This window comes from Apteryx mantelli, chromosome 3, assembly GCF_036417845.1.
Source record: "Apteryx mantelli isolate bAptMan1 chromosome 3, bAptMan1.hap1, whole genome shotgun sequence".
Taxonomy (NCBI): domain Eukaryota; kingdom Metazoa; phylum Chordata; class Aves; order Apterygiformes; family Apterygidae; genus Apteryx; species Apteryx mantelli.
Window position 1 is genome coordinate 112,678,309 of NC_089980.1, and position 133,929 is coordinate 112,812,237.

General features: G+C 40.8%; 1 protein-coding gene and 1 long non-coding RNA gene across 4 annotated transcripts; one reads left to right on the top strand and one right to left on the bottom strand.

Annotated features, from left to right (window-relative positions):
• Positions 1–25,459: 25,459 nt before the first annotated feature.
• LRRC1 (leucine rich repeat containing 1) lies at positions 25,460–110,341 on the bottom strand. 2 transcript variants are annotated; one of them, XM_067294172.1, is made up of 14 exons: positions 110,127–110,341; positions 88,583–88,700; positions 72,164–72,242; positions 69,456–69,545; positions 50,041–50,097; positions 48,393–48,456; positions 47,562–47,636; positions 45,912–46,056; positions 42,865–42,983; positions 41,780–41,863; positions 32,068–32,183; positions 30,962–31,134; positions 29,264–29,400; positions 25,460–26,676 (listed from the first exon to the last, which is right to left on the bottom strand). In XM_067294172.1, the coding sequence occupies exons 1-14, from the start codon at positions 110,283–110,285 to the stop codon at positions 26,518–26,520; spliced, it is 1,575 nt and encodes a 524-aa protein (XP_067150273.1). In that variant the 5' UTR covers positions 110,286–110,341; the 3' UTR covers positions 25,460–26,517. The 2 variants fall into 2 exon arrangements, with proteins under 2 accessions (XP_067150273.1, XP_013808730.1); XM_013953276.2 differs by lacking the exon at positions 110,127–110,341 and adding an exon at positions 90,818–90,879.
• Positions 110,342–114,353: 4,012 nt separating this feature from the next.
• On the top strand, positions 114,354–115,611 carry LOC106493236 (uncharacterized). 2 transcript variants are annotated; one of them, XR_001294121.2, is made up of 4 exons: positions 114,354–114,495; positions 114,579–114,740; positions 114,851–114,905; positions 115,017–115,611. It is a non-coding gene; the product is annotated as an uncharacterized lncRNA (long non-coding RNA). The 2 variants fall into 2 exon arrangements; XR_001294120.2 differs by having other exon boundaries at positions 114,579–114,905.
• The last annotated feature ends 18,318 nt before the right edge of the window (positions 115,612–133,929 follow it).

Consider the following 133,929-nt stretch of genomic DNA (forward strand, 5'->3'; position numbering starts at 1 on the left):
CAAAACCATACAAATTTGCAGACTTAATCTATGCATTCAACACAGCTTCCCTGTTATAGCATGTTATCGAGAATATGTTGGCTTACATATACTTTAAGATGCTCCCTTAATTCTCCTACTCTTGGAAATCCCTAGCTGCTTCACTGTTCCCCGAATGTTATAGCGCTATTTCAGTTTCTAGGCTTTCAGCCAACCTGCAAACATTGTGAAGTCGGATAGAGAGATGGGGGTATGCACCTTTCCTATGACTGGGGGAATATGGAGCTATCCCTGGGCACAGACAGAGCAAGCCGTTGCTTCGGGCAGCAGAGTGCCCCAGGCTCGCCACCACTGCAACAGCAGCAGGGTGCTGGGGCAGCACCTACTCCTGCTCGGGGGCCCCAAGAGGGGAGCACAAAATTCAGTTTGTCCTTACACTTGGAGCAGCCACACTATGCTCGAGCACTGCTCTGGCACCATATTTTTGAACTAGCTACATATTGTTTTTGCTTGCAGCAGGCTAGTGAAGGCCCCATGCAGAGGCTATGGCATGAGCCCATTCCTCTTCCATGAGCCCGTTCCTCTTCCCACACCATGCTTGATGGTTTGCTCTAAAATCTAATTTAGCTCAGCATGGTTTCCTGTAGGTTTGATGCACCAGACAAGTGCTCACTCCAGTTCGCTTTCCCCTAAATTTTACTCTGTGGGAATTTTCTAGAGATTGATATCTCTCAGAGGCCAGGTTTAAAGCCCGAGTATTTTCTTCACTTGTTATTGGGATAGTAAGAGAACACGTTGAATGTTTTATCTATCTCCCAGGGTGTGTCATATTATTTGGGCATGCCACATTTAAAGCTAAGCTCCTTTCTCTTCTTTTTATATGGTAGTCTAGTGCCTCCCAAGGGAAATGCAAAAGGCAAAGAAGGTGAAGTCAAATTTACCATCACATTTTGTAACAGACAAAAATGAAGAATCAATGCATCATGCTGTATCTGCAATTCCCTTGGACACAAAAGGCTTCTATTTTACTCAAACTGCTTATGAAAATTGTCCTCAGTCCATTTCTTTCATCTTCTAATGTACCACTGGATGCTGACTTCTCTGATGTTTTGGAACCTGATTTTTTTTTCTCTTTGTTACATTTACTTGCTTCCAGTATAAACATTTATGGCCCAATGCTATAAAAACTTTTAAGAAAATACATAGCTTTGACCACATTAGGAGACCAAATGACTGAAAAGATACTGCCTACATGAGCAATGCTACGTTTGTACCCACATCCCAAGTTATCAGGTCTTCAGTTTTTGAAGATAAGCTTATCACCACTGTGGAACGAAGTGGTCACACCTGAACACCTGCAGAAACTCAGCAACAGTCTCTTTTCCTGCTGAATTCCCACAAAATCCATGAAGATGACTAGTACAAAATCCTCCCCCTTTCATGAAGTGAGATATTGCTGATAACTTGTGTTAGTGTGGTAGGTCAAATAGCTATATATATCCTATTTTATTCTCAAATCATATGCTAAATCCTACCACATGACTCTTGGTGCCCTGCTTAAGTCTGCTTATATCGCCCACTATATGATAGTTTTACTTTGTAGATTTTTTTTCTGTAATATTAAGATACTTAAATAAGGCATCTTGAAAAGATCAATTAACGATTAAAAAAAAGTTTTTGCTATTTATGTTATTTAGCCTATTCAATTACTTATATAAAAGTGGAACCTCAACAGCAGAAGAAATTGAGAAGGACATCACATGGCAAGTAGGGGTATGGTGTTAGAACTGAGGTGGCATTGCTCATTCCTCCTACCAAAAAACTTATTAGCTTATACAGCAGATAATTAGGGTTTTAAATATCTCAGGATTATTTTAGCACCATACTTAAGATCTCCTGAAGTTTACACTATCAGTACAGGTTTAGCTAAGCCAACAAGGGTCCACATGGGCTACTTTGCAAGAATGTAAAAGCTTGCACAAGATGCAAGGCAATGGGGAATCAGACCTTAACTTCTAAAACCACCTTACTAAAACAAGATGGAAAAAAAAAAGCCTTATCTGACAAAATTAAGAGTCATGAAAATATTTTGAAGAAGAGATAATGCAATTTTCCATAGAAAATGTGAAGACTGAAAATATTACATCATATATTAGTGAAATTGGTCAGTTGGAGTACTGCCTGTGAGCAATGTTTTTATTCTTTGAAACAAGTTTAGGAAGAAATAGGTCTTTGAAGATGACATAGACATTCTGTGTCCCACTTCAACTGTCTTCTCTTACAATGTTTCTCTGAGCTGAGTATTCCACTATTCCTGCTTTCATAACTGAAATTTGAAATTGACTAAAGAATAAAGAAAAGAAGATTTATCATGTTTAAACTGTATGATTAAAATTTTCTGATAGGGCTAGAACAAAACTACTCAGATAAATAGAGAAAGGTTTTGATACTTACATTGCAGAAGATTCTTAACTGGTGTAAGTGCATCAAGACTTTTTCCTGAAAAGCCTATATCAACTGGAAATGAAGATGATCTACTTTGATTCTCATCCATGTAAGGCTTCTTCTGACTTGCATCTAAACCATGTAGGCAGCAAGGCAGGAAGGTGGCTGCCTATTTATTCTGGGAGCACAGTGTATGCTTATTATTCTACTGCAAACACTGGAACATTTAACTGCATAAACTTTGACGTACATTATAGGTTCTATTATGTTGAAGTATTTCTTCTGTTTTTTTCACCATGTTCAGGAAAATTTGATAGGTCTGTATTTTTAACATGGCAACCAAACAATTTGCTTTGTAGCCTGAAAAAATTCTTCAGATTTTTCATTACTGTGCTTCTCTGTTACACAATCAGTTTTCATTGATAACTCTTTGTGTAAGTTTCCTTGAAAACCCTGGATATAACTGATACCTGTATATCTGGTAAACGATATGAAAAAATCTGCTTGAGGAAATTCACGGGACAAAGACAAAATTAAAGCAAATAGTTTGATGATAAGAATTAAGGAGAACTATTATATTAAAGTATTTAATAGATGTCTAATTTCCTTATGATATCTATAGGCCCAAAAATGAAAGATGTGATGATGTACTTCATGAAGTGATAGATGCTGAAACATGCTGACACTCTCCATTCTATATTGGACGAAGTCCATAGGGAATCCAAACTTAAAGCTGGAGATGCTGATCAGAGGATACTGGTGGAAAAGTCAGAGCTTGACAAAAAAAAAAAAAAAAAAGGAGAAGAATTGTATGCTGTTGGTTCTATGTTTGACAAGAAGAGCAGGAAATAAGGAGGAGAGGGCAGAACAATAGAAAAATCAAGAACTGGAAATAGACTGCAAAACCCAAGTTAATGCAGAGTAACATTTCTTCTGTTAAAGTCAATACAAGGCACTATGGACAACATCCAGTTATCTGTATCACTGAATTTTTTTATTTTTTTTTTTCTTTTTCTTCAGTTAGACATAAAAGACTCTACACACAAAGCTGCATGTAAATAGCCATATCTGATTTTGTTTTATTCCTTTATATTTTGATGCATGTGTTTACTTAAATATTCTTATTTTTAAGACTACCATTTTAAAGTCTAAAGACTAAGTTTAAATTTAAATAATTTTATTTTGAAATAACAATTTTCAGACTATATACACTGAAGAAATAAATATTAGGCAAAATAAACAGATTACATATTTTTGAGGTGTGACTAATATAGCTGACACAAGTCTATAATATGGTAATTAAAATAATACATAATTGCAATTAAAGTTTTGGGTCCTTAACATTTCAATAAAATGCTCAACCATAATTAAAAACAAGGGCAGTTCTAATTTTTTCCCTTGTAAAACAATGACTCAGAGTGAAAGAACTTTTCATTGTTTGTCCAACTAATTACTGATCATTCAAACTGTCATGAAATCTTCATGAAATCTTAAGGCTGGCACAAAGGATTAGGATTTTGATTTAGCTGAACTAATTAACAATTCAAATGAGCCTTTCAAAGGAATTTAGAGCAATCAAGCCTGTGAAGAACAGAGAAGAAAACTGAATAAGGCAGTGACATCATCCTCTGTAACACACTTGGAGACAGTACGGACAATGGCAATAGGTGGCTAGAGGGCTATGGCTGGCAAGTAAGAGACAGAAATTTTCACAGATAGCATGTGCAAGGAGGATGTTTATTAAAATTCAGTAAAAATAAATAAATGAAGACAGATTCCCTGGAAGGATTCATGATATGGAGGAGGGGGAGAAGGAAGGTGGGCACTGCTGCAGCTCATCCAGCACATAGCTCATCTTGTGCTGGAAGAAGAAGAGTAGCCTGAAAGCTCCTTTGCCACCAAGCTTTCCTCCTGCCCTTCCCAACCCTCCCTTCAGGCAGATGCACCCACCTTCTCTTGAAGCCTAGTCAGAAATACAAAGGAAACTATTTTTCCTAGATTTTTCATAAAGGAGAAGATTCTGTCCTGCGATAAGGACCTACCGGCCATCCACTAATCTGAACGCTCAAAGCAAAGTTCTCCGTGAGAGGCCAGCACTGCAATAGTCTTCCAGACTATTAAGACTGTTGATGAGGAATAAGAGGAACTTCACCAGAGTAAAGCCAGAGCAAGAACAGATGTGGTACTGACCAGTTCCTGGGTCAACAAAAGACTAATACTTCTGAAAAGACTATGATCCTGAAGACTGATGAATGCTGCCCTAGGCTAAAAGCAATGACATGCACAATTTGCTTCAGCACAAAGATTTTCATAAAGAACATTCTTATAAAAAACAGAAAAACAAAGGTTTCTCTACAGATGAGTTTCTGCACTGGCTGCTGTCCACGCTTGAAACACCTTCAGCCAGTTGATGCCCTCTGTGCATCTTGCTCGAAGGTAACTAGCTTCGTCTTATCTGTCTCTTCCTCTTCTTACAGCTGGAGAGCTTTGGAGGGAGGAAGGAAAACCAGCTGCATTATTCTCCAAGAAGCACACAACATAGAAAATGGTCATTTCCCTCTTTTTGGCAGAAAACACCAGAATTCAGATACTTCTGCAAAAGATTCAGGCTACTAGCACTGTATTAATCAACCTTTTCAACGGTAGTCCACCTAATGGGAAGCCTCATGCTTCCTGTAATATGCATTAAGATCATAAAGAAAACATAAAGTAGAACTGGACAAAAAAAATTCAATGGAGGCATTTTCAGCAGGAAAATAAAGCTCATCAAAATGGTTCACAACATGGTGTTGGGGACCAAAGGTCTCAAAAATAAGTTTCTTTAAGTTTCATGCAAATAAACAACTGGACAGAGGAAAAACATCATTAGTCCTTCACTTGGAAAAAAGCTGCAGCTTAATTCAACCCTTCTTAAACAGCAATCCACATGGTACAACTTCACAGGAAACCAGACTCACATGGTCTATATGTTTATTTTCGGTTAACTAACAAATCATATTATTTTTAAAATTTCAGATGGTTAACAGAAACTGAATGTGGTCTTATGATTAAAGTCTTTTATACCACATACGAACTAATGTACTGAACCCTCATTTTTTGCCATTAGTTGGTCTGTGAGTGGCTATACCTGGAAAATAAAATTAAAAAAAAAAAAAGGCTGGAAGAAGAGGAATCAAACAAAGCATTCCTCTGGCATTCGCTGTAAGAGAAACAGTTGTTGCTGCCTGGTACCTCAGGCTTAGTTAGTACAAGCAGGACACTTTTTGACACTGTACGTCACCATAATTCTTTAGATATCTTGGTCCTATTGTATCTTCCTAGTAGAGCCAGAATTTCAGGTGTGCAGGCAGACACCCATGACTGGGGTAGATCTTCAGAAAGTTTATTTTTACAGAAGTTCATACAGCTGGATCAGAATTCTAAAAAATACTCTGCAAGCTCAGCCATTGCCTTTTATGACAGTTATGGTAGGCTTCACCTTGTTTGACATCAGTCACCTGTAACATGGATGTGCTTTTTTAGCCTGTCATGCAAGTTCCCTCCCAAGTCAAAAGATAAAAATGATCACTCCCAGATAGCAGTTCACTGCCTGCCTCCTGAGAGAGGCACCCTGGAGATGCTGCTCTTTCCGTTGACTGGAGAGAGAGTCCAGACAACAGAGCATACACTGAAATCGGAGGAAATGAACACCATCCTTAGAGTGCTTCAAAAGATCTGTTGTCTTAAACTGCTGCTTCACCAGCAGCTGGGCTCTTCTGGGCGCCGAGTCCTAACTGCAGCAACAACCACCAGTAAACGTGCAGTGCGGTCATTGCTCTTTGATCTATGTTCTCCCTTTTACTCGGTCACACACAAGTTTTGTGCCAGTCGTTACTAACTTTACTAGCATTAACAACAGACAACACGAAGTATGTAGCTAAGCATGACTCGTTACTTGCTTTGGCCATCTTACTTACTGTTATGGCATGGTTTGCTGCCTGGAAAGGGCTGCTCTTAGATGAAACTTCAGCAGGACCAGCGTCAAGGACATATGGTTCTGAAACGAGGGACCCCTTTAAAAACAGAGGAGCAGAAATGCTTTTTTACTTATTCTGAACACTGTTTAAAAAAAGAGCAATTCCCTCCCTCTCAGGTGAGTTTAATGAATGTCTAGCTCCATTGCTGTATAAGGTTGCATGAGGATGGCAGCAAATAAAACAGCAATTCTTCTAGCTGTTCCCCATTTTTGCTGAATACATTGTATATTTGAACTATTGAAATGGTTAGTTCTGGAATAAGAACTCATAATAGATAATATCAAGAGAAAATACTGGTTATTTGCACACAGATCAGTCCTCTGGTCAAAACATCAAAACTCCTATAGCCCACCTGAGTGCATTAACTCCTTCTCATCTCCCAGACATACACAAAGCAGATGTTTTTTCTACATTCTTTAAATAGATGAATGTTTCTGCCATCTTGTGGGAGAAAGAGAAAACATAACTATTTGTTGGTAACAACAGCATGACTGAACAGTACTGAAATTTCTTCTCTTTTTACTTATCTCACATATTTGTTAAATTAACAGACCTTAGCAGCTAGTATGTTTCAAATAGCTCTAGAAATAGGAATGAATTATAGTTTCATGAAGGCACAGAAGCAAATTGTTTGATTTCTAAGATACTGACTTTACCAGAAACTCTGCTCAGAAGTTAAGGATACAATAACCAGAAATCCTGATTTTTTTTTTAATTTTTTTTTTTTGCTGATAATCTGGTGATATGAAATATTTAATGTCTCCCTTACATTTTTTAAAATAAAAAAAGGTAAGGATAGTCCTTTATTAAAAGAAAAAAAGTAAAATCCTACATAATTTAATGAGTAATTACCCTTTCAAAAATTTTAAACTAATTTGCCTCTGTGTATATAGGAGCATAATCCTCTCTTAATAAGTCTATATCATAGATTTAAAAAATAAGAGATTAAATTGTAGTGAATTTGGCTTTGTCCGATATACATTGTATCCTTATCATGGGCCATTTAATAGATATACAATAATTCTTGTTCTATCCTACCTTATTTAAACAAGAATTATGCAAGAGTAAATGCTATTAATTCTGGCATAACGACAGTTTAAGAGAACAAGAGCTGGAAAAAAATCATTGACTAGTTTCATCCCAAAATAAATGTAGAGGCTCTCCTCCCATTTCACCTTTCCCAGTAGGTGAAAAATCAATCAAAGAGTAGGTCATAGGGGCACAAAAACATATGTGATCTCCACAACTGCAGAGAACCTCTTGGGAACCACCAGACTCACCAGAAAGGATCGTGCTAGAAAACATTAGGCTTGAAGTGGAAAAGCACAAGAGACACATTTACTCCTTGGCATTTGGCACTATAAGCCTCCATCCAAGTGGTTTTATTCTGAGCTGTTTCTTCCCAACCAAAAATTATCTTGGAGAAACAAGCTGATGTAATTTATATTTCTTTGCAACAGCCACAATGAACGTGCTTAGTAAATCTAATGCAAGGCCATAAGCAGGCTTCCTGGACCAAATACAACTGCGTTGTTGGTTGCAGAACTGCTTACTAAGATGATTATTTTTATTTATAAACCAGCCGTTAAAGTGAAGACTATTTTGTAAAGCACTTTAAACAAAGATCTGAAAACCAGAATATAATAAAAAGGAATACAAAGATTTAACGTCATTGTAATTTTTTTTATAATGTGGTTTGAGAAGTACCTAAATAGCTAAGCCTAAATCTAGATCTCAGATTCCCTAAACCTCAAACTTGGATCAAAGATTTTAACAAGGAAACAGACTTTACATTAACAAACAAACCGCTTACCTCCGCCACTCTGTCTCCTGCTTGTACCCCAGCCAAGTCTGCTGGGCCATCTTTCTGTAGCTGTGCAATCAAGATCCCCTGGTAACATAAAACACAAGTTGCAGACCTAATGGAGTTTCTTCTATTGTCCTCAGATGTAAAAAGCAAATGGGAAGTAATTAAGTTTCAAAACTTGTTGTTCTGCTGCCTCTATTAAAATAAAAACTAGATGTCTTAGCACATTAGCAGGAAAAAAGGTTCCATGGCTGACTGACACATACAACAATGAACATAAGCCATTAATTGTTTACACTGTGCCATGGGGAAAAGACTGGGAAATAAGGTTTTATTTAAAGGATAACTAAGGGACAAGATGTGAGAAATACTTCTCTCGAGTCAAGTTAACTCCTGGGAATGAGCCAATGGGACAGGAGAGGCATGTGAATTGGAAACAGTGTGACCTTGAATACAGGTGGAAAATGAAAACCAACCAATGGTGTTTCAGGCATGAGGCTGTCTTTGAGAAATCATCTGTTTACATGAGGTTTTCTTTTCCAAATCATTCCTCTGGGAGCTTCTCCATCAAAATCTACCGCCAATACCTATTTTGGGAAATAAGTTACCCATTTTTCCCCCTTGCCAACTGTATGAGTAATACAGTGACATAACATTGAGGACGACCTCAAAAAGAAAACAACAAAACATAATAGCTTCAATGAGCTGCTCATCAGTCTCTTTCTAGTGATTACTAGACAAGTTTTGAGTAACAAAATGCACCTCATCATCGTCTTTATATGGAGATGAGCCCTTTCCACCAGCAATGCTAATATCAAGACTCCCCATTTGACTGCACACAGTAATGGTTATCTGGAAAAGAATTATAATTAATAAGTGGGCTGATTAATCAAAAACATTACCTATGAAGTACATGAGTAATGAAAGTCTAGCTCCTGTTCTGAACACCAGCAGACCACCCCCTGTACAGCTCAGCACAGAGAAAAATGGTGCTATTCTTACTGTTGCATGCAAGACTAGTCTTTACTCTTCAATAACATCAAGAATGCATTATTTCTAAACTCCAGGTTTTAGAGTCATGCCAAAACTTTAAAAGGCTGTTTATCATGTGCACTTTATTTCGCCCAGCTTCCTCCTCCTGACTTTTGCCTCTGACCAGCTCCATTGCTTTTAAAGGAAACAGACTGGGAGCCAGCTACTACCCAGTGGATGTATTCAAGCTGTAAGTCAGTGGCAAAACTCCCAACGAATCCCGCAATGCCACAACTTCAGCCGGTGCCACAGAATTGCCTGGCTCAACACTGGGAGCACCAAGTGCACATTCTGCAAAAATAGGTGACCAAATCAGATATTTCATAAAACCCATCAATTAACTGAGCATTCATCAGGGCAACACCACCAGTATACATCAGGAGTGAAAAGTAAATATTTTGGGATAAGTTTATGAAGTACATTTGATTTCAGACTTCAGGGGGAATTTTTCTGAGACCAGATAACTGAATTTGAGCAATATTATAGTAGCTTTTTAAATATACTTTTTACAGGTTTTTTTCTGTCTCTGTGTGTGCACTGCTCTGTCAAAACATTTGACAGCACTCTAACCATTGACTTAAAAGTAAAAATGTCAGGAAGTTTTTAAAAAAGAAATAGAAACTGGAATCCATCTAATTTGTTTTCATCCTACTAGTATTGCCAAAAATTTAGTGCATCTGCTCCGTATCTTCGATAATCCTTTGAATTTACATACCTTACAGCATAAGCCAAATAAAATTATTTTCAAGTTCCAAAGACAGTTTGCATTTAAGAATTATTCCTGTTTTTTTCCTTTAATATATAATGCTCTTGCCATTAAATTTAACTAATCTGCAAATACATAAAACAACAATCACGCTGAATTTAAGGAATACATTGTTACAGTGTAGTTGAATTTGAATACAAAGCACATTTCACCTGATCACATAAGGAAAATGCTCTTACTTTCATTGATTTGTTTCACATCTCTAATATAATTCAGGTTTGAATAACTTTTGATATTTTCCATTAAGAACATTTCAATACAGCTGGTGTTTCACAACTTGACAAACGCATGCAGTTACTCTTGCAACTATAACATACTCATCTGAAATTCCTAATTTTTATATAGGCATGAAAATACCATATTACCCAAATGAAAACTACTGCAAAATTTAGCTTAGATTTAGCATTACCCACATGCCGAAGAATTCACAAGCCTGTTCTTGTTAACAATGCTTTAGTGACAGGGTTCCAGCACGGCTGCCACACCAGGTGAGGCATCCTATCTTGTGCTGTACCCCAAGCCCTGGGCATACTGCAAAACTTTGCATTTCTGCTCTCATCTCCCTCTCTAGACATGGCTAATGATTGAACCTACACCTGTCCAAACACCCCCTCCCTGACCCTCTGCTGGCCACTCAGCACAGAGATGGGAACTGGAATTTGCTACTGATGTGGACTCCTGGGAGCCAGCCATAAGGCACATCTCACCAGCTGCTGCAAAGTGTACCAGGACGTGATAAATCCACTGAACTCAGAGAGTAGCTTCCTCTATAAATCTCAGTCCAAATCTTGTAGTTCTCACTAATAAATTGTCTCCTGAACATTTCCATCCATTTTCATTGGGTTACGCACATAACTGAGGCTTTCTCGTGCTGTAAGACTAAGGCCATATTCCTAAATCAAGACCTAAATATTTATATGTGAAGACTTAGCTGAGTGACCACCTGCACAGACTTTTGGTTGACTTTATGATATTCCAAAGCTGGGTAGAGAAAACAAGAGAAAATTCAAAGAATATGGCTACCAAGAGGTGGGGGTTTTTTCCTTAAAGGGCAAATTCTACTTCCGTAGGAGCCAGTGGGAGTAAGAACAAACCTCAGCTTACATTCTGTAAATACGAAATCCCATAACAACTATCGTGTGATGTTCTCCTTTATATCTTTTATAAATTGCCCTGCACAAAAGGCAAAATTTCTCATAAGCATGTAGATCTCATGTGCATGGTGGTTCATTACCTTCGGTGGGGACTGCGCCGTATCTGCAGCTCTCATGTCCTCTGGAAACCTGTTGGTCTCTACTGCTGTGGAGACAGGTGGCTGCGTCCTATTGTTCATCCTTGAAAAAGTTTTCCCTTTCATCGCTGCTTTGTGCTTTTCTTGAAGGGCTGCTCTAATATTTCTTTGATCCCTTCTGTTATCATAAGTATCAAAAAGACTGCCAGAAAACTTGGAAATAGGTTCCTAGGGGTTAAAGATCAAAAAAGGTAAACAACGCAAGGGCAATCAGAATAGCTATCTGACACTTTGTGTGATAAATTGGATTTGTTTCTCTTTATCAAATTGCTCTATGTTAGAATTTATTTCACTGAAGACATTGGACCAATCTGCAACATTAAAGCAAATGTATAAAAGTGTCTTTTTAATAGTTATTTCTCTGGCATGGACTAACACAGCAGTGGAGATTCATGGGAACAGGGAGAGGACTGGGATGTGGTATAGCCTTTCACTATGGCCCCTGACACTCACAAACACATCTAACACTCATCCCCACCTTCCTCCGCTAAATATAATGACACCCTATGGCTTTTCATGGAGGGTGGAAATGAGGCTATTTTGGACAATCAGTGGTAGCTCAGTAACACTGAATCCACTGCCTTAGGGAAAGGAGCCATATACATTCAGCAAAGGAAATGGCTTTCCACATAAAAAAATCATACATTTCTCATGGTTTCTCAAGGCTGATCTTCTGTATTTCAGAGCCCAGGTGTAAGATGGAAAGCTAGCCCCAACTTTTATATATGCATGTCTAAGAGAAGATTTTGTTTAAATGTTTTACTGAAAAAAAGTAATTTGACTTTATTTAGCTGCAAGTGGCAGTGGGTGGAGACTTGCAAACTTGGTAACAATCCAGTGGTTTGGGGGTTTGCTGGAACTAGGGACTCAGAGGTGGCACGTCCTTAACACCACTCTAAAGCCTGGCTCTGGGATTCATAGAGATCTGTGTAGCTATTCTGTAGATATGTAGATACAGGGAGTGATATAGGGGGTACAGGGAGTGATAATGTCACCCTATTCTTAGCTAACCCACAAGCCTTGAAAAGAGAAATACACAATTAAAACACATCCACCAAATAATTTGAGCTTCAGAAAAGTTTGACTGCAAAACACAATGAAACTTTCCAGTTACCAGTTTTGCTTGGCAGGGTGGTTAAATGAAACTCAGCTGTGATCTCCTAACTCTGCTAATATTTTGTGGGTGCCTTATTTATACTTAGCTGCTTTTTTTCTCTTTATTTTGGTGGGTAAGGTTGAATCAAATCAAATCTTCTAATCTTTTCTGTTGGCAGTAAGATGATGCAACAAACAAAGGTTAGCACCTTTGAATATAAACCCTATAAATGTCTTCCTAAAGCTTGGAAGTCTAATACCAATAATAAAAAGGCAATGGCTGTTATTATGAACAGCTGTCCAGAAACCCCACTGGACATTTTATTTTTAAGCCTAAATTGGAGCTTTTTCACAATCTTTTTCTGGCTGAGATGGAAAGAAGCATCACCGGCATCAGGGAGAGCAAATGAGGCATGATTGCTTCCTATTTTCATTTAAAATAAAACAGGAATTTAACTAGCAGCAAATTATAACCAAATCTCAGCCAATTAACTTCCTTGGCTGAGAGACAAGGAGAAAGAATAACTGCCTTAGTGCACAGGTCATAAAAAGCAAGCTTACCCAGGGGAGCACGTGGAAGAACAGCCTGGTCCTTGAACACAACTGTACTGCAAATTGTATAAATAGAGTGAAATGGATATCAAGAGCACATATAGATTTTAAAAGTGAGAAACTCCCAAGATTCTCCTGTTATCAGAGTGGCACAGAAGAGGCCCAGCCACATGATATGGACTATTAAATTCACATTAGGCACAAATGCAGTTGCAGTCAAGGGACATTCTAAAAGACTGAACTTTAAGGTATTAGTCAAATAACTTGCATTTACTTGGTTCACAGCTTTTGAGCCTGTTGCATCAGCTACCCACTGGGATTTGTTTCACCTGATCAGCTTGGACATTGATTCTTTCTCCCTCTCTAAGAGGCCGTTCTCCCGTAAGGATCTGGGGCTGACTACCCCTCACCCAGCAGTACCGCTGCGCTCGTGCTGGGGGTGCTGGGTGCGAGGCAGCAAGGGCAGTAGCAGGAGCCAGCTGGGAGAGGGGCCCACGGAGCAGGCACCCCAGCGGCACAGGGGCTCAGAGGTGAGGGTCGCGAGTGGAAAAGGCTGCTGGCAGGAGCTCCCAAGGCAACAGTTGTCAGGGTAGAAACTTGGGAACATGAGCAAAGTGGAGAGGCACATCAAGATCCCATCAGGAAAGCGGCAGCCGCACTGCTGCGAGACCAGCTCCTGCCGCTCTGGGCAGGATCCTTCAGCAGAGGAGTAAAGGAGCGGGGAGGCGAGTTCCTCCCCTCACTCCCAGCAGATCTGTGGATGACAGACTGCTGAGCAGTCCCCTGCAAGGGAAACGTTTGGAGAGTGCAGTCACCTCCTATGCAACCTCCTCCTCTCAGACTATGGGAAATCTTCCCAAGTGCCGGCCCGCTGCCATCCCACCGCACCTGCACATCTCTCACAGCCAGCGCTGGGCAGGCACTGAGCTTCAGGTTCTGCTGACAAACCACTTACCTGAAAGCGCAGCAGAGATGTTGCTAATTGGAGGTATAAGTAGAAGTAAAATTAAAAAAGAAAAAAAAAAAGAAAAAAAAATCCTTACTGTATTTCATCGTTGATCAGATTACTTATCTTAATCTGCAAGTTCCACTGTACTCTCGGGGATTGGGTGATTGTTTTAATTGGAAGCAAAGTAAAGGAATAAAAGACTAAAGATGATTCTGTCCCCTCTGCCACAAAACACAAGGACATGAAACGACACGAGGGAGGTGATCCTCCCCCTCTACTCAGCCCTGCTGAGGCCCCATCTGGAGTACTGTGTCCAGTTCTGGGCTCCCCAGTACAAGAGGGATGTGGCACTACTGGAGCAAGTCCAGCGAAGGGCTACAAAGATGATTAGGGGACTGGAGCATCTCTCTTATGAGGAAAGGCTGAGAGAGCTTGGCCTGTTTAGCTTGGAGAAGAGAAGGCTGAGAGGAGATCTTATCAACGTGTACAAGTATCTGAAGGGAGGGTGTCGAGAGGATGGAGCCAGACTCTTTTCAGTGGTGCCGAGCGACAGGACGCGAGGCAACGGGCACAAACTGAAACACAGGAAGCTCCATCTTAACATGAGGAAACACTTTTCCACTGTGAGGGTGACAGAGCACTGGAACAGGTTGCCCAGAGAGACTGGGGAGTCTCCTTCTCTGGAGATATTCAAAATGCGCCTGGATGCAATCCTGTGCAATGTGCTCTAGGTGACCCTGCTTGAGCAGGGGGGTTGGACTAGATGATCTCCAGAGGTCCCTTCCAACCTCAACCATTCTGTGATTCTGTGACACATTAGCACTACAAGGAGCTGATCCTAGGAGACAGCAGATCCAGCCTCCCTCTAACACAGAGCACTGCCACCCAGCCAGAAGTGCAGCAGTTTGAAGAGTTTGTAGTTTCTTGGCAAGACACACAACATTGTCTCTCCTGGCTGTAAAGGAAACTACCTACATCCTCATCAGGATCCTCCAGCTCCTCCGCCTCTTGCTCAGGACTGATCCTTCCATCCCTCCATTTTCCATTAGCAGAGCTGAGCTTGTACAGGTTACCACCATGGAAACCTTCCTTTCCTTTTAATGAGGCCCAGCGAGAGCCCTGGGAGCTCCAGTTATGGCCGCCGTACAGTTTGGGAGACTTGGGAAGCCACTTAATAGAGTCCTGAGAGGAAGATGACAAAAAAATAGGCAATGAATAGATTTTAAGAAAGTGCATGAAGTATGTACATGCAGAAATTGTCTGGCAAGTTCTGCAAGGTATTTTATCACCTTGTAAATACAGGGTTTCCCTGTTTTACCTTGGGAGGTATCTTTAGTCCCAGAGAGATGCTTTGTCAGTTAATGGGCTGATGATGCAAAGAGCAAGCTAAGGCTGCTGAAATTAATGGAAATCTTCAGTGAGACTCACACGCGCATGGAAGCAAGGCCACCCCCAGCACCTCAGAGGAAGGAGTAACTGGCCAGCTACAGTCTTCATTAATGATCTATTCTGCACTATTAAGAAAACAACCATAAGCACTTAGACTTTGGTGACTGTTTCATCTCACATCTTGAATTAAATAACCTATCAATAGTCACCTCTGCATTTTCACTATTCTTTAAATAAAATGTTCTGCTGAATGGTATCAATATAATCTATAATACTAAATTGATCTTTTAAGGGTTTGCTGATTTTCAAAGTGTGTAGAAAAAGCTAAGATTGAAGAAAAGAGTAATTTACTGCATTTTATCTTCCTGCATGCAATTACAGTCCAATTTTCTCAAAGCGTCAGTTACTTATTTACATCCAAAAAAAAAACCCACCTCTCCCCTTCACACACAGAAGTTACGCATTTCTGAGAGCTTTTCAGGTAAACAAAACATGTGATATAAAAAAAAAAATCACAAGTAAAGAGGAGTGGAAGTGATCCATAGGTTGTATTAACTTCTTGTCTCTTTGAATGAACTCTTTATAGTAAATATTATTACTGATTTAATGTAGATGCTGCAACAGGCAAAAGCCTGTGAATAATGCAAGACTATAACAAGACTTGTTGCAGAGCTTCAGAACCGGCTATCAGAAAACAAAACAACAAAAACCAACCAAACAAAAAAAACCCCAGGAAGTTCCATGGCTGAAAAAAATATATATATCTGGCAAACTCCAGGGTCCCCCATCCCTGCTGCCTTCTTTGCCAGAAACCATAACAATTCACACTCCTCTTTGCAGGCAGCTCCTCCTTAGCCAAAACCTACTCCAGATCAGTTCCCAAAGTTGTCTCTCCCTAGGTCCAACCCCACCCCACCTTCATACAAAGCGCTAGTTTGAACATTCCTGAGAATCACTACTCCTGATCTTTCTAAAGCACATTATGAGGATCTGAAAACTCCTTTAAAACATACATTAAATAAAAAAAAATTCCTACAACTGGTATATATAGTCTCCAAAATTAAAATCCTGCATATACCCCAAGCAGAGGTCTACATTAAATTAATACTTTATTACTTATTATTATGACAATGATTAAAATTTTTCACAGAATTCACAGCAAAAAGTAAACAAATCAGGAAATTCTCAAAACTTCATTATAGGGGAGTTAAAAGCTAGATTAACCTAAGAGCAAAAACCCCCAAAAGGACTATTTTCAGAAGTGATATACAACTTCTGGATAAACAACCAGAGACACTCAAAGGCTACCAATTTCAAGAGCATAGGGACTGAGCATTTTTTGAATATCACTCCAAATACTCATCTTGAGACAGCATGTATCTCAACATAGAAGGTATAGCAAAAATACTTCTAAACCTTTTCTAGAAATGTTCAACATCCCCCCCTCCCAAACACATAAGAGTACACTGCAGAATTAAGCTGATACATTCAACATACATGGTTAGAAGTAAATTGTCTTATGAAGCACAACAACCTAACATTCAAATTCTTCAATTATTTATTTTACAAATCTGCAGCTTCAAATAATCTTGCTCAAATGTACCCATTAACAGGCAAGATGACCCACAGTACTTTCGCACATAATCCAGATGTTTTCTCTTTATCATTCCACTGTTTCCCACTTTTTCTGTACAGTTCAGATTTTACCATTCTGCAAGATCTTACTTTGCTTCAGACACAGGAAGAAAGAATTTTCAGAAATTTGTGTCAAGGTTGCCCATATACCTTAATTACAATAAGCTTCAGAAGTTATTTTTCACAGTAACCTTTATCTTTCTTTCAAGCTTTCTTTTAAACTTGCTTTTAAAATTCCTTAAGGTGATATAAATCCAACAGCACAAAAACAGCCTTATATCAATAGATATATTAACACACATGACCCAACAAGGCAAAGAGATGGCGAATAGAAACTAAAAAAAACCATCATCATCAAGCTTATGATAGACCAATCAGCAGCTCATTCTCATTGTTTAAACAGATATTTGATTCTGATTTAGTAACTTTTAAACCTCTGTTTTCCCTTTTTAATGCAGAACAGTTAGGTTCACATAAACACACAAAGTTCTCACTAATGTCAATGCCACAGATGTCAGCACCCCTATTAAATCTAAAGGTGAGAAAGAAAGGAAGATAGGACAAGCTTGCCAATGCTGGACATACTGACTGATCTCTTGTTGCTGAAGGAGCTCCCCTTGGGATTCTTCATTTGCTTCCCCCCCTCCCCCCCCCCCTTTTTTTTTTAGTATGGCTGAACAGACTGGGAAATGTGCAAGGACAGTATTTCAGTGTCTTGTAGGAAAAGATTATAGACCTTTCTGTGAGTCTTAAAAAGATCATAGCCCAAAGTATAATTTGCATTGTATGTAAAATATGTGATTTGCCTCTGTAAGAAATCAGCTGTTAAATCACATTTTGAACTGCACTGACATTCACCAGTACCACCATTTGCTGATAAATAGCCAGGATTTCTGGTTATTCTAAACCACACATCTCAGTGCACTCAAGCTGGTTGCAGATTTAGTTCATCAACGAACTGAATGCAAAAGCAGCACAATCATGTCGCATTAGTGGCTCCCATTCCTGACAATTCATGAAGCACAAGGCAGGATGCCTCGTGGTATTTCTATGCTACTTGCCTCGAATAAGGAAATACAGGGCACTCTCAGAAACTTTGTTTCCTATTCAAGATTCACTAAGAGGATAAAAATTCTAATCAAAGCTTGAAATAGCATGCTATCTAAAATTGTTTATTACTGTTTTAGTTTGTTTTATTTTGGATAGCTGACATGCTGGGTGGTCTCTCAGCATTCAGGGTATTTCCATATATGGTTCAAATCCTTCTCAACATTTAAGCTCATTAGAAAGTCACTCTAAAACAACCCAGAGGTACAGTGAGGCATTTAACTTTTTCCGAGGGATTGCCTCGTCCTATTTGACCCTGATCTCCAACCCTAACCAACAGCCTCCCAAACACAGCACTCCAATTTCTTGTCCCGTAAGACCAGTATGAGGCTATAAGGTAAGATAGAAACAGCATGACAATTCTGAATAAGAACTGTCACATTCTCATTAGGTCTACACAACATGTAACCAAATTGTGAAACTGCTTTTAGGAAAGCTCCCCCATTTGGGGGAGTCAGGGTGTCCCAGCACCAGGGTCCTCCAATCTTTTTAGAGAAAGAAATATGCAAACACTTTGCTATAAGGAGGAGATGGAAGGTGCAGGTTTGTTGTTGTGCTAGAATATAAAGCAAACATTCAATCTGTTTATTAGAATTATATAAAAAAAAAATCTCATTACTCTGACTTATTAATGAAACTAGGTAACTTCTACATCATTTGACCATGGCCACTGACTGTGTTAGATGGGTTAAAACCCTGAGATCATCCCTCATGGTAAAAATTACCATAGTTCAGCTAACAAGCAGTAGCTTTGTACTCTGTATAAAGCTATCTTAAAAAACCTCCAGTAATTAATTAGCTCAGTCTCATTAGATTCAATACACTAGGACCATACTCTCAAAGACAAAAGAAGCTACTCAAATACATTAAGAGAGAAAAATCAGTACTCCTTACAGAATTTTACAGACAATAATTGGTCTTCTTACTACCACTATGAGGTAGGTAGAAAGAGGTTTTTTGTATTTTATACATGGGGAAGCTGAAATGCAAGAAGATTAAAATGGTCCATGTTTTAAGTTATTAGTAGCAAATACAGAGTTAAGCATTTAATTTTAAAATCTCTTTAAAATATTTGGAATAAAATAAAGGAAGAAGGGGAATTCAATACTTAGGACTTTTTAAAACTTCCTGGACATTTGGACTTGTGACTCCACTGTTTCATAAATGTAGAAGAAATCTTTGGGAAAAAATTATTTATAGGCCTCAGCATTTGTTATGTTGCAAGGAAACACATTTTTCATCTCCCTTCATTAGTAATGATCCTATCTGATTGGTAAACAGATTGTTTTCCTTTGATACTTCACCAACAAGTCAAGTGGGCTCCCTTTTTACCTCCTTCCAATGTATTTTTCATGTTTTCAAAGGCAGTCTCTTCAGAACATAAATATTCTTCTGTATCATAGCCCTGTATGTTAAGAGGATAAATTGTTCTCATAAAGTACAAACTGTCTATTCTGATAAGATCTTACTAATAAATCCTCTATAGAATGAATTTCCTTCAGGCAACAAAGGTTTGCAAATGCTATGTATCACCCTAAATCATTCTGGTAAATGAAAAAGAAACCAAAAAACCTGAACATTAAAAGCCAAGAAATGAAAACCACTCACATTTCTTGAGTACCATACTGAAACGGTACTGTGACAATGAAACACCATACTTACAGCAATACTGTGGTAACCATCAGCAAATAGAACCCAACATAAAACTGGCAGAATTTTCGGTTACCTAGAATACTTTGTCTGTAATACCTCTGCTACTAATACTCAACTCAAACTCCCAAATACAGATTCTAGTCTATTTTTCTATTAAATAGGTGTTTAAATAGCTGAAGTAATTAGTAAATAAGGGAAACACAAAATGTCTTTAAAAAGGTATTTCCTACCATAGAAACATTCTTTCCCTTTTAAGAACAACCATCCATAACATAGTGTTCTATTAACTGAAAATTATTTCAGACTCATTCCCTTTTAAAAGAACAAAGAGCTTTCTTTTAAAGAGTTTTGCATGATTCACATGAAATAAGAATGAAAGCTAAACAAAATGTTGCAAAAACAAAGGCATACTTGAATACGCTTTCCTCTAGAAGAGGCAGCATAAAAGCTGCCTGAACAGATTATTGAATTAAGCTTTCCACAGGGAAGGTTTGCTAGCAGTAAATATATGACTTAATTTTAAACTTTGATTTCAAGTATTAACTAGCCAGAATACATTTTTGAATTTTCCAAAAACACCATTTAAAAAAAAATTCTTGAAGGTTATGTTAAAATCATCCAGTCTGAAAATGCTCTTCAGACTTGTTATTTTCTCACCTTTTGAATGAAAAAAGGTAATAGGTAATATTCAAATAACCAGTCTTTTGTTAGTTATTTTCGATTTTGTTTTGAAGTTGCTTGTTGGAAGCACATGATGTTATCAACAAGCTATACACACAGAGAAATTCACTGATTTTTATAGGCAAGTAGTACTTTGTTTAATCTTCCAGAAACATAGGACAATCATATCTGCTATAAGCTATTTTGAAATGGTTTAATGCAGCCCATTTATTCTGGGTTTGGGTAAAACTGTCAAATTATTGGGAGAGATCTGAACCATAAACTGTTTGGATCATTAGCATACTCCCACAATTTGCTCTCGTGTGCCTCAACCAAATGAAGATAGTTAAGAGCTTTGGTCTGATACAAAACTAATTTACAAGAGCTAAGTTCTATATCTGCATTGTTCTGGGGATGCTTACAAAGTTAAATTCAAGCTGCTATTGATTTGGCAGTATATGCAAGCCGCGTGCCTCTCTATGGATTTTGTAGAAAGGTATCACATTCAGTGCTTGTCTACTGCCAAGAGTGTTGCTAACATTTTGATTACAACCGTTACCATGTCGTCAGCTGCAAATCCGGAGATTTAGGTCAGGACAACGTTTCATAACAACAGATGAGCACTAAGAGAAAAAGTGTCAAAGGTTACTGGACATCAGTTGTCAACTTCCTAGTATTAATAGCATGATGCAATGTGCTAAATCCCCTCTCTGAAGCACCACTGAAGTGCTACAGTCCTTGCTAAGGACAGCACCAATGCTGAACTCTTCAGGAGAGGACGATTCTCTATAAAGATAAGCTTTTCAAGACCTAAGTGTTAACATTGATGTTGTTACTCTGTTAAGAGGCAAACTGCACACCCTGAACAAGTTACAAATTCCAAAGCAGATGGCTATAATTCCTTGCTCCTCAAATTATCCGAATGCCAGCCCAGCCACACGCACTGAGCCCTTCCCAAGCTCTTGCTTCTGAAGAATGCAAGAGTGACAGTTCTTGTGGCCACAAGAACTGTACGAGCAGCCATAAGAAGCAGTTTCCCCAACATCCATCAACAGCTCCTGCAAAACAGCACATAAAGCTGTCCTCATATTATATATCTGCTTTTCCCCCCACTTCCCTCCCCCCCCCCAAAAAAAAACCCCAAACTCACATTTTTCATTAAGCTGGTTGAATGCTGACTTTTGTTTTGGATGAAACAGGAAGGCAACATCCCTCTGAAAATTTCACAAACAGTTCAGAAGGAAGGAAACACCCAAAACATTTACTGATAGCCAAGACCAGTCCACTGATTTTATTATTTTTTTAATCTCCTCTGATGGCCCGTAATTACTGAAACAGACTAGTGTGTTTGACAGAAACTGAAGATGGGAAACAGTCTACCAAGCCAACTGAAAAAAATGAAATAACTTTTGCCACATGAAAGGCAGGCAGTGAATTCTCCTCTGCTAACAAAAGCTCTAGACACTTCTGATAAATAGCATGCACCAGTCTCAGTGGGAAGTATACATTTACAGCTAAACATATATTCAGCCTTCAGGCTTGGAACAACTGATATATTTGAGAATATACTTCAAAAAATTAAATTCCTGGTGTCACTGTTCTCCTCTCAAAAGCAGACCTTTTGAGCAGAAAGTAGTTAAACGTGTTAAGTAGCTAATCAGCTAAAATGGTTCATCCAACTCTGGTTAAAGCACTAATGTTCAACAAGAAACAGTCTGATCAGCTTGTCCTGGAAAAAAACAAGTCAGTCGCAGGGCTGGAAAGTACAGGCGCATGCAAGTTTCCAGTACTTGTTTTCCCTCAATACACCGATTACCAGAAAAATGGAATCCAAAACAGAAAAATAATCTCAACATATAAATTATATGAAAACTAGAAAAAGTCTGCAGCAACACACAGGGGATGGAAAAAATCTACGCTACGCTAACAACACTAGAAATGGTAGTAAGAGAATGCTTTAGTTCCTACTCTAAGACTACAGAACTGTGACTTTCAATAAAGTCAACTCACATGTAGCAACTCAGCAGTTAATATTAAATCTATTCCATGACTGCGGTCAACTGGTTTTCCCTGGTTACATGTCAGCTATCAAACCGTGTGCGAGTATTGCAGTGTTTCCTCAAACTATGGCTTGCATTACACCCATGTCCAAAAAGAGTTACAAAGGGATTAGAGGAAGTAGAAGAAATTGAAAGAGAAAGAAAAAGTTACACTTAAAAAACTATATTCATTACTTAGGCTCCTCAAAGCATCACACAAAGGAGCCAAAACAGAGATTGGGAAGAAAAGCTAATGCTTTCAAGGAGTTCGAGATACACATTGCTTCAGTGTAACAAACAACTAGCTTTTTCTGCCTATAAAGTACAGTCAAAATTGCCCGGAACCTTATCAACACTGTTGGGAGAACAACTGTACCTAAAACACTCTAAGAATAGCAAGTATAGGGGCTGGGGCCATTAAGACAGTCATCTTTTGTCATTTCATTTAGCACAATTCTCAAATATCAACACAAGTCCTGCTGGCAACCATGACTTTGCAAATGGTGACCACCACTTTCCAAGGGAAGTGTCTAGGCATTTCCCTCAAAAATTCATAGTGAGCACCTTTCAGTCTAGTGACTTCCGCAGGTCTCATTTGAGAGAGCAGAGGGACTACTGTGTTTTTAGGCTGCTGTGGTTCTGATAAGCTGGAATGACATGTAAATCACCCTTTTATGATAAGGAGGCCATGGACCAAACAGTCAGGATTTGGGGGAGAGAGAGGGCAGCCACCTTGTCACTATTTGAACCGAGGATACGCAAATATCTTTTTAGCCATGAAAACAAATGACATTTCAACTGCTATTATTCCACACTTCCAGCAGCTGTTGCAATACCTCAAGTTTTTATTAGCCTGGAAAAACGCACTGCCTGCCAGTTTCCCCAAACATCTTTCATCAAATAGTTTATACTGCTGAACTACCAGCAGCAGAGCAGAATCTCAAACTGCCTTACACAAAGAGTATAAACAAGACATTATCAAGACAAAGTGCTATACAGCTTAGCTTAGATTAAAAAATACACCTCCTATTCCAACTCTCCCCTAGATCCTCACTAAAGAAACACAGTGAGAACCCAGACTTTCAGCACACACAGATCCACACAACAAAGACAGACTTTTAAGTGCAGTGAAAAGTCAGGAACACTGACTGTCCCTTAGGGACTGCAGCAGAGTGGTCTGGTGATGCACTTCGCCTCCCCTAACCTCCAGTCATACAAAGGCTGGTTTCCTTTCTGAGCTCTATTCATTTTCTTCTATGAATCAATAGAGGCAAACAGATGCCTTCAATAAGCAATTCAGACCACCTATCTTAGGCTGGGATTTCTACAGGGAGACTAGACTAGCCACCCCACTTTTAGATTGCTAGGGTGAAAGGAGGTGAAAGCTGCCCTCTGTGAAGGCAACATGCCTGGATCACCCATTCACTGTTCTTGCATGGCTTCCATGCCAGAACCAAAACACATATTCCTCCCACTCTTAAATCAAAAGTTGATTTCTGAGCAATTATTTCATATCAACGTTGATGCAGCTAGTACTGCCTGTCTTCTGGCTAGTTTTTGATCTGGTGTGCAGTTCTCACAAGCTTGCCTGTGCATACAAAATGCAACTGCCTAATGACAAAGCACTTACCATAAAGCTGCAACACAGTTTATGGGTTATTCTGAGTTCAGCAGGGTGGAGTATGTGCACAAGGGCAGTTAATTATTCTCTTTTGAATGGCAAGGCCCAAGTCCAAGCTTTACACATTCCTTTCAACCTGCTGATTGATCTCTCTTGTTTAGATCTTGAGCACACATGTACACAAAAACCCACCCTAAATAGAAAACGTTATAGCTGTCATCATGGAGCACACAGTCTTGCTGTCTTTGTCTTCAATCTGTCTTTTCTAAAGAACTCATTTTCACCTCATTCAGATGGATTTACTGACATTTATTTGGACTCTGGATATAGAGTCCAAGTATTTTTCCACTTTTAACTTTTATTTTGTCAGTAATTTAAAAGGAAAATTCTATCGAAGGTTAGAGTCAACTGTACCAAAACCTCATCTTATTTCTGATTTTATTTTAATAGCGGCTTACCAAGAACAACTGGCAGAACTCTGCCTTGGGAAGAGTGAAAATCATTACCCCAAACTAACCTAACACCTATCAAACTGCAGCTGCTCCTGCAAATAGATCAAGCCTCGAAGTTTAAATCAGGAATCTTTGGAATGAGAACAAACCATAAAAATCTAATACATTTTGCTGTTTTAGATTTGAATATTTGATGGTGGTTTGCAATACCTACTTGTTCAATACCAAAAAGAAAGCAATACTTTTTGTAAAAAACTCAAAAAAATGCAAAAACTTATTATAACCTTCAATATTTGATAATTTTAACAGAGAAGTTATTATTGCTTCCCTGACCTCCTCCTTCCCCATCTTCTCCCAGAATCCCATATAAATCCAGCATGTATGGGATATACTAAGCAGAAGGAGAGGCATGGTTCGTCATACAGGCAGAAGAGCTGTCGTCTTTATTGAAATTTGGGTTCATTGCAGCAGCTCACACCAAATATGACAAAACTTTGCTCTGAAGTGAGGTTGCTCAGGTGCCTACATGGAATGAGTTAGTGGTCTTTGTTAGTTCATAGCATGCACAGAATCCAGAGACACCAAATACCCATTAGTTTTTCAGGTCTCTGCAGCAGACTCTGTGTCAGGAGCCTACTATAGATAGAGACGGATCTGACATCACTTACCCCACCTCCCTCCTCCCAGTCCAGACACAGTGGAATTGGCAATATGGGAAACTTTTCAATGCAACTCTACATTGTATTTTGCTGTGCCTAAAAACAATTTTCGTCAACCTTTCTCACAATTGTTATTTACCAAATTCAACTCAGATAATGTTTACCTTTATAAACAAACCAGAATCTAAAGATTTAATAAGACCTTTAAGTCAGGATTGGACCACTGGAAGTGCAACACAGTAACAACGATAATGGATTTAAGCATTATTCCATACATACTTTAATTGCTATTTTAATGATACAACAAATCTAGTGAAGGTTTTAAAGATTTTTTATTATGGTTTTATATATTTATATAAAACCACCAAAGCACTTTAAAGAATCATGCCTTCTTGTGTAATACATAAAACTAGTTTCATACTGTGCTTCTGAAAGTCTATTGTGCTGTTTTTCAAGTTATTTTACAGATGGCACATTTAAAAAAATGGAAGCATGAATTTCTATTGACTGCAATGCAACACCGCATCCAAAACAAGATGTTTCATTACAACTAAGTTAAAGTGTGAGTGCATTATGTAATAAACAATAGCAGTTTGGTCATTTTTATCTTAATTCTGTATACAACAAAACTAACATTTGTGCTTCACAAACTAAAATCCCATGATATAAACATAAGTTCTGTTTTGTAAAAGTCCCAAATTACTGTCTGAAATTTAGAACATATCTAAAACAGGACACCAAGTTCAAATCTACTCACTTTTCTCAAGAATTGCTATTTGTTTTAAGACTAATATGACATGCAAGACACATTAAGGCACAATGGGTGGTACAAACAAATGAATACAGTTGTCCATGAAATCTGTTCTCTTCCACAAATACTATGTACCGCTTAAGATAAATTTTCTCTTAAAAATGAAATACACCATTTTGTTATGAAACTCCTATACAAAAATTTAAAATTTACACCATCTGAGCTGCCAAAAAAATAAAAAAGTGTATCAATTTTCCACAAAACTATATTTCTCACCAGCACATCCAGCCACTGGGAAAAGGATATCCCAGGACTCTGGAAAAGAAAAGCATTATTTCCCCTGTACTTAAGACAAAATATTGTATTCTGTATACAGTAGTGTATTATACTTAAAAAAGCCTAGCACTATTAAAATTACAATATTGATTTGGAAATTACTGGTTCACTGCCTGGATGAAATAAGGCACTTTCTTCCAGTGGGCAGCACTTTTCACATATATGGAGACGATGAATCGGATTCTGGTTGAAAACAAAAGGGGGCTCAGTGAGGTCCCAGAAGACGACAGGAACATTTCAACAGCAGGGGAAGACACAGGAGGTAAAACCTGGAGATGAAATTCTACACAGAAGTGGTCACTCTGTCAATGGCATTATTGACCTCGTTTTTGTTTGAATCCAGTCCTTTAGCAGCATTCATATCATTCCGTAAATTCTCCACCGTCTTTTTCATGTTCTTTAGTTCTCCAGGGTGTGGAGTGGCTCGCCTTAGAAGTGTTCTCTAAAAATAAACAGCGCAATAAGTGGTTTTGCCTTCGTCTCTTTGAAAAACAACACACTTTCAAGGCTTTAGCATTTACATACAGAGTATTAGCTGTCAATTTCATTTTTCCCCTTTTTAAACTATGTTTTTATTTTGGATGTTATTTCATAGCTGCTTGTTGATGAAGACAGTGAAAGAAGTTTTAAGAACTGCCTAGGAGCAAAATTTTTCCTCTCCTGACTACCAATCTGAAAACCACTCAAATGAAGTACAATTACAAGTTACAAAAAGAAGATTCTTTCATAAATATAGTTGAGATTTTTTTTTTCAAAACCATGCAAGTGATTTAAGATCACATTTCAAAACAAACAAAAAAAAAAATCCAGCTGGTTTTGAAAGAATCCCACAAGGTCTCTCCAGAAAGTCAATTACATGTTTGTATGGAAATCTATATGCCTTCCAGCCCCACCAAACAGTTTGGTTCTCTTGTCAATTGAAAACCAAGACCTTGAAGGGAAGAAGAGGGAGCGTTTTTATTGCATGTTAGACACAAGGATGTAACATCATTTTGTTGACACCTTTGTAAGGAAAACAAAAAAGTTATAAAAACTTCAGTTAGCAACCAGATTAGAGACCATCAGTACACATAGAATAATTGCACAAATATGTATCAGCATAATACATATATACATGCAATCAGTTTTCAGTGTTATACACGTAAACTATTTAGATTGCAGTGGAACTGATGACCCATAAATGGGTATACTGGTCAAGATGCTTTGAAAATTCCCTTCTCCCTCCAATAGGATCATAGGCTTCTGTTTTTCCCCAAAAAAAGTTCTTGCCTCAAGTCAGGATGTAATACCATTACTCAAATGTTATTAGTGCCTGAGCCCTGGTAATTGTATGGACATTCCCAGTCTGGCACAGTTTTAAGAAGCATCATCATCTTGGGAGCTATAGGGACTCACATTATACCCTAGTCAAATGTCAAGTGCAGCTGATGAGCAAGAACTACATCCCTGTATCTTGATTGGATCAAGTGGCCATACGCAAAGGAGATGGGAGTGGAGAGGCAGGGGGAAGGGGAGGAAAAAAACAAAAAACCAAAAAACCAATAAATTCCCACTCAAATGCTCTGAGTTTCAGTTAAGAAGCCCCATGCCTTAAAAGGTCTATTTCTGTATCACTGTAGATGAAATCAACAAGGCAAAAACAGTTAGGAATATAATTGGCTATATAGCCTTTTCACTTTTTTTTTGAAAAAATTAAAATAAGTTTTGTTCTGGAAAACTGTGAACATGAAACCTTCCTATAAAAAGATAGAGGTTTGTTCTTTGAATTCTGGATTCTGTTTTTTAAACAGACAGATCTCATACTGTCCTTAGTTCCCTATATGTCACAAACAGTAAGTGAACAGACCACATTCTATCTGTGCACCAAAGACTATTTACTGAGTTTACACTAGCATAGTCCTGTTAAGTTAGCTGACAGTAATCAAGACAGACACATAGAGCCCATACCTAGACTTTGGAGCCCATACCTAGACTCTGAACCCCCTTTATCAGGCTACCTGCAAATCATGCCTGTCCAAAACTTTTAGTTTCTAGCACTTTGGATTAAGCAAGCATCTTTCTCAAAAACTGAATGTTCATTTCCCTACCTGTTAAGAATTTTTAAAGTCACTTTTTAAAGTAAGACCATGCTTCTAGTGTGCTACACTTCAGACAGTGGTCTGAAGTATCTCAATCTCAGATCTAAGCCTCCATGTAACAGGAGATTTAAAACGAGGGTTTGGCACTGGCAAAACTGAATTAGAGCTATATTTTCAGCGCAACTCTGATACACAATGAGGACCACCAGTAGGTTTTTAGAGTATCAAAGAAACCTGCTGAAAATCTGATTCAAGCAGTCTTAAACTTTACAAGTAGGTTTAGTTGTTAATGAAAGTTGGAGAAAGTTAAAGACCGTGTTGCATTTTGATATTCAGGATGTGCACAGGCCACCTTAATGGAGGTCGTATAAGTACAGTGACAGATGTTCCCACATCCTTTCTTTAAGTGGGAAACTAATGAGCAACATTCTTGCTGCTCATGGACACTATGGTTGTTTCAATACAACTGGTGAAGAAGGAAAAAAAAAAAAAGAGACAGACAGACAGACTGGAAATGGAAGTGAGAGAGACAAACAATATAACAGTGTAGCAAACTTAATGCAGACACATGCCAGAATGTTGGAATCCTATATTAGGCCCCATATAGTTTCAGGCAGTAAAGCTTCACAGATGCAGAGGAAGATCCTATCTTGTTTCTGGAAAGCTGGAAGGAAAACATCTTAAGGAGACCCAACAAAACAATGCAAAACACACATTGTCTGGCATCAGAACTGAAAGATATGTTCGGAGAAGAAAAAAGAAATAAAAGATATTTTAAGTCAATACGAAAAGTTTCAGCAGTTAATATGAAAAGTTTCTGCTATAAAGATGCATACAAAAAGTGTGCAGTCACAGCTGAAATATTTATAGTAAGGCAGCTCAGACATTTTTTTTACACTTTTGCATTAAAGTCACAGTGTCTGTGGGTGTCCAACAGCTTGGAAAACATACCATTTCATTATCCTCTTCATCTTTTTCATCTTCTAAGAAGCGAATTGCACTGACTCTATTCACCGCCCGCTCATTCCATGTCTCATCTGACATTTCATTTACCAAGCTCTCCAATGCACCACATCGTGGCAGGTTATCTGTTAGTACAGCAAACATAACTGAAGATTCACAGCAAGTCTAAAACATCAAATCACATATTGTTATTAATTATAATAACCAATCAATCACTAATCTGGGTTTACAATGGGCTAGTTCTGTATTTTGGATAGAAAACAGAACTAGTGTTAATTTTCTGTTATCAAGTATACACGATCGGTAGCAGTTTCTGTATAAATTAGAAGTTTCTATATTTGGACAGTTTCAGGCTTGTGGCAGTTTTAATGATATAATATGATGATATAATAATATAATTTAATATATTTGCCATGATACATGCTTTTCTTTCAAGTTAGGGCCACCATCTGATGCTAGCCAATTCCCCAGATGGTATGCCATAGCCCACTATCATTATTTTTACTAACCTCATCCTTCTACTACTGCTAGACACACTTGTCCAACAACCCTAACTCAAAGCCTTCTACCCTTGAAGCCATGAGATTCATCGGGGAGGAAGGAATCTAATTTCTAATAGTCAGGCCTTTAGAGAAAGTCAGTCAGCCTCAGCTATCACTCTTGAGCTAGTTTTGTTTTCCTCTGCTAAGTCCCATGGGTTAATTAATTTACTTAATTCTTAATGTAATCTGTATTCTCTTAAAATCCAGAAACTGACACAGAACTGAACCACTTCTACTGTTTTTAATGGTTTCTATTGGTTGGTTTCCTCCAACTTCCTAGTACTGAAGAGTGGGATTAATCTCACCTAAGTTTAAGTACCTACAATAGAGATATTTACAGCTGAGCTGATCCCCTCTGCAGTCAGTGGAGAGCAATCCATATGGTTTCTTTTAAAAGTCTATTCTGGGATGGGATGAATTACTCTCCAATGATTATAGCAAGAGTTTAAATGATTAGCTCAGATAAATCCCCTCGAACATTCACAAACTGCTATAAAAGCTTTGGGGAGTTAAAAAAACATCCAGAAGTTACTGGAGCAGCAGCCCTGCAACTGATGAAAAAGAGTTTAAGGTTCCACCTGAGGCAATTTTAGGCACAAAGGATAAAAACAACCTCCAGAGCAACTCTGCTCTTTCCCATCAGTTCAGCACACCTAAGAATATAATAAAGTTACTGTACAGTATCTATGCTTGAAAGAAGTATAACATGCTACAAAATTAAATGCCTACTGCTTATTATCAGCTATTCAATCATTTTTCCAGTAAAGAGATTGTAGTTGGAAAACCACCAGTTTTCACCACATACACGTATTTAAAATGTATAGTCATTGTACACAAATATGGACACCACTACTCAGGCCAGTGGAAAGCCTCAGATAATGAAACAATTATGTGTTCCTCTTCCAGATCTTCATGCATTTCATATATTGCAGTTGGCTTTGTAAAATCAGTAGCACTCACAGCCATATTTTAAAGCCTTCTGAAAACTAGCGTGATTGAGAAATATATATTCTTAGGTGAAAATTCAACCAGAGCCATTAGGGCTAATGCATGGATATCAAAAGCCTGTTTTACAAACTTTTAGGTAACAGACAACACACTAAAGGAAGAAGTATTTCTACATAAAGCAAAACTAAGTACTTACCTTGGCAACCAGGCTCAGAAGGCATTTGAGGAAGTAATACACACGTTAAAATTTTTTCCCCTGTTTCAGGGTCTGTGTCAGTCTGAAATGTCAGCAAAGGTTGGGACTGGTTATCAGACAACCACAAAGCCTTCAGCTTTAAGGTAGTCAGTGAGAGGGGAAGATACGTCAACCTAGTTCAAAAAAGAAAGGTAAAAGATGCAGGGAAATTTCTAGGAGACTTATGAGGCAGCTTCATGACCATCTATTAAGCATATACTGCTGAGTTGGAATAAACAGGGAAGTGAGGTCAACAAACAAGGCAGTACAGTATCCATCAACTCAAACTATCCCAGTCTTCTAAGAAGAACCTGCAGCTTAACTTTATACCATAACTGTGTGTAGCAGTGAGTATCAGACAAAATAATGCGGATAATGTTTCCTCTGGTGCAGTTAACCACACTGGAAGATTGACTGCTGTTTCTGCTCTAGGGCCTTGTACATACATACTTCTGTTCTGGCAACTGTAAGTGCTTACGAAAGAATTCTGTTACATAAATAAGATGCCATTTGCTTTTCCTCTAGCAGTTTATGTTACCTTCCTACTAAGCAACTGCACTATTTTGCTGTTTATGCTTCTGTCTATGCCTTTCTGCATTTTGATTTCTGAACCATATCAATTAAGATTCATGAAAGAGACACACGGTCAGAGTTACATTATTCATTACTTGCATTATATTTCGCCAAGATAAAGTACTCAATATTAAAACTTTTATTCGACAGTCAACTTTCACTGTGAAGTTTTGTCATTAAGGCAGATAGCTTCTACTGAAGTTCTACTGAATTGCCTCAATTTTCAGTTTTAATTTAGAAATCCAGGAATATACAAACCCAGAAACTTATCGTTCCCTCACTGGCAAAGCAATTCAGAAAACCTACTTGTGACAACACACAATTTATGCTGCTTTGGGCCACAGAGGAAGATGGCTTTGACAGTTTCAACAGTCATGCTAACACAAAAGTCAGAATTAGCTTTTTGCTACTTCATTCTTAGATCTAATGTCTTTGTCTTTAGAGAGAATTAAGTAAAACCAGAAGAAAAATGTGACAATGCAAAAATCCCTTACCTGTTTCCAGCAACATCCAGGACATGAAGTTCAGTGGCTTGTGAAATTTCAGAGGGAATTCGAGATAATCTGTTGTCACGTACAGAAAAGACGTTAAGACTGCAGCACCCCCCAACCTATATTAGAAAGGAGAAAAAAAGATCTATTTTTGTTGCAGTACTATAATATAAGCAAATGCATGCAGTGCAGGTCACATAATATGTCATAGCACATTCAAGTTACAATGGCCGCAAGACACTTCACCCTTCTGGGGCACAGTCTGCAAACTAGTATTAACTTAAAAGAAACCTGACCTGAAGCGAGTATGTTGTAGTAGTTTCTTGAATAGCTTTAGTTGTGAATAATATATAGCTTTATAAAGAAGTCAAGTTCTACCTACCTTTTACAACCTTCAAAGCCAGGAAGAGATCAGTAACCTCATACAGATGTCACTTTGTAGACCACTCTCAGAAAAAAGTACTAGCTTTAACTTTCAATGCTTTCTAGTTCTGTATTTACATATTAATCCTTTCTTTCCTCATAGTAACCATACAGAACCAAGTGCAATAGGGCCTCAGGCAACACAAAATGCTAAATAAACCAATCAACTCCTGACATTTATTGAGTTAGCAAAGAGTAATGAAGAGTTCACAAAAAGCAAAAGACTTTATGAGCAACATCTTTGGTGTCCTGTTTTATTAAAAGCATCTAATTTCATAACGATTCCTATCTGAACTGGCCAATTTAATCTAATATTCTCTGCCTCTATCATTTTATTCAAATATGAGTATCTGCTTTCCCAAGCTGGTTTCTGGGTACAAATGGTTTCTGGGTAGATGAGATTTTTTTCAGATTTCTTATTAAAACATCTCTATTTTGCATCGAACGTACGTATTTTCAGAAAAATAAAACCCCTACATTTAACTAAAAAAGTATTTTTGCTCCAGATGGCAATTACTACTCCTATAAACACTGAGATTATTAATTTTAGCAACTTGAAAGCTGCTTCAAGTAACTCTTTGTTCCCAGTCACAAAAGAAACTTACCTTTGCTTGCTTATCTTATCTAGCTTCAAAAAGCACTACTGCTTGCTTTCCAATTCCAAAACTCACCATGAGAGGAAAAAAAATGTATATCTTTCTTCCCTTACTCCAAATATTAGAGGCAAAATATCTTTTGAAGTTTTCAAGTTAAGCACACTTAGAACTGAACTATAGACAGCAAACCTACTGAAAATTCTTAGTTCAAAAGTTAGGATGTCTAAACTTGCACATATGTAAATATGCAAATAAAATATTTAATATACTTCCAGATAAATGCATATAATTCTATTATAAGTGATGTTTCTTTAAGCAGCTCTCTTCAGAGGGAGCTAAAAGCATGTCTCTCTTTTACCAGCTATATTGACTACTGAAAGGAAAAGTCTCTTTTAAGAAGGAATGCTCCTTTACCACAACATAGCCAACATCTTTCACTTAACCTTGGTCAGAAGTCCCCAAATCCAATCTGAAATTACTTACTTATGTGTTCTAGTTAACTGTCAGTTCTGCCTCTGCCAAAAGCAAAAGTCAATCCAAAACCAAGTTTTAGACGACTTAAAAAACCACAAAAGCTTTTTCCACTAGTCAAAGTAAAAACCTTGTCCATTTAACCTACACTGTTTTCCAAGAAAGGGGTTTTAGAAAGGATGCAACTGCAACTTTGAAAATAAACCAAGCAAATAGAGCATTTATACCCACTCACCGTCCTCTGTATTATACATACATTTTAACAGAAGAAAGCAGCCATCAGCTGCTCAAGGCTTCTGATTCACAAGCTATTTACAGTGCAAAGTCACACCACAACATCATGTTGACAAAGCAGAATATGGGATGGTTTCCCATAAATCACTGCACTGCAAGCTGCAGCTATTTCACAAAAGGATGAGCTTTTCGGGCCCTGTGTGTGCACCAGGAGTAGCGACCTTGTTAGTCATTTTAGCTCATGAATCAAAGGCCCTAGAAACTAGCATTCAAACCACGAGCAAACATTTTTAGGACAATAATTCTGCTAAACACTTTAAAGCATATCTATATTCTTAAATAATGTGCCTTAACACATTCGCAGAATATGGAGTGCCATATAGAAAAAAAAATACATATATATATATACACACACACACACACACACACACACACACACACCAAGTGTTTAATTGGTGTATCTAACACAAGAGCCATGAAAAGCAAGAGATACAGTTAGTGAATGTCGGATGAACTGGCAAGTGATGCCCTAACTGTACACAAAGCGTTTGCTTTTCTATGAATGAAGTTCGAGTTATTCAGTCTTGGAGCATGGAGATCCAAACAATTTAGCCAGACAAACAAGGTAAGCCATGCAGCCCTGATGAGATTGAAACTTCTACACTTTTGACAATGAAAAAATGCAGCAGTGGAACCAGCCAGCTTCAGTCATCATGCATTTAAAGCAGTTTAATGAAAGGTAACAGTGGAACCGTGGACTGAATAATACTTACAGGGTTACCAATTTACCTGACCCATAATTTTCCAAGCGGCTAACAATTAAGAAAATACAAGAGATGTTCAATTTATTTTTCTTTATCCATACTGGACAAGAGCATGCCAACAAATGGAGACAGAACATACATTCTTTTACTGCTACAGAGAACTTCTAAGTTGCTGCTATCAATTATTTTAACTTTGCGCTATCAGTCAATAGATGATTGTTAAAAGTTGTGGCTGAATTCAGAGATAGAGAAGACTTTTTGAAGAAGGGAGTGGGGGTAGATACGAGACAAGATACTGAAATCTTTTTATAAAACTGTTTTTATAAAATGCAGGCAGCATCTACCAAGCAGTTAGCATCAGGTGAGATATCACAGAAAAAAGGATAAGCTGGCAGTTAAAAAATAAAATCTTTGTCATTTCAAAAAAGATTGCACCCAGCACTAAAGACAGACATTGGGTCCAACATCTGAAAAAACCTAAGCACAAAAGGGGTACCACTGAGGCAAAGTGCACACGTTAAATGACATGCTGAAAAAAAAAGTCATTGCAACCAACTATGAAGTAATACAATACCAGAACTCTTGGTTTGGCTCAGAGTCATTAACTGACAAAGAGCCAGGTGCTCTGCTCATGCTTTCCCTGGGTTTGATCACATGCTTACAACAGACTTTGCCAAATCATCACATATGCACCAAGTACACATTTTAGACCACAAGCCCATTTAACAGTTAAGCACACAGTCCATTTTGAGCACAGACTTCAATTAATGGGACAAGCATGTGCTTAGTTCTAGGCACATGAATAATTGTTCCAAAGACTTGAGGCTTAAAGAAGTCCTCACATTCTTTTTTTAACAAACTAGAAGTCAAGAAAATGTCTCAACTCGAACGAGTTGTGTATGGCTAAGTCATACACAACACTTCTGAGACTTATTTTATTCTAGCAACTTTTAACTTAAAGTTATTCACTTGTCTGATCTCCCCATCCCCCCAAAACAACCAGCCCAGATTAAACAAAAGCCATTAGTCAGAATGAATCCAAGGAGAAAAACTATTACTATGAACTATTAATTTTGAGATCAGCAATTTTACAACTATAACATCTGAACAAAACTGCTTATTTGTAGGTGGACTTCCATCAGAATAGGAATGTCACCAAGATTCCTCTAGGTTTCACACAAAAGTCTACCCTTACAGAGTCTTTTTGCTCTTTGGTCTCAGTCTGAGACTCATCTTTCTAACAGCTTCCTCGTTCTGGAGAAGCGGTAAGACTTGAGTATGCATAGAGAACATGTCAACTTGGTTGCTAAAACTCCCCTCTACGTTCTCATCAAGACCAGTGTCCACTACTTCAGCCTTCCACTTTTTGGATATCCACACAGCCACTGCCAGTCCACCTTAAACAGTCTTCCAGAACTGTCAGTCTTATCACATCACTTCTCTGCTGATGTTTCTGATGACTCCTCTTCTCTATTGCAGACTGTAGTTTTGAGGCCTGCATCAATTTCATATTTTGGATCACCTGACCTTTACTGCGTTTCTCCTCTGTTATGATAGCCTTGTGGTTGCCATTTGTTTTTTTCCTGCTGTTGATACCTCCACACCTGAACTCCTGCAGCTTTCTGTAGATTAACTCAGGAATAGTATACAGGTTCATCCCTCTCTTCCCATTTAGATCCCTCCTGAAGACTCACTTTTACTCCCTCTCCTGAGACCAGCTATCAGTTACAATAAACATCATCAGCATCACTGACTGGATTTCCCTGATATACTGTGACATCTGCTCACGTTATTAGTGCTCTAAAGCCAAAACACAAATTAAAGGTGGGAAATTTAAAAGACCTTAAAGTTACTTTAGTTGAATAATGCTTTTTGATCTCATAATCTGTTAACCGCACAAAAGCTATTAATCAGTTCTACTAGCCTTTAATTGTTAGCACCTTTCACACATGTAAAAGCTATGCAAAAAATATGAAATTGTAACAATTATTAACAATAATTATTCTTTAGTATGTGACTAGTTCAGTTGAAGAACTAGTGACATCTCTTATTTAAGCTTCAGTACAGCTGTCAGTATCAAGAACTCTTAATAGGCTTACACAACTCAGATAAAGAAATAGGGAATTTAAACACAGTTCCTATTTTGCTATGAAGCCTTTTTCAGGGTGTCATAACCAAAATTCTGTTTGGATTCAGAGCAAATAAAGTCAGAATTTTCCTTGACCCCAGATAATACGCATTTAATCCTTTAGCTGCAAGGATAGAATATATTTAGAGGTGGAAGAAACTGCCCAATTAACTAAACTTTAAACGGGCTAATTTCTATAAATTCACTTCAACATCCCTGCACCACTGCTGAATAGCATGGAAGGAGCACAGCGAGACAGCTTCTCTTCCATCTGACTCAAGACAAGCTTTCCTGCATTTTTCCCTTACTGTCTCCCCCCACTCACCCCCCGCCTTCAAGACACAAACACACACAAACACACACTTTTACACAAATGAGGGAAGGGAAGGGACACAGGAAGTTAAAGCCAGAAGTAACAGGAAATAACAAAGTGGTCTAAATTTGTTTAAAAAAAAAAAAAAAAAAAGTAAAAAAGCAGTTATTGCCCGAACAAACCTACAGTTTCACCTACTGTAGTAATATTCTCAGGCACAATATATATCAGAGCCCAGAAGGACGCATTACCAGATCTCTGCAAGTTGTAGAGACTCATTAACGAAAGCACATGAACTGAAAAACATTCTAAGGAGGTTATTTATGTAAGTGCCAAAATCAACACACGAGTTTCACCAGAGCTCCAGTGCCAGGGTGGGATTTCAATACTAAAGAGTCACCAGGCAGGTGTTTCAAGTTTAAAGGGAAAAACATTTGTAACTCTGAACAGGTTTAGACATACTCAGTTCTTGCTGAAATCCGTTTCACCATTCACTTCATTTAGAGAGGGATCAAGCTCTAAGACGAGATACTGAAGAAGAAACCTGTCAGTGACTCAAGTCTTTGTCAGACATTCAGCTCTTTCAGATTTACCTTATATACCGAAACCATATACAGCAGAACATTTGAACCAGGAAACTGTGAAGAGGTATTGCATTCAAGTTTCTCAATAATCCCAAGAAACTTTACAGCAGAAGGTAGAGACTGGTTTTACAGGTCTGCATAGAAACCATCTGGTAATGCAATGTAATGGTTTGACAGTCTGACCCAAAATCCAATCCTAGTAAACTGCTAACCAAAAGAAAAGGAAAAGAAAAAAAGAGAAAAGCTAGAATTCATAAGTTATCTCACCAGGCTATATTAGAACAGACACACAGTTTCTGCCATCACATCTCTAAAAGTTCTCTGTGCTGCAAGCAGCAGCCTGGAAGGACGGACAGATACACAAGCAGGTAGATATGACATATGGTACAGGTATTCTTCTCTTTAGGATAGGGTTCCACTTTTCCTATACACCATGTTGCTAGACTCTACATCCCTTTCCCCTCCAACAGAAACCCTGAGGTGGAGAAGGAAGTAAAGGCTCGTCCCACACCCATTTCTTATGGATGAAGGTCACAATTGCACAGCTGTTCCTGAAGTTCTGTTGGACAAGGAGAGGAGGAGAGAAAGCAGGAGAGAAAGCAGGAAGAAGATAGGAAGGAAAATATCAAGCAAGAATACTGGCAGTGCATACTCTACTTCCATCTCTTTGACTCTGCTTCTGCATACAATGGCTAATACTGATTGCCATGTGAAGGTCTGAGACCCCAATCTTCCCCATACTATCTCCAGAGACATCTTGAGCAACACACAGCAGGCAGTGGTGTTGAAAATGACGGTTGCCAGAAGCTTATAACTGACTTTAAATATTAATTAGTCAGCTTGAGATGAAAATAAATGCTAAAGACTGAATGCTTTCTCACCATCAAGCAGAACCTCCCAAACAGAAGAAGGGTGATGTTTCAGTTTCTTCAGTTTTTCTTCTACCAATTTTTTTGTTGGTGTTTTTTTTTTTCAAAGCAAAAAACAAGGAGAAGGAAAGTGGAAACTGAACATTTCACCAAGACACCAAATTCTTCCTCCCTGCCATCCAAAGGGAAACTGATCATTGGCATCTTTGCCATTATCAGCACTTCTGAAGCTGCCCCTGTGGATAGTCTGTATAGCAGCAAACAGTACTTGTTATACCTGTGCACTCTGTTTACACAGAGTATTTTTCTTTCAGAGCTATAAAGTGTGACTCTTCGCTGAACTCCTCTGAATTTTAACTAGAAAACTTGTACCACAGAATTGCTTATGTTTGGTGTAAAGCGTAAAGCTAGTGGTTAAGAATGCTACACAAAGAAAATGCAGCATCAGAAGTAGACAAAACATGAGCAGAGAACTGTATATTTCTCTCTGTATTCAAAAGTAGCATTTCAGCATTTTTAGAAGGCAATCTAAAGAGTTTGAGGGAAAAATGTATTATTGCACTGCCTAAGCATAAGGAATTGAAATTGAAAGTTATTAAGTCTGGGTAGCTAGATAGTAGGTCCTGCAATGCGCACACATAAACGATATTGTTAAGACAAGCCATTACAAAAGCTGTCTATGGATTCAGGAGTAACTTACTTTCTACTTGTTACCATTTACAGCTCTGAATTCAGATCCACTGATCTAGAGGGTAGATACTACCTCCAGTTAGAGGAGGACTGATTTCTTTAAATTTCAAGGGATTCTAAAACAAATTCCACAGAGTAAAAAACATGTTTTAATGAAACACTGGGGAAATCTTATGTTAAATGTAATTTCAAAGTGTTTGCTCTAATAAGAAAGACACACAAGTATGGAGACCTTTACAGAAAAAAAAAATATATCTATTTCAAAGAAGTGGATACCAAGGAGCTCTTTATATTCCTCTGTTTCTCTGCCACGCTCCCTGTGAACTACACTCTCTCATCTTTGTTTCGCGGACTTTCTACAACCCTCCAGCTCACCTCATTTCAGGTATCATATTCCATTTCCTCATCATCCTCATTCCCCAAAGACACACTCATCCCTTACTTTATCCCACCCCTCGTGCAAGAGTGTTCCTCCCTTCTGTCTCACAAGCCAGAAGTCTTACGTGCACTAACATTCTCTACGCACGTTTTTGTTCTTCACTTCACCCTTCAACACCCCTGGCTTCCTCACTGACTGGGCAGTGCTTTCCCCCTCTGCCACCCACTCCTGGTCCCAGGTCCCTGACTTCTTTAGCATCAATACCTTTTTTGTTCTGCACCAAACCCTTGATTCTGCTATTGCCCCAGCAGACACATGCACACACACACACACTTCATATTAATTCCACTTTGCTTCCTTCTGAATCCAAGCCTCTTCCTCTCACCCTTGTCCCTGCTCCTTCCCAGCCACACTGCTCCCCCTCATGCACCTTCCCCCTTGCAATAGGCTTCGTATGCCCTCTCCAAGTCCCCAGAGACACAGCCAGTTCACGTCTCTTACAAGTTGTCCCACATAGGCTGGTAAGCTACTCTCTGTGATGTTTGACAGCAAGGCCAGTTTTCCCCAACTTGCCCCACATACACAAAAATTATTTGGGAAATTTCCCCCTTTCAAGTACGATGGACATCATTAACTAAGATGAGTACTTATATACTACATAAGCTATGAATGGTGGATCTGGAAGTACAGTGTACCAGTAAAACCTCACATGCTGTAACATACTCAGAGCAGTTCTGCTTAAAGGTGGACTGGGCACAAAATTATACAGGCTCAAGTACAAATATTTTAGAACACCCGTGAAATGTGTTAATTTAAGCTCTTCATAAAGACATGGAAAGTTTTCTGCTAAAGGAGCACAAGATCAAATCTGTCATAACATCCAACCCTGAAACCTGGTTTTCCCAGGATCCTATCTCTTGCTAGCATTATGCAGTCAGTCAGGGTCAGCTCTCAGCAACTTTTGGTTCAGAACTAGCAGCACCTCTGTGGAGAAGAAACTGTCCTGCCAGAGGAGCTTCAGTGCCCACATCTTCCCTCTCCCACCACCCATCACAAACATATACTTACAAGCCAAACTGGAAAGGAATATGTAAGGGCTCCTGTGGAGCCCCTTCTCTGTAACCAACCTGCTGAAACTGAGACCTGCACCATTAGAACTGTTTGGCCATTACCTGTAACAGCTGAGAGTGCCACAGCAGCATCCTCTTCCCCCTCCCAATCCCTCCTCCCCAGACTTTTTTTTTTTCCCCTCCAGGCTCTCTTCCCATTTCCTGGTTCCCAGTCACTTTGCTTCTTCCTCAAGCTGTCACAGCTTCACAAGCAGGAAAGCCTAAGGGGAAGTGTGTGCTAACTAGCCAGTTTTGATACTTCTTCTCAATTCCCATCCACTGGCTGCCAGGCGACAACCCCTTTTGCTCCTGAAGTTTCGGAAATGACAATATGGTATACAAAAGCTACTACCTAAGAGTCACGTTAGCTACAGGTAGGAAAATTAAGAGGAAGAATTACCTGGATAAAAATTATAGAGAAACAGTAGTGCAAACAAAAGCAACTCTGTCTGATGCCTCTGTGACAACATACTGCTTCCTCTTTTCTCTTTTCAATACCAACCCAATCTCTTTCCAGAATTTATTGCTGCACTACACTTCTAAGGCCATCATTATATTAAATTTTACATCATAAATTTTAGCCTCATTTCACTCCATATATTGTTATGATGGACAAAAAGTCCCAGTGATCAAAGCTGTAAGACTTGAGATATGAGTGATTTTGGTCACTTTAGGTCCTCATGTTTAAAGGTAAAAGTAGCCTGATATCTCCAAAACTGAGAAGACTGTCAAACCAGTGTTAAAACCATTTTTCAGAATCTGAAACCTGCACTTCAGTCCTGCTCACAAGAGTGAGGTTACAAAGATTCCTTGTTGTATTCTGTGTCACCTACAGAAGAGGTGTATCTGTGTTTAAACACATTCACTCAAACAGAACTCCTAGTCTTCAAACAGTGCTGGACCTGACATCCACACTAGGAATCACTAGTTATAAGCTAATTAGATTTGGGCCTTCTTACTCAAAGTCATTTTGCACTTTCAAGCTACCAAACCACTCCAACTGCTGTTCAGATCTAATGAACAAGTTTCTGGTTGTGATCTCTTTCAGAGGAATACTAGTAGATCAAAGCTCCCTGCTACTTCCTGTAGGCATCTGAAATCAGAGTTTTGTGTTTGTATAATCACATCTGTAACAGTTAATTGCACAAGACTTACCTCTTTGGGCAAAGAAGCTAATTTGTTTCTATCGGCATTTAAATTGTTCAGCTTCTTTAGTTTGCCAATGCTCTTTGGCAATGTCTGTACCAACAAAAACAAAGCAACACGCAAATTAGCATTGCAAATTCACAGAATCAGAACAAAACTTATCTCACTTTAAAAACAAATTAAGGGACTGATCCATTTTCAAAATTGGAGTTTAGCTATCTTTGGTTGTCACCATGCCTTCCAAGGGAGTTCCAAGGTTTTGCAGAAAAAATGTACACAGATTTCAAATTCTAATACAAATTCACTCATGAGTTATCTCTGCATTGAGATGATAGATGCATAACAGCTGTTAAGAGAAGCATATATGCAGAATGTCCATGGTATCTATCCCTAAATAGTTAATTGGGAGAGACAAGCTTTTAACTTAGGTGTTATGAATTGATCTCTGCAGATGTGTCCTTCCAACAGGCTTTCAAACAGGCAACAGGCTTAACCAAGCACCAGCCTAACTGAAGTTATATGCTCAAAGTTAAATTTTTATACATACTCTCCATTTCAAGTGTCAGGCATTTCCTTCCATTATTTTAAAACTGCTTTCACATGACACTGACAGAAGTAAGTTTCAAATTTTATTTTAACTGACCAGGTGTCATATTAAATGCCTGTCTGAAGCAGATCAGCAGAGCAAGGGACAGTACAACAGCAGCTCTGGAGCACATGGGGCTTCTATTCCGTTTCAACAAGCCTGATCAAGATAATACACGGTGGAACTGGCAACAACACAATGCCACACAAATTCCGCATTAAAAAGGCAAGAAGTGAATGATACCTGCACTCCAGGCTCTCCAATTTCCTTACTGATCATGGAAAATTCAAAAGTGAATATATAATTGCTTAAGCCTTTGGAAGGGAGGATTGTTACTACACCTAATTCAATCTTCGGCAGTCATTTAACAGATAGAAACAAGGTGCATTTAAAGGAAACTCATTGCCTAGCAGTAGCAATGGTGAGTAGCCTTACAAGCTAAGTGAATCAGCACTTAGCCACAGATCTAATTATCACCAGCCATTTGAGCAGTGAGGACCATACTTACCAGCAGTTGGTTTTCTGTTAGAACTAATTCAGTAAGGCTTTCACAGTCTCCAATTGCATCTGTTAGCTGAATAAGTCTGTTCTGATCAACCTTCAAGATGGACAGTCTCTTCAATTTTCCTACACAGAAAGAACACCTCATTTGTTTGGCTTCTACAGTATCCTCAGATATCTGCTTTTAATTAAAGAAAATCTTTGTGTTACAGAACTTTTAGAAATTCTCTAGTACAAGGAAATCTTTTTTTGTTTTTCAAGTTAAAATAGAATTCAAGCGCTGCTTTAGTTGCTGCTTGCACTACGCTTTGCAAGTTTATCAGGCTATTGAATTCATATTCAATATTAATATCATATTCAATATTTACGCATGTTAAATTGTATGCAATGCAATATGAATGGAGCCACATGTAGAAGTCAAGGGACTAAAAGCTACCTACCTGCACATACACACACAAAAAAATTTTTCTTTATACAATATTTATAAGTAAAGGAGTGTTCAGAAGATCACCTATGCCAGCTTAACCATAGTAAGAAAAGTTTACATTGACGTGACAGCCAAATCTAAACAGGATCAACGTGTCTTTGTCCTAATATATCACCCAGTTAGTCAGGCACGAAGCCCAAATCTACTTTTTGGAGTAGACACCAAACTTCATTGAAGATTTTCTCCTCAGGAAGACCAAAATACTTTTCAGAGCAGAAAGTCCACCTTGATCTGCTCCTTTGAGCCAGAAAGATCTTTGCTGAACAATGCAAAATAAAGCTGATCCAAGCAAAATCCAAGACAGAGAACTAAGGAGACATCACTAGTAGTTAAGGACAAAATTTCCTCCCTGTATACCCCGCAGGCTGTCCAGAATAGCTGCAATATGTGGGCAGATCAAATTTGCTGATGATGCTAAGTCATGAGGAGATGTCTGATACACTGAAAGAGAGCAAACTAAACAGAAACCAAATGAAGTTCAGCAATGAGAAGCACAAATCTCTGCACCTAAGCAGAAAAACCCCTTATGTCTGTACAGTCTGGGAAGTCACCGGCTGTGCAACAGCCCTGTTGAAAAGGACTTGGGGGTTATGGTGGGTGCCAGGCTGGAGATGAACCAAGAGTGAGCTGTCACCACAAATAAAGTAAACCACTGACTTGCCTACCTGAGGAGAGTTGTGGCCAGCAAATCAACGGACGTTGTTATATCCCATTACTCAGCACGGTTGAGGCCCCACCTGCTATATCGTGCTCAGTCTGCCTTCCCCCCCAAGTTCAAAGAGCTGTTGGGGATCCAGCACAAGGCTATCAAGACGGCCAGGGGCACCTATGAGCTGAGGTTGAGGGAACTGGGCTTGTTTTTTCTGGCAAAGAGGTAGCTAAGGAGGCATCTAGGAGCAGCCTGCAACGTCTTGAAGGAAAGAGACAGAGATGACAGAGCCAAACTCTTTTCCGCAGTAGCAGGCAAGACAGCAGTGGTCATGAATTGAAGCTCGGGAAGTCCCAACTGGACATTAGGAAAAGCTTCCTCACTAGGCAGCAGAGCAGCACTGAAACAGGCTGCCCAGAGATGTGGCAGAACCACCATCCTTAGGGGCTTCTGAGACTTGACTAGACACAGTCATGCTCCGTTGGTGATAGCCCTGCTTTGAGTAGGATCTGAACTAGATGACCTCTACAGGTCCAACAATCCAACCAACAATTCAACCATCAGCTGAGCTCCTCCCTGCAGCATCCACACAGAGCAGGGACGTTAGCTCTAACTTCAGTGCCAGATTTTCTCAATTTCTCATACAAACCAAGTTTCAATATTTCACAGAAAGAATAAGTACTGTAGCCCTACCCACTCTTCTAAACACAAGTAAACTATTAAATTCTTATAAGTAGCAATTTTTTTCATTTAAAACAAAAGCACATCCAAAAAGTATTACAAAATACATGTGCAAACTAGGCCTGGCCTGAAATGGCCCGGCCCTTTGCAGTCACCTTCCCCAACAAGGGATCTTCATTTAACAGTATTCTCAGGAACAAGCAGCTCCTCTTGGTCCTACTGGTATTACAGACAAGCTCCTCTCTTGTAAGTTGTGTGGTCTGTATCCTTTCAGAAGGTACAGCTACTTTTTTCACCTACAAAACTGTACTGGCCAGCTCATGTCAGCAGAAAGGACTGCTGGAACTCTTTACCAAACACACACTATTCAACTATAGGACAAGTATTCACCCCCAAATCCCTGATTTAATTTCTAGAAAAGTATTTACCTTTCCATAGGCTCATAAGGCATATGGGATGGGAGGGAATGACATTCTATACCACATTTTTCCACTTTCTCAGTTAAGTCACATTCAGAGATCCTCCCTCTCCCACATCTTTATTTTTGAGAAAAATCCTGGCAAGTAGAAGGCATACCCTTGCAGCACGCACTGGAAAAAAACAGCTGATGAGTTGCACAGAACACTCCCTTTACTCCTCTTCACAACTATTGCAAGGGTAAAAAATATTTGCCTTATAAAGGCACACTGATCACAGTTCACAAAACATTCCTCAATTAGTAAACCTGCTTTAAGGAGTCGGATACAGAAAGGTTGTAGCTTGGTACCTCAAGGGTGAAGAGTAATATAGTGAAGATGGAACAACTTTCCACCAGGTTCAGTACAGGTTTAATCACATTGTTCAGCTCAAGATAATTACACTTCCCCACAAAAAAAGGATGCCTTTTTTTGTAGTGGTTCTGTCAATCAGTTTTATCAAGTGACTTACAGCATGTTACAAGTTAGAATTTTATAATGTTAAAGAGTTATGATGGTGACTTGGACACAGTAGGGACATATTAACTCATATTTTGTTTAGGTAGATATCAAGTACAGGTATAAAACAGGGTTAAGAGTTAGTCATTATGCAGACAATTAAAATGCAAAATTAATAGAGCTATGTATTTCAAACTAAGAAAAAAAGCTGAGACAAACTCATCTCTTACACAAGAAGAGAAGACTTCAAAAGACTTGAAAACAACTTCCAATTTACAGTTGATTAAATGGCTCTGTGTGATAACATTCACCTTTGTACCTACCAATGCCATCAGGTAAGACCTGAAGTAAATTCTGAGAAACAAGCAAGTCTGTTAAAGAAGCCAGACCATTAATTTCTTCAGGAAGGCATTCCAATTTATTTTCAGAAACATCCAGACAAAGCAGGTTTTTCAGGTTTCCTACTTCCTGTGATACAAGACAAAATGTAAGTCATGTCCAAACATGTAACAAAGCAATTTGAAAAATGTCTTATCACAGTGAAATTCCATAAAGAAAAAGAATTCTTTGTGTGACCTCTAAATGCTGAAAAAAGTAATTCCATTTTACATCATATGTCAAGTGACTCAATTGCAATTTCTTAGTCTAAATATTCAGATTCTGCTTTAGTACTCAGACAAGGTACACTAAGCACACCCAGGCAAGCACCAGCCAAAACTGGAGTTTTCCTCCAGTGAAGACTGCAAAGCCGTTTTTCAGAACCACAGATTATCAGCCTCCACATAATTAAAATCTGCCCCTCCCAGCTAACCCAAGGCAATTTAGGATTAGTCTCTCCTGGCTGATACAGCAACACGCCACAACATCTAGGGATTTCATATCTTCATATCTCCCAACTGCAACAAAAGTAGAAATAGAAATAGAGAGTGCTAGTCTAGCAAGCATATTAGAATTGCCAAGTTATACTGCCATCTCTATAATTACCAGTTATTACTTGCTTTTTCACAACAGTAATCTGCCAATTAGCTTAAGAGTCTGACTGAGAAACCCTTCTGCCTATTAGCCATCAGAGTGCCCTCCTGTTCCTTGTGTACACATACATCCCTATACACATTCAGGAACACCTCCTATTTTAGACATCCAAATCGTCTTCAGGACAGAATGGCTGGGGAGAAATTGGGGCTGTCCCTTATTTTTACATATACAAAATTTTCATATAGTGACAACCTGAATCCAAAACTCACAAGATCAGTCCTTTTATTTAGAAAATGTTTCCCTCTCAAGGGAGTCTTTCATTAAACACACACACACTCAAGAAAAACCTTTAATCTACAAGTTAAACAAAATCCATAATTATGGCCAGCTTCAATAAAAACAGCCACTGAAGTCATACTTGACCTTTTATGAAAGATTATCAGGGTTTAACTACATCTACTTAAAAAGTTATTAGCCCTAGCCAACAACAACAAAGTCAAAGCCCGCTAAACTGTAACCAATTTCCAAGTTAGTGTGGATAGTGGGTTCAATATAGCAAATAACAGCAGACTGCACAAGGAAGGGGAAAACAGGTTTTGACTTGGCTCTAAAGGAAAAAATGGAAAAAAACACAACCCTTCTACACTTTACCAATGTTCTGAAGAAACAGAATTTAGAGTGGAGTAAGCTTCAAATGCTAAGGCCTCTCATCTTATGACTGCTGTTGGATGGAGGATTTGCCTGCACAATTTGTCTACTACCAAACAATTCCTTTGTCAAAAATTTTAAAAGATGCCTGACAACATATAGCAACATTTACAATTGCCTATAGAACTACTTATTAAGAGAAAACCATTAAACACTCAGAACCTAAATCAGGCAAAGTAAACTGAAAAAAAAAAAAAGAGTATTAGATTGTCTGTCTCCCTTTCAGTACGAAGGAAGGGGTTTTCTTTTAAAAGCATCTTCAAAACAGTATTATTAGAGCTCATCTTTACCTGAGGTATTTCGGCTAATTGGTTTCCATCCAGCCAGAGGTCTTTAAGATTGAAAAGTGCACCAATTGTTTCTGGCTACAACACAAGAAGTAATAATGTTAGGTAACATAGGAGCTACAAGTGAAAACCAAACAGCCACCCCATAATTATAGTCCAAGGAAACCAATTCCTTATTTCCAGCACTACTCAGAAGTACCACAGTTAATGCAGCAGGGTGGCTGTAAGCATTTGGGAGCTCCATCACACAAATTAATTACTGTAGCTTAGTAAGTTACCATACTTCAGCTGACATGCAGTAATAAATTGCATGCACGCTCTCAACTACTGCAAATACAACACTGAATTGAATTAACTTAAGGGAGACAGCAGGTATCTTCTGGCAGATCCATCTGCCACAACCTGAGACACTGCAACCCTTGACATTCTGCCTCACACTGTCCCCAAAGATTCACACCACCTCTGGAAATAGCAGAGCATGTACCTATGCTCAGCCCTTCCAGCTTCCTAAAAAGCTCATGTATTAATTTAAATAGCTAGTGCAGACAAAGTTTGTGCTCTCCCACCTGCTTTTTTTTGGTTGTAGAAGATGATCTGTGGATCTCTGTTCTCGAGAACAGCTATAAAAATTTCTCAGGTAAAACAATATTGTACTGAACAAGACTAGGTAAATAGGGGAAACACCAGCAGCAACTCATGCCAACATTTATCTGTATGTATAAAAGACACTTCATACCTTTTTCTTTCTTCAATTTTGGACATCCTGTGACCTATTTAATTTAAAACATCCATGAAACAAGACCAATACGCCTTTTAAGTGGCATGTTCTCTTACCAAGTGATAAAGTTCATTGTTTCCTAAATCAAGTTCTTCTAGTCGCTGTAGCTGGGCAAGTGATCTGTGAGATAAGTTAAAACAAAACCACATCAGACTAAACCAACAGAAACCCCAGGTATTAGAACGATGAGTTCATTTTACTGAAACTCGTATTTCAAATTACAACGGATTTTAGATTGACAGTTATTTTACTGGGCATAGACTATTTACATTAATATGCTGCTGAAAAAATATTTGGTTTGTCAGTATAACTATATGCCCTTGGAACACAAAACAGCATAGGCAATCAAATTACTACCCACGATTTTAATTATCAGTCTTTGGTGCGGACAATAGTTTAGTACAGTTGGTTAGATTTATTTTTGGGGTGATTTACAGTTATGCAACCAGAAAAAAATTCCATGTTGTGATCACATTTAATGGTATACAAAACAAACGTAAGCCAAGACTCAGTAAGTTCATCATTTGCCTCCTCAACCTAAACTATCCATTTCCGAAGACTTTCAGGTTGGATTTGGGAATGAACATGAACAGATAACAGAGGGTCATCTTCATTCTTCAAAAACAGCCTGTTCTAGAGTTTTTGCTTACCTTCCCCAAAGCTGCAGTAGCACGAAAACCAGAGACTTGTCACAGCTTCGTTATTGACACTTAGAATTTTCAAGCAGCAATAAAATTGTCAACATTTACAACAGCTTCGTTCTGACACTGCATAGAGAAACCTAGCCAGCAATTCCTATCTTCCGATCACTGACAAAGTTCCTTGTGGCTCACAACTATAAACAGCTGCGAGGTCCTGAGTAGACTGGCAGCAAAACGCACCCAAAACCAACTGGGAAACAGATTCTAATTCTGGGGAACAGATTCTGATTAGACTAGATTAAATATATTACACTTATCTATAAGATAGGTTATCCAAACAAACAGAATCGAATTCACCAAAAAGCTTGTAAGCAGCAGCCAGATAGTGAAGGAAGGAAACTACTTCACTAGACAAAGAATAGGAGGCCTCTTCCTAGCAGCCAAAAAGGATCCCAAATTGTAAGATATCCGATTGATCTTACAAAAGACCACTGACTCCTCTGCCCCAATGCAGACAATATAGAGACAGCTAGATTCCCCCCTTCAATCTACTGGGGGTGGAGTTGTACGTAAGACATCAGTAGGCCTAGTTTTTAGCTTTGATATCTAGGTTTTTGAAGCTTTTAGCGACTCAGTCCCTAACACGAATGTTCTTTAAATTTTACAACAGTCCACACAGCAATTCAGAGTTGAAATCTCTGAGATTCTATTGCTCCATTTTCATAGTTAGGAAACCGCATCGTGAGAACAATCCAAACTACCACTCCCCTTGATGATGCATTAGTTGAGTGTGTGGAGGAAGAAATGTTTTGCGATGAAGTATTTTATATAGAATAGTTATATCAAGCAAAAGCAATCTGCACAGCCTGCAGACTCCTGCTCCTAATTATGAGTCACAGATGTAACTCGCTGTTGTTAAAACAAAGCTGTATCTCATAAATGTTCTTTGTCAATCCACAGTGAATATTTTTTCTAGCTGTCATTCAGTTTCAGACATTAGCAAATTTTAAGAACAAGAACATATGTTGTGTTAACACGATCAAATACATGAAGTGTCACTTACTCAGGTAAATATGTCAGCAAATTTTCTCTAAGTTCCAGCGAAGCCAGGTTATAAAGACTAAAAGAAAAAATACATTTTAAATCAATCTTACTTTTTATATACTACGCTTTCAGAAGAAAAAAATTTGCTGTTTACACAGCTTAAAGCAAAATTACTGTGAGCTGAATTTTTTTATTCTGTCAGACCATCATGTGAAATGACGCACACAAAGAGTGAAAGTGTTGCTTGTTTCTCTGTGATAGTGAAAAAATATTAGAGTTAGAAAGTAAACAGACAAAATACAAATATACATTTCCATTTGTTAAAAGGTCAGTAGTTGCAAGTTACTAAACAGCATATTCATATGAATTTAATTTACTAATCTGCTCTCAGAATCTGATGCAGGCTATAAAAGCTACAGAGCATCAGCTAAACTCATCTACTGTTTATAACTATGGCATGTTCATTATTATAAATGACATTATGCTTCTAAGCGGCTCACTTACTCCATATTCCAGGCTTTTACTAACATCACCATAGCAACATTCAGATTTTTCAGGGTTTTATTTATGACTAAATGGAACACAAGGAGTCAGACATTATCCCAACACCATAATCTGCTCTAATCCTCTAGCATCCCAGGGAAAAATAAAAATCAGATATGGTGCCTACAAATAAGCAGTTCCCTATAACATAGTATGTTCTGCCTTAGAGTGTGTGTGGGAGGGGGCAGTATTCTATGCCTTAAATAAAATCTAAATTAAAGAAGGAATTCCACTAAATTCAAAACATCTAATAAATCCAAACCCAAATGATTTTTTGCATGTATACCTTAGAAAAAGCCTAGTAACACCACCTAAAATTGAAACATTTGTTTTCACTACAAACAATGCAAACATAATAAATTACCAGATCAGTAGTTATCCCCAGTAAAAGAGAAGCTGATACCTTGAATAAAAGTAAAGAAAGACCTTTGCATTTGTTACTCTAATGCAGCTATCCAAGCAAGGAAAGTAACATAACTGATGCAATGAGTTATTAAAGGGGACAGTAGATTTTTCACACACTGAATTTGAACAGTGTCTGAAAACTCGTGCCCACTTTAACAGCTGATTTGGCACTCCACTCAGAAGTCGCTGGATGTAATCTCATAGGAGCTTTGATTACATCATGAGCAGTCCTCCCTGGCTTTTAAAAATAAATAAATTTAAACCCAATGGGTTCTGTATTCCTTGGGAAGAAATACAGTTAAAATGTACCACAGAGATATTTTAGAAGTCTATTACAAATTCAATTAAAAGATAAGTGAGAATAACTCAAATACTGCAACCCAAAATCATTTGACAGAAACTAGGTAGTAAGGAAGCCATCTGTCCAATGACACACGATAAACTCTCATCTAAAAATTACAACACTATGAAAAACGAGTTAAAAAGGGATATGGCATCCAGCATCTTCACACAAACTGAGCCAATAACGGAGGAGGGGGAAGCAGAATGACGGAGAAGTGCTTCTCTCCAGTGCTTTCAGAGCCGTCCAGTGGCAACGGAGGTCTGCTCCGTCTCAGACTACCACCTGCAGACTGCAATTACATTGTCTTTACAGATGGTTTCCAGAAACCTGCTCCAGCCTTTCTTCAAATTTTGCACCTTCTCTTCAAGCTCATAGTAGCAGATTCACTTTTGTCAAGAGAATACAAAAAGGATGCACACATCGCCAAGCTACCTTGTAATCTTGTATTTACATCTCATCCTGCATCTACTTAACTCTTTCCCCAACACATTAAAGTGTCTTTGAGTAAAATGGTGTAATCTCTTAATTTCTTACCTCACATCAGATACCACTTGAACTGTGGTTGAACACACATCTTCGTCAGCAAAACCAAATTAAATAATAAGTGCTTGGGAGCCACCATGTTAACCTGTCCCATTGTATGGGACCAACGAATCAGCTCAGGAAACTGATCCTGCTTAAAAATAACCCAGCAAAAAAGAGCAACACAATTCCCCAGTCATCCCTTAAGCACCTGGGCTGGTACAACTGCTAGAAAGGTTCAAGAAAGAGGCATTTGTACTGCTGAAGCCAACAGTGCTATGAGAGATCTCTAGGTAACTGTGGTCTGTGGGTACTCACTATCAGCTGTATTTGGATCCGACTACATATCATGTATTTCCGAAACTGACTGTAGCTGACCACAGTCCCAGGTTGGGTTCTGTTCCTACGGGAGCCAGCTACTTATGGGTTATGTTTTCATCTCTAATGACACGAGCTTTATAGAAGAGAAATTCTTTATTCTACAGCTATTCTTACTCAGAGCATGCTTAAAATTATAAATTCACAGTAGGACAAAAATAATGGCACTTCCCTTCACCCCTTAATCTATCCTTTGTACTTCTTGGAAGTTCTCTAGTCCAATCCATGTGCAATATAAGCAGACCCCACTAGACAAAATGAAGTTTCCCAAGTAATGTAAAATAGTTTACATCAGCAAAAGCTGTTCCACTAGAATGCATGGTTATCTTTAAGGTGGATCCATTTGAAAGAGACGCCAGCAAATCTGAGGCAACTTCTGACTCATTAGTACTAGATATCTACTAGTTCAGAAGTGGCTTCCAGCAAACCTTTATGTCACAACTTTAAAAAGGGAAAAGATGACAGTTATACTATAAAATAGCAATTAAAATTGGAATAAGCATAGTGATGCATTGAAGCACCAATGTCTGATACATTACAGAGCAGAGGTCTAGCTCTTCTGTAAGTTTATCAACAGTATATTAACACATTACAGCTTCACTAACATTTTCCCATTTTAAGGTATGTAAGAGGCAGAATTTGTACTCATTTTTAACTAAAAAGCTATATTTCTTGCTATTTTTCAAATATATTTTCTACTTTAATACCACATTCTCCCCCAAAAGTGTAGTTTTTCCTCTTCTCAGCTTCAAATAAAGATTTTTTTTTAAAGATTTAAATTAAATCATTTTCATCCTTTCCCTTTCCTCGTCCTTTCCCTGCCATTAGCTTTGTGGATGTACTGTTAGTAAAGGGTCTTTCTGAAGTTTTGAAAGGAAATAAAAGAAGCCATACTTTAAAGATTTCAGATTCTTTCTCTAATCCTAAATTTCAATCTAGGAGCAAAAAAAAGTCATTGGGAGTTATTTGTTTCAATTTATAAAAAAAAGGTGATAGCAATCTAGCCTACACAGACAAAGGACATGATGCCACCAGTGGCTGTTCACCAAGCTCATTTAGAAATACAAATACACCACACACCGTAGAATATTACAAAGTGTTCTAGAACAGAGGGACCCACAGTGCTCACTCCCCCAAAAACCAGAACACACGAAAACAAAGTGTAAACTACATTCTAAGGGAACAAAACAACCTGAATACTTTCCAAAATTATTATGGTAAGAAACCATTTTACAGGAACTTGTAAAAGCGTTAATATTGTAATTATTCTCACCACAAAAGCTACCACATGCACTGAACACTGAGCATGTGTGTGAAATTACGCAGCACAAGGCAACAGCAAAACCAGACAGAGGATGCAGTAACTGAAATAACTACAAAGTTTTTCATCTCGGCATTCCAGATGACTTCTGATTTAAGAATGGAACCAAGTAAAATTTAAGGGTATGACACGGCTAAAAATACCATTTTCAGTAGAAACCAAATATAGTTATTTAGTGTTGTACCTAAACTAACTTTAGATACAGCTATTCATCATCTGAGCTACAAGAATAAAAAGAAGAAATGTGAAATCAATATCTGAGAGTAGAATTAATAGCAACTAGCAGTCCACAAATCCTGAAAATTTCTCTCCTGAGAATGCCTGTCACAATTTACAAGACAAACTCACAATCCAACACATTCTGCAGAAAAGGATATACCTCAAGAACTCAGCATATATTCCTTCAAGTCAACCACAGTGGTCTCCTCTGAAATAAACAGGACACTAACCAGAACACTAACATCAGAATTAAAGCATGTTCTTACAAAGCAAGCATATTTTTCTTTGGATTAATTGGGAAGAGGTTATCAGTAGCAACATACTCTACAAAACAACCATTTCAAAAGCAGATGATTCTCTGAACAACAGCAATTCACTGCAATAGGTAAAACAGTGTCAACTGTAGCTTTAAAAAAAAAGAGAGAGAGAGAGAGAGAGAGAGAGAGAGAGAGATGCACTGAACTACTGTAATTCCATCTAGGGTATCACATGCATTAAGCAATGCTCTGTTTATAAAGTTATAAAGCAGAGTTGAGTTATCCTACTGCTTTACCATTAGAGATAACTGTACGAGTCCCCCTTTCAAGAGGGCAGAAATTCAGCCTGAAGATTAACAATAAACAACAATAGCTGAAACATTTTATTGTGTTGTTTCCACACCCCCACGACAGGATTGGGAATACTCAAGCCCTTGAGGTAAACCAGCAAAGACTTCTGAGGAAAGAACTGGGAAGCACTGTGCCAAGCACACCATTCTCTTGTGAAAATGAAGTGAAAAATACAAAGGTAGAAAAAGAGACATGGAAAACACTAGGAGAAAACGAAGAGGAAGAATAAAATAAGAGAGGAAGAATAAAAGGGCAAATATAAAAGCTAAAGCTTCTTAGTCAATAAAAAACTGGACAACAGCCTTCTCTGATTTGATTAATAAGAGTCTCAAATATTTTGATCTTGTATTAAGGGCATATCACAGGTGAGCATACATGACAAGAAGTCAGACTTTGAGAAATAATGGAATAGAGTTGCAAGAGATGAGGAATTAAAACTTTTGCAGAAATGCATGGCTCTATTTGCACCCTTTCCAAGAAGTTTCAATGGGTATAGGGAATACAAAATCCAAAATGTAGTTTTGGTAACAACTGCCTGTACAGCAGTCTTTTTGTCTTACTGCAATCCCAGCGTCACTGTACAGCATTTGTAAAACAGCAAAGAGAAAGTGAAGGCAAGGGAGCTGGCAAGGTCCCCATGTTTGAATAAAGCAAAGGAAGGTCCTACACAACATGGATGATTCTAGCCACAGAAAGAAAGGTCACCAAGGGCCAAGAGTTAAAGGTCCATTACTCTGACAGGTACAAAAGGAGGAAGCAGTAGTCCAGAAGATGCTTAAAGCTCAGTTATCTTGGATAAGCTCCATAGAATAACATAGGCCATGTATAAAGACATGGTTTCATTACAGCTTAAGAAGCAGAGCTATTTCAGAACTTTTGTTGCAAGACTCAAATGAAGGCACTGCAGGCAAAGGGGGAGAAGCAGCATGCTTTCAGGTGAAGTAAGAGTTTCTTCTTTGACTGCAATAGTGCCATACAAATGGCTATTTTATCCAGGAATGTTTTCTAAGAAAAGTTGAGATGGAAAAATCTGCTCTTCAGAGGCTAAGGTAAGAATACAGTACAGATTCAGTATTTGGTTTAGTATTATATTTTTTTATGCAGAAGTAGCCACGGTTACAGAGCACAGCCCAAGGATACAACATGCACAAATGTGATATTAAATCTGTATTCTGGCTATTTCCACCAGTTCCAAAGGATTTCAGCTCACTGGGCTAGCACCTGTAGATTACTGTTACTTTGATAAGGTCCTGCTCCTGGATCTCTCTATACAGTACACAGCCTTTGAAACGTTCAGCCTGACACTAGCCTGGGAAGGAAGGGAGTTTAAACTAGGCAACTCATTTTCTTTTTTGTGCAAACAAGAAACATGTGCGTCTTCCTGTCCATCAAGGGTCTTCCAGGAGACTGGAGTGCAACTGTGGTGCTCTGACAACAGCAAGCAAAACAGAATCACAGAATCGCTGAGGTTGGAAGGGACCTCTGGAGATCATCTAGTCCAACCCCCCTGCTCAAGCAGGGTCACCTAGAGCACATTGCGCAGGATTGCATCCAGGCGCGTTTTGAATATCTCCAGAGAAGGAGACTCCCCAGTCTCTCTGGACAACCTGTTCCAGTGCTCTGTCACCCTCACAGTGAAAAAGTTTTTCCTCATGTTCAGATGGAAGTGTCTGTGTTTCAGTTTGTGCCCATTTCCTCGCGTCCTGTCGCTCGGCACCACTGAAAAGAGTCTGGTCCCATCCTCTTGACACCCTCCCTTCAGATACTTGTACATGTTGATAAGATCTCCTCTCAGCCTTCTCCTCTCCAGGCTGAACAGGCCCACCTCTCTCAGCCTTTCCTCATAGGAGAGATGCTCCAGTCCCCTAATCATCTTTGTGGCCCTTCGCTGGACTTGCTCCAGTAGTGCCACATCCCTCTTGTACTGGGGAGCCCAGAACTGGATGCAATACTCCAGATGGGGCCTCACCAGGGCTGAGTAGAGGGGGAGGATCACCTCCCTCAACCTGCTGGCAACACTCTTCCTGATGCAGCCCAGGATACCATTGGCCTTCTTGGCCACAAGGGCACATTGCTGCCTCATGCTTAACTTGGTGTCCACCAGCACTCCCAGGTCCTTCTCCGCAGAGAAGCTGCTTTCCAGCAGGTCAACCCCCAACCTGTACTGGTGCATGGGGTTATTCCTCCCCAGGTGCAGGACCCTGCACTTGCCTTTGTTGAACTTCAGGAGGTTCCTCTCTGCCCACCTCTCCAGCCTGTCCAGGTCCCTCTGAATGGCAGCACAGCCCTCTGGCGTATCAGCCACTCCTCCCAGTTTGGTATCGTCAGCAAACTTGCTGAGGGTGCACTCTGTCCCTTCATCCAGGTCATTGATGATGAAGTTGAACAAGACTGGACCCAGGACTGACCCCTGGGGGACACCGCTAGCTACAGGCCTCCAACTAGACTCTGTGCCACTGATCACAACTCTCTGAGCTCTGCCATTCAGCCAGTTCTCAAGCCACCTCACTGTCCACTCATCTAACCCACACTTCCTGAGCTTGTCTATGAGGATGTTATGGGAGACAGTGTCAAAAGCCTTGCTGAAGTCAAGGTAGACAACATCCACTGCTCTCCCCTCATCTACCCAGCCAGTCATTCCATCATAGAAGGCTATCAGATTGGTTAGGCATGATTTCCCCTTGGTGAAGCCATGCTGACTACTCCTGATCACCTTCTTTTCCTCCGCATGCTTAGAGATGGCCTCCAGGATGAGCTGCTCCATCACCTTTCCAGGGATGGAGGTGAGGCTGACTGGCCTGTAGTTCCCTGGGTCCTCCTTCTTGCCCTTTTTGAAGACTGGGGTGACATTGGCTTTCTTCCAGTCTTCAGGCACCTCTCCTGTTCTCCATGACCTTTCAAAGATGATGGAGAGTGGCTTAGCAATAATGTCCGCCAGCTCCCTCAGCACTCGTGGGTGCATCCCATCAGGGCCCATGCATTTGTGGGTGTCAAGTTTGCTTAAATGATCTCTAACCCACTCCTCCTCCACCAAGGGAAAGTCTTCCTCTCTCCAGACTTTCTCTCTTGCCTCCAGGATCTGGGGCTCCTGAGGGCTGGCCTGAGCAGTAAAGACTGAAGCAAAGAAGGCATTCAGTAACTCTGCCTTCTCTGTATCCTTCGCCACCAGGGCACCCACCCCATTCAGCAAAGGGCCCACATTTTCCCTAGTCTTCCTCTTGCTGCTGATGTATTTGGAGAAGCCCTTCTTGCTGTCCTTGACGTCTCTAGCCAGATTTAATTCCAAACGGGCCTTAGCCTTCCTCGTCACATCCCTGCATACTCTGACAACGTTCCTATATTCCTCCCAAGTGGCCTGTCCCCCTTTCCACTTTCTGTAGACTTCCTTCTTCTGCTTGAGTTTTGCCAGGAGCTCCTTGCTCATCCATGCAGGTCTCCTGCCTCCTTTGCTTGACTTCCTACTCATAGGGATGCACCGCTCTTGAGCCTGGAGGAAGTGATGTTTGAATATTAACCAGCTCTCTTGAACACTCCTTCCTTCTAGGGCCCTCACCCATGGGATTCCTCCAAGTAGGTCCCTGAAGAGGCCAAAGTTTGCTCTCCTGAAGTCCAGGGTTGCGATCCTACTTGGTGCCCTGCTGCCTCCTCGCAGGATCCTGAACTCCACCATCTCATGGTCACTGCAGCCAAGGCTGCCCCCGACCTTCACATCTTCCACCAGTCCTTCTTTGTTTGTTAGTACGAGGTCCAGCAGCACACCTCTCCTTGTTGGCTCCTCCACCACCTGTGTCAAGAAGTTGTCACCAACGCTCTGCAGGAACCTCCGGGACTGTTTGTGCCTAGCTGTGTTGTCTTTCCAGCAGATATCGGGGTGGTTGAAGTCCCCCATGAGAACCAGGGCCTGGGATCGTGAGGCTACTTCCAGCTGTCTGTAGAAGGCCTCATTGACTTCCTCTTCCTGATCAGGTGGCCTGTAGTAAACACCCACAACAGTGTCACCCATGCTAGCCTGCCCTTTGATCCTTATCCATAAGCTCTCGACTCGCTCTTCATCCACCCCTAGGCACAGCTCCATACATTCCAGGTGCTCTCTCACATAAAGAGCAACTCCACCACCTCGCTTTCCTGGCCTGTCTTTCCTAAAAAGCACATAGCCATCCATGACAGCACTCCAGTCATGCGAGCTATCCCACCATGTCTCTGTAATGGCAATGAGATCATGGCCCTGTGACCGCACACAGATCTCTAGTTCTTCCTGTTTGTTCCCCAAGCTGCGTGCGTTGGTGTACAGGCATTTCAGGGAGGTGATCGAGCATGCAGGTTTCCCAGGAGGGATACAAGAGGGTCCTCCATAGCCACATCCCAGGCACACTTCCCTGGCTGCATTCACCTGCTGGAGGCATCCTGACTTGAGCAGTCTTTTGCCAACTACCCTGGCACTATAACTCTCCCCTTCCCCCATCTTTCCTAGTTTAAAGCCCTCCTTACCAGGTTGGCCAACCTGTTGGCAAAGACACACGTGCCCCGTCTCGTGAGGTGGATCCCATCTCTCCCCAGCAGTTGTCGATCTTCAAACAGGGTCCCATGGTCGTAGAAACCAAAACCCTGTTGCCAACACCAGCGGCGCAGCCAGTCGTTAACTTGGAAAGTCCATCTCCTCCTCCTCTCATCCATCCCCCTCGCTGGCAGGATTGAGGAGAAGATGACCTGGGCTCCCAGACCCTTGACCACCATCCCCAGAGCTCTGAAATCCTGCTTGATGGTCTGCAGTTTGCCCTTGGTGTCATTGGCGCCCACATGGAAGAGCAGCAGTGGGTAATAGTCTGAAGAATGGACGAGCCTAGGCAGTCTTTGCATGACATCTCTCACACGAGCTCCCGGCAGGCCACAAACCTCTCTAGACAAGAGGTCAGGTCGACAGATAGATGCCTCCGTCCCCTGCAGCAGGGAGTCCCCCACAACAATCACCCGCCGCTTTTTCCGGGTGTTCCGGCAGGGCACAGGGTCTGTTGTCCCAGGTACTTCCCTGGCAGCCATGCCCATCTCCTCCTCATCCTGGAGGGCACTAAACCTGTTCTTCAGCTTCAGGTCTTCAGGAGGAGTAGGAGCCTTTCTCCTCCCACGAGCAGTGACCAGTTTCCAGCCTTCTTCTATGATGTTATGATGTACCGTTTCACACGGCACAGAGCCCTCCGGCAACTCCACTGCTGCAGGGGGTTGGGACTCCTGGAGCTGTACAGTCTCCGAGAATACCCTGTCTATCTCTTGCTCTGCTTCTCAGATGCTGCGCAGCCTACTGACCTCCTCCCGTAACTCCCTTACCTGACGACACAACTCGCCAACAGCAGCACACCTCCTGCAGGAGAGCTGGCTGCCAGCCCAGGCCTCCCGGAGAGGCCCCAAGCACTCCCTGCAGCCTGACACCTGTGGGGCTGCATCTGCTGTCAGAGGGTCGGTCTGAGTCCCAGCCTCTGACACAGCAACTCCAACAGCTGCTGGGGAACACGCTGTGCGGCGTGTCACGACCATACTTGAGGAAGTGTACACCACAGGGAACAGAAACGAAGGTACCTTCTGCGCGAACTGCTGCGTCTGTTCGCTGCCTCTGTTAGCTGCACTCTGTTAGCTGCACTCTAGGCCTGGCTCTTATACAGGCCTCTCCCTAGCACTGACTCACAGGGTGCTTGACCGCCCTAATCAAGGGCCACTGGGATCAAAGGCCCCAACTCCCTCTGGTCAGGGGCAACCCAGAGAGCTCGTTAGCAGCAGCCACTCCTAGCTAGAGCTTTTCCCACGAGCTTTTCCCAGGAGAAGTCAAGGCCTCCTGCAGTTGTCCTTGCCTAGCTTCCCCTTTCCTGTTCACAGCAATCACCTTCTAGGTCCTCGGGGGTCCTCAGAAAGCCCACAACTTCCAACAAGATCCTCAAGTTCTAGTCAGAGCCCAACCACTGCTGCGCAAACTGCTGCGTCTGTTCGCTGCCTCTGTTAGCTGCGCTCTAAAAACATATGAAATGAGTCATATTTAAATACATTGTAGCTTGTTCCCACTGTCCAAATACAACTCCCAGTAACTTTTACGAGCCTCCCCCAGGACACATCAGTTAAGTGACTAGTCACCTGACAGGATCCTATTAAGCTACTTCCATCCCACAAGGCTTCTAGCTGCAGACTGACAATTCAGTCAAAACCTGACATTTAACTGCTTTTTTTCTCCAACTAAACAACAGGGCTAATTAGTCACTAGCCAGCTTTCAAAATGCTACTTACTCAGCACGTAAGTATTTCAGAGTACAGCATACACTTCTGAGATAGGCTCCTGGATCCAAGTCATTCCCTGAAGAAGCCTCTCTTTCTCTCTCCCTCTCTCCATTGACTGTAGAAAGAGCCTGAAAAGACCACTCTCCAAACTTCTGCATCTAAATTAGGTGCTTAAATCTGTGTGGTTTCAAGAGCTTCAGTAGCACCCCTTCTGCTTTCCAGAGTTAACTACCACCTCGGTTCTTCCATGAGCCTCGCTCTTTCACCTGCATGTTCTTCACAATCACTACCTGCCAGCACCATCAGCTTAACACTTCCTAAGCGTCTGAAATACCAGCTCCATCTGCACTTTTGGTGTAATGAGATTTCCAATACAACAAAAACAATATTAGCATTCTAGGGAAGGATCATGCTTCTTGAATTTCCTAAGGTTCCATGAACATATAACCATGTAATTTGTGGTCTATATTCTGCTGGTATGCATTTTACCCCCCTCTTTAAAAGGCTGAACACTGCACACTTATTTTGCTTTCAAGTACTGCTTAATGTTGGCATATAATTAGGCAAAATTATCATGAAAGGACCTTAAAATTCATATCCATTATATGGTACTCTACAAATAGTACAAAATTGCAGTGAGTTTCCTTTTCTCAAGAAGCTTACTTTTCCATAAACACCAGCTTAAGCTCAAAGCACTTTCTTTTCCCCATGTCAGTTTTAACTAGTCTCCTGTCTCTTTTTTGGCTCCCCTTCAGTTATGTAAACCTGTTCTACAGTGTCTATGATAAAGAGGGGCATAAACGAATTTCTGTAAGAATAATCCAATAGAATTTAAAGAAGGCCCTTAAGCCCACATCATATAATAAGGTACAGAATGTTTTTTTGGAAATTCTTAGTTACTGAATTGTACAAATTCTTAAGCAAGTCAGAAATTACAGGAAGTAATAATTTCCTAAATGAAGGCACTTATCCATTCAAAGCATACTATCTTCACATACGTGAAGTCCTATTGTTCTACCTTTGAATATAGGTGATGCTGTAAAAACAAGTGCAAAGAAAGGTAGCTAGATTTAGTTTTGATTATCTCCTCATCAATAAGCTTAAAGACTATTCTTCCAAAGATCATCTTTGAGAGGAATTTTCCCCCCTTTTGGATGCAAAGTAACTTGAAGTAACTTGCATCCAAGTTAAACACTGTATTTTTTTTTCTCTCAAGTTTAGGTGTATAATGTGCAAGGGAAAGGCATGTAAGATTTTTATCCTCATGGGACCATTTCTGCAGTTTAACAAGCAGGACTATTCTAGTAAAACAATAAGAACATATGAAAGTAAGGATTTCTGTTCTGTATTTGTCATTTCTTACAGAGCTGGAAGAAGTGGATATAAAATACAGGGTACAAATATTGCTTCCATGGAGGACTGATTGTTAATAGGAAGGCACGAAAGAAATGAACATTGATGATTTGTCATCCTAGACTTAAAACTAGAAAGACACTTCAAGCCAGAGGAAGAGCATCTGAATTATCCATTACTTGTATTGAATTACCAATACAATTGTCTTGTAAAAAGCTAAAGTTCTTCCATAAGTGAAAATGGAAGAATAAAAATCATTAGTATCTTATCAGCCACTAACTGGAGGAAAGACTGAACAGACAGGCAGTAGTAAAGGTCACATGCAAATTTTAAGAGAGGAGCTGTTTATGGCCAAGCATCTCCCTGAATCTATAGCTGAGGTAGCCTAAACTGCTAACAAGGACTCATCTTCTACGTAAGCTTGGATTTCAAATTGCTGAAGTCAGTTATTCTTGGTCTGTCTCTCTCTCCAATGACCAAGGTCCAAATATGATCTTTAAAAGGCAAATTAAGCAGATTTCTTAATCTATTAACAGAAATCTATTAACAGGTTTATAATTATGGAATTTATAATTATTACAATTATTCGAATGCTTTAACTGAACATTCTACAATTTGCTTATCAAGATTACTGAAAAAGGTTGGGGAGGCTAAGCCAATTCATTATTTCAACAAGAGCTCATTTTCAAAATATATTCTATTCCACTTATGCAACATCAGTCTTCCACTACTTAAATAAAAACTTTATCTCAAAAAAAGATAAAAGATTTCTTATTTAAAGGCCAAATGGCACTGCATTCATTAACTATTAAATTGTTAAAACAGTGTTCTTGAAATCTATTTCAAGTTCTTTAACATTCAGTTTTGCCATTTAACAAACAGCTGTGATTAACACTGAATGCTCCACCTACTTAAACTCTGTAAATATTACTTGTCGAGCTAAATAGAGATAAGCCAGACTGACGATATAATATATAATACCAATTATAGCAGCCTAGAAGATGTCCTACAAACAGTTCTCCTCCTATGCATTTGTAAGACAAGTCTCCCCATCACTTTTGTTGTATCCAGTAAGACCATATTTTAATCAGTCATTATTATGCTACACCTTAAAGTAGTACTGTATAGTTTTGTGCCACAGAGCTTCTTCCATTCTGTGCAATATAATCTATATCCATGACATTCTAGCATACACCAAGAAAAGCACAGCCGAAGTCTGGCCCAGGGATCCATTACTAAAAATAAGCATGCCATTCTGATCTGCTTCTGGACCATCTCCATCAGGTGTGTCATCCTTGATTTTAAAGACCTTTTACTCTCCAGATACTCTTATTCAGGACGATATTAAAAATTCTAAGTTCAGAAGTTACTGAAAACTTCAAAAACTCTAGAATTAAAAAAAAGTCACCACGCTCAGTGACTTTGTTTCCCTAACACAACATCTCTGGATATTTGTATTTCCATGACTGTTGAAAAGCATGCCTATAACAAATCCTTCCGCAAGACAATACTCTTAACTGCAGTAACATTTGCTCTATTATGTTCATTATCTTCATTTTCATTATGAAATGAATATTTCATCATTCTATCTGCTAGATGCAGATGTTAAGAGGAAAATGTCTCTGCTTACCTGATAATTCCCTCTCAGTAGTAAGGTCCACAGATCCATTCAGCCTGCTTGCAGCTTGGGGGTAAACCAGACTCATCAGTCATTGGAATCAGAAGAATGTCACTCCTGTCTAAAGAAATTCACCCCTCCCCATTTTAAAAGCTTCTAAAGCCAAAACAAAACCATCTACTTTCTTGCATCACAGATTGTGCAGTCCTCTGACTGAGAGGAGGGGTAGGGAAATCATGGGGATACTGAAATCATGGGTATAACATCCTTTGTTGAATCTTAGGATTTGGAGATGATATCCAAGGAGACCATCTGTAAGTTCTGGGGTAAGAAGAAGATTCAGTACATAGAGGAAAGTGAGGGGTTTTTTTGGTTTTGGGTTGTTGGGTTTTTTTGCCATGCTAGGGTCCAGACAGGTATTCCAAGGGAACTTACAAAGCAGAATACCTGCCAAAAAGTAACAATCTCATACGTTAAACCTTAGTATTCAAAACAAAACAAGTAATCTTTACTTTTTCCTTCACACTGAGAAGACTGCTGACAAATTGATGAAAGCTAAAGATTGGATAAGGGTTAGAATTTTTGTATGCTGATGGGCAGCAAGACTTAAATGATAACTTACAGCACAGTAGTTAAGCTACATACTTTGCTTTAGTCATTAAAATAAGTTGTACTTGTTGATTTTCTTGTCCCCACAGTTTGGCAGATAACTGCCCTATCCAAATCACAGAATCACAGAATGGTTGAGGTTGGAAGGGACCTCTGGAGATCATCTAAGTCCAAGCCCACTGTTCAAGTTGGGTCACCTAGAGCACATTGCGCAGGATTGTGTCCAGGTGGGTTTTGAACATCTCCAGAGAAGGAGACTCCACAATCTCTCTGGGAAACCTCTCTGTCCCAGTGCGCTGTCACCCTCACAGGAAAGAGGTTTTTCCTCAGGTTCAGAGGGAACTGCCTGTGTTTCAGTTTGTGCCTGTTGCCTCGCGTCCTGTCGCTGGGCACCACTGAAAAGAGTCTGGTCCCATTCTCTCGACACCCTCCCTTCAGATATTTGTATACACTGATAAGATCCCCTCTCAGCCTTCTCTTCTCCAGGCTAAACAGGCCCAGCTCTCTCAGCCCTTCCTCACAGGGGAGGTGCTCCAGTCCCCTAATCATCTTCGTAGCCCTTCGCTGGACTCTCTCCAGTAGTGCCATGTCTCTCTTGTACTGGGGAGCCCAGAACTGGACACAGTACTCCAGATGTGGCCTCACCAGGGCTGAACATGTAGGTGAAATATGAAATATGTATTTCATGCTGAAAGGATTGATTTTTGTCTAGAGCAGGCTCCACGTGAAGCACACATCTGAAAGCCCAATGCTAGATGAAATAGACACACACATAGAAGGCTTCCAACGAAGAGATCTGGACTTCATTCAAGCTTAAGAACTACAAAAAAACAAAACCAAAACACTATTCCGACACGATTTTTCTTTTACTCTCTAGATCCTCCACCATCAGAGCACAGTATGAACCTCTAATTTCCCAAATATTTGCTGGTAAAAAGCCAACAATATCACAATATAGTGGAAAAAAACCTAATCCTGAAGCCAATGCTACAAAACGAACACATAAGGACAGAGGATGTGCTTGGGACAGACTTGTATGTAAGATGATTCATACTAATGCGAAGTATGCTCTAGAAACACTTATAGACAGAACTACACAAACACCCTGATTTTCTCATTTCGGGGAAAAGCCACACCCTGCGTTTTGGGCGTTGTGTAAGTAAGGAGCTATCAAAGAACAACTCTGGACCCAGGTAGAAATTCCTAAAGGTTATCCATGCTGGGAGGAACAGACTACTCTTGCTAGTCAGACAGTTCTGCAATCACACACATGGTCCTGCAGATTAAGCAAGGAAATTAGACTGATTCTCATTAGACTAAGAAGCACTAAAAAAGATACTTCCACTCACAGTTTAAATTGTGTAATTTGTTTCTCTGAATGGTTCAGCTAGATGACAAGAGGACAACTCTTGCTCCTAGCTGTATTCACCTAATTATTAGCTACAGTATCTCACATGCATTAGCATTCACTATTTTACTCCAGATAGCAAACACTCCATGAAACAAAGATTAAAGAATCGCAAAAACATAGCACTAGTAGTGTGAGGACAACTAGTCTGTTATCAAGTCCCAAGGCAGGACATACTAAAAAGATGTGTGACACACTAAAAAGATACACAAGTCAAAGGCTTACAAGAGCAAGGTTTTAATGTAACAAGGGAAAACTTCCAATGCATATAGAAGCACCGGAGAAGCAGAATGAAGTGGTTACACAGAAGAAAAAAGGTTGAGATACACTGAGCACAGTTATGCACAAGCAAGAGTAAAGATAAAAGGGAATACGCCTTGCCTATGTTCTTAGAACATCCAGTTGGGACTCAAATATATTACATTTGGCAACTGAAAGGCAAAGAAAAATAGAAAAGGTTGATGCAGAAGAATTCTGAATGGCATAGTAATGTTATAAGCATCAACTTTACATATCAATAGCTTGAACCAGTTAAGGCACTGGTCTGGAACAGTGATGCTGATCACTGGCCTTCATCTTATATGTCAGACCATGTGAAACCTGTATTGGATATCCATTTATATGAAAGACACACTGTTACTAAAGGTTCCTCATTAGGGAAATTAAGTACTATCTATGAGCAGGGAAACTTCCTAACTAACCTTGGAAGGATTGTTGTTTGAAAAATATCAACCATCACTTTCTTTGTTTTCCCCATTTAATACAGTAGGGCAAATTTGTAGTACCATAAGACTGTAAGTAGGTCATTAAAAAAAGTCATCCTGTATAAACAGATCACTTTACTACATTAAGATGAACTGGGAGATTAGGCAGCTTCCTAGGCAAGATTTTAAGACTATAAGAATTTAGGATATGTTTCCCTAAGTTTCCACATACTCTTGTGTCTAGAAGACTGGCAGCAAGCACATCAACTTCAAGTTTTTGCACAAAACAAGCACAACTAGTAGATTAGTTCACCAGTATATATTTGCTAGCTCACCCTTTGACCAATCTCATACACAATGCACAGGGCCAGGTTATTCCATCAAATAATAACATGGATCATTATATAAAGCACACAGAAACTCCAATGAAATATTTGCAAAATATTTATCTTCAGCCAGAAAGATGCAAGTATCATTACTTTCTAATTCCTAGTATTTCTTCGGGTCCCAGCAAGTGTAGAGGGAAGAGAACAGAGAAGGAAACAGAGACTCTAAGAGCACAGCTATGCAGCATCTGGAGAAGCCAGAGCACTTCACTGCTTTTATCAAACACAAGGTGCTCCATGGTACCATCAAATTCACTTACAATAAATGATGAAACTTTTGTGAACTAAAGAAAGGAAAGTTGCATTTGTCAGTAGCCAGATTGCAAGAAAATCTATTATTTATAGATATAAGAGTATTCCAAGATTTTGATTAAATTTACTGTCTCTCAGTAGTAAATGACGTTAGGGCTTTGTAACTAAAACAAGACCTCTCAGTCATTTCCAACTATAATGGATCAATAATGGGAAAATAGCCTACACTTATTCTTGCATAGTTCCACATATTACTATTTATGAAAATATCTGGTATCTCCATTTTAACCAAAGTTGTTTCTAGTCACTTGCTCCAGAATAGAGCAAATGACACACTGTCAGGGGCAGACAGTGACCTTCCTTCAGCTACTGCCTACAAAGCAGCAGGCCACCTTATTCTTCAGAAATTGTTTCAGTTTGTCACGTTTCTTGTATTTGTTTTCAAAATCAGGCAGGATGCAAAACTATAGCCCTAGGTTTTCAGTAACTGAGAAGTCTGAACAAGCCTGTTCTTAGCTGTCAGTCCTATGAAAAGCTGCATGAAAAGTTCTGCGAACTTGCGCAGAAAAGGAAAAGTGTCACAAAAGTCCCAGCCCATGCAATTTTTAGGTAAGACTTTGCCATAGTCACTGGGCATACATTAGCAGTACCTGTTAGTGCATGTGGAAGGTTTCAAAACATATTTTCTACCTCTGTTGCTGCTGGACTGGTGCCAGCTGACAGCTTATATGCCCATGGGAAGTGGCTAAAGCAATGCTGGTCTGGACTTGACCATGTTGCAGGAGCTCTTCTAATAAGATCACTTCTGGAGGACTCCACTGTTTAGAAACAGTTGTTTTTTTAATGATTGTTAGGGATGATATTGACCCCAAAGAATCTGTGTTAAAAATATTCCACTTTATGAAAGAATGTTTATGATTAAATGGCCTCCACTGGTACACATGACTCAACATCCGAGTTGTTCTTCCTGTGTTACTGTGGCTTTCTGAACAAAGAAAGAGATGGACGTGGTTCAAGTGCATGGCAATTTAGATCAATAGTATGGGCATAGTAACCACAAAGGCAGATAAAGATAAATTTGAGAACTATCAGGCACTGCAGGAAAGTTCTCTCTCTCTCTCTCTCTCTAATATGGTATGTTTCTCAGCAAAAGTGACAAACTATAACTTTTCTGAGTTAAAGCACAGATCTCTTAAGTTCTGTGAAAACTGTTCTGAAGGGAATGGTAAGCTAGATTCTTCAGCCTGGAAAAAGCTGCACATGGAGATATGGTGGAAATCTACAAAGTCAATGGCAGACAGAGTGCATAAGGATCAACTGCTCACTGCCTCTTCCAGTAAAGGACTGGGGACCACTACTAAGAAAGGAGGAGTCAGGCTCAAGAAAAGCAAATCACTGCATTTTTCATGCAGTGGGTAACAGACCTGTACAACTACTTCAATAGCCAGAGGAGGCTATTGAAGAAGTCTGCGTAAGCTCAAGGAGTCACTGGACAAGTATTTAGAAGAGAGATCTATTAAAGGATACCAATTAGACAAACCAGAATCCAAAGCTCAGGAAATCCTCTGATCTGGAAATAGAGGATGGTAAGAGGAGTAATCACACACACGCTTTTTTTTCTTACTCCCCATTAGGCATCTGCTTATTGCAACTGAGGTAAAATACAGGGCTAGATGAGCCCTTGATCTGAACCAGTATGGCCATTCTCACATATTTAAGGGAGGAGATAGAGAATTACCTCTTGTTCTTTAATGTGGAAGAGCTACCTTTCCCTCCTCTAAGAGGAGAGAGAGTCCCTTCTGTGAATGGGGGTGTTTAGTTCAGTTAAAATGAGACAGATTAGCAAAGCTTATTTTACTTTTCATGTGTCTCCACTCTGGAAGTTTGTCCTTGCAACTGTGTTTTATTTCTCTAACCAACACACCTTAAAAGCTTATCAAGTTTCACCTTAAAAGCTGTTTCATGGGTTTTCATCTCCCCACTTCCCACCGGAAGTTTTTTTCAGAACCAGATTGCTGCTATGGTTAGGAACCTTCTAAATTCCATCCAGAAGTTCTAATCATGGCCAGCTTTTACCCATTTGTTCCTGTGCCAACACTGTCTGGTTTTGAGCTAAGCTGCAAGCCGGCTGACATATCTACAACAATGGATCAATGGCCTTTAATACAATGAAGAAAAGTAACAAGTCAGTTTTGCATCATAAAATACCTTTTTAATTTTGCATGTAAAAATCCAAGTTACTCCAAATCCCTGAGAACAGAGTCTAAGCATGCACACATATTTTTCAGATTCTGCGTTAGCTTTCTAATGGTAAGTGGAAATACTAAAAAAAGACCCCCTCAGACTAAAAATATAACACAAAAAAAATTAAGTGCAGACTGGTAAACAACAGGTCTTCTATATGATTATATTGGTCATTTATACAATAAGCATAACAATAAAGAGTGAAAATAAACTAAGACAGTATGTATAATAAAGCTTAAAAAAACAAACAAACAAAAACTTACTTCCCAATGTTTTCAGGTAGTGCTTGCAGAGAGATGTCATTTACTGAAAGACACGTTAGATTCTGTAGTTCAGGAAAGCTTTCAGGCAACCTAGGGAGATATTAATTCAATCAAGGACTTTAGCATATATATTCACACTAAATTACTATGGTAATACATAGCAAAAAAGAGAATGTGTAGCAGAAAACAAGAGTCTATTTAGCAAAAATGTTTTGGGATGGGAGGCATGACTAAATTCTGTCATGACCCTAAGAAATTCTAACTATTTGTAAGGATCATAGTAAGGGGGGGGGGGGGGGGGGGGGGGGGAAAAAAAAACACACAAAAAAACCTCTTGGAGCCTCTAAAATTTCTTCTGTGTCAAAGTATGGGTACTATCCCTCTCTCCTGACCCCTCTAATCCCCATTCCCAATTTGCAGCTTTAAAAAGCTATAGGACTTAAACTTAATCAGCATTAAAAAAAAAAAATTTGCTCTGGTTATTCTGATTACAAATTAAAAAGCAAAAAAAAAAAAAAAAAAAAAAACACTTTATTGGCATTTTCTATATTACCTAGATGGTAAAATGATTAAATAAGCCATTTTTATTCATACGTCAGTTATATACATGCTTATGGGATGGCCATTTTGTGTTAGCTACTAGGCTGCTCTTCAGTTGCTGGGGTTTTTATGAAGAAAGCCTATTTGCTCTCAAGACAATGTCCCACACTTAGACCGTTTCACATTTATGAGTTCACAATACCGCAGCATGCAAACTTTCCTTATAACAGTTTTAAGATTAAACAGTCTGATATCTACAGCCAACTTCTAGTCTGTCAAAATGCCCAACCTACAATAAGCCTGCTTTTTATTAATATAAGCCTGACATCAACTGAAAACATCTGGAAAAACAAGCTGACAGCCACATTTAAAATTGCGGGTTCATTGATGATTAAGTTTGACAATGAGGCAACATACTGTATTTGTGGCAGGACACTGACTGCAAAGATCACTGACTGGCTTTTAAGCTTGAGAGAAATAAGGACAAGAATCAATGGCTGAAAGAAGTTCCAGGATATCGCACAGAAAAGGAAACTATTATTAGAATTTCCTAGTCTGTCTAGACAAATAGGTGCAAATACCCTCCTGTCACATAGGTAAAACTGAAAATCCTGACCTCATCATAGAAAGCACCGGGCAACCATGCAAACAGCTTCTGTTATCTGTGGTTTATAACTACTAAACTGCTTGAAGTGACATATTCCAGGACACATTTATACTTTAGAACTATTTTATCACAAATTTTTTAATTCTCCTACAGCTGCCAACAAAGAGTTATGAGGACTATTTCAATCCCATTAAAAAGTCTTTCAACTCTTTTGCGAAGAAGCTCTGCCCAGCTGTAGTTAAGCATTACAACTACTGTTGAAGGAGATGCACTACCCGGGCCCCAGGTCTCACTCTGAGAACAAAATGGATAACAATAACGAACAAATTACTACTGAAAATTTTTGTTTCAATACTATGAGGTGAAGCCCTGTGCTTTATGTACTGCACACTAAACTCTGGCAAAAGGCTGTTCTATGACCCTCATCACTTTAGTATCTAAACATTAGTTCAGCCTCAGTTTGCTTTATGAGAGTTCTGTGGTATTATTATCCTCACTATATAAATGGGCTACTGAGATACAGGGATCAAGATCACAAGTGTCCCTTTAATGCTTACAGATTTGACTTTTCAGAGAACTTGAATGCACTATGTACCATATTCAAAGAACAGTTCTAAAGAATTTCAGTTGCATATGTGGGAGAAGCTGTCTTGCAAAACCGCTGCAGCAGCTTAAGTCATTACAGACACTCAGCTGTTTGTTACTACTCATTCACTCCAGCCAGCCAGCTAATCATGCAAGTATTCCTAGCCTATCTCAGGGCAGAGCAAAGCAGGTCAGTTAGGGCCCACTGTGAATACTCTGGCTGATGTGACTTGCTCAGTGTCACAAAGGAGCTCTGTGGTACAGGCCGGTTTAGGAGACAGTTCTCCAAATAGTATTCAAAGGCCTTAACTAGCAGATCACCCCTTCTCTTACCATCTCTAATCTTGTTTCACTATATAAATTCCAAATTCTTCAGCAAATGGAGCAGAGAAATGTCAACAAAACCCCTCTTTTATAATGAATGTTTATTTAATCCCCAAACCACTGTTCATCAGAACACAAACTGGGGGCAGGAGTAGCAGCCACGGACACATGCAGTGCATTTTTACCACATGTTACTGCATGCCAGTATGTCCCAATTGACGGGAGACTGATGAAACACTAGTCCAAACTTTAATCATTATAAAAAGCCATTATTTGCATTGGCTGATCTAAAGTCTATTTCAAATTACCAGGCACCTGGGTTTGTCCCAATGCACTCGTGCTAGCCATTGCTTTCTCTCTCCCAAGTAGTGGCATGGTTTTCCAATGCATTTAAGAATAATGAAAATGACTTAAGAGACAATCGGATTTACATTTTTTCCTGGGTAGCCAACAAATTTCATCCCCGCCCTGTAAGGATTTATATCACTTTTTAAATCTGAACTTTTGCTAAGGTCCCTGCCAGAGACAGACGCTTTTGGCAAGATTCCATAGAGATCCCAAATCACAATTTTTTAAGGGCTTATTTAAAATTGTAATTGTTACAGTACAATTGTAAATCTGGTATGGCAAGTACTAAGAAGGTAGAAGTTACCTAGTCAGTGGATTCCCACTGAAATCTGCTACCTGTAGTGCTTTGCAGAATGAGATGCTTTCTGGTATTTCATGAATATCTGCAGAAGAAGAAAAAAGAAATCATCAACAACTGTACTGCACCTACACTGAAATTATTGCCTCATTACATTCAGTAACTTGCTACTGCAAGGAGTTACCTTGGTGTATATCAATACATTTCAACATGCAAGACTGCTTCATGTCCAAGTACTCTTATTTTAAATGAGAACAAGAACAGTTACTGGGGCAGAACCATTTTGTGCCTTTTCACACCCCATTTCCCTCTCCTGTTCTGCAACCCTTCTTCCTGATGCTAGACTACTCACCTGTCCTTCAACTGATGCTATCGGTCTCTGTTCAGCAAAAAACAGATTCAGCTATGTTCTATGATTGTCCTAAAGAATCAATTAAAAGCTGAACCTCCTGTAATTTGATCAGTGTTATGTCCATAATTCATGCTGGCAGGAAGTACACAGGGAGGGAAAACAAGGAACAGAAGAGGAGAACGTGTAAGTATCTCTACTCTTAATATAGACTCATGAGAACAGAACCATTCTCCCTCACACAAAAGCCAAGTAACTTGAAAATATTATTCAAATCAACAGGTCCCAAATATGTGCTAGCACACTACTTCAGATTTCAAGAAAGTAATCAGAGATATTGGTATGCAGAAGCAGATTTTTTTCAACTATCTTCTATACTACACACTTAGCCACTGGAGTTAGGCATACTATCTTAAAAATAAAAATATTTCCTGGACCTCTTACTTCAAGTTTTATTTTCACGAGTGACCTATGGGTCCTTTGCATAAATTCTTGTTTACTATTATCAAGATCCAGCAAGAATAAAAGTAGTACATTTGGCTTTCTTGCTTAACAACTTAAGACTTCCATGATTCATTTTGAAAGGAATTCAAAGGGAAAAAGCAAATCTTAAAATTAAAAGCACACCTCTCTTCCCGTTTCTCTTACTCTCATTTTTTCTACATCCATTCCACCTCCCCTTCCCACAGTTCTCACTACAGAGAGTACTTCAGAAAATGTCTTCATAAGTCTTCCTCATGTAAGTGGCATTTCAGAAGCCATCAGTGATCTACATATGCTGAAAAAAATATTTTGAACTTAGGTCTCTTCCTACCTATGTCAGTAACTCAGAATTGAATTTCTAAATATTTCGTTTAGCAATTCTGCCCATAACTAGTGTGATGGAGCACAGGACTGGAGGAGATTCCTGCTCATCACGTTCCATTTCCTGCAGTTGCAGCCTGCCTGGTAAACTCAGCACATTCATTTATTCTGAACAATTCCCAGCTCAGAACTAAATCCAGAGCCAGTAAGAACATCTTCTAAATGAGCACATCACCAGGTGTAAATAATCAACGTAAGGGTGGTACAAGAGCATCTCCTGGGAGCCGTCTTCTGTTTCCCCAGCAATTGGGAAGGGCTGGAGGGAATGAGGCAGGTAAGTACACACCGAATGGGTTTCACTGCATCCCAGGCGGTGCTCACTGCAATGCGAGAGTCATCCCCTTCTCTCGCAGCAAGGGAAAAACAAACAAATCACTATTGCATCACAAGCTCTGGTGCTCCCCTTATACTCATCGGGGAAAAGATTGAAAATAGCCAGGGCAAAAAGGCAAATAACTCCTGAAGTTTACTAGTAGCTCTGGAGCATATAATCACTAACCCCAGCATACACTGAACTTTTAGAAGGCAGATCCACTATGAAAGTTATCAAATATGAAAATATTTAAGAGCAACAGGTTTAAATACCCACAGTGCAACACACATTAAAAAAAAAAAAAAAGCAGCACTCTCACAATGCCAAACTGCAAAGACAAAGTGTCTTAGCACTAGGTTTACATGAAGTGGTGTGCACAGTACAAACAGTTTCATCAGTTCACTTAAGGGGGGGAGCTTTGAATAAATTCCTTTTAAAACTAGACAGAACCTAAGGTCTGTTAACAGCACTACTTGTTCCATAAGATAAAACAGGTCTTGTAATTCAAGAAACATATTTTAATCATTTTCTATAGGCACAGCTTAAGGGAGCATTTTAGAGCCTAAGCCCTGTCATAGACATGTTAAATGTCCTTAGCCACATCACTCCTTCATAGTAACTTTGCTAGTTTGAGAGAAAACAGTAAATCTTACTTAAAAATTCAATAACAACAACATAAATTCAGAGTGAAACACTGGGTGAGAGCTTTGAGGTTAAAAGGGACAAGTAAGACTGAGTCCTCAAATAAGGATTTAAAAGACATTGTTCGTCCCTGACAGTTTGCTACACAAAAAGACAAAACTACCTGGGCAATTTAATGAGCTGAATGACCATGCAGCAGCCAGGCACAAAGGCTAGAGAGGCTCCAAGGCGGTGATTTAGACTCCTATACAGAGGATGTCAGGCAGAAGACCAACAAAACCTCACGGTCAAACTGTCTGAACTTTGCCATGGGTTTCACTTCTTTTTAAAAATCAGACTCCAGCCAGAATATGTTTTAGTGACATAGTCAATGAGCAATTTTTCCACCAAGATCTTTGGAATTAGTCATGAAGCTTTCAAGAGCCATTGAGCTCCTAAGTTTAAATTAAGGACACTTGAGCAAGCAACCTATTTCAAAGTGTCATATTCATAACAATCTCTACTGACCTCACTTCAGGAGTCAAAACCTCACACTTCCTTTCCTATGGTAGAGACAAACAGGTATGAACATTGCAACATGTAAATAATAGTTTATCCTATAAGAAAAAAAAAAGCATCATTAATATTGCCTGATTAAATGATGAGCTTAGAAATGATAAATTCTCATAACATACATGAAGCGCTAAAAGGCATTTATCTGTCACTAACATTCCAGAAAGTAAAAGCACTGAAGTCATTGTAGGGACTTAGCTCAGTCTTACAAAACAGATGGCAATTAATTCCCCCCCCCACACACACACATATTAATGTAAAAGCATTCACTTTTAAAAGGGTTTTCTAAGGAATACAGATACTACACAGAACTGGAAACCTTCCCCTTCCCTACACAGAAGTATACATGAAGTCAAAACAAAACCAATATCACACTTACAGACAGCAAAGCCAATGTTTTTACCCATTCCAGTCCTCTATATGAGTGCTGGCTGTAGAGGGCTGAATTTATACTATGGAATTGTTGAGTACAGAAGACCTACATGCTTTATAGCAATGAGAAACACTTCGTCACTGAGCTTGCTAAACAGCAACAAGTAAAGCAGCAGGTCATCCTCTGGCTATTCTTCATACCATATTTCTCTGGATCTAGTTGGAAAATGAACAGAAAGGCAGCAACTTGGCTTCCCCCACTTATTAAACCTCTCTCTCAACACATCAAAATTATACTTCACTTAACACTAGCTTTAACTAGTCCAAGGTAAGTCTTTGTTTTGAACTACAGCACAGAGTCCCATATAATATTTGTCACTGTTTTACCAATCCTGAAAGGGACATCACTACTTTAAAACGTTTTCTGAGGACTCAAAACAACTCATTTCTTTGGAAGCAAGCCAGCGTTCACACCTTCTAGATACACACACACAGACGCGCGCACACACACACACACAGTTTGTGTGCGTGTGTGTGTGTGTGTGTGTGTGTGTGAGAGAGAGAGAGAGAGAGAGAGAGAGAGAGAGAGAGAGACAGAGAGAGAGAGAGAGAGAGAGAGAGAGAATATCACACTCCTTCACCCCCCCCCCAAAAAAAGAAAAAAAAGAATGAGGAATGAATAACTATTCTGATTTTTTTTGAAAAGAATATAAACAGAATATACAAGGCTGGAGATAAACTTTAAATCCTCAAAGACAACACAAAGTTTCTGAAATTAATCATGCTACTAATTTTCTCTACCGATCTGTGGTTTCATTACTGCCCTGTAAATAAACTCACTTCTATTTTTGTATGATGGACTACACAAATATAGAAGATAGATCAACTCAGATGAAAATATTTTGGTAAGCTCTTTCAGTTACAAGTCTTGAGTATTACCTGTAAAAGCCAACAGGCAAGTTTCTGAACTAAACAAAAATTATTCCAATATATGATATTACTTACTGTAAAACAATTTAGGCACTGTTTTGATGCATTTGCAAATTACAAAATCTGTCTTAAATATAAAACATACCCTCCCAGCCTATTTATTCCAGATTATGAAATCACTATTTGAGCAAAAATCCTCAGTAAGAAATGGGAACAGACACAAACCAAGAAGGGAAATTGCATTTCTGAGTTAAGCCTTTTCTTTGCATGTAGAGTGCATTTTCCTCCTCCCATTAATACTTTCACTATTCACTTTTCTACTTCACCTAGCTAGACAAAGGACAGAGAAGTTCAGTGCAACTCTGCAAAATGAGGATATTTATCCTTTTAGTAAGTTAAATAAGGCATAGTTGCAAGGCATCTTGAAAACATTTCTCAGGTAAAACACAACTTAGAGCAGAAACTTTAACATCACATGTGAAGTCTACTGAAATACTGTTGTGAATAAACGAAGCTGGAAGAGGAAAAGCAAGGCACATTTAAGTATTTGACAGAAATCCTGGAGTAATTATTATAGTAGAGGAGATTATGTCAGTGCTTCTATTATGAACCATTATCAGCTGAAATGCAACATGTCCAGAAGGATATTAAAATATATAAAGAAGTCCTTCTGTCTTCTGATGAGCTATGCAGCTTTTGCCATTATTGCTACTAGATTTTATTACAGACATTAACACATACATCTCTGCCAATAGCAGCAGCAGTAAGGTAGAATACTTTTCTTGCCACTGCTGGAAAACCAACTCAAATCCTACTTAAATATCCAGGATTCTTCTAATGCTGTGCACAGATGAATGCTCAGCATTTACATGATGCCCCAGATGTTCTGGCATACAGACTGTGCAGCACTGCTCATAATAAAGCTATAAACCAAGCATAAGACCTATGACATATGACAATACAAATATACTGGCAGCAAAAAAGTCATGCCAGCAGAAGTGGATAACAATCAAGCTTGGCAGTCGTGTGCTTTTTTCCATGTAAGATGCCTCTTCAGATGTTTATTGTTCTAGTTTGCACAAGAATTTGATTACAGCTAACAACCTAGCAAGCCACATAAAGGTGATTTAGAAGGTAAGTTTGACACTAGGGAATTCTGTACTGTCTGAATGAGAAAATTACTTTAAAAAACCCTTTTGTTTAGTGCTCATCTATTTTTGTTAAAGATTTTACAACAGTGACATCTCTCAAACTCCTTTCTCCTCTTTCCATCTTCTGATAGCTGGGAGGAAGGTGGAGAAGACAACTTTCGTTTTAAACACAATATAACCTTTTATATAGCACATTTTGCAGCATTTTATATCAAATTTCAAGAACTGGTAATATTCTTTTGCTTACCCAAAGGTTACATTGTCAGCATCCTTTATCCACTCTGAATAGCCAACAAAATTTCCAATATCTAGTCAATATCATGAGAGCAATAGCTGGGGGATCCTGGGCTGCAACAGGGCTAACAGACCAGCCTACTCAAACAGAGGACTGTACCTCAAAGCCAGAAGTGTTTTTGCAAGAGCCTTGCTAAAGTTTCAAACACGAGAGATTTGCCATATTCCTGAGGGAGAGCTTACAGTGTTACAGAGCATTTCAGGGAGCAACTGCTGCGTATAGTTGTATTTTCCAGCTATGAGGGCAACATGGAGCACTCAACTGCTTTAGGAGGGCTGAAGTTGGCACACTGTGTGTACCCCAGCAAAAGTGAACTGAGCAGTCCTGATCTAGACAGTCAAGACCAAGTATACACAGTATCGGCCAAATACTTTCATTTACCAGGGACTGGTAATTTATTATTAAGCAGTTGATTAATTTCTGCCAAATTTATACCCACTAAGCCCATGCCAGACTCAAGGTCTATGAATCCATGCAGCATTATCCCTCAGACAACCAGAGAGCAAGCAGATCTCATCCATCCAACTCAATACACAATAGAATTTTCCCCTGTCTCTTCCCACATATAAACTATACTATATATTGTACAGTACACCATATAACCACACTAGCAGTCCAGCCAGTCTATCAAATCATTAAGCACTGCAGTGCTCAAGCAATTTAGGAGTCTAGAGGTTCTCTGTTTCCAAGGAGGTCCTCTCTTCCATCCAGTGCCTGGGAAGCCTGGTTTGAGCAGGCCAACATCTGCCTTTGGGAAAGCTCTCCCACCCTGCTATCCACTCCTCGGCCTTCCAACCTCAGCAGGGGGAAGGTCTCCACTTAGTCAAATACCTTGCAGTGAGGAATTTGTGCTGCAAATATTTGTCTTTGCAAAGGGCTCTTCAGCTGAGAAGCCCACTTGAGTGGGCGAGTAGGCTGTTGCCCAGGCTGCCTCGCAGCCATCCACATCAGATCTCTACCCCACCCAAAGCAGTTTAAGGGCAGCTCCCAGAGCTTCAGTTTCCTTTGCGGGGAGGGATGGAGGGAGGAGAGTCCCCTCCACCATTTCCATATTAAGGTCATGAAATAGACAGTGATTTGATAGGCTTGAAGTTTTGCTGCTAGGCCACAGGCTGAACTAATCAACCTCTTTCAGTAAAGTGTTACAGTTTCTGGGGCATAATGTGACACTGCTCCTGCCTGAAAAGTCTATTGAGATTAAGTGCTCTTGTACAGGTATAATATTTCCCTCTGCAAGCTCTGAGGCTGAGGATATACAAAATACAAAAGATATCCTAGCTCTAAGAAGAGCCATCTTCACAGCTTTAAGGCAAGGCCACAAACAGATTCAGGTTTGTTTTTTTTCAGTCAAATCACTTACTGTAAAATGAACAAGAAATCGAAGCAAGGTAAGCATATCTATTCCTCTGCCCTACTGTTTTTGTATACTTCCCCTTTACAAGGGAGGATAAGGGCAGGAAAAAAATGCTCACAAAACTGCATTTCATGGATATATAGACATTAGCAATTTACTTAAAAGAAAATTGAGCTAAGACTTAAGAACAAGGTGTTTTTTGACCAGTTGATATGTGGTAGATCAACACCGTCATTCGCAGCTGCAGAAAGAACCAGCAACCTGGGGTCATGAATTGTAAATTGTAAACATTGGGGGGGGGGGGGGGATCAGAGATTAGATCTCAAGGAAACAATAGTTCCAGGTGAATTAAGCGGAACAGCCTGGTTAGGCAAGTCATTCAGATCTCCTACCTTTTTTACTTTAAGTGCTAATGAAGAGTTAAACAAGGCTAAAAGGCATTTTTATAAGGATTTCTGTCTTGGACCTCAAGGCTAGCAGGAATGAAGTGCTTTTAGTTTGAGAAGCAAGAAAAAAAAAATATATATATATATAAAAACTAGTGTTCTACCTAAGAAGCTGTGGGTGACAGATATTTTATAAGTGCTGTAACAGCAAAAGTTACAGATTTATTGGGTTAATACTTTAATAACTTCAGGGTCAGCTTGTCCAATCTTCTTGAAAAAAAAGTCCCAAGCAACTCTGTGGACACAAGAACTAACAAAACCCGTTTACTCTAACAGATTGGCATCTCATGAGCTGTAGTCTATATTTTCCTGAAACTAGAGCATTTATGTTATGTCACTGCCATATGGAATGCCTGATGTTTAACACTTGAGCTGATACTTCAAGTGGGCCAATGATTTCTGTCTCCAACTTGTCCCACTGCTTTCAAAAACAAAACAAAACAAACACCCTTGAAAGAATGCAAATATTTTTGAAAAAAAACCCAGCCTTCTCTGGAATTTGGATGAAATCAGCCATTGGGATCAAAGTTACTAGATACATAAGCATAGTTTCTTTAGAAAAAGAAGTAAAACCTAGCAGAATACTCTGATGGAAAACTCTGTTAGAAAAATCCACTTTTCTGTAATCCATTTAAGAATAACACCTTTTAAACTTCTCTAATTAGATTATTCCATCAGGAGACTTCACTTATCTCCTCCTCCCCAATCACAGCCAGTGCTTGCTTTTTCTTTCTTTCCTTCCCCGATTAGCCTTGCTCACTGGTTAGGTGGAGTCTTTTGTCTCTCATCTTACTTCTGCTGCTACAGGTAAAACTGACCTCCTTAACCCTGCAAAGATCAAATACATTTGAATTTCAGCGACAGTTTCACAAACTAATCTTTACATCATTTCTTTAAAGTGAGCAAGAATTTTTGGAAGACAGTGGGATTCAGCAGTGCTCCAGAATCTAAAAGCAACTGCAATGCATATTTCATATTTCCCTGATACCTCAATCTGTATACTGATCCCAAAACTTCATGTTAACAACATGAAGGTGGTACTGCCTTTAAGCACAGGACTTAAATTAACCTCAAGGGAGGGACAAGAGACAATATAAAGAAAATACATATCACTGTAGAAACCAGAAGTGTCAAAAAAAAGTGCCAACAAGCAACCACTTGAAAAAAATGAAAAGTGGAAAAGTGAAAAATTCTATTCTCTGCTAGTCTGCAACAAGAGAGCTTTGCTTTCATTAGGCCAAAACAAAACAAAAAAAAATATTCCTGTTCCGATTTATCTAAATTCACCAAGAGTTACCACTGGAGGTAATACCTTCACAGCTACCTCGTGCTAGCAGTCACTAGCCTGATCTGGGCTCAAACATAACATCATTTGTAGTAGTGCTCTACCATCATATAAACAACAGTAGTCTCTGGTGGGATATCCCTTCATTTTGAGACATTCATGAAAATAGGCTACTGCGAGTGCATCCACAGAATGCTTTCTTGTATCAAATATGCAGTGACTACGGCAGGAACAGGAGAGTAATACTTTTGCAAGTAAGAGCTCATCTAGACATAAAGCAATTCTGAATGCAAACAAACATCATCCAGCAGTTAAATATTTTAACTAGAAGTTCAGTTTGCAAACCATATTGCTTCTCAGCACATCTTGCTGGCTTCTGTCTCTTGCTCAGTGGACAAGAAAGAAAAAAAGTGTCAATTCACACATATTTCTCAGAATTATTGGTCTTACTCTTTAGCACCAGACCTGTACAAGAAAATGTGTCAGGGCAGTTGGTGCTATGCTGAGAGGAAGAGGATTTCATGAAGGATATCTCCATTCAGATGCTGCGGAAGTGCAGCAGAAATGGATAGAGAAATTTGAGGTTAGCTCCCAGGGCAAGAGGGAGCAGCTGTTAGATAAGAGAGAATAGCCCAAGTGGAACTGCAGGATAGGATTAGGTTTACAATGCTTCTGCCTAATGAGCTTACATCCTCACTGTAAAATAGCTGGGTCACCAGCCCAGGCTGAATTGAAATAAGAGTTCGACCTTTCCTCTCAGTCAGCATTTCCAGTTTGACAACACCACATATCCAGCTTTTGGTGGGGGAGAGGCAGAGGGGGATACATACCTACTTTGTGGGCAGAATGGCAGTAATTCTAGAGTAAGGATGACAAGTATGTCTTTGATGGCAGATAGCTGGATTAAACAGGAAACTGGTGTGCATGCACCAATATGAACAAGCATGCTGAAACCCTGTAGTGTGAAGCAAAGATTATAAACCACTCTTCTATTCCATTAGCTTACTTTCTATAATGGCAGAAAGAACACACTAATACATCACCTCCTATGTGTTCTCTAAATCATTCCAAGGAAGCTTTAAAATGCTGCTTTGAATAAAATGTACACATCGTGCAATATGTAATGGATGTGGTATTCTGAGAATGACTAGGACCTGTAAACAGACTTTTAATTTGGTTGGAGAGCAACTGAAAAGAATAAATACTTCACATAAAAAGCAGTAATATCAAACTGCTTGGAACTAAGAGTAGAATAGTTAAATATTGTTGCTGTTGATTTCTGAAACTACCATAATAAAGGCTAACAAAACAAGACAAAAATTTCTAGTCTGCAAATATAATCCATTCTGCAAGCAAGGAAAAGGTAAAAAGTAAGGCTCAGAGAGCATTTAGGACACTGGCCTGCAGCTGCCAGAGATTGACCTCAGAGATTCTGGACACCGGTCAGAGTGTCAGCCTTTAGTAGCAGTCATCCTCTCCTAGAACTACAGTGTTACTACTCTTTGGATGCTTCTGTGGGACTATCTCTATTTTCAGGGTAACCCTGAAGCACCATATTTATCTTTTCATTTTAAAAAAAAACTTCTTTAACTATTTTGACACAAATGATAGCATATTTTCCATAATTTATCAGTGTGTTCCAACAGAATTTTGGAAGGAGAATCCTGATGTCATGAGACTTGCATCTAAAACAACTAAATGTCAATGCTGTCATAAACTCAGTTTAACTAGAAACTGCTGTCATAAACTCAGTTTAACCAGAAACTACAGAAATGAATAGTACCTAATCTATAATGTAGCCAGAATCTGTATCAGGTATCAAACTGCATGCCTTAAACCGGAACATTATTAATAACTGATATCAAAGAAAATACCATTCTGAGGTTTTGATATCGAGCATCACGCTGAGTCAAATATGGCTCAGCAAGGTCTGCCCACACACAGATTTCTTTAGTAGCTGCCACAGCAAACCTAGCACTCCTCCGTTCACGAAGTAAGGAGTCACAGCTCCGCCAAGGAAGAAGTCAGCAACAGAACCAACATAATCCACCTACAAAGGTCATCAAAAGCCATTTCATTCTTGCATGACACACACACTTGCATCTTCTTTGCTGTTTTGAGACTCGTGATTCGGACACAAGAACAAACTGCAAGGTTACGGAGTGCTTCCACAGAGGGAAAGCTAACTTGAATCCCCATATTTGCTGCAAGCCATACAGCACATGTGGACACAAAGTGCAAAATCTGCTGGTATACAATAATTATAACCTCGATGCTATGGGCTTGCACACCCAATGCGTGGTAAGCATGTTTAGCAGGAACAAAAAGAGTAGCAGAAGAGAAGCCTACCAGGCTTTTAGCACAGAGAGACAGCACACAAGCAAGCATACACACAAGCAAGAAAGGCTCTTCTTCACACCAGCAGAAAGGTTAGAGCTCACCATCGAGCGAAGGGGACAGTGGGCCCATCCGAATGCAACTCCTGCATCTGGGAAGAGACCTGTCCTCAAGTTTAGTTCCTAATATCCAGCAGCCACTATTCAGTGTGAAAGCATACAAGGATTTTATTATGATGCTAACAGCTGGGTGAAGCAAGCTGCTGAACAATCTGTCAGAGGCTGGAAAAGGCACAGAACATTACAAACAAAAAACCCCAAATCCACATCACGGAAGTTATTAAGAGAAAGTCTGTGTGGGTAGCAATTTCTTTCAAAAAAAAAAAAAGAAAAGAAAAGAAAAGAAATACAATTAAGTCAGTTAACAACTTCAGGGCATTTTAAGGCACATATGGTATCATAACAGAAACATAAATCCTCCAGACTCCACTGGCATAATACTTACCAAAGGCAAACAAAAACCTTCTTCTTGGAGAAGAGTGGAACTAAAAAGGAATGCACTGAGTCTGCTAAAATGTACATAATCCCAAACATCAGCATGCATTAAATTAACTACAGAAAGCTTATGCATTACCCCTCCTGTCTGGAAGAAGCTGCAGAACAAGAAAAGTCATTAACATTTTAATGAGTCTGGGATGGCAGGGCCCTAAGCTGGAAGAATTTAGCTTCCAGGGGATGTGCAGAAAAAGGGGAGTGGAGAAGGACAAAGTCACTCCAGGAAACCTCTGCAGGATGAACAGCACAGCTAGGAGCCTTTTAAAATTCCAAGGGTTTTCAAATAAGAGGCACAGACTTCTGGAGAGAAGGAAGCTTAAGTGCAGTGCCAGCCAAGGCTCAAGGAAACAAACTGCAGAAATTTGAGCACATCTTCCTTACTTCTTTTCTGAATCACAGGGTCCATAAAATTGAGAACCTGTCCCAGAAAATGCCTGAGTGCTGTGGGAAAACAAAGAGCACACAGGCATTTCTTATTCCGCCTGGAGCAGTCTCTCTCTTGCACCACGTAGAGCAAAGACTTGTGCTGAAACTCTGTACAAAGCACAGGACTATACTAGAGCCATACCCAAGCTATATACATTTGCTTCAGCAACCTGGTGTCCTTGCACAATTCACCAGTGATGTGAGAATCCTGGAAAGGATTTATTAAATTTGGGGAGTCTGTGGAAGCCAGCGGTAGTTTTAGACACACAGCAGCTGGGCAGCAGAATCCTGTATCTCAGAAGAAGATGCTAGAGGGAATGCTTTCAACAAGCTCCTGAGTCTCAGACACCCTTTGCTGGCAACCCAAAAGCTCACACATTCAGCGCTGAAATCCTATGAGCCTATTTTCATTTCCAGAAGGGGGAGTACAGTAAGATCTGTTATATCAGCTTTTTGAACCTAAGAGTAGGGGGCAGAGATAAACTGCACTGTCAAGTAACCTTTAAAGTGTTCAACACTGCTTTGTTGTTTTCTTAGCACAGCTTTTCTGCCCTCTGATACTCCCATTCTTGATTCACTCATTCAGCCTTTGCTCAAACAACAGGGTCATCCAGACTAGAAAAGCACTGGTAGGAATGCTTCTGATGAAATCCACATGAAGACACAGCCTTGCAGAGGAATAAACCCAGAAAAAGTTTAAGATCACATGGCTCCCTACGTTCCCCAAATCCTTCCCCTTCTGCATCAACAAGGCTCTCTTACCTTACCCCCCTCAAACTTCTCTTCCATACACACCCACAGTGAAAGGCAAGATCACAGAAACATTGAGTTTATATCTGCTGAAAATTTTAAAGCTTTACTTAAAAGCATTTTCATAGTTCTATATTCAATTATTAACAAAAAACTACTTAAAAGATGAACTATGTTGCATCTTGTTAAAATATACCAACTTACCTTGGGTATTTTAAAATACTTGAAAATTTAGGAAAGCCACATTCTAGAGTTTCTCTGTTTACTTCTTTCTGAGAGCCCACAAACCAGAGATACATCTAGTGCATAACACCGCATTGCACAGGCGTCCAGAGCTAGCTCTGAAGAGTCAGCGAAGATCCTGCCAGAGGGGATCCCACCTCCAGATGCAACACTTAACCACTGCACAAAATGTAGCTGGCCACCGCAGTCTGGAAGTATACCATGGATTCAGCCATGCAGTGTACAGACCATCTCGCAGGGTTTCAAAGATTATACATAGACCAAAGGATTAGACGGTAATGAGAAAGAAAGAATAATAGGGAAATGGAAGTACTTTCATCATTTAAAACCCCTTCCTCCTCCTGCTGTGATGAGATGTTAAAATATGAAGGGCTACTCCTGGACACATCACTAAATGAATTAATCTCTGGAGGAAAGAGAATGCCCAGAACTGAAAGCAATTAGTGCACTAGAGCGGACAGCTAAAACAACAAAAAATACAGAACAATGATCTCTTATTTCCCAAGTTCAGATGTCACCATCACACTTTCCTATTCATGCAGTATGCTGCATTTTGAAGAGCTGGGCTGTTTTTCTGTGTCTGAAAGGAATACAAAGGGTTCCTAGTTTTTGCTAAGCCGTTTGTTAGTTAGAAAAACAACAACTGATGAAGTGCAAACCACTGAACAGCAGAAATCTTTGGAAGGTTGAAAACCTGACATACTGGAAGCTGGATTCAAAATGCAGAGCTAAGAACCAAAACTTGTAAATACCCAAAATTCCATGTGACAATTTTCCCCTGCAGCACTCCACATGGTGTGTTCTTTTGCTTTTAATTTGAAGAGCCAAATGAGTTGTAGAAAACCGTAACATGATTAAACAGAGGTAAGTAACATCAGTCATCTTCCATAACGGACCCCCTCTATCCCCTCACACAGTGTGGTTTTTTTGTTTTTAATTTGAAGAGTCACATCATACAATAACTGTGACATAATTAAACAGAGGAAAGCATTATCAGTCACCTTCTGCAATGAACCACAGAGAAGAGAAAATAACGCAATAAAATGGGTGATTAACACTGACCCTTGGATCTAGAAAAGAAATCACTTCCTGAAACTTGTGTTAGTCCACAACATCACTTTAGAAAACACTTCCTTGTGCAGTAACTTCTAATGACACACATGCATCTACCCAAGCTTAAACATCCACACCATCTGTTCTTGTTACAGCTGAACTCTCACGCCAACCTTCAAGTCAGGCTGACAATAGTTCATACGGCTCTGATCCATCAGCTCTTTTGCAGCTAGTTATTCATTTGCAAAAAGAATTACTGAGCCAACGTAGTATTTCCTATTGTATAAGGTCTGTCACAGACAGCACCAATCTCAGCCAAACTCAGCAGCCAAAACACTGCATCAATTAATGCTCACGTATTGCTAAAGTGATTTAACTAATGTGTTTCTTCTGTCTCCCAGATTATTTCTTTTCAGTTTTCTTCTCTTACAAGGTTTTGTAAATGTGTATAAAGTTATATGGTTCACAGAAATTTTTCAACAACTGCCTAAAGACTCGTTACACTTCAGCAATTATACCATCAGATAAAGATGGCATTAAAAGCATTAGACAAATAAAGAAAAGATGAAAAATTCAGGTTGTTACAGGACAGTGAAGTGGCCACTGCATATTCTTCAGTGGCAAAGAGTCAACGAGAAGCTAAATCATAAAGAAAAAAGGCTTCCTGTTGAACTGTTTTGTCTCCCAATATTCTGGTACATCCTTCATTTATTGACATGCATACACAGCCTTGCTCTCTCCACCCCCACCCCATCACACCTCAGAGAGCATTTTGTGCATATTCACTAAATATAAGGAAGCAAAAAACAGCTGACAGTTGCTCCACTTTGGTAATGCTGATTTGCTGTTTCTAGACCACTGGGTCATAAGGCTGCTTAAAGGTGAACCACCAGCCTCTGAACATCTTTCAAAACTGCTAAGTTCACCAGGCCACAGAAAACAGGTAAGAACACAGGCATTTTCACTCCCTCACTGCTTGGAACAATATAAGCAGTGGCAACTGAAGCACACATTACAACAGAATGACAAACCCATGTGGTTTCCAACAGTAATTTTTACAATGCAATTACTTCCAGCATTCTTTTCTGAACTGACCTCTGCAAGAGGCAAACAGAACAATTCTTCTAAAAGTACAACTAGGAATTACCAGCACTCTGCCTCTTGCTACTCATAGGTAAAGAGGAGGGAAGAGGGGAAGAACTGGACCCAAGCGCGGCCAACCAATAAACCCCTAGAATGGAAGAAGGCAAACCAAGCTCGACTTCTAACCCCTGGACTCCTTTTTGGACAGAAAGGAGCCATCTCCCCTCAATCTTTTTTTTTCTTGACTTCTAGGCATTTAAGGGAGCTTGGGGGAAGAAATCAACATGTGACAATGATGTGGGAACAAGAGAGAATTCAGGGAGAAAGATAAGGGGGCACATGGGAAAAACAGTACGTGGCAGCCAAAGCACACCACCCTTTTGCAACATGAGTAACGAACTAGCTGGTGAAGGCCAGACAGTTTGTTCCAGCTGCACGGTGGAGGAGGGAGCGATATGGAGGTATCACGGTCCGCCCCTGACCACAAAGGGTTGCATCCCAAAAAAATAATTGCTGCTCACAGACTAACTGTTGACCTATAGTACCCCCAGCCTCATTATCCCTACTTACCATATTAAAAATCATGCCCTTTGCTGCATAACGATATGTAAATAAGGGGGGCATACCCCACAACAACCGCGCAAATGGCAATCTAGCCAATGAAGTATGTCTGCCGCGCGTCCACATCCCACCTTCAGCAACTATAAAACAGAGGACAGCTCACTAAAGTTTTTGGAAGGGAAGAAAATTGAACCGCCGACCTGTTCACTGGAGATTGCTGACGAGCGAGCCTCCTTCTCCCTCCCCCAAACAGGACGCCTCTTTGGTAAGACTTGCGCCTCCGACAAACGTCGGACGTTACCCGGGAAAATGTATTATTATTGAAAGTGCTTAATTGTTAGTTTGAGCTCATAGAAAGAAAATTTGTAGCAGCAAGTACATTTATCAACAACAATTCCAAACCTGTTGTATCTGTCGCTTTAATAGAATCTTATTCTTTTTACTTTGCGAAACTGTCTCAGGGAAAGTCCTCAAACAGGGGGGCTCTGGCAGGCAAACGTAAATTACAAAGATAAGGAAGGGCCTTCCGTCCCTCCCTTTCACGCGACAGACAAATACACATGTAGTGCAACGGATACACATATAAAAATAGGATTTAAAGTGTTCTTTATATCAGAAAATAAAGCAGTCTCTCAGTCAGAACTAGCATCAAACAGTATTTTATTACTGTATTTCTGTCACTGACTCTCCTCCACTCTTTCCCTCCTCCCCATCTAGAACTACAAGCAAATCCATGCATAACACAGAAAAGCATTCTGCAGGACACGTATAGCAACTTCAGAGACAGAAAGACCCTACTAACTCAGTTTTATAGGTCATGCCATACATACAGTATAGAATCAAACATATTAACTTTTTAGCTTACCATTTCGAGATAAATCAAGTTCCACCAGATGCATAAAATTAGCTATTTCTGGAGGGAGTCGCTGGATTTCATTATCACTAAGTCCTAGTTTCCGTAATTTTACAAGTTGGAAGAAAGGCTGAAAGAAAAAAAAAAAATCCACATCAGAAAATTGTCAAGGATAAGCAACAACACAGTGTAAAAGTTCAACTGGAGGCTGCTTTCAAGATTTGGGCTAATTGAAGTTATTGCTTAGAATCAGTTATGCAGACCTCTTTCAGAACTGCATCAGAACAAACAACATTTTGTTTTAATTTTTACCTGCAAACAGACTATTATCTGTATTTTACTTAAAATGAAAATTTATTTTTAAAAAGGCAATTTGCAAAGTTAGCTATTAAAGATCACAGCAGACACACTAGAGAAATCCAGAGTGCCTACTTCAAAATCATTAATAGGGTGAGGCTACCCAGCAGGGTAATTAAAAGCATCCTAATTACACACCTGGGCTCATTAGGAAGTTAATGCAGAGAGAGACTTCAAAAGGATGATCCAGAAAAGCCATGCTGAGGGGCTGTCAAGGTTTTCTTTTTCATGGGCAGGTGCAGTAGCCAATTAGGTTATAGAGCCAGTTTCCCCTCAGGACTTCTCTTTTTTTGGTCTCATAAATCTCATGTTCCTGTCTGTAGGGTGGCCCAGTTTTGGAAGGACTAATGAAAGTTGTGGGACACACAATTTCATGTCTTCCCAGCTTGAAGAGGAACCAAACCCAGATGTGTCTCTATGGTCAGGTTCTCTAGCATCTTGAGTAGGTACAGCCACTGTTTCTGCAGTCTTTGTCCAAGAGAGACAAGAAAGCGACTGCATACCTCAGACGAGCAGAAAGGCGGCCCCAAAAAGGGTCTGCAGGTAGAAGATGGCAATTGCTCACTAGGCAGCAGTCAGGGCAGGGCATGCAATGCAGAGCAGCATGATCACTTCAGCCAGCTCCCCCAGCTATGGATTCAGCATCTCACAGCCTCCAAGACAAAAGGGCCATCAGATAATACAGGCCAAGCATGCAAGCTGCATCTGAACTGCGAGGCAGCTGCAGAGGACTCAGGCACTGCAAGACGCGTCCACCCTGCACTACACTGGCAAACTAGAGGCAGTGCTACCGCAGCTCTCCTCTTCTTCACACAGGCACTGGCATGAAAGAGGCTGCAGATGGCAGGAATCTGTGTACAAGTCAGTGCTGTTATATACATGGCATCTTAACTTTAACTGACTGGACTCCTCAAATTTTGAGTTTTGCGCCTCTGGACTGCACAGGCATTTTTACACCACATTTAGAACCTGTGCATCTCATTAACTGGAGACACCTGGGCATGCATGAACCCCACTGGTTCTTCCTCAGAAAGCTTTCAGGGAAACAGGAAGGTGATAGAAAGTTTTGGATATCTGTTTAAGTTTGATTATCTGGAACCCTTTATTGGAATTTAGTACGTCCATCCTTTTTTTTTTCTTTTCTTTTTTTTTTTTCCCCCTCCCCAGGTGCTGGAACCTGTGCTCTGAATTTCACTCATTTCTATGCTAGATCGGTGTGAAAAGGGGCAGTAAGACAAGCATCTTACTGGAACACAAGGCAAGACAGTCTTACGAGTTACGATACAGGTTTTGTCTTGGCTTGAGTGTCTTATGCCCAAGATTATAAAGTTTTAAGAACAAGATTCTGCAACCTCAGCACCATTTTTTCAATATACATTGCTGTTCCTTGCCACAGAAAAATAAAACACAACTGAAATAAATGTGTTCCCTCTCAAAAACATAGATTCCTTGAGGTGAATAAAAAGGATAGAGCTTTGAAGAGTTTATAAATATTCATCAGTCAAAAAAGGCATTTTTTTGAGTCAGAATAGCACCCCCCTGCCACTGCAAAGTAATAAAGGCCTCTGAGAAGAGAGGAGTTGAACTTGTAAGAGGAGGAAGAAAAAATCCCTCACAATTCCAAATTTCAGGCTCCCTAAAAATACACATTACAGCTAAAAATAGCCACAAATCTGGGGTTCTTTAATCCTTCTTTGTCCTCCCAAGAGCTGTAACCATATTTTTATATCATTAACACATTTATTTTATATTCTAAAACAAACACAGACCTTCCGTTAAGTATTGAGCTCTGCCTAGGGGTGGATGAAAAGTCAGTTGAGAGCTTATGGGTAAGGATTAAAGGGCAAGCTAACATGTGTAACACTGTTGTGGGTGTTTGCTACAGGTCACCTGATCAGGAAGAGGAAGTCAATGAGGCCTTCTACAGACAGCTGGAAGTAGTCTCACGATCCCAGACCCTGGTTCTCATGGGGGACTTCAACCACCCCGATATCTGCTGGAAAGACAACACAGCTAGGCACAAACAGTCCCGGAGGTTCCTGCAGAGCGTTGGTGACAACTTCTTGACACAGGTGGTGGAGGAGCCAACAAGGAGAGGTGTGCTGCTGGACCTCGTACTAACAAACAAAGAAGGACTGGTGGAAGTTGTGAAGGTTGGGGGCAGCCTTGGCTGCGGTGATCATGAGATCGTGGAGTTCAGGATCCTGCTAGGAGGAAGCAGGGCACTAAGTAGGATCGCAACCCTGGACTTCAGGAGAGCAAACTTTGGCCTCTTCAGGGACCTACTTGGAGGAATCCCATGGGTTAGGGCCCTAGAAGGAAGGAGTGTTCAAGAGAGCTGGTTAATATTCAAACATCACTTCCTCCAGGCTCAAGAGCGGTGCATCCCTATGAGTAGGAAGTCAAGAAAGGGAGGCAGGAGACCTGCGTGGATGAGCAAGGAGCTCCTGGCAAAACTCAACCAGAAGAAGGAAGCATGCAGAATGTGGAAAGGGGGACAGGCCACTTGGGAGGAATATAGGAACACTGTCAGAGTATGCAGGGATGCGACGAGGAAGGCTAAGGCCTGTTTGGAATTAAATCTGGCTAGAGACGTCAAGGACAACAGGAAGGGCTTCTTCAAATACATCAGTAGCAAGAGGAAGACTAGGGAAAATGTGGGCCCTTTGCTGAATGGGGTGGGTGCCCTGGTGACGAAGGATGCAGAGAAGGCAGAGTTACTGAATGCCTTCTTTGCTTCAGTCTTTACTGCTGAGGCCAGCCCTCAGGAACCCCAGACCCTGGAGGCAAGAGAGAAAGTCCGGAGGAAGGAAGGCTTTCCCTTGGTCAAAGAGGATCAGGTTAGAGATCGTTTAGGCAAACTTGACACCCACAAATGCATGGGCCCTGATGGGATGCACCCACGAGTGCTGAGGGAGCTGGCAGATGTTATTGCTAAGCCACTCTCCATCATCTTTGAAAGGTCATGGAGAACAGGAGAGGTGCCTAAAGACTGGAAGAAAGCCAGTGTCACCCCAGTCTTCAAAAAGGGCAAGAAGGAGGACCCAGGGAACTACAGGCCAGTCAGCCTCACCTCCATCCCTGGAAAGGTGATGGAGCAGCTCATCCTGGAGGCCATCTCTAAGCATGCGGAGGAAAAGAAGGTGATCAGGAGTAGTCAGCATGGCTTCACCAAGGGGAAATCATGCCTAACTAATCTGATAGCCTTCTATGATGGAATGACTGGCTGGGTAGATGAGGGGAGAGCAGTGGATGTTGTCTACCTTGACTTCAGCAAGGCTTTTGACACTGTCTCCCATAACATCCTCATAGACAAGCTCAGGAAGTGTGGGCTGGATGAGTGGACAGTGAGGTGGACTGAGATCTGGCTGAATGGCAGAGCTCAGAGGGTTGTGATCAGCGGTGCAGAGTCTAGTTGGAGGCCTGTAGCTAGCGGTGTCCCCCAGGGGTCAGTACTGGGTCCAGTCTTGTTCAACTTCTTCATCAATGACTTGGATGAAGGGACAGAGTGCACCCTCAGCAAGTTTGCTGACGATACAAAACTGGGAGGAGTGGCTGATACGCCAGAGGGCTGTGCTGCCATTCAGAGGGACCTGGACAGGCTGGAGAGGTGGGCGGAGAGGAACCTCATGAAGTTCAACAAAGGCAAGTGCAGGGTCCTGCACCTGGGGAGGAATAACCCCATGCACCAGTACAGGTTGGGGGTTGACCTGCTGGAAAGCAGCTCTGCAGAGAAGGACCTGGGAGTGCTGGTGGACAACAAGTTAAGCATGAGGCAGCAATGTGCCCTTGTGGCCAAGAAGGCCAATGGTATACTAGGGTGCATTAGGAAGAACATTGCCAGCAGGTGGAGGGAGGTGATCCTCCTCCTCTACTCAGCCCTAGTGAGGCCACATCTGGAGTACTGTGTCCAGTTCTGGGCTCCCCAGTACAAGAGGGATGTGGCACTACTGGAGCAAGTCCAGCGAAGGGCTACTAAGACAATGAAGGGACTGCAGCATCTCTCCTATGAGGAAAGGCTGAGAGAGCTGGGCCTGTTCAGCCTGGAGAAGAAAAGACTGAGAGGGGATCTTATCAATGTATACAAATATCTAAAGGGAGGGTGTCAAGAGGATGGAGCCAGACTCTTCTCAGGGATGCCCAGCAGTAGGACGCGAGGCAGCGGGCACAAACTGAAACACAGGCAGTTCCATCTGAACATGAGAAAAAACTTCTTTACTGTGAGGGTGACTGAGCACCAGAACAGGTTGCCCAAAGAGGCTGTGGGGTCTCCTTCCTTGGAGATATTCAAAAGTTGTCTGGACACAATCCTGTGCAACGTGCTCTGGGTGACCATGCTTGAGCAGGGGGTTTGGACTAAATGATCCAGATGTACCTTCCAACCTCAAGCATTCTGTGATTCTGTGATATAATTGCTAATATGATTAAACTAAGAATCCATCAGAAACTTAAAAAAGCATGTAAAAATACTTTTGTTAAAATTCAGTAGGAGCCCACTCCACAGAAAAGGTCGCAATCTGCCTGCCAACACTATCCAAAATAAATACTGGGCAAAAACTGCTGAAAAGGTATCTTACTGCATAGTTTTCCTCTGTCAGTTTTGGCTGCTAAACTATAAGACAGTTCTAAATATTGATGTTCTAATACAAATCTTTTCATAAGCAATAGCTGTCCTTGCCAGAGATACTTCACAACAGCAAATGAGAGATAGCAGGAACATGACTGAAAAACAAAATGGTCATCTAAGAAGCAGGCATCCCTATGAAAGTTTGAGAGTCCTCGCCTCACCCTGCGTCAGTGTTGTATATATTTACTAAATGTGCAACACAGCTGTGCACAACAAACAAGAAAACAAATCACATAATATTTAAAGACATTACTGTTTCTGTAACAGGCTACTTAAAAGAAAAATTAATTGGGAGCTTTATTTCTATTTTGCATAACAATTTTAAATGAATGACACCATTTCCTAGATAAAATCATAAGCTACAGTTATGTGAATGGCACCCCTTTGAACCTCTTGTTTTGTTTTTCCTTTAAACTACAGAATTAAATCTCTCGTGCACATTTAGTAGATCCTACTCCCATTTCAGTTATTATTCTTTCTTTATCCAAGGCACACTGTTAATGCTCTCAAAAACTACTGGAGAGTCAAACAACAACTCCTTTTTGCCCAATTTGTTTTACCTCTCAGAAAGACCACAGGGAAGAAGGAGAATTAAGAGTATATGGAATAGAGTGCAACAATTGTAAACATATATACCAATATTTGTTATGTTTTAAATACACATTAAGCATTAACATGTTCCTAAGATATCAAAGAGAGGCCAGTTGCTATTTGAAAAGCTCTGGTAGGAACACAAGTGCAGTATAGCTGTTGTTTAGCTCAGCCTAGGCCAGAGCAGAACATCCACCCAGCATGCTGTAATAGCAGGTTTCAATTTCAGACCCAACTTGTCTGCAAGTATTTTGACAACACTTCTAATGCTGCTCAGTTTAGCCAGTCTAATTAACAGTGCTTCAATGAGACAAATAATTCCATGAGCATCAGCACTAAAGAAGCCTACAGCTTTCTACTTACTGGCAATTTCCAGCCTCCAAATGAAGCTTCTCTGCAATCAAAGAATTTATAAAGGTTTCTCATATATGATTTTTCTAAGAACACCTGTTGAAATACAACCTCTCTCTTACTGGCAGACTAATCAAGTCTCTCTCCTCTACCCAACAATGTATTTTTAAAAACCTTCGTTCTGTCAAAATTGGGTTGATATCAGCCAAAGGAAGGAAAAAGAAGAGATGAGTGAGCAACCCACTGAAAAGCACAGATAGACAACGTGATCCCAATTTTCATACTTTTTTTTTTTTTTTTTTTTAGAATTTCATTACAACTGGCCCTCTTGATTTTAGAAATAAAAGCTAACAAAATTAAGCCAAACTAGTTGGATTGATAGAACTCAAGATTTTCTGGCTGGGCAAGTGGCCAAAACAATGCATATTGCTGGCTTTCTTTCAGTGATCCACTTCTTCAGTAAGAACAGCAATGCACAAGAACCCTGTCCGCATGCTTCGATTAAAAAAAAAAAAAAAAGGCGGGGGAAAATAGATGAAAGCAACAGGCAACTGGAATCAAAAACACAGGAGGGCACACGAAGTACCTGCAAATAAAGCTGTTTGAGGAGCGACTTTTCAGAACTAGCGATATGCCAACGTAAAAATACAAACCCATTTTGGCATAGTTGGCATAATCAAATGCATAGTGACATGAACGAAATCTTCCCATAAAAAGGTGACTACCAGGAGCAAAGAAAAACAAGATTAGAGACTAAAGAAATCCACTGCCTGATTTTTAAGATGGACCAGAATAAGTATCAGCGATATGAATGAGAGGGAGAGAAGTAAGAACACTGAAATTAACTGTGCTTTCAGAGTTGTATTAACACAGGACAGAAAGATACTATTTTTTTGGTGCAGGTACTTAAGCTCTTGGCGACATGCTTAAAATTACTGAATACCTGCTCTTATGTCAAGATTTCATTAGACACCAATAAGGATTTTCAACTTATGCATGCTGTCTCAGCTTTTAAGGATTCCATAGGAAAATTTAGTGTTATATTCAAACAGTAATAAGTAAGTTTCAAGACACAGTTCACTACCTAGTCCTGATTCTTAAACATCACCTCTAATTATTTCACTCTGGAGTGAAATAATTTTTCCAAACCTCTAACTGACAAGTTATAAAGGTTTTCCATATTTCAGAATTAAAAAGTGACACACAGTAATTTAAGTTTAGTTTAACTCTTATTTTCATTCCTGCTTCAAATGTTATTGAGGCTTCATTTTCTTCTCCTACGTCATAAACAAAATAAATGGGAAAGCCTTCACTTTATTTGTTCATTTCCATTTACCTGTTACCTGACTTCTTTCAGTACCTGGATAATTGAAGACACTAAATCAGTCTCTCCCCCACCCTTTTAGACTGCCTCAGGAAGACTTCAGAAAAAGTCACAAGTCTTTTCTGAGGCAAACACAAGCAGAAGCTACAACTTGTTTTTGGTAATCAGCCCAACAAAAGAGCTAAAAAGATAATGCATTAAATAACTTTACAACACAGCAGACACAACACTCTCCACCTCTCCAGCAAAGTCCCTAGTCACTAGACTACAAAATGATTTGCTCTGGGCCCCCAAAAGATTGCTTCTTTGTCTGCGCAGTTGCACAGCATCAGCAAGATGAGAGGGGAAACCCAGCCGTGCAGGCTGACATGCAGGACACTGGGAGGAGGATGAGGTTTAAATCTCATAAGGCAGAAAAAGCACTGCATTCTGCTGTTCTGCCTCCTGGAGAAGTGTTTAATAACGATGTTCATACAAACACATTCCCCAAGTTTATGAGAACAGAAAATGCGAAGAGGGAAGGGCAAACATTTCCTCATTTCTCATCCCCCCCCCTTTTTTTTTTTTAAAGGAGTAGGGGAAAGTCATCTACAGTCCACTCTTGGAAAGAATATCCACAGGAGAGACTGAACACGAGGGATTCCAAGAGGAGAGACATTTAAATGCCATATTGGCCACTGATCCTGGTGGGATTTCAGACATTTCTACTACTCTTAAGTCAGCCACCAAACTTAACAGTCTGGAGTTATCCAGCAGCAGCCTACCAGAACCACAGTCATTTTTACACTCAGAGCGAGTTATAACAGAGTTATAACAGAGTTTGCCTTCCACTTAGGCAGTAAGGCACAAAGAAACAAGAGCTGCAAATAACATTTAAGCAAAAATTCCTGTCTGGGATGTAATGCTCTGTGTCGCTGTCTTCGAATCCATCCCAGGGCTTCTGGTTAGTAACATGAGCAGGAGCACTGAGGGAAGCAGACACCAAGAGCACAGAGAGCAGACTCCTTCCTCTTGAAGCATATGCTAGCCAGTTAATGAAATACTTACAAAGCTGCATCTTACTGTGGATTTATGAAGTGTGAAATGAGCTTCAGGCAGACTCCAGTGAAGTCTAGTTTGGGCTCTACGAGCTTGGCATCAAACGGAAAGCATCCTATCAATATTGGGATCCCCCAAGTCACTCCACCTGCTTTCAACCGTGAGCAGGCACGGCTCATGAGAGGAATAGGGTTTCACAAACACTGATCCCTTGTATTCCTTCAGTTCAATCATTTTTTTATATATAAAGTACTAAGCAAGATACCTAAAAGATTTCTGAGGGCAGGGACTATTTAACTGACCCTGCAGTACACAGGGTCATAATGTAGTTGATGCCTCTAGACCCTAGTTTTACTAGAAGCAGTTAATGGCTTTCCTTTCAAGCAGTGAGGCTCACTTCAGCAGCAGGTACCATACAGCAGTATTCAGAAGTCTGTCAGCTTCTTATACGGCAAGCCAGCAAGATACAATTGCTCCACACACCAGTTCTGCAATTTCTGTATTCAAGTGTTTCATGGCAAAATCAGAACCCATTACAGATTTCTGGCACGGTGAAAGATAGTTTCACATGCCCAAATCACATTTGTAGAATAGGTTGAAACTGTACTTTGATCCTGATCCTGTTGTCAGGTTTGACATCACGAACAGCAATGGAAGATAGCACCAGGGCAGACATTCAACAGAGAACAGTCAAGCACAAACCTATATGAAACATTAATGAAATGACTAAATTTCAGGACAACAGAAAGGATTAATGAAAGATCACAGTACATGATGCAAATCCTGTGGGCATGTAACCTAAATGACATATCTGACAAAGAAAGAGAACCAGCCTTTGCACCTGCTCTCTCCCCCACCAGTGGATGCTTTAAAGCTTGATATGAAGGATCAGCTAGGCAGAAGGGAAGCAGGGGGAAAAGGGTCTACATGAGACAGCAAAGATTATAATTGATGCTTCACAGAAGCTGGTATTCAACATCCACCTGCTTTGTTTCTGGCCCCTATTTTCAAAGCACCTGCCATTTTCTGAACTACAATTCAACCAGTTGAATAGGCCAATTCCAGGTCCAGCTCCAGGCTGTTTTGCCATTCCTTTTTAAAAACAAACAAGGGACTATCCGCACTTAAAAAAAAAAATATTGCAGCACTGACTCACAATGCTGCTCTGCCGAGCAACACATTGAACAGGTTGCCTCATGCTGTTTTCTGGTAGGGAAGGATTTACTTTTATGTCAATTAATCAGAGGGAATAAAGGTTAAAAGAGCATCTGATGCCATGGTCACCAGAGCATAGCAGAGGGAGGGAAAAACTCTACCTTTAAGACAGGCCAGAAAGCATGTGCAAATTCATTGCAGTTAAATGCATTTGCTGTTTGGAGAAGGAAAATATTTTCTCACCAATAAGCGCATAGCATGCATTTTTCTAGTACACAAGATAAGGTTGTTGGCAAAAGGTAACTTTTTTTTAGACCAACTGATATAACTGGGAAAAAAAACCTCCATGTATACTATAAACATTTATTTTAGAGCTACAGATGTGTAATCTCTGCCCCTGAACCTTGTCTTATCTGTGTCTGTACATCATGCAGAGGAGGGGATGCTATCATTCTACTAGAACAATACCTCCCTCACAGAAAAAAAAAAGTGAAAGAGACATAACCACCTTATTACCTTCTTCCTAAATGAGTAAATCTCAGCTGTTACTAAGCAGGATGATACGACTACAAAAATCAGTGTTAGAAAATATATTGGACTAAGCAGACTTCAAAGGAATGTGCCAAAATCTTCTGAACAGCCTCACGGCCATTGACAGGGAAGTTATATTCTGTAGAGGACAACAGAGTAAGTTCTTCCCCTGCCCCAGTCAGTTTGTGGTCTTCCAAATCTGACATCAAAAGGCATAGTATTTTCTTCAAGTCTTAGGCAGTATCAGAGAAAAATCTGAAAGCTAGCAGATAAACTAAGAGATATTTATCTAATAAAGAGCTTATCTTCTCTGGAGCCTTCAGCACAGTGTTCTATATTTAGAGGGATGTTATTATAATGATCCAATGCTACTTCTCAATAAAACATCATTTGTTTTAATAATTGTCAGTTCAAGCATACATTACAGACTTGTAATAATTGCTTATGTTCACAAATGGTTTTACAAGAGATAAGTATTCTGAAGACACTGAAAAGTTGCAGATTTTTTAAAAAGTTAGTATTTTACATAATATTTGTAGTACTGAAAGCATTACTTAATCAAACTTTCAGTAAAATTACCTTCTGTCTACATAGTCTTAGTACGTACCATACTGTCTACATGGACTTCAGTTTCACACAGTTACATAATTAACTTTATGATATTAACTAGAAATACAAGCTTGTTCAACTCTTGCGGTGAGAATTTCTTCAAGCATTTACAACAAGATGTGCAAAAACACCATGACAGTACCAGTAAAAATTAAACTTCTGTAGGTGCACAAAAGGTAAAAAACATGACTTAATTCTATTTGTACCATTAAAGACAGCAAATGCTGAAGACATGTGAAACCCTCCAAATGCTCTCTATAGAAGGATGGAATAGTTGGGGCTGGAAGGGACCTCTGGAGGTCACCTAGTCCAACCCCCCTGCTCAAGCAGGGACACCTAGAGCACGTTGCACAGGACCCTGTCCAGATGACTCCTGAATATCTCCAAGGATGGAAACTCCACAGCTTCTCTGGGCAACCTCTTCCAGTGCTCCATTACCTTCACAGTAAAGAAGTTTTTCCTTATGTTCAGACAGAACTTCCTGTGTTTCAGTTTGTGCCTGTTGTCTCTCATCCTATCACTGGGCACCACTGAAGAGAGTCTGTCTCTGTCCTCTGTACATCCTCCCCTTAGGTATTTATGAACATTGATAAGATCACCCCTAAGCCTTCTCTTCTCCAGGCTGGACAGTCCCAGATCTCTCAGCCTTGCCTCGTATGAGAGATGCTCCAGTCCCTTCGTCATTTTCACAGCCCTTCACTGGACTCACTCCAGTTAAGTCCATGTCTCTCCTGTACTGGGGAGTACAGAACTGGACACAACACTCCAGGTGTGGCCTCGCCAGTGCTCAGTAGAGGGGAAGAATCACCTCCCTCGATCTGCTGACAACACTCCTCCTAATGCAGCTCAGGATACTATTGGCCTTCTTTGCCACAAAGGCATGCTGCTGCCTTATGGTCAACATGTTGTCCACCAGAAATCCTAGATACTTTTCTGCAAAGCTGCTTTCCAAAGGCTGCTGGTTGGCCCCCAGCCTGTACTGCTGCATGGGGTTACTCTTCCCCAGGGGATGGACTTTGCACTTCCCTTTGTCGAATTTTATGAACTTCCTCTCTGCTCATTTCTCCAGTCTGTCTAGGTCCCTCTGAATGGCAACGATCTAGTGTACCAGCCACTCCTCCCAGTTTTGTATCATCTGCAAACTTGCCGAGGGTGCATTCAGTCCCATCATCCAGGTCATTAATGAAGATGCTAAATAGATTTGGCACTGGTATTGACCCCTGGGGTGCTCCACTAGTGACTAGCCTCTAGCTGGATTTCGTGCCACTGATCACAACCTTCTGAGCCCTGCAATTCAGTCAGTTTTCAGTCCACCTCACTGTCCACTTACCTAGCCCACACTTGTCTGTCCAAGAAGATGTGATGGGAGACAGTGTGAAAAGTATTACTAAAGTGGAGATAAACAATATCTACTGCACTCCCCTCATCCACCAAGCCAGTCATCTCATCAGAGAAGGCAGGTTGGTTAAGCACAATTTCTGCTTTGTAAATCCACGCTCACTACTCCTAGTAACCTTCTTGTTCTCATATGTTTAGAAATGGTACACAGGATTATTTGCTCCATCGCATTCCAAGGCATCAGTGCGAAGCTGACTGACCTGTAGTTCCCTGGGTTCTCCTCCTTGCCCTTTCTGAATACTGGAGTGACATTTGTTTTCTTCCCATCCTCATGAGCCTCCCCCAATTGCCATGATCTTACAAAGATTATCGAGAGTGGCCTCACGATGACATCAACCAGCTCCCTCAGTGCTCTTGGGTGCATCCTTTCAGGTCCCATGAACCTCTGTACATCCAGTTTGTTTCAGTGTTCCCTAATCTGATCCTCCTCCACCAAGAGTAAGTCTTCCTCGCTCCAGCCTATCCTTGTCTGCTCCTCAGTCACCCGTGTCATCAGCACACTCCAGAAACCTCCTTTTTGTTTGTGCCCTGTTGTATTGTCCATCCAGCAAATATCGGGGTGGCTGAAGTCCCTCACAAGAACCAGGACCTGTGAAGGTGAGGCTTCTTCCATTTGTCTGAAGGCCTCATCTACTTCTTCTTCTTGATCATGCAGTGATCCACTAAAATCTCCATTAAATGTCACCCATGCCGGTCCGCCCACTAATTCCAGCCCATGAGCTCTCAGCCTCTGCAGGCAGAGCTCCATGCATTCCAGCTGCTCTCTCACATAAAGGGCAATTCCCCTTCCTCACCTTCCTGGCCCATCCTTCCTAAAGAGCCTGTACCCATCCATTACAGCACTCCAGTAATGGGACCTATCCCACCATGTCTCTGTGATCCCAATGAGCTCTAAATTTATAAAAGGAAATAAAATTTCTAGAAGTTTACATCTTAAGAAGGGAAAGTTACAATTCACAAGCATAAATTTGAGAGGTATTATATCATTTCTTTCCACAGGAGATTACTGGACATAGACCAGATGAGTATCTTTCAGGCTTATGTTCCTTCATGACAGAAACTATAACAGAACAGTCAATTTTTATCTAAATTACTAAGAAAAGAGGTGTGATATGGGAAGAACAGGGAGACTTTTTCTTAAGGAGCTTTCACAAGATTTCGGTTCTGATAACTGCACCTTTGATCTCAACACTGCACATAAAGAGATACAGATTCTGCTTAAGTCGAACAGTACGCAGCAGCATACCACTGGCCTCTTCAACAGAAACCGGGACACAAGAGGTGGCCAGTGCTTAACCAGGTCTCTTGGGGAAGTGGTCTCACATCCACCAAGAAACTCAAAAGAGAAACGTTAGCATATAACACCAAGAAGGAAAATTAAAGATGACAGATATGATTAAGCTCAAATAGAAAAGTGAAATGATTCAAAGTTACATCAGATTAAGTGTACAAATGCTGCATGGAAATAATTGCCAAAAGAAGAAAAAGTTCAGCAGACTCTTAAGCTAAACTAAGTGCATAAACAAAATTTTGCATTATTTTTTGCCATTTGGAGTTTTTACATAAACAAAGCCTGCTCCAAATCTCTCACAGGAAAGTGGCCTTCATCCTCTGACTAAAACAAATGAATAGCAGCAAAACAGCAGCAAGACAAGAGTAATAAACTATTTCCACTCCTCACCAATGCAGAGAATGCTAATTATCTAATATAAAAGCTGAAATATAATACTGCATTCAAAGATTGATAAGAAATTTCCATTTTCTACAAAAAAAAAAAAAAAGGTCAATGCAGAGATACCATTTTCTACTGCAAATCCATGGAGAGAGAAATTAAGCCGACAGGATGTAGTGGCCCTTAAATTATCGTGTACAGGAGTAGAAGACTACATTTAATTGACTAGAGACTGATCTATAGATTTGAAAGCATCTCACTTTTTTTTTTTTTTTTTAATTTGACACATTTCACTAGAGAAGCTATTGAAATACATCATGCAGAACGTGTTGCTTTCTTCTGTCAAAGCAATTTTCTAGAAAGCCTACTCTTCAGTAAGGTATAGTTTTTGACCTGTAACAAATTATACACTACACACTACAGCTCGAGTTGAAAAAGCTTTCAAGTCTTCACTCATTCCTATCAGGAAAATAAAAAACGGTACAGGTTTAGAAAAAGCACAAACTATATTTTTAAGTCAGTCTCTGTGCACACTGTTGTGAACATGTACTGTGTATACACCAAATATTCAACGGAAAGCAATTAGGTTATTTCACATCCAACAGAGGAGGAGAAATTTTTTAAACAAGTTAAGAGTCACACTCTACAACTGGCCCTATACAAGTCCTTCCTTTTGAGACTGAAGAGTTCTGCCCTTTGATTTGTCTTGTAAAGCAAAAGTGGCAAAAACCACACTGACAGCTAGAGATTGCTGTTCTGTGGGAAAACAGCCACATCTGCCAAGAGAGGAGATAGAGAGCTCAATATTGTGGAAAACCACCAGAAGCTTTACAGTATTGCCTGCTTCTGTAGTACATCCCACCACACTGGCTCATCCTGTAGGAAGGGTAAGAGGAGAAGATGGAATCTGCGAGGCAGCAGAAAGGAAGGGGAAAGAGCAGAGTGCAAAGGAAAAAGATCTGTGAGGGCAGTCAAGAATCTGTCACAGAAGGAACAAGAGAGAAAACAAAGAATCAAAAATACAAGGCACAACAAGTTTTTTAGGTTGGAGGAAGTGAGCAAGGTCCTGGGACATCAAGGATGGGGGAGGAGGGGAAAACACGTATGTGGAGGGCAAGGAGTCCGAGATGCTAGTGGTGAATGCAAAGAAAGACCCCTGACAGTATAAGTGCAAACTTCTATTAAGATTCTCTGTCACTTAATTGGGGAGGGAGGGAAGAAAAGATCTGGGGAGTAGGGCAGAGTGGTTAGGGAGACTTGAGAGAAGAATCAGAGTACTGAAACGGGAAACCAAAATGAACCCTGTGTGGTAGCAAATGGATATTAAAAAAAAAAAAAAAGTAAGCTACTGTTCAAAGAAAAATGAGTAACCTGTATTCCCGAGAGGCTGAAAGGTATAGATTAGGAAAAAAAATATTTGCAGGGAAAAGGGGGTCAGAGAAACTGAGTTAGCCCATTCTTTTCTCTGTTCATGTGTGTGTTAAGGCACAAGAGAGCAAGACGAGTGGAGCAGCTGAAGTAACGAGTAGCAGAGGCACCTCTTTCTCTGCTTCTTGGCCATTTCTTTTCAAATGTTTTCTTTTCTTTACCCCACTCCCCCTTAGAAACAGGTGAAGAATTCATAGCATGCATTTTGGTCACCCAACACAACAACAACAACAACAAAAAAAACAAGGTTATTCTTTCAAAATAATTCAAGACCATTATTTGTTTCTCCTCTCCTAGAGAAAGTTCAGATGACTCAGATAACATACAATGCAGCAATATTGCTCAGCTGTGTCTTTCTACTAGTCTTTTCCAATCCATGCAGCAATGTTTTAAGTTGTTGGGTTTTTTTTGAAAACACACATTCTGTGCTCTGCTGTCACACCAGAATAGTAAGGATTTTATGTTAGCAATGACTGCAGATAAAAACAAGTCTAAGACTACTTCTGTACCTTAAAATATTTTAAATAGCTTAATAGATAGAATCACAGAATCACAGAATCGCTGAGGTTGGAAGGGACCTCTGGAGATCATCTAGTCCAACCCCCCTGCTCAAGCAGGGTCACCTAGAGCACATTGCACAGGATTGCATCCAGGTGCGTTTTGAATATCTCCAGAGAAGGAGACTCCACAACCTCTCTGGGCAACCTGTTCCAGTGCGCTGTCACCCTCACAGTGAAAAAGTTTTTCCTCATGTTCAGATGGAAGCGTCTGTGTTTCAGTTTGTGCCCGTTGCCTCGCGTCCTGTCGCTCGGCACCACTGAAAAGAGTCTGGTCCCATCCTCTCGACACCCTCCCTTCAGATACTTGTACACATTGATAAGATCTCCTCTCAGCCTTCTCTTCTCCAGGCTAAACAGGCCCAGCTCTCTCAGCCTTTCCTCATAGGAGAGATGCTCCAGTCCCCTAATCATCTTTGTAGCCCTTCGCTGGACTTGCTCCAGTAGTGCCACATCCCTCTTGTACTGGGGAGCCCAGAACTGGACGCAATACTCCAGATGTGGCCTCACCAGGGCTGAGTAGAGGGGGAGGATCACCTCCCTTGACCTGCTGGCAACACTCTTCCTGATGCACCCCAGGAGACCATTGGCCTTCTTGGCCACAAGGGCACATTGCTGCCTCATGCTTAACTTGTTGTCCACCAGCACTCCCAGGTCCTTCTCCGCAGAGCTGCTTTCCAGCAGGTCAACCCCCAACCTGTACTGGTGCCTGGGTTTTTTCCTCCCCAGGTGCAGGACCCTGCACTTGCCTTTGTTGAACTTCATGAGGTTCCTCTCCGCCCACCTCTCCAGCCTGTCCAGGTCCCTCTGAATGGCAGCACAGCCCTCTGGCGTATCAGCCACTCCTCCCAGTTTGGTATCGTCAGCAAACTTGCTGAGGGTGCGCTCTGTCCCTTCATCCAGGTCATTGATGAAGCTGTTGAACACAATCGGACTCAGTATTGATCCCTGGGGGACAGCACTAGCTATAGGCCTCCAACTAGGCTTTGTGCTACTGATCACAACCCTCTGAGCTCTGCCATTCAGCCAGTTCCCAATCCACCTCACTGTCCACTCATCCAGCCCACACTTCCTGAGCTTGTCTATGAGGATGCTATGGGAGACAGTGTCAAAAGCCTTGCTGAAGTCTAGGTAGACAACAGCCACTGCTCTCCCCTCATCTACCCAGCCAGTCATTCCATCATAGAAGGCTATCAGATTGGTTAGGCATGATTTCCCCTTGGTGAAGCCATGCTGACTACTCCTGATCACCTTCTTTTCCTCCGCATGCTTAGAGATGGCCTCCAGGATGAGCTGCTCCATCACCTTTCCAGGGATGGAGGTGAGGCTGACTGGCCTGTAGTTCCCTGGGTCCTCCTTCTTGCCCTTTTTGAAGACTGGGGTTGAATTAACCATTAAGACAGTTTAACTGAAGTACCTGAGTTGATCAACAACAATTCTTAAGAATGGCACGAGCATTTCTAGATAAAAGGACAGCCCTGGACTATACAATGAGCTTTCAAGTAAACACAAGGTTTTCTTAAGAGTTCAAGAAGCAGACTGGGAGCTCTCTACAACCAATCAAAGCATCTACAGGTCTGTTTTATACCTGTTTTTATTTCACTGCAAGCCTATAAATCCATTCCCAAATTTTAAAGATGTCCTGCTTTTAAGTAATTAGAATTTTTTTTTTTTTACGGGTGTATTGGAGCAAACTAATCAGAGAACATACTTTCATTGCTATTTAATAGAAATGGAGGCATGGAGAAGCAGATGAGAAGGGGAGAAATGTATGTATCCAACAGAATTTGCCCCATCAACCTGACGGAAATCAGCTGAACCTTTATGCAACTATTATGGCCTCCAGACCCTGTCAGTACACGCCACCAGAAGGAAACCAAGTATGGCAAGCCCAAGCGTTCTGAAATGCTCCATGAACCACTTACTAATATTTATCTGCCTCAGGAAGTTTTAAAATTTAAAGGATGAAAAAAAATTCAGTGACTGGAGGGAGAGCAGATATCTGGAGGTAAAGCCATCATCAGTGCCTCAGATGGGCTGTGTGGCAAAGCCGGGAACAGAACTCACTGATATCTACTCTGTTTCAGAGAAATATTCACAAGATGTCCTGCCTGTTGTAACAGCCATTCCAGACTGCACCTCCCTAAGTCAGGATGATGAGGTCTGAAGTAGCCATGAAGAATGAAGAGCAAGGTGGGAGAGTTTCAATTCTATTTATCCTACAGCTACTGTGACTTTTATTCAGGTGACAGTCTGCAGAGGCATTCTTCTCCCCTACTTCACAGGGAGTCTTTACAGCACAAATTTCTTAAGGAGGATCACAAACTTCTCAGTGACAGGAGTTCCTTATTAGCATTATGGAATATGTTACAGCATCAGCACAGTCAATGGATTATTCACCAGCAATCAGCACAGATCACAGTGAACTTTAGGATTTCAGCAAGTATGGGAAAACTTCTAACTAATGCAATTGGTATTAAACATGTCCCCTAAATGCCTGAACTCAGCCTAACAGTGGTTTATTTTTGTGTTACTGCCTTTATTTGCATAGAGAAGACACTTAACAGAGGTACAGTAAGATTAATATGACACACGACACTAGATCAAGGGCCTAATGACTGTTTAGAGCTATGCTGTCCTATGAGCTTGTTAATCATGATCTCCCCGGTGTTTCCTGTGTAAGAGGTACAGTATATCTCTGCTTGTGGTACTTATTTCCAATTCTGTATCTGTACTTTGCATCACACTGTCCTTTTAATATTAAGGAGAATGAACACTCTGTCCTGTAGAAAACTTAAAACCAGAGATCTTTCATTATTCTTCCAAGCCAGATTTCTACAGTAGAAAGATTTTAAAAAAAGCTAGCAGAAATTTTAAATAAGATTTTTTTTAATGAAATTGTAATGTCTGTCTCCAGCTTCAAAAGTTAAGAGAAGTGGTATATCACATGCACGATTGCAACTGGGTTTTTTTTTGTACCAGAAATATCTGCAGATTCAAAACTTATCTGAGACGAAGACACCATATTCCATTCATCAGAAATCATTAATAAGGAACTGACAAGGCAAGTTCATAGGTCAGTGCATGAAGTCCTAATAAAAATGCCTTCCTGTGTTGCTGACAAGGCATAATGTACTACAAGTATGTTTCTGCAGTTGTATTTCATTGGATTCCTCCTAGTCCAGCTAAAAATCCACAAACATATTCCTACAGTATATTTAGGCATTCCTGTAATCTGATCCATCCACATGATCCATCCACAAGAAAACCCTTCTTTTTTACTTTTCAACTTTTGCTTGTTTCTACTCCAATGCCAAGGAGACCTTTTTTTTTTCCTTAGCTATTTTCTACATGTGTGGGACTTAATATATATTCATATGTAAGTAATGAAAAGAGATAAACGTCTTAGCCATCATTAGACAGACGAAAAAGGCTATTTCATAAATTGCAATTCAAGGAAGAAGAGAAACAGTGAATAATTGTACCCCATTTACAGAAATAAATAGTTTATAATATCATGAACAACAGACATCTGCATTCATCACCTACATTTGTACACAGCAACAATTTTGGGGGGGGAAGATGCGGGGGGCGGAGTGAATCAGGGAGCCATAGGTCTCAATGAGATTTAGGTCAAAAGCTCATTTAACATGCCTGAAATAAAAAGCGTACAAGCCTGAAAGCCAACAGTAAGAAAAAAGGGCTGTACAAAAAAGAGACTCAAGCGTCTAGTCTTTGCACAAAGCCAGTAGAAACTGCTGGAAGTAAAAATAGCACCCACACTGAGGCTATGTAAACTAGTTTTTCTCTACTTCAGAAGGATACAGAGCTCACTCACAACAAGATGCAAACCTTTTTCTAGGTTTTTCAAAAGAAAAAGCCAAATTTAATAAGTCATTTCAATTAAACATCTTTACTAGTCTCTACTTTTCCATCATGATTACTCATATTACCTAGAGTGAAAAACAGAGTTTATGTGAGAGAAGTGAGCAAGGGGTGGGAGGGGGGGAGATCACACTGTTTAACTTTTAGTATGAACAGACCAACTTTGATTCAGGAGGAAACAAAGATGCTTTTGAATTTTTTTTCTAGGTAGCAAGTTCAATTGCTTAGATTCCAAGTTCCTAAGAGTTCACACATTTTTAAGGTACAGCTTCTAGATATGACCCCCCCTTTAGTGCTAAACTCCACCGACCACAACTCACAAAGGTTCCTGAGGTGTACAGATCTAAAGGGGAACCACTGAAAAATGCCTTTGGTTTATCAAGCCAAAAGCCAATCAAGCCTCCTACTCGCCCTGCAGATGCCTGTCCAGCTGGACAGTACCTCATCAGAATGAGTCTCTGTTAGAGTTTCTCTGGTCTTTGCGAATCACCAAGTGCCAGCCTGCAAGTCATGCTGGTGGTTAACATCTACACATTTCAAAACTGATTAATGCTAGGAAGTTGAACTGAATGCAAAGCTACCTTTGACAATACTAGCAAAAAAGCATTATACACAAAAACCTGGTAAAGTGTTTCATGAAAGAAGCAAAACACCAACAACTTTGGAGGATTTACATTGATAAAAGACAAAACTTATTTGTCTCTTGCGTTTTGCATAACAAAGTTTCCAAAAGTATAATGAAGAAATGTGAAGGTGGTTATCTATAAGAGTGATTTTTTTCCCTGTACAGAGCAGGTAGTACCTATCAAAAGGGGAAAAAGGGGGTGTGTTTAATACCCTCCAAGGTCTTGCAGTTCCACTGATGTGAATGTTAGTCACAACATATATTCACATCATGCAACTTCAGGCCTAACCCTTATGCCCTCAAAACAGTAGTTTTACTCCCGTAATACTAGGATTTTGCAATTTTCCATCTGAAAGATCATTTACACTAAACTTAAATATGGTAAAATACTAAATGCTAATCCAAGACTATGACTTTTCCCTTAACTACTAAGTTTATTAAAACTGTTTGAGCGCTCCACATGCATCATAGTACATCAGCTGACTGTAACGTTGAATGTAAATTCAGAATTGAGATTCAAGATCAACTGAAGTACCCCCATTTGTTTAAAAACCTCCAACGAAGGCCGCTAGACCGCCTGCAGAACCCGAGTTCTGCGCGTGCCAGGTAACACTACGAGTAAAATCATAGCTGCAGTAAGAAACAATTGCCTTAAAAGACGGCTTCGCGGGGTACTTCGCGCAAGTCACTGCCTTCTTGGTCACGTCAGCGAACACGGATCGCTGGAAAGCGCTTCAGACGCAGCGCAAACGCAACCCCACGAGATCACCGCGTGCAGGAGCAACAGCAGCGGGGAAGGGGCCCCGCTCCCGCGCGAGGCGCAGCCCGAGCCGAGCGCCCCTGCGCAGCGCGCTCGCCGCCCCGCGGGGGCAGCCGCCCGGCCCGCGGCTTAAAAATAAGTAACTGAGCTAAAATAGGAGGCTGAGCGGGTCGCCTCCCGCGCCGCCCTCCGCCGCAGGTGGCCCTCGCCCGCCCGCCCGCCCCCTCTCCCGGAGGGCCGCCTCGCTTCTTCCCGACCCGGCGCGGCGCGGCGGAGCCGCCCGGCGGCGCCTCGGCTCGGCGCCCGCGGGGGGAGGCACGGGGGGCGCGGGGTAACGGCCGCGCAGCCCTCGCGGCCCGGTCGGGGTCCGTTGGCGGCAGCGGCGCCTCGCGCCTCAGGCCGCCGCCCGCCCGCCCCGCCTCGCGGCCCGGGCGCGGCCCGCCGGCGCCGCGGCGGAGCGGGAGCAGGGCACCTGCCGGGGCGGCTCCCCGCGCCCTGCCCCGGCGGCAGGCGGGGTTTCGGCGACGCTGCAGATCTGGAACCAGTTCCCCCCGCCCGGCACGCCGCGGGCGGGTGGCGCAGCCCGGCCAAGCAGCGAGCGGCCCGGCCGGGCCGGGCCGGGCCGGGCCGGGCGGGGGCCCCGCTCACCTTGGGCAGCTCGCGGAGCTGGTTGGCGTCCAGCAGGAGCTCCTCCAGGCTGCGGCTGTAGCGGTAGATCTCCTCGGGCACGGCGGCCAGCGAGCAGTGCCGCTTGTCGATGGCCTCCACATGACGGTTGCACCGCCACAGGGGGATGCAGTGAAACATCGCCGCGGGGTCCGGCCGCCGGGGGCCGCCGCCGCTCGCCGCCGCTCCGCCTCGCAGCGCGGGTGCCGGCGGCGGCAGCCCGCATCCAGCGCGCCGCGGGCAGGGGGAGCCGGCGCGGGCGGAACAACGGGGAGGCGCCCGCTATTGTGGCTCGGCGGGCCGCTGCGCTCCCCCCGCGGGCAGCGCCGGGCGGCCGCCGCGCATTCCCGCGCCTGACCCGGAACCCGGGCTCCCTGCCCCGCTCCCGCCCCGTCCCGGCTGACATCAGCAGCGCCCGGCCCTGCCTCCTGCCTGCCTCCTGCCTGCCTCCTGCTGCCCGGCCCGGCCCGGCCCGGCCCGGCCTGGCCCCGCCGCGGCGCCTCCCGCCTCCCCGCCCCGGCCCGGGCTCCGGGGAGCACGCCACTCGGTCCTAGCCCTCGGTTAGTCCGAGCAGGACTTAAACTCCGGCAGGACTTGGTGCCGGAGCGCTGCTCTGTTTGCCTTCGGATGGCGTAACATCATCTGTACGCTTCGAAAGAACCGAGAATGCCGTAAAGCGTTTTCCCCTATTCGTTTTACCTCGGTTTTGCCATGTGTTGGCCAACAACGCCTAGGTTTCCTCACCTGAGATGCTCACAAACTTCACCAGCCAAGAATGCGTGCAGATTATGCTAATATTTTCTCTTCAAGTGTTTGAACACAGCATTATCTGGAAATAATGGAATGAAACGTGCAGAAGGCTACTTAGCTACCCTGCGCGCTGCGGCTGCTGCCCACACAAACTACATTATTGTGGCATAAATCAATATACTATCCTCAAGGCTTTCCCAAATAAGATTTTTAAATCCACCTAAAAAAGACCTAAGGTCAGAAAGGTTAGTAAAGGTAAATATACCAGCACCTCTCGCTGTTTCTGCAAAGGCCAGCCTTGGTGAGTGGGATGAGGCACCAAGCTTTAATGACAAAACACAGTCTCAGAGGATCTCATCTGTTTGGTTGCATAATACGAATTTTGTAATCTACACAGTGACATAAAATGCTTTTGAAAACAGTCACTAAATGTCAGAACTGCTCTCGAAATATTATTATTTCCTTGCATAATTATAACTGTGTGCAAATACTGGAATAGGGGAGAGGGGGAAGTTGACTCCTGTGGTCAGGACCCCTGCGTAATTCTTGATCGGTACTGAGAATACTTAAAGTCTTACAAAATCAATGTATGTAGTGTTTTCCATCTTAAATCAGATGATAAATTTTGCAAACTACAATTGCTTAATTTCTGCAGAAATCACAGTGATCTGCTTATTTTTAGTTAATAAAGGACATTTTAGAACTTTATATACTGTTACTGTTTGCTGGCCTACAAATCAGAAATGCAGAAAATGTTACCAACTTCTCATAAACACCTGGAAAAATCTGTTGGAATCAATAATTTCTTTCTTCAACCAATTCTTCAATTCTTCAATCAATCACAGCAAAAACCATCATTCTGAACTTCAGCTTGCAACTAAACCTGCTCAGCTTTGGTAAGTGTAAGGAGTTACTATCCTCCATCGTTCTTTGGCACTAAGGAATAGCAGCAATCGAAAACTTTTCCCTAGAACAAGAAAAGCCCAATTCTGTATCCTGTGTGGCCAGAAGAGTAGCAACTTCATGTTGAGGCAAATTTTTGTGGGAGAGGTCTTTGAAAAGGGATGGGAAATGTGGAATGGGATATAATAAAGAGAGTAATTAGAAGCTATAACGACGCACTCAGGAGAAGGTATGCGCCTCAGTCAGCAAGCAGATGAGGATAGCAAATTGCCAGGATTTGCTGTCCCAGTACTAACACATACCTGACAAACTTCTTACTTACGGCAATTGTGTCCTCCAGCGATAAGAGAAGTATTGCCCTCTGTGATAATGGCAATCCTACTGGTTTACACGTTTTCCTGGCAAGCAAAGGTGCGGCTCATGGGCAGAAGTCAATAAGGTCCATGGCTCTCCCAGTTTTGCAGGGGATTACCTGGCTCCAAACTGCAATTTGATAATCTTTTTTTTTTTTTGGGGGGGGGGGTGAGTTTGGTTGTTTAGATATTTCTATTTCTACTTTTTTTTTCCAGTACTTTTAAAAGTACTTGAGGACTTTATTTTTCTTTTTAGTACTGTTGGCTTAATTTTTGTCACTTGGGACAGCTTAATTTCATCTTAAGACTCTCCCAGCAATGCCAGGAGCCTGTGAGCTGTATGAAACCTGTAAGAGGCCTGAGATGGCAATGCCACTACCTCTTTTGCAAGAGCTAGAAATTGGCATCAGGGCAGCTTTCTTCAGCCGCAGGTGGAAGCAGTCAGACTTACCTACTGTTGAAAGCCAGGCTGACAACTCCCCCCTGCTATTCCCAGTATATACATAGCACGGCAGTAATATGCCCTCCTGCCCTGGGCTGTTGGTGGGACTCTGTTGTGGGGATGAGACTGCCCTGCTCCACGGGTGATTGCTCCCTGCTAGGAGTGCCAGCAGGGATATCAGCTACGGATACAGTCAGATCATAGTTGAAGTTTGGGAGAGAGGTCATGACAGAAAAGTTAATTTCTTACATGACTATCAAACAAACAGTCATCCTTCAATTGCCACCAGCTTGGTCTGGGTACACAGACCAGAGCTTTGGTATTGAAAATCTCCATTTCTCTTTCTGTACTGTCATCCTGTGTGCTCTTGAACAAACAAACAAAAAAATTAGTTTTATGTGACTTTTAAGGATCTCGGAAAATGAAGTGTACTATGTAGGGAAAGTTAGACTGGTCTCTTGGGTAATCCTCAAAGTTATTATTTGAAATAAGTGAGAGCAAGGTCAAACTGCAGCTATCTCCTCCCCAGCACAGAAGACATCTGACAGGACTGCTTCTAGTTTTTTGAAAGGAATGCGTCATTTGGTTGCAACTGGAGCAAAAAACATCAAATTTGAAGTTGAAAATATTATGAAAAGCCATAAAGCAAGGCTAAGCATGGTATTGGGTGGGTAGGGAGGAGGTCTGCAGCTACAGAGAAAGCACTGGTGTTCAGGATCAGCACTTAGTAGTAAAGTACATTTTGGCGTAGAGAGAAAAAAGGACAGAGGGCAGCTGCTTTTAGCATTATCGTGGTTTAAGTAGTTTGTAAATTTTATAGTTCAAAAGCTTCTTAAATTAGCACTAGGAAAAAGAAAGAAAAACAAAACCAAGCCAGGTTCCTAAAGCCTTTTCTGCATTTCCTCCCCCAGTCAGATTTCCCCAGTGTCATTAGAGAAAGAGGTGCAATTAAAGAGCACAGAGAGGCTGGGGCCAAACAGGAAGTGTAGGAAGAAAAGAGAAGTAAAGAATCAAATACTAAGGGCAATGGAAGAGGTTTCTTGATAATAATCTAACTAATAGCTTCTATATGAAGGTTTTGATTGTCACTGGAAGAGGAGTTACCCACCCCCTCCAAATAAATTTAAAAAGAATATTACTGAACGAATATTAAACATAAAGCCTTCAGGATTGCTGAAGGGCAACCCTGGCAGTGTGCTGGAGTTAATTAGCACTGGCATACTTCTTACTTCTCAGTGTTGCTGGTTGAGGACTCCAACCACGTTTACTCTTCGGTTTTTATTTAAATTGTTTAGTAGGGGGCTGTAAAAGCAGCAGGTAGGTATAAATATAAAGCATTCCCATTTTAATTATGGGGCTACAAATATAGTTACAAATTATGCTTAGACAGTCCCAAGTGTCACATCTACAAAGTTTTTGTATGTATGAAATAATCTATATGGATTAACATTCATGTATTAGTAGTATAAAAATACATAAAGAACTGCAATGAATTCTTATACCTGTAATGCAAAGCACTTTGCATTTCAGGTATATATGCTATATATATATATGGTATATATATGCGTAAGTGGCATGTGCTAGTAACAGTGCAGTTAACACATTCAGTGTGTTTTACGGTGTTATAAATAGTAATCATTTTGAGCAAGAGGAGTAGCATCTCTTCTCCTCTTCACCCCCCAGCCCCAAACAAATTGCTCACAGTAACGTCAGCTTTTATTTGAACACAATGAGCTGTAATCACATGAGGTATTACTCTGATTTAATCCTATTTGCTTCAGTTTTGTAAGGAGTGGCTAGAAATATGCGGTTGCATCGTATCCTATGGCTTCTTATTTCACATCGGTTTTCAAGGACTCACACCCATCATGTGGCCAGAAGAAAAAGCAATAGGTTCTGGCAGGTAAGGAGAGGAGATACTTCTGGTGGTTTGCATGGGCTTTTTTTTTCTTTTTTTCTTTTTTTTTTTCTCTCTTTTCTTCCCAGTTGCTGGGCTGGCCGTCACACCTGAAGGATAGATTCTGAGCCCCAAACACTTTTTGAGTTTTTCCAACTATTTTCAGCTGGTCCAGTAAGAGGTATGACCTCTCACAGCAAACTTTGCTTCTCCAACCACCATGAAGAGAACAAGTAGAGACACAAATTCAGGTCGGAGCAGGGGGGAGTGTTTTTGTTTTGTTTTTTAAATCAACATCAGAAATCAGCTCATTGTCACTTCATGATGTGTAGCTGGGTTCTCCATTTCCCACACCCAACAGAGACAATGAAGCCGCCACATTTGGCGTTACGTGAAAAAGCGGATACTGGAAGGAGGTAAGTCACGCTGCCGATCAGACCTGCCAGAGGAGCGGGGGGTTTTGGTAGTCATGAAGCTGCACCTTCATTTCGTGCCGTTTCATTACTGACAGTCCCTGTCCCCTGTAGGAGAAGGAGCTGGCAGGTGGCGGTGGGATCGGAGCCCCGGCGTGGCCAGCGTCGCGGGGGCCGGAGGAGACCCCGTCTCTGCTGACAGCGATGGCAGCCCTCCGGTGCAGCCGGGCTGGGGCCGGGTTGTTTCAGCACAGCCACAGCTGCGATGAGCATCCCTCAGGATGAGCATCCCTTGGCGTGCCGACAGCTCGTACCAGGAGCGTCCTTAAGACCCCCAATTTTGGGTACCAATTGATGGCTCTGGAGAATGTTTTTCCGAGTGTTGGGAAGTGAAAGTAGCTAGCATGGGTGCTAAAGCAAACTGGACGACAATGAAAAATATTTTAACTGGCTCATAATTCTTTCAAATTGTTTTTTGTGTGTGTGTGGTTCCTAACTTCCTTTTTCCTCTCATCTTAGCTGGAAGGGAAGTTTAATGCCTTTAGAGTAATCAAGTGGGGTCTTATCTACAATTACACACATGTACAATGCCACACTTTGTATTCATAAAGGCAGGTTTTAATGTTGATTCCACTTTCCACTAATTTCCTGTAATAGTATTTAGCTCATATAATGCAAGTTAATTAAAATGCTGTATTTGGCTTTTACCACAGAGGAAAATAATTTTATGTTTTCTGAATAATAAAATATCTTTTTAGAAAAGTGTCATTGATCTTCTGTAAAGAGAATGAAGAAATTTCTGAAGAATTTCTGAGAAAGAAGAGCAGATAAATTATGAAATTTGCTGATTTAAGAAATCAGATCCAGCATAAAGGAGTTTTAACTGGAATTTATTTGGAATGCCTAATGGGAAACGTGACGTAAGCAGCTGCAGTAGGTAAAATATTTTTTCCGCCTTTAAATTACTTTGGTCACAGTAACAATTGGAGTTAAAAGCAGAAGTCTGAATTTGGTGAGTTACTAGGTGTTACATGACAGTCAGAAGAGCAGAATTGTCTTTAGAATTAAATACTTTTCTGAGGAGAGACTATGCTGAATACCAAAAGGTAAATTAAAAATTTAAGGAGATAGATATAGACATAAAAACCAGCTCAATCTTCTAGTTGTTAGAAAAAATATAGTTAGAGAAAGCAGCTAACTTTGAAATACAAAATAAAATAGAAAAATAACTGACTATAGTGTTGAGAATAAAATGGCAGAGCTTGTATGTCCAGGTCACAGCATCTATTAACCAGCTGTCCGGTTCTGTAAAACCCGTGCTACAATTGTCACAAATGATTGTTTTCAGAAGAATTTAGGTCAAGTAAATAGTTGGCAAGCAGACATACTGTGGGAGATTGGGGGATTTGTGTAGGCACCTAGGAAGTTCTCTGGGGCAACAAAAAGAGTAAATGAAAAGCAAAATGGGCAGGTGGGCTGAAGTGTGACCCTGGCATGCCTCTAATGAGTTCCAAAAAGTGGCGGGTAAAAAATCCCTCAGTCTTCAGCCTGTTTATGAGAAAAAGGTTTCTCCAGGTACCAATGTGCTCAGTTAAGACAGTTTTCTGTTTGAAGAAAGTATTGAAATTAATTTGATTATCTACAAATCTGCGATGATTGCAAACATTTGAAAATGCCTGTTGCAAAAAAGCATCTCATGATTCTGTTGCACACAAACCTGAAAAACAGACTTCTTTCAGATCATATCAGTGATACAATAGACATCTAGAGTCTTGCCCCTTACTCTTCACACGGGAAGACCACTAACTATAGTGGCTATAGCTCAATTTTCATTATGAAATACTCTATTTATCCACCCAGTGTGCAAACATGGATCTGGAGCCTGCAAACTTTATTCAAGGTTTCCATCGTTTATTTATTTTTTCAATTCTTAGCATTTCATCCAGACACTCCACAGACAGGTGTGCTAATAGGAGGCCAGACTAGGGTGAAAGTGAAACCCAGCCGACTTCCTGGCATGGGCTCGTTGCATCCACATAGTTGGCAAGAGCAAGCTTGTAATTTTGCTGCCTACACATCCCGACTGCCTTACCGCACAGACTCGCGGGCTCTCTTGGTAGGAGCTCTGCCAGCTTCTTCGCCCAGCATTGGCCATCTGTGTCACTCCAAGATAAGCGGGGCTGTGGGATGGAGGAAACTGCCTGTCAGCTCAGCCACAGACATGGGTGTCCCAGGCTGCCCCCACAGCCAGGTGTGCGCTGGAGTCCCTCTGTCCCCCGGGGGCCTTGGGAGCCCCCTCAGCCCATGGCTGGCAGCAGGATTACATCCCAATAGCATGGGCACGAGGCAGGACAGGAGGGCACGCTTAAAATACAACACTGTCATCTCCATAGGAGGGCTTCTCCGCTTACGGCACTACCCAGATGAGGAGCACAGAAGTTCCTGCCCTGAAGATCTCCAGATCTAAGTACGGCAAATCAAACGGACAAACCGTGCAAAGGGAAATGAGAGTTGGCAACTTGCCTTATGTTATACAGCAGATCAGTTGCTTAGGGAAGAACAAAATTAAAATTGTTTGTTCAAATGCACCAGCAATTCCAGCAAGTTAAGAAATGCTGGTACCTTTGAACAAACAGATTTGAATTCTCTTCAATTTAAAAGCACATTCATTTTAGTGGCCTTCCCTGTTTTAGGCCTTCACATAAGTAAATGTTTAGGTTTAGGCCTGGAGACTTACAAATGTGGGGCTCCGTTTCATGTTCTCCCTGGGCAGAAAAGCTGCGTGGGTAGAAATGTGGCTGGGTTGTGGCACCCCTCGCAGATACTGAGCTCGCCCTGTGATTTTTCCCTATATAATGCTCTCCCCCTACCTTTTCCAAATCAACCATGCTCATCCTGAGGCCAAATAGCCTCAGCAGGAAGTACAAGCTATCCTTGAGTGAAATCTGAGGTGAAATCCAAATCCAGCATGTGAATGTTGGGCCCGACACAAATTTTGGCTGATAACGTAGTTTTGCTTCATTCTTTCATCTAGGTCTTGCTCCGTGTTCTTCTCCTACAGTACTCATGAGATAAAAACATCTATTTTCTGGAAGATGGGAAGCTCTGTACTATAGCCTGAATTAATCTCGGGCTGAAAGCAGAAAAGAGGAAAAGAGGAGAGAACACAACAGCTATAAATCAAGCTGGAAATAAAAGTATTTTGCACTTTCTAGCTTCTGGAGAAACATAGACACGGAATGTCCAATACTTGAAAAGCTCTAAGTTTGTTTCTTTGCATGCTTCCTTGCTAATCTGCCACCACTGAAATTCCTGCAGATGGAAAACAAAACCCCTTCACATTTCGAAACCTCTCTAGGAAGCAGAAGGACACCTTTTCTCTTTCTATCATCACAAGTGATGGGAAGAGCTGATAATCACTATAGTTAGCTTACCTGGTACTTCCTTTTGTAAGATCTAGTTTCTACTTGCTTACAGCTTTGCCAGACTCTTAACTGTTGGGATACTGGTTTTTTACCTTATGCGCCTGACTCAGATTCAGGTATTTTAAAGAAAACTTCAGCTAAAATTTCATTTTCGGTTGTTTCTGAGAACAAGGTTACAGGAAAATACACTGTGCCACACATTAAAAAGGTGCATAGTAATTTTGCTGCCATGAGCTATTTCTTTGGAAAAAGAGTCTTTTTAGCAGAGCAGGTCACTTAGCAGGAAGATTAGCCTCCTGTAACAAATGTGTCTTTTGCTGCCACGGTGATGAAATTTGTCCAAGATTTCTCTGGGGAAAAAAAAAGAAAAGATCAGTTTGCATATGTTCAGTAGCATGTGCACCTAATAAATCTAATGTTTAGCAGCTGAAAATCTCCCATGAACTGACCCCTCTCCTCCATGCTGCTGAGGCTGCCCGCATGCCCCCAAAGAGCGCCAGGGGAGCTGAGCGGGACTGCTGGAGCAGCCTCTGCGGGCTGGCAGGGCAGAGGACGACGGCTGGCTCCACCAAAAACGGGGCGAGACACGGAGGTGCGAGAAGGGCTGGGGCAGTGGGAGAGCAAGCAGGAGAGGAGCAAAAGGGAGGGCAGCAGGACACGGGGCTGGCAGTCCCGGGAGGCCCAGACCCGCAAACGGGCTCTTGGCTCTGAATCCTGAGGCGGACGCCAGCTCTCCCTGGCAAGGGGAACAGCTTGGATCAGTTTGTGCCAACACGGGGCTGCCACCCCTCAAGCCGGGGTCTAAGCGCAGGGTGCAGCCTTGGCAGAGCCACGCACTCCCCAGAGCAGGGGGTTTCAGCCCATTTGTATGGCTGCAACTTGTCCCGGCTCACTAAATACTTCTTGCTGCTAAGACATTGCATTTTTTCACCAGCACTGTGCTCAGAGTAAACGTGACCTTGGGATGTGCTCTGTGCAAGGACTCCGATTAAAGGAAGATACTTTTTCATCAGTCAGCTGAAGCAGAATGAAATTTCTCCTCAACCTGTTGCAACATAGCAGGATTTTTTATCTATATAGGGAATAAAGGCATGTGACCTGTAGTCTGGTATGTCTGCACAGTCAGTGATCTGTGACGCAGAGCACAGAACAGGGGAGAATCACAAAATGCTCACTCAGCCTCATTCCGTATAATAGGATCTTAGCCAGAGAAAAAAAAAGAGAGTTTATTTTGATAGGAGCCTTCAGGCTGCATGTTTTGAGACAGATTTGTTGCCCGTGCATGTACTTACTTTGGGGACTGCCGCCATTTCTCAAGAGGAAAATTCTGGTTACACCATGAGCTTTAAAGGGCTGTGCAGTTACCTAATGAGCTGTGCAGCAGTTTAGCAACTTCCGTCTATCTTTTCAGATCTTGTTTGTCTTATTGGTATCCAGCAGAAAAATTGGCCTTGGCTCATTCCTAGAGGGGACATAACATTGCCTGTTTCATGAGCGGATGTATTTGTAGGCAGCCTGAGTGCAAGCTACTTAAAAGGAAAATGTGCACACGGGGATAAGGTTTCCCATCCTATGTAAATGTAAATGTATCTGTAAATGGATGTAGATCAATTATTGATTTTCATTTGAGCTGCATCTGAGTTCTTATACTGAGGAAAAAAGTGCTGTGTGTTCACTGTAAATCTAGGGTTAGCTGCTTGTAAAACCTTTAATCTCTTTTCAGCATGCAAAATTAAATCTCCAATTTTGCAACTGCTGAAAGCAGTGTTCCACATTTTCCAGAGAAATCTTCAAAAGCCACAGGAAGAAAGAGTAGGTAGATCCTCCAAAATCATAACCAGCTTTAATTCTCTAGGGATGACCATGACTTTGAGAGGAAAAAGTTCTAGTTTGTCCAATGTCTGATCTCAGACCATAGGTGTTAGCCTCCTGCCCAGTTTCTCTTTCACTTGTATTCATCACCACTGTCAGCATGGCCCAAAATGCCCTTCAGAGCAACAGAAAAAGATCACTAAATTTGCTCCTTTAAGAGGGCAAAGTATGAGCATACTGAATGCTGTCACCATTTCTGACACAATTTAGAAACAAAAGTTTCTGAAAACTAGTATTTTAGACAAACCTTCAGTGCTGCTAGTCTAAGGCAAGTGAATTTCACAATTTCTAGACCAGGGACATGATATTTAATTTGCTACCCCCAGCCTGGTTAGGTACACACCAGAAGCAGGTTGGAGGTGGCAAGATAGCTCATTTTCAGCTAATGAGAGCACTCAGATTCTGCACTGGGTCCACAGCGACCAGCAAGCTCCATGGAGGCCTCATTCCTCATGGAGGTTCTTCTGAAGTTGCTGTTAGTTATTCTGTGTCTGCAAAACAGTATGCTTCTACCACTCAGCTAATTTCACTGTAATGGAAACATCAATGTGTCCCTGGGGTTAAGGCAACAAGTATGACAAGCATCACGTCACCCGGATCTGTCGTGCCTGTTTTCTCTTTGTCCTCCATATTTTCTAGTCTTGCAAACCTTTCTCCCTGGTTACATGCCCTTCATCACAAGCACTGGACTACAGTCATGAGGCGCCACTTTGCAGATCTATGACCAAGGTCTGGCACATAGTAAAAAAAATATGTGGAAGGAGAAAAAAGTAACTTGCATGACTTCTATTTATTATCTGAGTCGCAGAACATTTAGGCAATTTACGTCTGAAGTCACTATCCAAGTGATATTTTGCATTTACTGAATATTAAATTTGTTTTAGAGTCTGGAAACTGGCATGGTTATTGAACTGGGAACAAATCCTTTGATTTGGAGTTCTGTGAAGTGCACCTGGGTTTCAGCCCATGTGGGATGCTCTCACAGCATACAGCATGTGTAAGGGGCACATGAGTTTCCATGAGGATTTACCAGTCCTGCAGAGCTGGCTATGGAAATATAACATGCTTTTATTTTGTATCTCTTTTTCTGAAGCATTCATCAAACCATTAAAAAGAGACATTACTAAGTAGAAAAAAAAAGGATACCTGGCCCCAGTCACATTAGGAAACTTCAGCAGTTACAGAGGCTGATTCCTACTGGAGATTACCTGAGATTGTACACTTTCATTCCTACCATGCTGGTACATGAAGCATACATCTCTAGTGAAGTTATGTTTATTTATACTAGAAGGAGAGTTTCCTTTATAAGGGAGAAAAATCTAGTCTTAATTTTCTACCCAGTTTGTTCTCTGGCAAAACTTACTTTCACCCATTTCAAACAAGTATCTTCAGCATTTACATAGCACAAGCTTCCCCATTGTTGGAAAGACAAGTGGTTTAACAGTGGCTTAAATTAGAGAAATTAAAAGGCAGAAAAATAAGACCAGTTTTTTTTCTTGAAACCTAAGACTTAAGCAACAAATGTTTTTCATGGTGTGTTTGTCACATTTCATGAACAAACATGAAACCAAAGTGCAGCAACTGATATGCCTTTGCCAATTTTTCTCCCAGGCTGGATCATTGTTGGAGTGTCTGACAAGTGATGTCTCCTTAATAATCGGAAGACAGGAATATTTGGCAGAGGATGGTTCTATTAGAGCTGTAAAGGCAGTAGGTGAGAAAGAGAAACAGGAGTCTGGATGAGTGCTTTAGCTGCAGGGGAAGCTCAGACTGAGAAACACCCTCTATGATGTTGCAGACATGGGAGCCTACAGCAAAGAAAAGGTGGGCGGTGATGTCTCATAAACTGCAGGAGAAACTAGGCTTTCTTCTGAAAAAAAGAGAGGCCCAGCTCTCCAGGTAAGTGTAGCAGAAGCGGTCCCCAACAGGAGCACATTGTGATTACCCGTTGCTGACAGATGCCATCGTGGGATGAGACCAAGGCTGTCTGCAGCTGCTGCTAAAGCCCACTCCCCCCGGCACTGCAGTGCCTGTGGCTATGGCTCATGCCTGTTGTCAGCAGTGGTAACTCCTGCAAGCTGAGGGATGCACCTTTGGAAATTAACAGGATAATAACTTGGAAAATCAAGCTGCAGTCAGAATCCACAGTAAAAACTGCAATAAACTCTAGTGAATGTAGCGCTGTGGGAAGAAAGAAATGGAATGAGCTACTGTGTGTTTAGGAATGCCAGAGTCCTGAGGAGCAAGCTTGCACATAAAGAGCAGCTCAGTTGTCAAAAGAGCAGAGAAAGGGAGAAAGGAGCAGATTAAATATATGTTCTGTGTACAGTAGGATTTTAATAACCTTGAGAAGTGAAACTGTTTCTATTGCTTTATGTGTGGTAAGCTTGGAGTTTGGCAATATATAGTACGCATAATATTTTTATGTAATGCTCCGCAAACTGGCAAAGAAATCTGTGTTTCCAGCTGATCAACCTCTGTAGTCCTTTGAAAATGAGGACATCCTCATTATGTTATAACATAACATAATGAATGTTGTAACAGTGACTTTCATAAAGGATTGACATTTGTGGCAGAAACAGAAGTTCACCATTTATGCTAAATTTCTGCACTTCACAGAGACCTAAAGTAGGCTGCATGTGAAATAAAGGCTTTTACATAGCCCTTTGCTCTGGGGTAAATTCCACCTGATTAAGGGCTCACAGTTGTAACATACTGCCTGAGGCAGTCTCAGTAAGTATTACCCTGTACCTTGTCAAGAATATTATTTCACCTTTCCTTCTTTGCTTTCCCATGATCATATTCTCATGCTCTTGTTTATATTTTTCAAAAAAAAAAAAAAAAAGATTTCCCATCATATTTCTAGTTTGGCCTCTAACACTCTTATTTAGTTACAGATAGCAAACATGAGTATGAGTTTTAGAAATCCTTAGTACCTAACCAATCCCACTGTAACCAATCAGTGCAGTATGTGTTCCACACCTTTCAAAACAGATTTAGCATCTTAGCTTTAAATGCACAGGTTTGAATATTTACACCTAATTCCTATTACTGTAATATTTATAACCCAATTGTAGCAATTAATCACATTTTCAAATACATACCATAGGAGAGAAAGTAAAATATGAATAGATCAGATCCTTGCTTTCTTGTCATTAAATTGCAGAAGCAGATAACTCAAAACTAGAACATTCTATGATAAAAATATTGTGCCTTGTACAAACCATAGTACAAATAGAGCGAAAATATATAATAAACAGAGTCACATCTAGAGGAAATTGGCCAGTGGAGCTGTTGTTGCATTTGCAGGCCATGATTTCCATTGGGGAATGGCCATACAATATCACTGTATGTAATAAATATCATTTAATGCAATGTTAGACACCTAACTGGGCAGCTAAGAACCACATTCCAAAATGAGCTGGTAAGGCTGGTGAGGAGAAAAACCCTTATCTTCCTTGAAAGTTGATTTGAATTTATGTCACTTAGGAATATGTCTGAGCCCCAGACTAATCCCCTGAAGATCTATGGAAAGTAGCTCTTCATATAATTCATAGCTCTGAACTGGCCAACTCAGGTACTGAAAACAGAGGGAATAAAAGAGCTACAGCCCTTCTCCCATTTCCCATTAGTAATTTTCAGAGTGGACTGCATGGTAGAGGTCAGATGGCACAACTCTGTAGTTTGTATCATCTCCACCTTCTCCTACTGCTCTTTCTCACTTCTTGCTACCAAAGAAGGCTGACTGTGGTTACACTGATTAGGCACTCCACCCAAACTTCTCGGCTCACTCTGGATATGAAATTTCCTTGCAGTTTAAGCCTAAATCTGGGTTGCTGCAGCCTTATCCTCTTCTCTCCAACCTGAGTCCCTGCCCCCCTTCTTGTGCCAGTGCTAATGCTCATGCAGCCACAAACATAGCCAGTTTAGGCAAAACATTTCAACAGAAATCCATCCTGCAATTATTTTTAGTTGTGAGTTGAATCAGCTCTCTGAACCAGTTCAGTTCCCAGTTCAGCTCCCTTGCCATGAGGCAAGTGCCAATTCAAGCAGTGGAGCACAGCAAAAAATATAGGACAAGGTGAGACCCCAAAAGCTCAGTTTCAGGTCCATTCCTACTGCAATGTAAACATGAGGCAAAAGCCAGTAACAGCAACATTAGATTGCCATTTGGCTTGCTTTTGTGACTAAGCACAATGTCTTCATATTCTCCCTCAAACTAAGAAGAATTTGTGTCAACACTTGTGATGTGACAAACTTTTCCTCCTTATATCACTCCTGAAAATCAACTTTTGTTGTAGCACTCAAGATTGCTTTGAGGAACTTGGTAACCACAAGTGGATCTTACTATAGGCTACAGAGATTTCTTGACTGCTATTTCATATATTGGAGGCCTGTAGCTAGCAGTGTCCCCCAAAAGTCAGAGGAAATCATGCTTAACCAATCTGATAGCCTTCTCTGATGGAATGACTGGCTGGGCAGATGAGGGGAGAGCAGTGGATGCTGTCTACCTAGACTTCAGCAAGGCTTTTGACACTGTCTCCCATAACATCCTCATAGACAAGCTCAGGAAGTGTGGGCTGGATGAGTGGACAGTGAAGTGGATGGAGAACTGGCTGAATGGCAGAGCTCAGAGGGTTGTGATCAGTGGCGCAGAGTCTAGTTGGAGGCCTGTAGCTAGCGGTGTCCCCCAGGGGTCAGTACTGGGTCCAGTCTTGTTCAACTTCTTCATCAATGACCTGGATGAAGGGACAGAGTGCACCCTCAGCAAGTTTGCTGACGATACAAAACTGGGAGGAGTGGCTGATACGCCAGAGGGCTGTGCTGCCATTCAGAGGGACCTGGACAGGCTGGAGAGGTGGGCAGAGAGGAACCTCATGAAGTTCAACAAAGGCAAGTGCAGGGTCCTGCACCTAGGGAGGAATAACCCCATGCACCAGTACAGGTTGGGGGCTGACCTGCTAGAAAGCAGCTCTGCGGAGAAGGACCTGGGAGTGCTGGTGGACACCAAGTTAAGCATGAGGCAGCAATGTGCCCTTGTGGCCAAGAAGGCCAATGGTATCCTGGGCTGCATCAGAAAGAGTGTTGCCAGCAGGTTGAGGGAGGTGATTCTCCCCCCTCTACTCAGCCCTGGTGAGGCCACATCTGGAGTACTGTGTCCAGTTCTGGGCTCCCCAACACAAGAGAGACATGGAGCTGCTGGAGCAAGTCCAGCGAAGGGCTACTAAGACAATGAAGGGACTGCAGCATCTCTCCTATGAGGAAAGGCTGAGAGAGCTGGGCCTGTTCAGCCTGGAGAAGAGAAGACTGAGAGGGGATCTTATCAATGTATACAAATATCTAAAGGGAGGGTGTCAAGAGGATGGAGCCAGACTCTTCTCAGGGATGCCCAGCAGTAGGACGCGAGGCAGCGGGCACAAACTGAAACACAGGCAGTTCCATCTGAACATGAGAAAAAACTTCTTTACTGTGAGGGTGACTGAGCACCAGAACAGGTTGCCCAAAGAGGCTGTGGGGTCTCCTTCCTTGGAGATATTCAAAAGTTGTCTGGACACAATCCTGTGCAACGTGCTCTGGGTGACCATGCTTGAGCAGGGGGTTTGGACTAAATAATTTCCAGAGGTGCCTTCCAACCTCAAACATTCTGTGATTCATTCAAATATCTGCTAAATTCCTCTGCTATTTCCATTTTCTCCTGGTATCTTTTTCTCTTAAAGCAGTATCTGTTTCATGAGCTGTGGGTTTTTAAACTCTGAATCTAAAGCTTCAGTTTAAGTTTAAATCACTAGATAATTAATTAAGTTAGGCTTAAACAACTATTTCAGAAATGTAACACAATGCCATTGTGATAGCAAAGGAGAAAGTGTAGCCCTGAAGCTCCCCAGCACAGCGATTCTCTCTTGCTTTGCCAATTCTCTTGCAGCACAGGTTGGAACATCTCTCAGAAAGCTTCAAGTCATTTTTGGTCATCCTAAACCACTCTTCAGCCTAAACCTCTCTAGTTGCAGTTTGTTGCTGTAAAAAATGGTCTTCTCCTTCATCTCCCCTTCCCCAAACTTTCCTGTGCATTGGTTGCAGAAACAGGGTAAGATCAGCTTACTGATCCAGTGGGAAACCAAAGCAGTATGCAAAATACAAAAAGGAGAGTTTTTTATTCAATGGCTTTGAAAGATGAACCAACATACCCTACACTACATGGACACCTGATCTGATGCAGGAAAGGACACGGAAATGTTTGGTCAGCAGTTTAGGAGACTATTTTTACCAATTTGGCTCACTGCTAATTCAGAAAAACATTCAACTTGGTGCACTTAGTGTGGAAGCAAAGAGCATTACAGAAAAATTCAGGCTATTTTCCCTATTACTGCTGCTGTTCTCTCCCTTTCTAATATTTTGTATCTTTTCTGGACCCTTAGGGTCAAACACAGCTACTCCTCTAATCTGATCTGATTTTACTCGTTGGCAAAAGCTACCTTGTTTTGGGGACAGATGTTTAAAATAGTGTACTAAGCAAAATTGAGTCAAAGTTCCCAGTCAAACTGAACTGCCTGATTTCCCTCCTTGTTCCTCTGCAAATGTAATTTTAATTACATAAACTTTTTAGGGAGCTCTTCAAGAGTAGCTAAATTACAGAGAGCAGGCAGGAACAGGAGGGGGAAAGTGGCCTGAAGCTCTGAGAAGTGTTGCAGTCTATGCTGTAACGCAAGATATTGGCAAAGCAAGCGAATATCATCAATATCAGGAGCTTCATGGCTCTTTTCTTTGCTGTGACAAGTTTTTGACACAGAGCCCCTACCAGGTAACAAGAACTTCATCCTGAAATTGCAGAGATCTTTTCATTTAACATAATCTTATGGCTAGATTGTTCTGGCTTTATACAAGGTATCTGCATTTGATTAAATTCATTATGAATACGACCAAGAAACATGCATTTATTTCTCAGGAGGCTGACTAAGATTACATGTTGGCAAATTACATATTGACAGATTATAGGGTGACAAAGAATTTGTCCCTCCATTCATTTTGCCAGTCTATCAAAGACAGTAACCCTATTGTACACAGACTGAAAATGACAAAACAACCACATTAGTTCCTTCTCATGTGTTTAATTAGCTTCCAAATGCCTGTTTTCAGCTGCGAGGCATAAGGGTGAAAATATTCTCTGTCTACTAAAAGTGTAAAGAGAAAAAAAAGTTGTTTGCGTAACTACTGTAAGTAAAAAGCAACAGCAGATACATATTTCCATATTCCCAATAGTACAAAACTTACCTAGCCATTATTACCAGAAGAATCAAACTCATGTCTCTGTGGAGAAGAGTAAATACTCCTCCTTCCCCCTCTGTAAGGCATTAATTTTTTTTTCCAGTTAAAAATCTTAAAAATTATGCAGTACCAATGCCTCATCCTCCTCAGGTTAAAAAAAAAAAAAAAAAAAGCCATAATTACCCTTTTAAACAAACTAGATGCTACAACATTATTTTCTCTGCATCAGCCTGAGCTGGTGATTTGGATCAAAACCAGCTGTCTGTAATAAGACAAAATATAAGACAGAGAACTGCTTGCTGTTTACTGCTGAGGTTTGAAAATAGTGAGGCAATGTATGCTGTGTTTTGAAGACATTTATCTAATTTTTACCACAATGGCTTGCAATTTGGAAGTCCTATTGAATCCAACTATTTTTACTATATTGAAAATAATAGATTTATAACACAGAGTTTTGTTTTTCCAAAATGGTGATAAATGGCCTAAGCGGACTGTGAATATTGCAACTGAGCAAGTCATCTGATGGTCTGAATGGATACTGCCATTCCTATATTTCTAAAGTTCCAGTGTACATTTTATAAGAATAAACCCCAAATACTGAATATTAGCACAAATCCAAATGGTTCTACTGCACATTTATTAACCACTGATTGTGTATAGAAGCAGTGTCCATAGCCAACCTTTACATTTGTCAGGGCTACTCATCCAGTAATATCCATCCTGCTCAAACACACGAACTACACAGGCATTAATAAAGACATAGTATCTTGGCATGATGTTCAGAAAACAGATTTTGAAGGGATTATCCTACCATTGGAAAATTATTTTTTCCGAGTTCAGTCCTGCATGCCCTCCCCCACCAATCCACTGCAATGTTCAGGAGTCAGCATCTTCCCTCAGATTTATTCTCCAGTCAAAGTTTGGGGGATTTAAGTGGAAAACTCCTATTAAATTCCTATAAAGCAGCCGTTACTGCATCCATGTCCTGGGAACATCAGGTTTTTCTAACTTTCTTAAACACTTATTTTGCCATAAGCATTGTCTCAGACAAACAAGAGATTTTTAAATGGTATTTTCTACTTAAAGCAGGTAAAAAGATGAAGCATATAAAGACCTGATGTGGCTCCCCATGAAGAGAAGCAGCAGGCCTTATATTCTGAACACAAATGTGCTGTGGCATTCTTTGAAAGCTATGTCACTCTCTTTCAACTTTTTGTGCTTGCTTTTTCATAAATGGAAAGTGGCAGTCCATTATCCGCACGCCCAAGCAAATCGCTAACTCACCCTGAATGAAACCTGCAGGGTTTCCTGCCTGCTGCAGCCTCACTGCAAATCACAGGGCTGTGCAAAAGGATCCAGTGTGACAAGGGGACATATTTTACATACCCCAGATATAAAATGATGGTGGTCTAGGGAGGCACTCAAGGAAGTCTTCCCTTTAGTAAATCTTCCTCTTATTTAATAGGCACAAGCGAGTGACACAGGAAGAGGCCAGCGTGACAGCTGATTAACGACACAAGTTCTGATGTCTGGTCCTGTAGACTCCTACAGGCATGGAAAGGAGCACACCAAGGCCACCAGACCTCCAGACAACTGATCTTAAAATGTTTTGTATGGAGATCAGCATAACTACTGATGCTCCAAAGTATCCTCTCTCCACTAGATAAAATAGCACAGAGAGGAAAAAAAACAAAAACAGTCTTCTCAGAAGCTGCAGAGAGACACCACAGTCCAGGTTTACATAAGCACATGGCAGTGTGTTTATCTGCTCACTTCAAAACAGGTACAGCCCACTGGTTGTGTGAGGCTGTAAAAGGAGTAGAGGATGAGCAAAACCTAAGATGTTCTGGGCACAGACAAGCGAGCAGCAGCTGTGGGGCAGGACAGCTTCCCCGGGAGCATCCTGCGGAGGCTGAGCAGCTGCAGCTCCCTCACCGCTGCTGTGCATCTGTCTGCTCCTACCCTGAGCCTGCCCCGCTCCTACCCCCTCCCTGGGGCAAGGGCAGCAAGGGAGACTCCAGCGCTCCTCTTACCATTGTGGCAGCTCTGCTTTGCTGCAGCTGTTGGATGCCAACCCCAATTAGTTATTCTGTCCTGATTCTGGCAACGCTCAGTTTTGCCGCCCCACCTCATGCATGATTCCATCTACTCTTCAGCCTACTCAAGTAGGCTTCAGAGGAAAAGTCCCATTTTCAAACATAGGCATCCAAATTGGACTTTCTGAACCTGAATTTGAGCTCTACATCTGCCTTCAGGAACATAAGCACCTATTTCGCACTTAACGACAAATCGGCAAGCCAAAGCGTGAAGAAAACTAATTTAGCATACTGAAAAGTATGAACAAACACTTGAAGAGAGCAAATATATCTTGATTTTTGAGCAAGTCAAGAGTATCCTGATTATTTTGGGATATATTATGCAGCAAGCAGCTGAGTCTCTGAAACTAGCAAGCTTTAACTTTCTGTGTTAGCATTCAGAAAAAGAAAAATGCCATCAGAAACTCATTTTTAAAAATATCTGAGTTGTGGAAAATGGAATGGTTTCAACACAGGAACTAAGGTGACAATCCTGAAAGTGAGAGAGAAAAGAAAAGCACATGTATGCAAAAGGAAAGAAGGTGGAATGTATACTAGAGCATCTTGCAAAGATTTTACTTCATGTAGTACTACATTGCCAGCTCCAACAGGAGCTGGAGGAGGAAGGATTATGAGAGCAAGGAAAGGCAGGTACATGGACTGCTAGAACTGGTTTGAACAATGAGGTGTCAGCATGAAGTTAAGGACATAGTGGAGTATTTCAGTTCTGAGGAGGGGCAGGAAACACCAACAGGCTTTGAAAGGAACAACAGGCAAGACCAAGATCACCTTACTCAATATTATGGGGACAGGTGGCAACACTAATGGTTCTATTAACATACTGGATGACAAACCAAAAAACAGAGTATTATTTTTAATCTCACAATTGGGGATTAGCCTTTTTTAAGGTTGCTCATGCTTGTAGTTTGGCATCTATCTTGAGAAAACACTTCTAAACTGCAGGCTAGCATGTGCTAAAAGGAGATGTTTAAGAGGAAATGATCTGGGCCATGATTTTCATAATTGTCTAAGGGAGTTAGAGAATCAAACTCTACAGAATTTCAGGAGGAAATAGGTGCCTAAAATTGTAAACTCCCTTGAAATGCTCAGGGAGGATACAAACACTCAGGCCTTGCTCATCCACTAAAACATCCAGCTGGAGCACGTGAACTCTGTAGCTTGTATATAACAATCCTGCCCAGGCCATAAGGCAGCCATCAGGAAGGAAGGGTGACTGGAGACAGGAAGGGCACTTAGAAGCTGTGTTTAAAGAAGCATTGGAGGTAGGATGTGTGGTACCAGCCTGACTCCTCACTGTCCTCAGGACAGCACTTATATGGTTGACACGGCTATTTTTTGCTGTCATCATTCTTGTCAAATTCTGTTGCTTGGTGACCACAATATAATAACCTTATTAAAGTCAAGTAGCCTTTACCCTTAGGTAAACAAGATTTGTCTGAGACTGAGGACCTCAGCTGTAGGGAAGGAAAAGGCAGTCTGCTGTTGTCTCCCACTGGTTAAAAGCTTCATCTTCACCCCTACAGTCATGCACAAGAAATTTAAATTTGGTGGCAGCCAGGCTCTATGAGTGAGGAAACAGAGAATAGAGAGGCAGCCAGGAGGAAGGTCAGCACTCAAGCAAAAGGACAAGAGTCTTCTCTCCTATGGAAACAATAGCTCAGCAGGGAATTGCTGCCCTTTGAGAATTACAGTAATTTATTTCCATAAGAAAGACACTTTTTGTTATTATTCAACAGATCATTTGGAAAAAGGATGAAACTTCCTCTTCTGGAGCAAGGAGAAAGAGATTGGTAGGATGAGTGGTTGTCTTGTCCCCAGAAAACTCAGTATCTCAGTGAGTTTTAGTTACCGAGAACTAAGAAGTATTTAGAACACTGCCTTAGTCAGAGCAACACAAAAAATGGGGTCTGACACATAGCTGATTTTCTCCTAAATCCTCAGAAAATCCTTTCTGTGCTGTAAGTGCCCTAATTTTGAGAAAATTATACCATGTTTTTCAACATTTAATACTGATTTAGATGGAAAATATAGCTGTCTTACTGAAACAACTAAGACATGTTTAATACATTATGCATGAGTTCTTCTACTCAAAACTCTTGGTGCAGATAATAAAGAATCAAGATATGCTATCATCTTAGGGTTGAAAGTTTTGATAACATTGAATGATTAAATGACTTCATAGTAGACCCAGGCTAGGGTTTTCTTGAGGAAACTCTTGTTTTTCTCAAGATTCCTCAGATGTTTTGATATTTTCAGTTTCTGCAGATTCTAAAAGTATTTGATCTCCAAATAGTCACTGGAAAAACAGATTTCAGAAAACATATGTATTGGTCTAGTTCATCAGGCCCAAAGAGAAGAGTAGATGGAGAAGTCTGAGAGGCAGTGTAAGCCTTCTTTCCTCATGTATTCCTTCCTTTCTTAAAGCACTTAATCATTTGTGCTATGATTATAAAGTTCAGTGAGGCTGTCAGCCTCCTAATGACACATAATGCCCCCTTATCAAAGAAAGGAATTTGAAAAGATGGCAACTAAGTGACTGGCCAGCGATCAGCATCCAAATAACAACAGAACCTTGGGGTACAGGGCTGTTGGTTCCTTGTTATAAGGTCACTGAAAATTTCATTTTGCAGTTTCAGATCCATACTGAGTATCATTCTTTTTCCTTATCAAGGCAGAGATTCTGTACTTATGGTCAGAGTCTTTGTTGTTTACCCTTCAACTAGAGAAATAAGTTATTTACTTAGGCTAGCTTTCCTCTTGAGCAGTCTCAAACTTGCTGGAAACCTGGAGAAGCTTCTTTGTGCACAAGCCATTTGGGACTTCTATATGACATTTAATTCCCTCCTTGATTTTCTAAATGTCTAAGCCCATAACTCAGCTGTCAGCACCACTCTAGCATGATACTAATGCTCTAAAAAGTCATGCTTTAACGTGCCACTTTAGTGTTTATCTAAATTTCAGACAGACTAATTATCTAACTTTCAGTCAGAAAGGTCTGAAAGCATTGAAAAGCACACCAACATAGGAAACTATGAGAAATGTATTTTGTAGAGAGCTGGCTATAGCACATCCATGGGAGAGAAAGGCTGAGCACTCACTGGGTACTATGAAGAGCTGTAAGTAAAGAAAGTGTCTTGGCTGCTGAAAGAGAAATACAAAATTTAAGGAACAACGTGGCAGGAGGACAGGGGCTTAAACTTTTTCCCCTTCTGAGAAATCAGCATTTTAAAGACAAGGAATACTGCTTTCCAGTGAGGTCTCAGCAACCTGAGAATCTCAGTAGTTCAGGAGCTTTTCCCCCCCTCTTACATGGCAGGTTCCTTCCTTCTTACAGAGGCAAAAGGAGGCTCGCTCTCTTTTGTTTCCACCCAGAAAGCTCATTTTCATGCTTTTGCAGGCTTTGGCAAACAGTATCTCTTCTTCTGTAGGCTCAACAATTCTGTAGAAACAGCAATAGATAAGAATTGGAGAAGTGGTAAGAGCACTTTGTCTGCCACTTGGATACCCACTTGCAGTTCTGTAGGAGGACAGCTACATAAAATTTTCCATAGCTGTTCAGCCCTCTCCCTGAGCAAGTGCCATTTGTAGGTCTCTCCCCAGGGATATGAAGAGGCAATTTGTCTGTAAATGGAGTTCACAAAACAGTCTGCTAAACACTTGCACTGGCACTTCCCACAGTGTTGTATGGTATCTTTATAGATAAAGCCCTAATGTCATCTTCATAGTTTTACATTTAAGCTGAGATTTAGATTGTTTCATTTTGGAAAAAAGTGTCTTTCGCTCCAGTCTTGCTCTGAATAGTTTCTTCTTTTGAATTTGAAAGAGACACTAGATTTCTGTGCCTACCAAATATTTGTTAATTTCCTGAATACTTGATGCTCAGTTTTTGAAAAACTGGCAGCCTCTGTGTATTTTATAATCCTGGCAAGCATGTCTATTTTAATATTGTTTTTGTCTAGGACCACAGAAGAGGGCTGAATGCATGTGACGTGCTCCTTCTCCCCACTGATGTGCTCTCCCACTCAACCTGACCTCCCCCGTAAGCAGCATGTATGCAGGGGCTAATTGAGCATGCGCCAGCTAAGGCCCGTCTAGCATGCAAATATGACTATGAGTCAATCATCTCCCCCCCATAAACAGGGGGCAGCCCAGAGCCCATTGAGCTCTCCTGCACAGCAGTGGGCTGCACTGCAGAACCTCCTCTTGAGCAGGGACACCTCTCAAGGTTACTCCTCCAGGTTGAGAGATTCCTTACCCATGACAGATCCTCGGTAAGTGATTAATAGCATGCTGAAACCTTGCGAACTTTGCAAAACTTTGCTGAGTTATATCTCTGATTAATTGCGCACATAATCCCTTAGACATAAACCG

Bases quoted from the DNA above. Each gene is read 5' to 3' on its own strand.
- LRRC1 (XM_067294172.1), bottom strand. From the start codon at position 110,285: ATGTTTCACTGCATCCCCCTGTGGCGGTGCAACCGTCATGTGGAGGCC. The intron at 72,243-88,582 runs GTAAGCTAAAAA...CTTCTTCTGCAG, and splicing joins ACTTGATTTATCTCGAAATG to ATATTCATGAAATACCAGAA. The intron at 42,984-45,911 runs GTAGGTACAAAG...CTTTCTGTGTAG, and splicing joins GGTCTTACCTGATGGCATTG to GAAAATTGAAGAGACTGTCC.